Source organism: Ixodes scapularis, unplaced genomic scaffold, assembly GCF_016920785.2.
Source record: "Ixodes scapularis isolate PalLabHiFi unplaced genomic scaffold, ASM1692078v2 PGA_scaffold5__190_contigs__length_132052651, whole genome shotgun sequence".
NCBI lineage: Eukaryota > Metazoa > Arthropoda > Arachnida > Ixodida > Ixodidae > Ixodes > Ixodes scapularis.
This window is the reverse complement of record NW_024609880.1, coordinates 117,380,299-117,497,761: the sequence shown is the minus strand read 5'-3', so window position 1 is coordinate 117,497,761 and position 117,463 is coordinate 117,380,299. Positions and strand designations below refer to the sequence as shown.

At 45.1% G+C, this 117,463-nt stretch overlaps 1 protein-coding gene and 1 non-coding gene across 2 annotated transcripts; one reads left to right on the top strand and one right to left on the bottom strand.

The window, feature by feature from the left end:
• Positions 1-25,060: 25,060 nt before the first annotated feature.
• On the bottom strand, positions 25,061-115,635 carry LOC8053455 (patched domain-containing protein 3). Its single transcript, XM_040214298.3, has 5 exons — positions 114,639-115,635; positions 35,110-35,442; positions 33,374-33,579; positions 30,493-30,830; positions 25,061-27,734 (listed from the first exon to the last, which is right to left on the bottom strand). The coding sequence occupies exons 1-5, from the start codon at positions 115,633-115,635 to the stop codon at positions 26,591-26,593; spliced, it is 3,018 nt and encodes a 1,005-aa protein (XP_040070232.1). The 3' UTR covers positions 25,061-26,590.
• On the top strand, positions 37,325-37,408 carry Trnas-gcu. The gene has a single exon. It is a non-coding gene; the product is annotated as a tRNA-Ser (tRNA).
• Positions 115,636-117,463: the final 1,828 nt, after the last annotated feature.

Here is a 117,463-nt window from a genome sequence, read left to right as displayed (position 1 = left end):
GAAGGCGGGCTCATATCTCTCTCTGAAGCTTGCGAAATGTGAGTTCTATTACGAGGAACCGGAAATGGCTTATGCATTCTCAAGGGGGAAAAATGATATGATAATGTGGGCCTAAGTATCGGCCGAATCTTAGGGAAGGACGCCTGAGGTTTCATATTATATTTGTCGGAGGGAAACTACACGTGGAAACTCTACATTAAGTTAGTCACAGGAAGCTTTTTGTTCAGTTTCTGAGTTTTTAAAAGCTTTGTTTCTCCTTTTTGGCATTAAAGGGATGATAATCATTATATGACTGCATTATTTGAGAGAGGGTACACTTACGTATGTAGTATCGTGTGGCATTCCAGATTTTATTGCCCTTAAAGGTGTCATGAGAGCCAGTTAAATAGAGTGTGACATAGAAAAATGTTTTAATAGAAAAAAAAATGATTTTATTTTTTCACAAAAGAGCAGATGGTTTAGGCAGGTCTAAGTTATTCACGATCAGATTCCAGGAAAACAGAGACTGAAATATTCGAAATGTGCTTCTCGTAAAGAAAAAAGAACGACGACCGTTCATTCTTGCTTGATAACAAACCATAATCCAGGTAATTTTTATGCAGATGACGAAGTTCGACGACGCGCCAGCGCGAACATGAAGCAGCGTAGGGGATTTTGATGCGGTTATGGGGTAATGAATGAGCAGAATATTGATGAGTTGTAAAATGAGGTGTACTCTCGATGTTAGGTCAGCGAACTTTTTGCAAAGGTCAATGCCATTTGTTGGTCAATAAATCAACTTGAGCGTTGCGCACAAATTCCCTCATTTTGTATCCTTTCACTTTATGTTTTCTGTGCTTGTAAATAACACCTTTTTTTAAAAAAATTATTTTAGGACGAATTTTGCGGAAAGCTGTTTTCGAGTTTTTTTTTATTTCTTACAAATGGAAGGGTGAAAATCGACTAATTGTTTTGTTAGACAGGTGAAAATATATATTTTTTATTAAAAATAAAAACAACATTGGGCATGAAATTTATAAACGCTTAAAAAAGCCGGTTGAACAAGAACGTAAAGAGTATAACAGATTTTGCGGTGAAATCACATAGTTTCGTTTTCTGTTTTTAATAGTAGTCGGGATCTTGGCGCTGATGTTAATGTTTAAAAATACAAATAAATAATCAAAGATGCCATATTAAACAATAAAACATGTACGTGTTTGTTTAATTTTTCTTTCTTTTTTATATTGCTAACTTTGTGCTCACTTCAATCAATATATTGTAATGTATACATTGTTTGCGTAGTGTATATATACATATATATATATATACACTACGCAAACAATATATATATATATATATATATATATATATATCTGTTTTTTTTTTTATTTACAGATAGTTTTTTTGTTGATATTCAAGTTCAAAAATTCATCTTTTAGTCTGGAGTTAATGCCAGGCGTTCTTGTCACCTGATATTTGCGTTCTGGGCAAAATCTGACTTGATTAGCACGCATTCTGCTAGACAAAACAATACTTCACCTGATACCCGTTATCTCTAGGTATGTTATCGTGGTGTCCGCAGGAGCGTGGGCTTTGCGTCAACGCCTGTAACTTCTAAGGTTGCACATCCGGTTAGATTGCAACCCATTGCACTGCTTTACGAAAGGCTGCATTTCATCTGTTTCATTTTTTTAATGTTATTTATAGATCTTATTTTTTCTAAATAATATTCAGAAGACTTGTATTCACGACACGACATGCCGCTTGCTTTAGCATACACAAAAGAAATTCCAAAGTTAAAGAAAAAATAGAGCATATGTCTTGTGCTAAACATTGGACTGTTGCTTGGAGTTGGTTGTTGGAAGTGAGTTGACAAGAACAGAAGTAAAAGCAAGCATTCACAAATTAATTATAATTAACAGACGCTCACGTTACGTGCAAAACGCGCCTACAATGTTTCTGAGAATGAGTTATATTCACGTAAACTCGAAACCCACTGGCAATGTATATCCAACGCAACCCGCATGAAGCACAAAACTCTTTCCGACACCGCGTGGACCTCACCCTGTTCCAGTACCGTGGATAATATTATTAAGTATAAAACGCGTAATCAGAAGTATACGCACGTATACAGTGGGCGACAATATCAGCTGGTTCAACGGAGCACCAGCCTAAGGGGTATGGTGAAAAGCCCCGGAGCAGACTGCCACGATTCGTCAATAGGCAATGCTGATTAATGCATTCCATTTTCCAAACTCCCATCCCAAGAATCCCTCGCATTGCAAAATCAATCTCCAGCCAGTACGCTAGCTCATTTTTCCACATCCTGTACATTCCGCTACAGCACGAAATGCTATGACTACACATTATATGGAAATCACAACCACGAGATTGTGTTTTCTTTTAACCTATGTACAACGGGTTACAAAATACTACAGTGTGGTAACCTCTCTTTTTTTAAAAAATATACCCATTATAGCCTTGATGTGCATACAACGGAACCATTGCAAATGTAGGGTTGCCCACAGTCATAGCAGGCTATGCCACAGTGCGGAGATTCCCAAGACGAAACCTCAAGGAATAGATAAGGAAAGGGCGTTGACTGCATGGAAAATCTCGGCACGTGTAAAGCAGACAACCGGATAAGTGCAGCGCAGTCTGCTTCAGCATTCCTGGAGCACGGCTCATACGGACGGTCGGATGCGCCCGGTCTCGAGGAAAAGGTCAGGGCGCTTTGTTCCGGTCTTTGCCCAGGGACCCTAATTAGCATTCGAGGGCTGTGTAGATGCCACGCATGGGTGCCCCCACCAAAATGGCCCCGCGCTGCACTTCACCCGCATCCGGGCGGACTTGACTTGGTCACCGACCTCCATGGTCCCAAGACGGACCCCCCTTTTGGCGGAAGACGAAGCGTGCCGCCACTTTAATTACGGGATCGGTATTATATGGCGTAACACCCAGCGGATGACGGTAATCCAACTGCAATTAGCGTGAAGCGAGTGATTACAAGCGTTAATCTTTGCAACGAGGCGCATCTAAGTGACGCAGCGTGTATACATCTTGGCCGCGTACCATATGGTCGTATTTTTGTTTGGTCGCCTGGGACACGCTAATATTGTCACGCGACATTTATTATCTTATTGACTGAAGACACTTAAGCGAAATATCGTATAACTTCCCTTATTACGCGGGGGTGGCCAGGCTGACCCGGCCTAAGAGCTGCAAATTAAACCACGAAACTTCCAAGAGCCGCAGGGGGGGGGGGGGGGGGGGGGGGGGGGACAAACTTTAGTCCAGAGCAATAATCGAAACTCGAACTGCTTTCAATCTATCCATGTCAAAAGCAGTCCAACTCTACGTAAGGTAGGAAGGCACAATACTACCAAACCGCAACCTGTCTTTCGATTTAAAACGCGGTCCATTTCTTGTTTTGGGAAAGTGCAAGGGGGAAGAGGGGAGGGAGCCGCGAGCCGCACTTTAATACGCGAACAGCCGCATGCGGCTCGCGAGCCGCAGCTTGGCCACCCCTGGTATAGCGGCTGCGGATAGGACCTTTCGAGCAGTGACGGTGGATGCAAAACCTATCGGATCCACCAGGAGGGGAAAGTCGAGCAATGAGCCACAGAGAAGTACGGTAAAGCCCGGAAGCCGTGGAACCCATTACAGACAGGGCGTGGCCACAGGCACGGAAGGACGCTTCCGATTGTATCATAAACAGCTAAATAAATATCCTTGCATTGTCCCGATTTAAATCCGGACATCTCAGTGCCGAACCCATAAAACTGAGAACATTGCTTGCGTTAAAACCCAAGGAGCTACTTCCCGTTCTTAAGGAATTCTTTGAGCTTCTATCAAAGCTCACTATAATATAGATGCATATCATAACCAACAATGGTTAAAAAAACTGAATAACAGGACACCTCAACAGACTGGCTTGAATTTCTATGGATTGTCATAAATGTTGGCGATTTAGCACCTGGATTTCGTGTATGATTACACAAACAATAGGCGTGTACGTTGCGCATCATCTGTAAAGACGCCTGCGTAAAATGGCGATGGGTTAATGAGGTCAAAACGTAAAATATGCAACGAAAAGGGTCATCAGTTTTTAGCACATTTGAATGAAGAACCATTGTAGTAAATTATGTTATTGACATTCGAGGCGCGCTAAGGTTAAATTGCGCTGTAGGTGCCGCGTGACGGTGACTTTGGCTGCTCAAAAAATAAATGAAATAAAATAAAAAATAACGGGGTTATTTCAAATGAACCCTCAACCTCTTAAATGCGGTTTCTTTCGTGTTCTTTCTTGCTGCGGCATAACCTCGACGCAACAATACAAAATAATCTTAAAATCAGCTCGATCTGGTGCTTGGAAACGCTTATGACGCGTGTTCCATGGTGTTTACACGCTTTGCCGAAGCAGCGAGGGCGGTCTGAACGATTCCATGGTTGTTGCTTCGAGTCTCTTACGTTTATACCATGATGCACGATTGTATCAAGCAGTCATTCAACACCTTCCTTACGGTACTCGAGCCTCGAAACACCAGACTATACGTTGTTACTGTGACAGTATGCGACTTTCATAATGACTATATGATCGGGTTTGGGAGAACAGAACCTGCGAACAAAGTCACCGTACGCCAACACACCGTTCACAAACAAACCCGCGTTTGCCCACACCGTGGACGTGTGGGCAGTGCGCGTCCGCAAAACCAGATTTGCGTGAGATGATGCGTCTGCGCATGCGCAGTGCCGATAGCAGCGCCACGGCGGTAGCGTGACGTGAGGAAGTCGAGTCGGTGTATACGGTATACCTGCACGCTTACAAATAAACAGAGAAAACAATATACACAACAAACTGCCACTTCTGCGACTGATATCGGCTGTAGCAATAGTATTCCAAGGAGTGCAACCAGAGGCGCCGGAACGTTTTCCTCCGGGGAGGCAAGTGCCTGTTATCTTCAGAAGACCGGGGCAGAATCTGGCAAACGACCTGCCTCGAATCACTCCCGCTTATCTTACCAGGCGATAGGATATGCGTTAAAACCTCGCAGATAACACGAAGCCTCTTCGCACCAGCTAGACGCAGATGTATTTAACTGCGTCCGACACGAGGAATGTGCATTACAGCTGAGAGCATTCCGTGGGAAGCAGCGTTAAAGATACGTCAGAGGTGGACATGTCTATGCGGAGAGCAAGACGTTTGCTTCTTGCGCAGCAGTGGCGCTGACGTCAGAACGACTCCGAGCTCTGATTGGCTTTGATTAAAAGGATGGAAAATAGACGTCAGTGCTAGATGGGTTTAGGTCTATCCACTATTTTCTTCAATGAGCCAAGAAGAGCTCGGCGTTCTGACATCATCCGCAACCAACTTGCGCTCCACATAGAAAGAGGTCTCGTGTTTAATGAGGTTTTGAGTGAAGTTGAAGTTCCACTACATATCCAGGATCTAGAAAATGTAATCGACTGCTGTGGAAGGCTGGAGCAGTATTGCAAACGCGTATATACTGCGCGAGACTGTTAGCACGAGCTTCGAGATCGGCACTTTTCTGCTATTCACGAATTCAAAAAGATATTAGCAGACACCAAACTTTACCGCTTAGGTTTGTGCCCAAAGTGATCACTTCCCATCACAGTATTATAACTTCTTAAGAACCTTTAAACTAAAGAAATAAATAAACTACGGTTGCGTGTTTGCGCCGATGTATACTTAGAACGTCGGTCGGTGTGCCACTCGCCTCTGAACCTTTTCAACTGCCTTGGCTTCGCCTCAAATGAATGCGTAATAAGTTAATAACTGGTACCAACGGCCACCACAAAGCGATTCGTTTTAAATTCGGAACCTACCCCGTTGTTTGAATCCATTGGAGCAGTGGGAAAGGGACACGCTCCAGGTGGTCTCCCCCGGATAAGTGGCATTGCCGGAAAACATTTCCGCGCAAACAGCATGTGCCAACCAGAGCGGAGTGAAAACTCTACGGGCTTCGCGGGAACAAAGAGGGGACGTGTTAGAAGAAAGAGCGTATATACACGGTCTGATGGTCTCGAGGCCGAAAGTCTCCCGTGTCCCGTTCCGTGAGGGTGATGTTTGTTCTTCCGTCTGATGCCGGCACGCCATGTCTAGACAGCCTTGGAAGTCACAGGCACGGAATCGAAAATTGACATGGGGCGAAACTGCTTCTCCCCGGAAAGGAGACACGTGAAGGACAAGCTGAAATAGAAAAAAAAAAAAAAGAAAAACAAATTTGCAAGCGTTAGAGTTAGATGATGCGCAGATACGTTTCTTAAATATGTGCGAACGGTAGTCTGCGATTTATCATACTGTTTTGTTTTGCGTTATTGTAAACAACTCGTCATTTATGAGTAGTATCTTAGATGGACGTGTGAATTTTGGAGGTCCATGCCTCGACAAGTTTGTAGTAATTACTTATTGGACTGTCGTTGTATCATGTGCGTGTTGTTGACGCCCGTGCGAGAATATCTTCACAGAAGTGAGGAGCGCGATTCAAAAGCCTGAAGCGGGGAGAGATAGGAAAGTTTTCGATGAACGTTTGTCTATTAGCGGCGAGATGTTTCGGTGGCGCCCTCGTTTGGTTACCTTTCGTGACGTCATTACCTTGTGAACAATAAGTTCAATGGTGTTTGTAATGGGCAGGTGGAAGCCTGAAATCATAGCGCTCTCAAAGCAACACTGCTAACACCGCCAAAATTGAAGTTCTTACATTCCTCTTATTTCCGTCGATGAGAAGTCCTTTGCTGACGTCAAAGTCAGCACTCGGCCAATTGTGGTGGGCCGACCACAGCGACGCTTTTGGTCGCTCACGTCGCCAATAGATGTATAGACCGTTCTAAGAAAGTGACCCTGGTCTGTGCTGCCTTTAGTGTTGGTGCGTACGGTGCGCGCGCTTTGCTCGTTTTTTGAAGGAACGAACACGCACGTGTTGAGCTGGGTTCCTAAAGAAATAAGGAGTATTCACTGGGCGCCATATTTGTGGGTGATGTCTAGAGCGCATGCTCTGAAGGAGCCCACACTAATAGGCTGCTAAGACTGGCAATCTTGAGGGTGCGAAATGCACGTTACAAAAGAACTGTGGAAGCTCGCCATCAGCACGCACTCAGTAGTCGTGCACACAGCTATGGCCGCTAGTGAAGACTTCCTATCGAACGCCGTAAATGCTATGTGTTTCTCGTTATGTCGCAGATAATTGCAACAGTCGCCTTCTTTGGGATGTCATCTACGGATTGCGATCTGTGGATGTGCAGTAGCTCTATTTTCGCGAAAGATCGTTCGCCGTGCACGAGTCAACAGCCCAGGGACTGGAAACATTCCGCCTGGGCTGGAAAGGGGTAAAGCAAATAAAATCTGCCACATATAGCCCGTGACAGGTTAACAGTTCAGTGGAAGCTCCTCCCACTTTTTTTCTGCTTTAGCAGAGCGAACGGTGGAGAGGATCGAAGTCGCCTCCTTTCCAGCGTTCGCTCTGCTAAGGTGGAAAGAGTTGGGAGGAGCTTTCACTTTACTCCTAAACTGGCAGTAATATAAACGAAATAATCTTTTCGCGAAAACATCAGTAATATACGCGAAAAATTGGCATGCGATTAACTGTTGAAAGCTCAACCGCATCTTCAAGTTCCACAATCGAAATCTTTCGAGACAATTGCGATATAAATATTTCCGTTGATTTGACGCTGTGGCCCACAGATTCGCGACGACCTTATATGTATAATCAAAGGAACTCTAAACTGAAAAGTTACCACTGAGGGCGTTCCCAGCTCGCCTTAGCTTGAGCACTGCAGGGGAAGAGGAACGCCACGAAACCAAGCCTAAAAAAGAGCACGAACCATCCCAATTTTCTCGCAGATACCAAGCGCAATTTTAACTGGTCTGAATATGCGGTGAGGAAGGAACGTTAAAGGCACCGGATAATAAACAACGCTTCTGGCCTAAGACAATGAGGGGCGCAAAGAGGCTCCGAAAGTAGCATATACTTGGAGACGTACACGTGCACTCGACGTGGACAAAAAGAGTTGCACGGAAAACCGATTAACTCGAAATAGACTCGAAGCACGCCAACCAGTCCAGAGTACATCCACGCATCGCTTTGACCTTCGCACTTGACACATTGAACTTCAATGGAACACGGACGCCCTTACGTTGAGAGGAGTCTTGAGGCCGGCCATTCGTGAGGTCAGTCTTAGGTCGCCCGGCCCGGTCAAGCGCGAAGAGTCAGTTGACGAGGCAAGCCTTGACGGAGCTCCGGTAATATAGGCAGGCACATGCGTAAGCGAGTCTGGACCCCTTCTTTCGAAAGATGCTTCTATAGAACCTATTGTTGTAGCCATTTTTCCAGAGTCAAATGGGCCCCATCTGGTTCAAAGCCTTTCGCGTCCTCGCGTGGCCGACACAACGGAGGGACTTCTTGGAACAACAGATTAGCACGTTATTACTTTTGTGAGGGGCTGAATATCGAGGATGTAGCATGGGTACGCTCTTGTGGGTTAATACCAGGAACAGAAGGGTTAAGATCGGCACGCGGGCTTGACGTCAAGGAGCTGCGGCGGCGCTGCGATCGCTCCGGAACCGTGTGGTGTGGGCAAAAGGGCGCACGTTTTGCGTGGGCGTCATAGCATTTCAGCATGCTGCGAAGCTGTTTAGCCGTTAGTTGCACCGAAAGGTACAGCAAAAGTAGCGGGGTGAGTTTCCCCAAGTTCCCGACTGACCCTGAAAGGCGCAAAAGGTGGATAATATTCGTGGACCGAAAATAATGGTCGCCTCGCGCGGACGACCGTTCGTGCGGCAAGCACTTTCTTGAACGCAAGTGTGGCTTCCATTTTAAACTCCGTCCTGAGGCTTGCTTGTGTGCAGGAAAACCGCCGTCTGATCGAGACCTCCGGGATTTTGTTCCCACGGTGTTCGCGCACAAAGCACGGGCCAAGCGCTCGTCGGAAGCTCGCTACGCCCATACTACCAAGCAGAAGGGGATCGGCGACAGAACGGCAGTGTTGTAGGCGTTACCGAAAAAAAGTAACGAAATACGTTACTCCTTACTTGCGACTAAAATAAACGTGTTACCTCCCTACGTTTGCTAAAAATAAAAGCAACGGGTTACCGATAAAAAGTAACGCACGTTACTTCTGCGTCACTTTTTAAATTATGATTTAACCCTCCTTACTGTTTCGACAATACAGGTATGCATAAACTCATATATCAAGAAGCATTATCTTTATAGAGAAACTGAACATAATTACTTTATCTCTTGTTACGGTTTCACCTAAATACTCACGAGAAAAAACGCAACGAGAAACGCAGAAAACTTAGAAATTCACATGGCTTGACGCCTAAAAACACGGAAAAAAATTGAACTGTAATTTCTTTAAGACTTGGGAAGTAGTAACGAGTAACGTAACTACGTTACTTGAAATAGTAACGTAAGTACGTTACCCGTTACTGCGTCAAAAAAGTAACGAGTAGGTTACTACGTCACCGAAAAAAGTAACGCGTTCCTGGTAACGCCGTTACATGTAACGTGTTACCGCCAAGACTGCGGAACGGTCAAAGCGTCACTGCTTGTCATGCCTTGTGGTCATGGAGGTAGGAAAAATATCAAACCTTGACTCGAAGACGTTGTGTTTATTTAATCAAGTAATAAATATAACTCCGGCAGACCCACAGTCTGCTGATCCCGCCGGAAGTGCGGAAACCGGCTCGAAATAATCGTAGGCCTCGAGAGACTTGTACGCCTGCACCGTGTCGGTCGTGAACTGGCTTGGCGAAAAAACTAAATAAACGACGACGTGAGCCATCGACGTCGGTGCAGCAGGCCTCGTCTGCGGCGAACGGACCCTCAAGGCAACGCCGTCCACGCACACATTGTTTCGACATCGCTGCGGTTCAGGTTCGGGTAGTGAGCTCGAATAGTCGGGCATAGCATACGACATACGTTGTTAGGAAATACGACGCAGAAATAAACCTAAAAGCGTCCCTACAACGTCAACAGCGAGCGCACGCCACACAACGCAGTGGCGGAAACACGGAGAGCCGGGCCGCTTTTGCCCACATACCTTACGCGCATGCGCGGCCTTCCGGCCGTGTAGGTAAACAGATCCGCTCCGCGTATCGAACTTCCCCTCACCCGTTTAACTCTGATGCCGATTGGAATTACTGCAGGTGTTTCCCCAGGAATTGAAATTAGGGGGGGGGGGGGGGGGTCTAAATGTTTAGAGGGGAGGGAGAGAGGGAGCATTGAGGATAGAGGAGTCGTTGCGAATTGAGGGTGTACCTTCAGAAAAACAAGGGGGGGGGGGGGGGGGGCGTAGGGAAATCACTGGATTACTGCGATGGGATCCGATGATCATTGTTATTGATGGTCGGTGATCGCAGTCATTGATAATGCCATTGATGTCATCGATGGTCGATGATCACTGTCAAGCCAATCAACTGTCATAGACTCGTCAGATGCTCCATGTTCTATGTCATGGCATAGATTATTTTGCTTGCAGGAGCACGAAGATATTTAGTCAGCGTTAAGGTTCTGGGTAGCTGCTACCTGATGAGAAAATGGAGAGTAATGTTGGAGATAGCAGACGATATACACTCCGTGCGGGAACTATAGGGGGCGCTTTGAAAAACGCGCGCAGCGCCACTAGCGGAGGAGCTGGCGTTCGACTGTGAGGCGCGTTCAGCAGCCTGCGGCGCCTTTTCGCATGCCAAGCTGTGGCGGCGAAAGCGCGCACGGACGAAACTTTTGCTTTTTAAGCCGATAAGTTGAGGGTGACGTTGCATGAGTGCTGGGGCAGAAGGACATTTAGCTGTTCTCCACTTCTTATATATTAAATTTGAGTCGTTATTAGGGGTAATTTCTCTAGCTGCGGCCGAAAAAGGAGTTGGAGCAATTTTCCGTAAAACAAGACGGCCGCCACCATAATTGCTCTGAGTGGGAAATTTATTTCGCTCGTCGCTGTAAACCTAGGACTGCTAGGAACGATGATATTCGGAAGCGAGTGAGATGTTCACTAAGTTTGTGCACGAAGAGTGCCAAGTTTCTTAAGACAGCAGGTGTGAAAGTTATGTTTCTAACGAATAAAGAAATAAAGCTGTACGGGATATCCAATATTGGACCCAAAATGTTGTGTTATAGTGGGCTGTGAAAAGTGCAGATTTGAGCACACAGGTGCTTGGACTTGACAGTAACATGACACAGCACTTATTATAAAAAAAAAGTGGCAAAGGGAAACCAGGTGAAAATTTGGTTTGGGCGGCGTAACTTAAAGGGACACTGACAGGGTATTTATGCTCGCCGAGGTTTTTAGTTGTACGTGACATATGAGAGCTCAACTACCCAGAACAGAATTTGCGGCTCGAAATTCGGTTTCTATCCGCCCGAAAACCGTCGATCAAGAACTGGCCGGTTCGAGTCTCGCTCACTCTCTTTTTCGCGGTCACGGGCCGTTTTCTAAGGTATCGATGCGACCACCAAATTTAATCAAAGTCGTGGGTCACTGAAGGGACACACTCAATATTAAAAATAGAAAAAAATATGAAACCCATTTTTTGTGGCTTCTAAAAACCTGCAAATACGTTGATTGAAAAAAAAGTTCCACAGACAACCGGAAGCATTCTGTGCGTGCGTCGTTTCGCGTATCGTGGGACTCGCAGGGACGGCGATGGCAGCGGACGACGGGCGTGGGACCTCAATTTCAGAACTGTCGTTCGCGGTACCGGCGAATTTTGTCCGCCTTTAAAAGAGAAATTTGGGACTGTTCAAAAGAATTGGTATTCATGCCGTACGACACGCCCGACCACGAAGCCGATTTGCACGAAGACGTCTCCGAGCCGTCACTCCCTTCTTGTGGCTGAAGACATCGCTCGCGCAAACGTCAAGCGCGACGTGTCTACTTCGAGTTGAATATGCACGCGTACGATTTCTTTACTAGGTGAGAATGTCGCCAATGCGTGGTGCATCCCGACTTCGACCCTGGAGTGCTTTTTGCTAGAGAAAAATCGGCAGCAAACTTTTCAACTTACAGTTTATCGGCTGATTTGTTACTAAGGAAAGAGATCCCCCCGTATCGGCATGCTCCAGTAGCTCAGTGGGTAAGACGTCCGCTTCACACGCGGTAGGTCCGGGTTCGATCCCCCGTGAAACTTTTTTTTATAATATTTTCTGATGTTTACATTTCTTTTCTTTTTTTACAATTATTACTGAAGAAACAAAAAAAAAATAAGAAACAAATGTTGTTGACGACACGTCGCTGAATTAAATGGTATGGGATTTCCTTTTTGACACCTGCGAACTCAATGTAATCACTTTCCACAAAATGCAAGGAGCATATAAATCAGGTAGCGTCCGCTTTCCGAGGTGCCCGTAAATGGTCTACAGGAAATGCAGCCAGCCATTGGTCCCGATCCCGTTGATCTTTCGGAAACTCTGTCGCACAATGCCACTTCTGTTTCGGACGCGGGACATGTGAGCCAGCTCTTCACGCAACATCTTGGGTGTATTCTTTTCGGAGCCGATCAAAATTCACCACGGGCACTAACTACTCATCTCCAACTCCTCAATGCACAAAACCACTCATCTTGGAGTAGAGAACAACGAGCGGAACATACATAACTGCAAAAGAATCCCACGGCGAGCAGTTCCCATACGCCGCATGTCGTCTGCTACCGGGAAGGAGAAAAAAAACAAAAAAACACACGGTCGGGTGCAGCCACGTGACTTCCGCCACTCACTCTCTTCTCTCCACTTCTCCGACCTCCGTCGGGTTTCGGTTTCAGTTTCGAGCAGTTGCGTCTTTTGGTTTTATTAAAAAAATACGCTGCTCTGTTGCAAAATATTAATTGGGTAGTCCTTCGACACCATAATGAAGCGCCTGGCAAAAAATGAAAAATATTTTTTGGGGGGTGTCAGTGTCCCTTTAATGGGAACCGGCTTTGACCATGAAAAGGCTGTCAAGAGAATACCACTGGTTGTGGGAGGTGGAGACTTTACAGGTAGGAAGGGACTAGTGGACTGTACTTCCAAGTGAAACAACTTTACGAAAGGTGGTTCCAAAGCCGAGAAAACAAAGCTGTCGGCCAACACACGGTTTGGCCGCCAAGGGCTTTTGCGGTCAGCTGTTGTGTAATAACCTGTTGTGCGAGGTGCTGATTTTCGGCGTACAGGTACTTTGACATGACCGTCACTTGGCACAACACTTATTATAACAAAAAGAGTTGGCATAGCGAAACCAGGCGGAAATTTAGTTTGGGCGGCGTAACTAAATGGGAACCAGTTTTGACCATCAAAGGCTGTCAAGATAATACCACTGAGCGTGAGAGGTGCACACTTTACAGGTAGGAAGGGACCAGCGGGCGGTACTTCCAGTTCGAACCACTTTGCGATAGGTGGCTCTAAAGCCGAGAAAAAAAAATGTTGTCTACAGAACTCAGGGTGTCAGCGTTTCCACATCCAAAAGGAGGCTGATCCAGAAAGAAAGCGCACCACATAAACTTCCATGCTCAAACGTAGATTCTCCAGTGATTCCGAGTTTCATTGTTGTTTTCTTTAGATTTATATTTGTCACTTTTTTTACCGGTCGAATCTTTCTTCATGAAGTACAGATTGCGTGCCATACTTCTCCGGAAATATCATCGACACGTACGATGGGGACGAAACTTCTTTGGAGGGCATTTCGCCAACGAAATTGGCACTTCATACTCGCGAGTGTGGGATGGCATTTCAGTTCGTCCCATCGGCGCTTACACATGTAGGCGTTACTGGTACGAAAACAAACGCAGAGCGCCAAGCGGCAGTGTAGAATATGTCAGCCGTGCCGACACAGTGGCAGACATGATCAGGAGACCAAATTTCTCGCGTCGTACGGCACGGCTCCATCGTTGTCGCTGTCCCAAAAAACATCGGCGAGGTGAAAAACTGTGAAACTTTGTCTCCACGAGATACGACGCATAACTATTGAAGCACTTAATGACGCAGCACAGGCAGCACTTCATGCTGTGAACCCAGCGCAACCGCACCACTCCGACTTCAATGCGTACCAACATACGCGGCGTGGTTTCGGTTTCGTTTTCTCTGGGGTTCTCACTGCCTACCTTCGGTACCGGCCGCGCGGCGGCGCGCCAGTCGCGTCGCACGGAGTGTATAGAGAAAGAGCTAATTTTTTATTATCCTGTTAACGGCCGAAAATAGAGCCCTAAAAATTAAGCGCTGAGGAGGCTCACGACTCTGGGCAAGCTAAGTGAATATAGGCGTCACTACGTTACGCACCTATAATTTATTAGCCTACCTGACTCACTGACGTGCTCACTATACAAAACACGAAGGCAGTCATGAAGGTAAGAAGAGCTCTAAAGAAAGTTCTTAGAAGCCTTTGAATAGCACCGATGTTTTGCTAAGGGATTTAGCGTCTTCAGGGATAATGTTTAGGGCGAAAAAACTAGCTCTCTTCAGCTTTAAGAAGCAGTCATTTAGCAAATACTGAGTCTGCTGCCCAATATATAAAAAAATATATATGTAATATATGATTTAACCGATAAGTATATTCAGAAATTATATTTATATATCATATAAGACGATATCAGGCGCATAAAAGTGTTTATATGATCTCATATGTTCTCATGTGTTTACTGGACAGATTCAAATAAATGTTCACTGGGGCAGGAGCATCATTTCAAGCATGCTCACCATGTTCATTTTTCCTTGAAACCAAACAAGTTTTATATAACATATTTAATCTCAACTTAAAAAAAAAAAAACATAAATTAGCATAAACTGCAACGCAGCAGGGGTCATGGGCAGCTCATCACAATGACCACAGCGCAGCTGACCACAATACATTCTACTGTCTGACAATGAGAATAACAAAACTATACGATTCTAATGTATAACCGATCTTACATATTATGCGCTCTCTTGACTGTAAAATAGGAGGTAAAGGCAGGTGGCGTTGCAGCTGTACCGACCGTAGCTGGGCTTATCGGGTAACGTATGCGAACCAGGTGTGTACTCATACATTTTATTTTGCTTCAGAAAAGAAACTAACCGTCGTGCGGCGTTTCGCCTAAGCTAAAAATAGTTTTTTTTTGTTTTTGTTTTCTCAAGCAATATTATATTTTATTTATCAAAAAAGGAGGAACCAAAAGGTTCAACCTTTCGAATCAATCAGTGTTTTTTTTTTTCTTTGTTTTTTTGTGCGCAGCTTTGCCAGAGTGAGTGGTTCGTGCTTGAAGGTAGCAAAACCTGAGCGTTTCGCCAAGATTCAAACTCGGAAAGAGTGCAACGAATGCGCTTTATGGCGCACTTTGTGAAGTGTTGAGTTCGTCGTCTCGATTGAACTTTGACAGCAACGTAAAAAAAAAAAATAACGAGAAAGAAAAAAAACGAAACTGATTTAAGAAGTTCTGACACCAAAGGGAGCCGAACATCGATTAACAAGCCAGTGGTTGTGCCCTGAAGAAAGGCGCCCATCTCTACACTGAGTCAAATCCAGTGCGTCTACGGTTTTGCAAAGCGCGTATGGGAGAGCCAATCGTCCCAATCTATGAAAATAGATCGGGACAAAACTAGAAATATGTTTAAACCTAATAAAAACAACAGTAACAACCATATGCTCTGTGGCATTGAGCACGGTCTCGCTTAAAGTCTGAACATGGTTTCAGCCTCGCCAATTCCCGCGCTGCTTCCGATGAATTGAAGGGACGGGCTTTCCCAATTGCTTTGAAGCAAATGAGACACTCGAGATTGTTTAAGAATATACTCCGGCGATAATAATAATAATAATACTTTATTTGCACATAAAAATAACTACCCTGGGTGGCTAGGCTGGTGAGTATCCACGGAGGCGCACGTCATCTGACAGTGAGACCCTTCGTTCTTTAGACCAATAAACAATAAATAAATAAATATATAGATAAATAAAGAGTCGTATGCTTTCCTAAGGCGAAAGGCATCCGTTGGTGTTGGCAAACTTTGTAAACAGCACGTCTCACTCTGCAATCTTTACATCCACCTACGGTTTGCCGCAGCGACTTGGCCGTCCGTCAAACGGGGTCCGCCCGAAGGAACAGGCCGAGTAGTCAATGGGCAAACCTTTTACGCACGCACACACACACACACCGCGGAAATCGTTGCGTCCGCATCGGAGAAAGTTATATACACAGCATCGAGGCCTGCCGGTCCAAAATCGAACCGGTTCGGGGCAAAGTAGAACACGGCGGCGTTTCTCGACGTCGTCGTGGTCGGCGTCTGACAATACTGCTTCCTCGAATCCGGGCTATCGAAAGTCGCCATCGTTGCACTTCCTGCCCGCGGGAGAGGAAAGCCGAGGCAGCCATACTCTGCAGTTTCACCTTACGGTGGGCTGCGCATGGACGCTGAGCCATCGGAGACAGTCCGATTCCACGTGGTGCGAGAGTCCCATCACGTGACCCCTTCGGGAGTGGATCAGCGACGCGTGGGGGGCGTAGTCACGTGGTATACGTTCGCAGCTCTGGATTGACTGGGATGGCTCGTAGCCCTCACTGAGGTCCATCTTGGAGCGACACGAGGTCTACTGCACATCGTTTCATCCTATGGTGGACCACGGTAAAAGCTGCCAACCTTCCTAGCCAATCCGGAGGCGCAAGTGCGTCGTGGGGCTTCGCGAATGGGTGCATGATGCGATACGAGGAGCGGCCAGGTCACGTGCTCCGTTTTTTCGTCCTTGGATTGGCTCCTGTGGCTGATAGCGCCAGTGCTGCTCCACTACGTAGTGGAGCGAGGTAATGTTCCGGACTGAAGTGCGCAAATGAACCTGTCCCAATGGGTCTGCGAGGCAACAGGAGCCCGTATTCGTGTTGTATACTACGCGAGGTATTCTCTGGTTCTCATGCAAATGTTTTACCCGCTTGTCACGCCGTTTTACGGTTCGGCGACTATTTTTTTTTCTTTCGTGGTTTTTGCGTGGCTATGAGAAATCACCATGGATGGTTATACGGAAGCAATTGAGGATTGAGGACTGAAGAGGATTTAGAACGTTCTGGTCGGAAACGTCAAAACCAGCAGACGTCAATAGGTCAAAAAAAAAAAAAAAAAAAAGAAAGAAAAGATAAAAAAATAGAAGAAAACTGGAAGTGTATTAGCGTTTCTTGCGGAGTCGACGGCACCTAGCGGCTAGAACAGAAACATGTCACTGCAAGCTCACTAGCTAGCTGTATAAAAATTCGTTTATTTCCATCAACGTAAAAAGAGGAGGTCGAGGAAAAAAGCTCTAAAAATACAGCTTGACGATGCCCTCGACCCCCCTCCTAAGCAGAAAAACTGTAGCAAGAAAAAAAAAAAAAGAATAAAAGAAAACAAAAAGAACACGAGGAGTTTAGTACACGCGCCAAGCAAACAAGAGCAAATAAATCTTGGGCTAACCATATTTTCTTGAGCTAATGAGATTTTCACATAGCCTTGCGGTCTAAAGGCGAAGCCGTGAAATGGTGTTGAAAAACACGCGATGAAAATCGCCAGTAGGGAGGGCGGTCATCAATCATACTGCAAGCATTGTGAAAGTTAATAGCCCTATCTTTTTTTTTCATAAGCCAATACGTTAATTCGTTCTTTCTTTTTTTGCCGGTGTTTTATTGAAAATTTATGACATTCTCAATGAAACACCTATTTAAAAGAATACGCCACTTATTTAAAATAAACCATCAGTGCTACGCGAATAACTGTAGTTAAAAAATACGCCTCTGCCGTCTCTTCACCTATCGATGCGAGCGCTCAAGTGGCAAGTATTCCTTTTTTATTTACTCTAATTCTAAAAGAAAATTCACGTCGATTAAGATTTCATTGCTTAAATCAAATTTAGAAAGACTTCAACTCGAGGTTTTGTTTAGAATGATTTATTAACAGCAATAGAAAGCTTTTTAATTAATAAAAATCATCCATAGGAAAGGTTTGCTATTAATCCAGGTAAATATTAATACTAAATTTAAATTAATTTAGGTTACATAAATTAAATGTTTTGTTGGAGTATAAAAATTAATCATTAAAAAGAAGTTGCTTGCCGGGCTAGTTGCTACTTATTCGTGTGCTTGCTATTTTTCCTCGGATTTTGAGCACTTAAAAAAAAAATTATATGCAAATAATTTGCGCACACAACCATTGAGGTATAATACCCATAGACTACGCCGTGTGCCTAAAAAAACACATATGCACATTTTCACCTCAATAAAAGAGGAAGTTTTGCGCTATGTTCATCCGCCGCGCGAAATAGTTCTTACAAGCTACAAGATTTGGTGGTCGCAGAAAAAAGCGATGCTTTTGGCGTTTCAAACGTGTACGTCTTGATAAGGTAACATACATCTAGTCTAAAATGCACCCACAGATATCTTATTTCTCTACATAAAAGGGAAAATTAGTAAGGCTCCACGAGAAGCCGTACTTTTTTTTTCTTTTTTTTTTTTTTTTTACGACGGTTTTTGTGATAAATAGTTCTTTTTTTTTTGTGTGTGTGCGTTTTCGTTTTTTTGCCAGGCAAATTATATGTGCGTTGTCCAACGCCCAGGCTAAGCCAAACTGTAGCGTTAGCGGTCTGGACCAGAGGCCAGAGTTTGGGCACTAACCAATATCTTATTCCAAAGTTACGAGTGATTTTCTGAAACTTTCAATGGGAGATTTGGGCCATCTTTCGGTAGCTGACGTAATTAACCCCTATGTGTTCGTGGGCTTCCAAATATTTAAATTCTGATTACTTCTTGATATCGCTCACACGCAGCGCGAGCGGGAAGCCCCCCTGTGGCTTCTTACATTTTCCCGAATAAGAAAAGAAACAAGCTACAAACAAGCGTTCTGCCTGCTGTCCGATCATAGCGCAACGCGGCGGGCCTCGTGGCGCCATCTCTGGAATCATAAGAAAACTAGCGGAACCATTTTTTTTCCTTGCGGCTTTTGCTTTCTGTTGGTAGTGTTTCCTAGTGTTTCCGTATTCCGCGGTGTCTATTTCTTCTTGTCGCCAGAATAGCTATGAATTTGATGGTCACTTTTTGGCGTTCGCAACCATAACGAAGCTTTTTTCCCTAATTAACGTTATCCCTTCCTTTATGACAGACCAAATGTTAGCGACCTTTCTAATTACCGCAACGCAAATCACCCAGTGAGAAACGGGTTTCGTCACGCAGCCGACGCTACGAGTTGACGAGATGAGTCAGAGAACGTCAAAAGCGCATCATCGTGATGTTCGTCATGTTTATATACGTGTTCAATCATTGCTGAAGCAATCATAAACAGAAAGGGTCCATATCACATGAGCGAATGACATTTTAGCGAACAGCGACATTTGAGCGAATGGTCGTTTTAGCGAATAACCGGGGCGCGCGTTAACTCATCCGCCGCGCTGCGCTTTACGCCGCTTCGCGGCGACAGTCTGCGGCGGCTCATTACAAAAATGTGAACCCATTTGGCCCACCCGAAAACGGCGCTTCGCGGCGTCCGACTATTCGCTAAAGTGTCATTCGGTGAAACGACGGCGTTCGCTAAAACGTCATTCGATCAAGTGAGTGCCTCCCGTCTGGACCAGGGTGTAAGATAGACAGGTGGGGAAACGGCCCATAGAAGCCTACCGTAGCGCCGTGACCTGATTGTGTACTCGTCTGCTTGCGGGTACCCCCGATTTGCGACAGATGGCGCTGCGGCGAGAGGAAAAAAATCGGAATCGGATTTGCATGGAACATTATGGGAGAGTGCGCAAAATTAACCCAGAGCACGACAGTCTTCCATTGAAAATCCACGAGAAACCATCTCCGTCAGTTTAGCCGGTCGCCACCGGCCGCCCACCCGGAGTGAGAGTTCGCGGTGCTCCACATAGATGGCGCCACAGAAAAAGAGAAAACGGAGGGGGACACAATACGGTCGCTCATTTGGCTGTCGTTTCCCCACCTGTTTATCTTACACAATGGTCTGGACATAAGCTGAAACAAAGTACAGGATCAAACTAGATATATCCAAGATTCACGTTGACTTAAAGGAAAGCTGAAGAGGTCCTTGAATTCAAACAAACAGTACAAGCCGTAATGTAGGCGCCTTAAAAATCCCCTTAGTTTTCTTTCGATTTTATTAGTAGGCGAGTCGTAATAGCCAATTAAAATTTCGAAGTAGATCCTCCTGTTGCGGCGCGCCAAAGGCAGGAAACCGCGAGAGCGGCTAGAAAAACTAGCTAAAGTGACGTAATCAGCAAGGTGCTCTCGAGTCTGCCGACAATGACGTCACGACGCTCAGGACAGATAACTGAGGGCAGAGAGGATGGCCGCATCCCGGGCGGCAATCGCTGCACGTATTTCGCAAAATAAATGCGATTTACGTTAACTTCTGCCCAAGTGCGCTAACTGGATTTACGGGACTAAAAGCTCTGTATGTCCGCTCTTGACTCAGATTTTTTAAAATGTGCTTGGCTTCCCTTCAAAATTACCGGATTTTTTTTTTGGAAGCGTTAGGAAACTTCGGTTGTACGAAACACGGTCGAACCAAATCCGTGTTCCCTACCCTAACTTTACTCTCGTCTCCAGCTACCTGGTAGACATATCCGGTATGGGCGTCGAAAAAAACAATAAAACATTTTAACCTGCAAATAGTAAAACAATAAATAAAGGGAGACAAAAGGAGAATGGGTGACGGTTACGCTTATATCCTCAATGCATTCTATTGGCGTGGCGACGGCAGAACAATGTTTTCGCCAGTACTGGAAGTGACGATATTTCAAGATGGCGGCGCCCTTGTGAAAAAGGTCTATAGATCAACCGCGCCACTGACGTCACACAACAGCCTTGGCAATGCTAAGGGCAGGGCGCACGCGCGCCCGCCTCATCTTTTGTAAGCTGGTTTCTGCGCATGTGCAGTGCCCATAATTCGTGTCTTCTAACGTGGATTCTTTTTTTCTTTCTTTTTGTTTTTCTTAAAAATGTTTATTGCAGTCGAAGTTACACATTCAGCAAAACTGAAGAGATCTGGTAAGAACAGCCACCCTGAATTTTTCAAAACTTACAGTCTCCGACGACCGTAATGGAAGAGATGTCTAAAAGCCTTGTCTTGTAATCTGTGACTGCGCTTGAGAAGCCACTATTAGTTCAACGCTCTCGATGATGAGTTCGAAAGGAGGTTTTATTTTCACAATTAATCGACGGCTAATCGATCGCACGAGGGCAAGCGCCGCCGTCCTGTTCAATCACTCGAATATAAAAACAATTCGAGCACCCAATGACTGGTGATGGGTGACGACCAGTCGTTAAATATGCACTTTTTTTCTCTCACTGTGTTAAAAGAAGAGTCGTTTTTCCGAGGCTCATTTCGTTTGTGCACGAAGCAATGATTCTATATTTTGTTCATTTGTGTCATTTACTACATTTTGAATCCTGTGTCTTGTCCGCTAATCATGGGCGTACCAACCCGGTGGGGGGGGGGGGGGGGGGGGGGGGGCAAGCGCTTGCTCCCCCCCCCAACTCTTAGAGTTGGGGGCAAGGCATGTGTTTTGCCATAGGAGGCTATGGTTTTGCCTCTCTCCCCTCTCCCCCCCCCCCCCCCCCCCCCCCCCCGAAACAACCGCCACTGGGCAGGGAAAACACTGGCCGGCGGAGCCCGAGGGGGACCAAGGGCACCGCCTCCCGGCCCTAAGGGGAGGGGGGGGTCTGGTTTGCCTCCCCCCCCCCCCCCCCCACCCCCCACTCAGAAACAGGTTGGTGCGCCACTGCCGGTAAGTTTTGACTAAAAATGAAGTGAAGGTGGCAACCGCGAACATCGCACACCTCAGCAGCAACTAGCTCGTCCTTAGGAGACAATCTAGATCCTGCTGAGGTGAAAAAAATCGTTTTTTTTTATGCGAGATGCTTTCTGATGACACCTTTCTCTTGCCATCCACCTAAATACAATATTGTCTCACAAATGAATACAATTGCTCTGTCTGCTAATGGAATTCAAAAGCTATTTGAAAATCTCCAGCGAATTCAGCTCCTGGCCCAGATAACATTTGAACGAAACTGCTCAAGCTCAGTAAATATCAGTGTTTGTAAACGTTACCGAAAAAAAAAATAACAATATGTTACTCGTTACTTGCAAATAAAAGGAACCCGTAACCGTCACCGCTACCAATAAAAAGTAACACAAGTTACTTTTGCGTTACGTTTATTTATACATTGACGGTAACGATGTTGTTTTTGTTTGTTTTTTTAGGGGGGGGGGGCGGCAGCGCTTTCGACACTGTGACAAAGGGTGTGGGCGTTTGGGTTTCTTTGAAGTGGGATTTTTTGCAGATGGAAAAGAAAGGAAAAATTTTGAAATGAGGCGGAATGTAGGTCAATAATTAGTAATTACTGACTTGGCGCCTATACTTCGTTTCAGCTTACGTCCAGACTGAGCCGGAGCTACGAGCTCATGGGACCAATCAAGCGGCGTCAATAGCGCAAGTTACTAGGCCTTCTCTGTTTCTGATTGGTTCAGCAATGATATTCACGTACAGAAACATGACGAACACCACGATGGTGCACTTTTGACCCTGCCTGATGAGATGAGCATTTGTTAAAGTACCGCATCACAGGCTCTTTCTTAAATTGCTCGCGTTCCTAATAGAACCCTCCGCAATTGAGTGGATTTAATATTTTCTCTTCAGCCACTCGCAAAGTATTCACTATGACCAGGAATGCTCATCTCATCAGAAAGTGAAGTCGAGAGTACCGCTAAAAACCCTGCTGGCCTCCTATTTCTTTGTTTTTTCGTACTTCAATGACTTGCAGGCTAGTATCCAGTCAACCATTCGTTTTTATGCTGATGATTGTGTAGCATATAGAAAAATATATATAGTATTCATGATTGCACGCAGCTTCAAAATGACTTTATTAGTATAGAAAATTGGTGTAAAAAGTGACAGATGCAGATAGATATTTCCAAAACAAAATTCCTAATATGAACAATAAGCGGAATGCAGTCGCATTTAACTTCCCCTCTTTGATGCGCCCGATCAACATGTACGTGCATACATACAAATATCTTGGGGTTCATTTCACATCAAACATCTCTTGGGAAGCATGCATCAATCGCACATGGCCAATTGGGAAACAAAACTCTTAGCTTACACAGCCCTCGTCCGCCCACAGCTAGAATATGCATCTGCAATATGGGAACCCCCATCGGATTTATGTATTAGAAAAAAAAATTGAATCTGTCCAAAACAGAGCCACTCGCTTCATTCTCGAAATTTACACACGCATTAGAAACATTAGAAAACTGAAGGAGGATCTTGATAATTTTTTCCTCGTGGATAGAAGACATCAAGAATTGACTCAATACACTCCTTCTATTCCCATTCTCCCTCAAGGATAGAATTGTATTGTCCGGCTGCATCCCACTTTTTCCCACGCACCGACAATTCTCAGTAACTTCAATTGGTCACACCAAGACCAAACCTCATTAAATTTTCACTTCTTCAATTATTCATTTAGCAATCTAATTCTCTACCCGACAAAATTGTAACTGTTCAGGAATTGTCTAGCTTTAGAGCTGCACATGCAACTTTCATAAGCACATAGCAACATGTAAGTTTCGTGTGTGTGTGTGTGTATGTCTACAGTGTTGAATATGTTGTATCTTATTTGGCTCCCCTTATGTAGAGCCCAATAAGCGCTTTAAGGGTATATTAAATAAAATAAAATGGATGAAATTTGCAACGTTATACAAATGTGCGGACAATCATTGTTGTGGAGAGGTGTTAGATTCGTTTCACTGCTAAGCTGATTGTGCAGGGGTAACTATACTTGCACGCCAGACCAATTGATCACCTGCCTCTTATAACCTGTACCCGCTTTGCGCGCGAGATCACGTGGAGCATGGCCGACGGTTGACTGGCGAAATAAGCACGTAGCGTCCACCGCCCTGTCAGCATAAAGGCCCGTTCACACTCTTGCGACCTCTTAAACCTGGGTTCCTTAAAACTTGTTAAACCAGAAAACACACTGGCGCCATCTATTGGGAAGCAGTGTAAACTCGGCGGTCCGGCATATTTTTTTTTATTTTTCGAGAATTATCCTTTCTTTCTTGGCTCGGAAAACTTTTGACAATGTTATAAACGAGCCTTTCTATGGGTATTACGCACATTTGACCTCGAAAATCCCGCAAAACCTTCGCTCTTGTGAAATGCAGTTCCAGGGTCACCGCATAGATGGCGCCACAATGTCAGTATGTTCCCTCATTCTAAAAACATTTAAGAAGTTGTAAGAGATCTCGTCTCTCTCAGTCGTACTCGGTCGCAAGAGTGTGAACGGGCCTTAACTGCGAACAAAGTATAGCGAATGCTTAAAAAATAAGCACGTGTCTCGATAACTTAGTTCAATGATACGCCGGTGCGTACGACTTCACGAGATATGCGCCTTGAGCGGTGGCACAGTTATCGTTTTCTACTGGCTCTCTTCTGTATGTTTTTAGATTGGAAGTGTTGTACGAGCAGTGACTGGCAGTTTGAGAAACAAAGGCGTACTCAGTGACTATGATGGAACGTTGCATCTCGGAAATTATGTTACATTGCGGCGGGACCTGTCAGGGCGCACGCTTCAAGACAAAACAGTTTTTATAAATATAAATATTGCACCTATGATCAGTACAACCCTTCTTGGGAAAATACATGTGCGGTGGCTGTAACAACTCAAAACATTTATTAAAAAAGAAAGAAATTCCGCTAGTAATATTATTTCACAAAAATTCTGAAGAATACTTACTTGCCATGAAGCGAATGGATGGAGGCGAGCTGGTTGTGATGTCCGTTTGAGGCGTCTATCTTTCAAAATCTGACTCAAGATTTCAATGGATTAATTAAACGAATTACGCGCTGTCTTGTCTATTAGCACCATGTAGTCTCTTCTAGACTTGGCCTTTCCTTTGAAAGTGTTCTCCGTTGCACAGGTGGCGCTGGCTTGTGCCAGTCGGCGGCACTTCACTGGCTAAGAAAAGCATTATAATCTAAATCCTGAGGCACGGAGACATGTGCCTCAGATGTTAGATTATTAGGTTACTTGTTCCGTGCGCTGGTTTTTTTCCTTTATGCTGAAAGAAAGCACCTGACGCCAAAAGCAAAAACAGAAAATGTTGTATTTTTATTGCCGAAAACGTATTTACAGAGTAAACAATCGCTTCCGCGATTAAATACAGCACTCTATCGATGAACGCAATACAAGTTGCGTAAACGTGTTGTCTAGAAAGTTCCCCCGAGCAATGCGCCTCCCAAGTGACTTAGAGCGTACACGGTGAACGGCTCGACAGAAGAGACAATTAAAACAAATACATATCATACATAAAAGATAGAAACCAACCCGCTTCCATAAGGTGCGTTCAGTTTTCGGCGCTAACCATTATTACCTTTAGATCAACTAAAGGTTGTTTAGATGCCACGGACCGAATGTGTACTGGTGACGAAACCGATATCAATGTCCACATCGTAGCTTCTGAAGTCACTCGATCCCGGGATCAAGTTACTTTAACAGTTTCCAGAAGTTCATTTGGAGGTAGCACTCAATTCCGTTCATATGCTTCTCTGTACCATACAATAGCACAGAGAACTATTGAGTATGTAACATTATGGTAAGTGGATTCAGTATTCGCCCAAGTCTGACATGAATACTGTAAGAGTAAGTAATCTCTTCAATATAATACTTGGTCTTAAGTAGCTTTATAACAGATCCTCTGCCAGATCATCTGGCACAAGTTTATTCATATTTATTAAAAGCTGAGTAGATCGAAATTTTTGTGAATTTTCGCTTTGCAAGAATTTGATGAATGATAATAGTCACGCTATTTTCAACGCAAATTTCCTCACTAAATTGAATGTTTTCACCTGCCGGATCAATGCAGTAAAGCTTCTGTGCAGTTTCATGCATCTACGTAAGCGTTTACCATTTTTATAGGACAAATTTCCCAGCATACGTGTCAGTATGTTTAAAGGTCAATGAATTACGCAGAGGACCACCTACAGCTTTCTAAGGTTCATCATAGGCCCCAGACAATCTACGCGTCTTGTTTGTTCCTAGACAAGAATGCAGCCCAATAAAACCATCATACCTGACCTGACATCTGAACAAAGGTACTATGTACAGAGACATAATTCTGAGGGCAAGCTTCAATACAGGTGACTTCGTCACAGTTGAAGATACAATTAGACCGTTTACAACCTAAGTCTTATGTTGTCTGTGCAAAACATTGGAAAAGTTTCAGCTGCTGTGCCCGTACTAATTTCACATATGGTGCTTTTTTCATTTAATGTTGAGTAACTCAATTAATTTTATTCATAACAAGATCAATGTCTTTCCTGGTCGTCTCTTCTATTTCTGAGCTGGCTGTATCGAGCAGTGCATCGTGCTAATGCTTTCCTTGCCATAAAGATGCAGGAAAAGGTACAAGGCTGCCATGCCCTACTCAGCAATATCCTAAAAAAGAGGCACCACTGGGGAGAACCACAATAACAAAATAGTCTCAGTGCAACACATTCAGCCAGGAGCACAACGACGCGTGCACGTGCTTTGGCATTGTAGTCTGTCCCATTTGCACTTTTGTCTATGTACACCGAGAGCCCGTATCGCACAGTGCAGGACTAGACTTCTGTCGGGCGAAGCCCATCAAGAAGGCACGCTGTACTGCTTCGAAAGCCGGAGCGGCGTTGCCTTCACGTCGTTCGAGCTGTGTCTTCTGTGCAGACATCTCTCCTCCGGCTGAACCTTAGCTGGCCAATAGGGAGGTGCTATTCTTCCAGGGACAACGTCCTTCTCTTCGTCTTCGTCGGGCAGAAACGCAGGATTCACCTGCTCGCCCCTCTCCTGGAAGGTCGAATAGTTGGTTAGGTTCGTCAGGAGGCTCTTGCTGCTGTTGTTGGGGGGCATGTCCCTGCCGCTGTTCCACGCATCCTCCTGGTTCAATTCGCCGCTGAGCTTCCTCTTCACATCCTTGGCAACCACGGACAGGGAACTGTAGTTGTCCGTGGTAATTATTACTGGTGGTGTCTTGCAGTTCGCCGACGGGTGAGGCGGTACAAAGAACGGATGTGTCACGATTGCCTTCTTGTTCTTCTTGCAGAAGGAGTCCGACAACGACAGCAGCACTGGAAGCAGGAGGATTCCGTGCAGGGCGCCAAACAAAATAACGAGGAAAACCGTCTTGAAGAAGGTGAGGAAAATGTAGGAAGGCGCGAACGCTAAGATGGCGATACCCAGGATGGTGGAAACGCTTCCCTGGAAGATGGGCATCCCCAGCGAGTGGAGGGCACTCTTCATTTTGTCGTTGGCCGTGAGCCCTTCTGACGATAGGTAAGCGTAAGAAATGTGCGCGGAGTAATCAACTGAGAACCCGATGCACATGATGAGGTTGATCATGGAGATGGAGTCGAGGTTGACGTTCCACAGGGTCATGTACCCGATGACGCCGATCTCGATGGAACAGATGGAAAAGGCTACCCAAAGGGCGCAGGAAACACTAGGAATAAAAATGAGTGCGATGACCATCATGACGGCTGCTGCTACACCAATGGACTGGATGGACGTTTCTCGAACTAGAATGAACTGGTCGAAGAACACGAACAGGGTGTGGAACACGGTGATGTGGTGATCTGGATAGCTGTCAGCAATACGGCGTAGGTCGAGCACCATATCTTTCTCTAGGTTGGCGTCCGAGATGTTGGTCGCTTGGATGATGCAGCGCGAGGCCACGATCGATGTGAAGTTTTCGTTGAACTTTATATCCTTCTCGAACGTAGAGAATGGTGCGAACCTGCGTAGAAAGATAGTCGTTGGCTTCGTATTACATTGACGATGAAAATAAAATGCTAATTCAGGCTTGGTTGACGCATATTTCCTGAACAAATAGCTGAAATTCTTGTTCGTTTTTTATTGCCATTAAAAAAAAAAAAAAGAGTCTAACCAATGTTGACTTTAGTGAATGTAAAGATGGTATAATTAGCTCGTTACATTTTTAAGTTTGAAAGTCTTACATATACACCTTCATAACATCTGGCTTATGTGTGTGGCCTTATGATGACAGTTTCAATTTCTTTTTCAGAACGCAGCGAATTTCGAAGTCATGCATTTTAAATACTTAAGCAACATTATAATACATTGTATTACCGAAGCCATGCATTTTAAATAGCTAGCCACGACTATATTGCATTGAATTATATAATAATTTGATAGAACGCGTTGCTGAACTCCATGAAAAAAATATATTTAAACCACACACATTTGTGAAAATTTGACTTCGTTAGCATTCCCACTACCGTTGAGCACTTAGGGTCGGCAACCTTGTCATTCAATATTTTATCACTTTCATACGTAGGGACGCCGCATTATATAAGTGCGCTATTGAAATATATGGTATTCACAGTTGTTTAGTACTTGTCGGGTATTTAAGTTTTAACATCAGTCAGGTAAACAATACATAAATAACGTGACATACGTCACAGCCACATTATAATATTCAAATGGTAATTTGCTGCGTTTGTGTTGGTAACAATAGAATTACATATAACTTTTAAGCAATTCGGTGAGCTTGTAGCTGTTCATTCTGAAAAGGCCTGGACCTGAGGAGCACGGTGTACGAATATTCTTGCGTTTTCTTCATTTTGAAAGAAATTTCAGTGCGGTCTTCTCAGGGCTTGGATGGAAGGATGAACTTTTTACCTAAATTTTAGGGTAATTTTTGTAATATGGATCAGTTTCCATGCTTCTACCTTTCATAAATACGGTTCCCAAGAAGACGAATGCACAAGCCTATTTTTATGGAGTCTATTTCTGGCTTATGTAACGCACTGTCAGGGCCGGCCTTACACCATCAAGAGCCCTGTGCAAACTCCGGCCGGGGCCCCCCCCCCCCCCCCCCCCCCCCCCCCCCCCCTCTTTTTATAGGCACTTATCTACTAGGTTCGCCATCACGTTGTTAATAAGCATGTGAGTAGTGGCACAACACAAGAGTTTTGTCAGACGAGAACCGCATTCCAAAGACGAACGGCGATCGAGCATATAGCTTCGTGTCGGGCGCCATGATCAAATAAATTGAAAAGCTAAAAACAACAAAAACGACAGAGGGGCGCGGCGGCGCCTTTTTTTTATTTTTTATTTTTTATGGCGCCCTGGGCGAGCGCCAAGGTGACCCACACCTAAGGCCGGCCCTGCGCAATGTGGATGGCGTTACGGTTCAGGAACATAAATGCGAGGTTGATTAAATTAGTGGTTTAAACCGGGAGAACAGTTCTGATAAAACTAAAAACTTTACACTCGAAAAACAGGTCTTTGAGCTTACTTGCCCGCAGAACATGGAGGCAGCCAATCACGGCGAACAATAGAAGGACCGCAGAGAATAAGGATGCTCAGAATACGATTAGACCCGAAATATTAGATCTGCGCCGGGGCACTGAGCAACCGAAACATCAGGCTCGTGGTCCCTGTGCACGTTGCCTTTACTGGAACTGTCGCTGGGATCCTTTCGTTGTTCTCAGTGATCGGCTGTGTTCGTACTCTACAGGAAAGTGAACGCAAATACTTTTTATAGCGTAAAGCAGAAAGTAACATGATTTACGAAATAGTAAATTGAATAACATTGTCCTTAGTCTATATCAGACATGTACACGTTATCCAAAAAAGTAACTAAAGACCGTTACTCGTTACTCGCTCAAAAAGTAACTAAATCCGTTACTCGTTACCGATTCTCAAAAAGAACGCGTGAGTTACCTCAAAAGTAACGAGTTACTTTTCACGTCTTTTTGACGACCAAATACACAACTGTTCTTGTTTCGTAGTTTATGGTTTTCTTTTTAGTAGTCGTTGAACTTAAGCAGTAGCTGCCTCTCGAAGTTTTCATCAGTTATGCTTCCCCGCTTCCTTGAAAATACATCTCCGGCGACGCTAAAGCGTCGTTCTACTGACACGCTCGAAGGAACGGCAGTGTTTTGCTTCAGAATTATAACGGAAAAGAATCCACCAATCACGGCGTTTCGCTTCATTAACACTCAGTGTGACATATTGGTATTACAAGCAGTATGCACATTTAGAAATACAGCTTACTGTATTAAAAATAAAAGGTTTAAACTGAGAAATTCCAGCTTTTTCATACTAACAACATTAACTAACAACATTCGGGGGGGGGGGGGGGGGGTACCCTATTGGAACATTTAACGCGTAGCTGTGATGATTGTTTAGTGGTATTGACATTCTTGCGGTCTGTCAGTTTACTTCAGTATTCAAGGACGTTCTTATGATATAGTTTCAGAGGATTCCATGTTTCGCTAAACAAAACCTTTCGCAGCAGATACCAGCGAGCATTCATGGAATCGCTAGGGCGGGATGCACGCTAAAGATACTAAGCGAACGGTGGCCCTGCACTCCTCAAATTGCCGGTCTAATTCGGACTTGGGATACTAAAGTCTCCGCCTTTCACGGTGAGGCCAACGTCCCAGTGTCTACATTTGCATACATCCAATTTGGCTTCCCTTCGTTAAAGGTTCCGATAAGGTGAACCATTTGCCTCGCCACTTTACCTCAGCATGAAGCGCAGCCCCTGGATGTAGTCGTGAGGATCTCTGAGGTCAAATTGCGCGAAATATCCCTTGAACGGACCGTCCTGCGTCTGCTTGCGGTATTCACGGAACCAGCACTCGGTCAGCTCGCTGTTCTGCACGAAGCTGCTATTCTCAAAGGTTTGCACGATTTCCTCCAGCTTGTCGTAGACGTCCGGCTTCCAGTACTCCATAGTCTTGTTCATCACCACGTGGATCCGCAAGGGATAGCGCCTGAAGTACTTGTCATCCGTGTTGAAGAAGTCTCGAGCGTACGACGTGTCCATGGCCAGCTTGTAGCGTTCCAAACCTTCCTTGACCTGGAAACAGTGACGATAATCCATCGATCAAACAGCTTTCACTTTTAAAGCCAACTGGGATCAGCAGATAAAAAAGAAATAAAAAGGTATGGCAAATTGCAAGGCAATTTTGTTGCTTGCTTGAAACGTTCTAGCATTATGTCGCATCAGGTCACGTGACGTCAATTTCTCCACTAAATTTAGTGGGGAAACTAAATTGGTGTACAGGTCACGTGACGTCATTGTGACGTCACAGGTTAATTTAATAATCAGCGTAACGTAACGGTGTTTGGTTAAAGCGAGTCGAACCGAAAACTAACAAAGAATTATTTATACAGCAAAAACTTCAGAGTAAACTTCGTAAGTCAATTCAAATAGTACAGATTTAAAAGAACTAATCTAAAAAAAAGTTATGTTTGCCACAACTACATTTAAAATCAAGTGAGCATCTTTACCACAAGTTCCTTATCATAATGACAGTTGAAATATAGTAAAATTACATAAAACTATTTTGTTCTATTTTATATTTGGGGAAAAAATTATTCTTTGTTTCCTCGCTGACAAGCAGGAAAAAAGAAGTAGATAATTTTTCTTATCAAGTTGGCCTAAAAGGGGTTATGACACACCAAAAGTAAAATATCGGATAACTATACTGCTAAGACCCATTGTATGTTCCTATAATCCTGCTAAATTTGTTTTGAAAATGGCGCGATAGTTTCGTGGATAAATCAATTTATATACGGGTCCCTCGGACCCTTCCCATTCAAAAAGGACACCGTGGCTGGGAGGCTGGTGACGTAGCCAGCCTCCCGCGCGGCGTCCCCTTGCACGCACTCACAGACTTGGCTCTCTTGGCGTCTCGAGCTTCAGCTTCCTCGTTTACCTTCCGCGTTTCGAGCATCCGGTACGTGACGATCACGTCTACGGCATTGCTCGCCTGGTCAAAGTGTTTGACATTGATCGCAGCAGCGATGAGAGTGATTGCTATCAAAAGATGTTGGAAGCTGTTCATTCTGACTGCGACCCGCTGGCGACCAGCTCCAGTGACGGCGAGTTACGGACGAACTCGCAGCCGTCGTCACCGTCGCCCGGGAATATCTCGCAGGCGTATGCAGGGTGGAAGGTCAACGGGTCGGGGGCGAGAGCGAGAATAGCGTTCGGGTTGCCGAATTGCGTGAGCTGTTTTGATCGTACCGCGCGGCGAGGAGAGCTTGGGCGATCACGGGGGCGCCTAGAATGAGAGTGGTCATGATCACGTGGTTTATGGACACCATGGCGTGACTGACTTGGGCTGTGTTGCCTGGTCGCCAGATGAAAATGATAAAAATTCGTGAATTTAATATTGCAACTACCAGAGCTCTAAAAATCGCGCAACTTGGTGTATATACTAAGTAACCTATGAGCATTCGATTTCAAGAATTTTCTATCCGTTTAATCTTCGTGTCATAACCCCTTTAAGGTCAATTTTCTAAGCCTTTTCGTCCAGAAAGCCACACAATTCAAACAAGGTTCAGTGTTCTGTACGACTGAACATGTATATGAGCTTTCAGGCCATTCATTTGAATGCTTACGAACGTTTAATACCGATTTGTCAGAGCAGCTCATATTTATTAAGTTTTACCATTGGGGTCGTCATTCTTTTGGAAGATGAAAGTCACTCATCGTCTGCAAAACAACCATTTGACGCTAAATGGTTACAAAAGAAAATAATTAAAGCGTAAAAATATGTTTATCTTGTCGTTGTGGGTACTTGCCAGCATTTTGTCATGAAACTGGAAATTGGCATACTTATTGACTGGCAACACGCTCTTCAGTGAATAGCATACTCATCTGTTGATGTATTTCTATTGGCGAAATTGTGACCATATGATAAGATCAACAGGTTTGGCTTTCTTTTGCCTCCTACATTTATCTAAATGAACGCCAGACCGCAAACATTGATTGTAGAATGTAGAACAATAACTCTCGTAAAAAATATGTTATTCGTTTTTATTTTTTAGGCAGGAATCCCCCCGCCCGCAAAAATGTAAAAACGAAAACACTTTTCTTCCTCGTACCTGCAAGTTTGTCAAACATGATGAAACGATAAACTTAATCAACCTTCGTTCGTCCAATCTCATCAAGAGGAAAGCGCACATAAGCAAGATTCCGGAACATTAACCTTTTGCCTGAGGAACACATTTATTTTATTGCAAACAATAAAATTTTGTGCTAGGTGTGTGCCTCCCATCTGACACCATTACGATGCTTGTGAATATTGCGCTTCTTCAAAACTGTAGAAAGAAATTACATATATTGGAAATGTTGCCTATGGTACCCAATGCAAAATATTTTGACGGGGCCTAATAATAAGAAAGTAAACGTTCTAAAACTCTAATTAGTATTATTTATTTTTCACCCTTGCCCTAAATAATTACTCCGGAGAATATTACGATGTCTGCAGTTGTTCGACCGAAATCAATTTTGGTAACGTTTTTTCGAGGGACAAATAACCCAGATATTTTGGGACGAAATACCACAAACCCTAGCTATGTGTAAGATACGTAGACTATTCTAGTAGTCACCTGAGTACAGCCCCAGAGACCAATGGCGAGGTAGACGAGAAAGATGAGGATGACGAAGATCTTGACCGGGAAGATGCTAAGGATGCCTCCCCAGGTGTCTCTGAAGAAGGTCATCATGGCGTGCTCGCGGTTGTCCACGGGGTTGTCTGGGTCGTTGGGGTTTACGCCACCCGTGCAGAGAGTCTTGAACAGCCAGGAGCGCCCACCTGCAACAGCGAAGTGCCCATCTTCAGAACATCGACGGAAACTTTGAATTGTTTATTTATTTAATTATTCAGGTTGACCTGCATTGCCGCCCGAAGTGCATTATTGCGGGAAACCGATCAACGTACACAGCGTAATACAGCTAGCGCGAACACGCAATCGCCGGTATTTTCGCTTTCGCCTCACAACCGAAAAAACCGATCATCAAGATTACTCGTGAAGTAAAGTTTACGTATGTGGAACATATACTTGGCCACTAAAGTGGTGTGTCTAACTCCTAATGTACGTTATTCATATGCCGCACGCCGCCATCCAGCTCATGATAGCTTTCTCGTACGGTGTACATTTTGATTAAGGGTAAATACATTATGTGCACACATACATATACACAAACGTTGTAGTTTCCCTATTGGTGCGTTTGCAGTCTCGAATTCGCGGGCGAATGCGTGGCAGCGGCGCGCGAGGGGATTTTGAGGCCGGGTGACGTAATACGCCCGTCGCTTATGGAAAATCTGAATCGGACCGGGACCCATATCTAGATTTTCCGCCAGCGACGAGTCGATTTCGTCACCTGGCTCTGAAATTCGCTCGCCGCCAGGGCGGATCCATCCGCGAATCTGCAAGTGTAAACGCACCATTAGACGGTTAGACTTTGTGAAAGCATATGTAAGTGTTTCTGAAGGAAGTTTGTCATGCGATCTTCACAAAACCGCACACATAAAATATATATCAAATATTCCAGATTACGACTGGAACAATTAAGTGCTACAAGACAAATTGATTTCTGGAATATCCAATTTACTTAAAAATTTGTTGTTTCAGTTTAAGACATGGCCCCAGTTTCCATTGCAACAACGCCATTTAACAACTGCATTGCAGTTTTGTATATTAAAAAAAGGCATAGATGCTGATTTAAAAGGTTAAAAAGCGCATACAGAACAATATAAATGCTGTCTATCCTCAGAGGATTGGCTGGAATATCCAGTCATTCCAGCAATTGTAGATCACTGACGTCCACTATATCTTTTCCGTAGCACTTCATGCACGATATCCTGTTCCCAAATAAAGGCTACATGCCTCCATCTTACCATGCTCCAGTGTCCTGTGCAACATATAAACATGTACCGTAGTAACATTGTGGGCCGTCTCATTGCAACCATTCCCCGCGAAATCTTTAGTACAGGCGAAATTTTGTAGCGGAAAAAGACCGTCCGGCGTCCTCGTCACGGCAAATTCGAATTACGCTCAATAATTTAGTCCTCTACACGTCCGCAAGTACGACCTCTGAATATCACCATGGCAAAGCATGGATGAATGGATCCATGGATGTTAACTGTTGTACCCTTTATATAACAAGCTGTAGCTTGCGCCACCTAGCCACGCCTTAGCACGTCTTAGCATTGCGAAGACTCGGGATTCATCTTGTACCAACGATTCAGACAAGCTTTTGCAGCGTAGCCGCTTGCAAACGTGCATGTCATCGCTGGTGAAGATTGGCACCAAGAGTACCGTTAACTAACGTCCGTACTCACTGGCTTGCGACTTGGGCATGGTCGGGAAGCAGAGCAGGCCATGCAGGTTCCTCCTCTCGGCGTACCCGGAGAGCGCCATGCAGCCGCCGAAGAAGGTGATCTGGTAGATGTAGGTGAAGAGCACCGCCACGGCGGTGTAGATACAGAAGATCTTCACCGACGGGAACGGGGTGATGGCGCCGATGCAGAAGGAGATGAAGTTGGTCAGGGACGTGATTGTGATGGACACGGCCGCCTCGCGGTACGTCTCGCCCATCCGGTCCACTACGCTCTTGCGGGGATTGGTCCGACGCCATGCTGCCAGCAGCACGAACGTGTCATCCATCCCGATGCCTGTCGCGAAGACGAGAGAGGAACAATAGTCAGTCCAGATCGGCCTATCGTGTCAGCTAGAATCACTGGGTTAGCTACGCTTAGTGGATCGGCAATCATATCCCCGATTTTCTTGTGGGCGACGCCATTTTGTTGCTTAGTGCAGAGCCGGTGCAACTGGCGATCGTTACGGCTCGCAAATGCAACTTCCCGAGCTCTAAAGATCAGCGAAACGCTGAAGGCCGTGCTCAGGCTTATTAGGGGCTCTGAATTAACGTCACTTGGCGGATTTGGCGGCAGGCCACATATATCTTGCATTTGATAAACGCAGCGTTGAATCAGAAATCTGCCAGTATATTACCAGCATTGCGAATAAAGCTGTGTGCTGCATTTGACTGAAGGTTCCTTGCTTGTAACATAAGAACCACTATCGCAGTGCTCCTTGAAAGCCATCATATTTATCTCGTCATGCAGCCGACATTCTACAAAGACACAGTGTTATATAACAATTCCGAGCGTATACGACCCATATCTTACAATCTTGCGCAGCGACAGATAGTTTGCGGTAGTACTTAGGGAAACACCATTCATTACTGTCTTTTATAGCGAGTTACAGCCAGCAGGTCGTAGACCAACATTCCGTTGCTTTTTAAAATGCAGATGTCATACAACAATAAAGGACATTGTGTCCGGAACCTGGCCCACGTTTCCCCTTTTCTCTTTCTTACCCTTTCCTGCGGGATGAGCTGTCATTCTTATTGCGAGATTAACATCTTGCAGCACCCCGCCATTATCTTTTACTAGCATTTTTTTAAAGGATATTAACTGGGCCCGGTAATGATAACAGAAAAGACGTTCATGGTTTTAATGCTGTTGAAGATCAATCAATAGATCACTTTCCCTCTGACTTCAATAATTGTTTAACAGTTAAAAACAAAACTTCGGCACACACACACACAAAAAAAAAAGGACAGAAATTAGGGGAGCTTAGATACAACCGAAAACGGTGAAAAAAAAAAAAAAAAAAAAAGCACTCGAGCATGTATAATCGCTCATTATCATGTTTATGTTTTATACCGGGTGTTTAACCGTCTTCCGGTGAAACTATTCCCAAGAAATTTACGCATCGCAGAAAAAAAAAAAAGAAAAAAAAAAAGATAGAGAACGTATTGGTCACTGCCGAGGGGCTAGTTTAGTGAAGTACATAGCATTTGTGTATTTGAGTTTTTATTTGGTTTTGAATAATTAAATATTTGTTAGTAAAAATGAATATAGGGCTTTCATTATAAACAGCACGTGCTTTTAAAATGCCGAAAATGAACCGGTTAGTGGTTTTCGATGATGTCCATAAAGAGTCTTATTCGAATAATCTGTATATTTTCACGAATTAAAAAGTTAATCGTGCGAATCTAACAAAAAATTCGATATTTTAAACATTGTGTATACCACAATAAATATGTCTTTTGGCAGTTATCAATACTGTACAAATATTATTTCCGTGAAATCCGTTGTTTTTAAACAAATATTCTGGCCGAGGTTTGGTGAAACACATTGTTTAGTTTACAAAATTGATATCGGGAATAAAGGCTATAGACCTTTCCCGCAAGGTCGCCGCCATCTTAAATGTTATCACTTGGGCGAAAATATAGAATTTTGCCGGTCGCCATGCCCATGGAATCCATTTAGGATATAAGCGGTTAGCCGTCGCCCATTCTAATTTTGCCTCAACTCTATTTTTTTGCTACTTGGAGGTTGAAATGTTTTATTATTTATTTCGTCACCCATACTGAATATGCCTACCAGGGGGCTGGAGACGAGAATAAACAAAAACCCAATTTAAGCTTAGGCTAGAGAACAGACCAGTTCAAGACGAATAAAGTAGTCGTGATGAGTGAGACCGGCGGACGAGGTGGCCGAGAGGTTAAGGCGATGGACTGCTAATCCATTGGGCTCTCTGCCCGCGTGGGTTCAAATCCCATCCTCGTCGCTTCCTTTTTTTTTTTTGTAATTATTTCGTGCCAGTTTCATACAAATTTTTCTTCGCTTTTTCTTTGTTTTGTTTTAGCGAATGTATAATAAGTGCTGAAAATTATAACAAGTGTCAGCGCCTCGGTGTTCACGCTGCTCGGTAAATATCCGCACCCTTCACGCAGAAAATCCACAAGAAGACTCTTGTGTTGATAATGCAATGAATGCTAAGGTACAAGCGAGCCGGACAAGAATGACGGTACTAATCCCTGGAGAAAGGGAAGACAAGGGACAAAGGACAAACACAAATCTCCAACATCTTCGGAGATTTGTGTTTGTCCTTTGTCCCCCTTGTTTCCCCTCCTCCAGAGATTATTGTTGTCCCTCTTGTGCGGTGGCTTGTCACATTCACCACCGCAAAGTCACGGCAAACGAGGAACCCGTAGGTCTATCAGACTGTTTCAGGTCAAGACGTATATGCTCTTCTCTTTAGCCAGCACTTTTCAGTTCTAATATATTCAATCACTAAATGGTTTCACCAACATATGATATATTAAGATTATGTATTTTTTGTCTGTGACAGTCCTGGGACAGTGCGCACGTGTTCTTGGAGTAATTGTTCTGTCTAGATGACCTCGAAGAAGTCAATACCACATGGGAACCATTACGCGACGCATCTATGAGGAGATGGGACTGGACTTGATCGGAGATAAACGACTTGTGTTTGCCATTTGGTAGCACACGCTTTCCGTTGACTACTTAAGGGCCAACTAAATCCGGTTGTTGAAATCACCATATTCTGGCGTAGTAGTGTAGGCACAACACATGCTCATATTCTTTCAAAAACCAATGCTAAATGGCATAAAAAAATTGCACCTATGCATAAGAACTTGTACATTGACGGACGCGAAAAAAAAGATGGTTAACCTGATACAATACTTTAGGATTTTAAGCGCAGAATCATTTGTTCAAACTAGAGACAGTGAATGTTCCCAGAGTAGCGCATTCCATTCAGTCCGCTCACCGGAAGTGAATCCCGCAGAATCTAGTTCTGATTGGCTGGTTTAGCCCGTGGCGGGAGTTATCAGTCGGCTATTTTGTGGATCGGCCCAAAACAACAAAAACATCTACATAAAACGTCTCCGCGTCACCACGGCTACGGCGGGTACGCACGGGTGAGACCTCTGGGCACCGATGAGTTAGGACCGAACGGAAGGTGGGTTATTTTTTCTAGTTTTATTATTTTTTTATCCAGTAGCCACTAATCCGGTTCGTCGAAGAAGATTGCCGACTCGTTTGCTCGCTCCGGTTACGGGTTACGCTGGTGCTGCGTTTCAAACTCTACGCGTCAGCCGCTAAGCCTAACACTGGACTTCGATGTGGTTCGTGGCGAGAAAGAGACGAGAGAGCAAAGACAAAGTCACTCATCGCTCTGAACGAGGAAATAACTTTAATAAAGACAAATCAGTGTCGCCACAACCCAGAAACGTCGACTGAAGAGCTCACAGGAGAATGAACGCTGCACTCTACGCGCTTCGCTTCGACCGCACAGGGCAGCGCCATATTGGAGATCGCGAATGCTGCGCCGCGACTCGGTTCTAAAACGAAGCTTGGGAGTTTCGGTACTCTGGGAACACTGAGTGACTCTAGTTTAAACAAATCGTGCGATTGTATCCAGTAAGAAAACAGGACAAGTGACATTGAGCGAAATGAGTTTACCTCTCAATCGATAAACTTTTTCGGTCTTTATCATGGCGGGCCAAGAGCAAGTTTTAGGAAAGATGAATTATAATATATAACTAACTTATTTTGGCACGTAAAGCCAAGATAAATCGTGATTAGAGAAAGTAACACAAATTTTAGTAACGCTCAAATAGGTTTAGGTATTTCTGGTTGTCAAAGAAGCTCTATCAATGGTTGTCAAAGCTCGTGCGCCGTCAAGAAACACTCCGACAAGCGCAAAGTCACTACTACACGAAGAGCACTATCTTAGACTTGAAAGGCGTTACGGTTACAACAAGGGTGATTGACAGGTTAAGATGTGACATGCCATTCATTTATGTCAAGAGCGAAAAGAGTTTGCTCGAAAACATGACGCGCAGGCTAATGTCGAGGGTCGACTGGCACATACGTTGATATGAATGCTGGCACGTTCTGCCATTCCCATTTTTGTTGACACATTTTTTCCCTTTTCGTTGGTTTCCTTTTATTCTTGTTACATAAGGCACGGTTTCCTTCGTCGCATCATCTGTATCACGCGATTTTCATTCTCGCTTTGCGACAAGGAAAAACATAAACATGTAGGTGTACAAACCCAGCTTCAGATATCCTCATTCTCCTCCTATCATGAGAATAGAAATAAACAACGAGGAAAGAAAAAGTCTAAACAATTCATGTCGTTACGACGTCAAGGAAACAACAATGTTGTTTTCGTAACATCTTAATGCTACCCGTGCTAGAAATATATTTTGAACAACCTGATCGAGAGCTAGACATTGGAATAAAACAATATGTGCTAACCTTATTTTGGTCAGTGTGTTAGACCAATATTATCGATAATTTATATTGAAGAGTTCTATATAGCGTTACGGAAGGCAAGGGGCGAGAGCTCGTGTTTTTCGGAAGAGAACTCCCCAGGCGAGAGCTACGAAAACACGGTGATTACGCTGAATTACGTCATCGTTACGAGTTACAAGGTACGTACGTTCTCATCCCAAGTTATGTGACGTAAGAATCTACGGTTTCACCTCGCAACTCGTAAAAGGTAGTATAAAGAAAGTAGATCGTTTCTGAACAAAGCTCGATGACGATGCTTTAATTGATGACGTTGCACCGTACGCTTTAATTTTGTTCCAGAGGAGGAATACGCCTAAGATGCGCTCTTTCTTCACATTAAACAAAACTTGTACTTTGGTGCGCTCGTCACTTATGCAATGCAACTCAAATCAAATAGAGGCATCAGAGACGTCAGTGGCATGTCTACATGGCATACAGGCTAATAACGTCTACCGACGCCATGGATGTGTGCGTGACGTACACACGCTGTTCACCCTGGCGAAGCAAGGTTAACTCCACTTGCCAAATTACCCCTATTTCATATTGCCCAAAGTTTGAAGGACGCAAAGCCGAGTGCGTTTTGAGGATGTGCGCATTGCTGTGTGCGAACACCCCCAACACATCATTGCCTTTTCACTCACGAGAAGCTTCTTTATTAGTTTTTTTTTTTACTTCACGTTTAAAACTCTTCTTAATGCCTGCCTGAGCCCCTAAACGTTATCTGTAGGCATGCGAGACAGGTATGACTACCCAGAAAACAAAAGAGCATTCCCGCGAGGTGTAGTGCAAAACCGCTCATACAAACCGGATGCATACGAGCCACTAAAAAGGGTCTGCAAAGCAATTTTCTTTTAGGAAAAGAGAAGAATAGGCTGGACAACGTCCAGCCGCAGCATCATTGTCATTCTCGGTTTTCCTCATCGCCGATTGCTGCCTTAACGGTGGCCTGGCTTTCACATTTTATCAAGTCAGTTCACGACAAAGCAACATTTCCTTCCCCGCGCGGCCACGGCCCCCTTTTATTTTTGTACGTCGAGGTGCGCACGGTCTGTTTTTGTGCTCCCGCTCGGTTACGTAAGCAGGAGAGCAACACAATGAGTGTGACCAACGCCGTCGCGGGGCGCCATTATGAAAACCAGTTTCGTGCAGAGACCTTCGTGCCGCGCGAGCGTCTCCTCGTGGAGACGTCGCAGCGATAAATAAACATGGCGGCTGACGTCACTCGCATAATCAGACTGAGAAGACGGCCACGCGGGATTACATTGATGTCGGAAATGAACGGACCCCGAACGGAAGCAGCACCCTCGTTATCTTTTGTGTTCCCTAAGGATTTACGCCTTCCAGCATAAATGTAGAAGGTGTCCGAATTGAAGACATGACTCCGGAAACTGAATAAGTGCGAATCGTCAGTCCTCCGGTAGAAATAAAAACAAAGCAAACAGGTATGCGCGAGAACAAATAAATACGAGGAGCACATCTCTAATGAGACCTTCGACCATAGATATGCCGTTACCTTGCTCCCACAACGTGTCAAGGCATCGCGCGACGAATCTCTGTACAGGGTCAAATGTTCCGAGAGCTCAAGATCAACACGTACGAGGTAATATACGTACGTCTCTTCTTTGAAAAGTTACGATGCCATATGTACGCCAACTATCGCAACACCAGCGACGCAATACAATCAAAGGAGGGAATTAGAAAAGGAAAATAAGAAAAGCGACAATACAGAGCTCGGGACTCAAGAAGCCAGTCGTTTCTTAAGTTGCCAGTGACTCTCGCTGTCCGAAAAGCGACAAGGTAGTACAATAGGCCACTTTCAAAACTAGGCGTCGTCTGGTAGAGCTGCTGCACCTATTTAGCCGGGTCCGCCATTTTTTGAGCATGTATTGGACACGAGAGTTGCGCAAGCGCTCGGCGAGGACTTGGAACCTATCACACGCCTCCTGCCCCCTGTATAGATGGATGAATGTTAATGGTTATACCATTTGTAATGGCGGTAACTTGCGCCACCTAGCCTGAGTCTAAAAATGGCAACTGCCAGTGTTGGTCGATGTACTTTCCAAAGGGTTCATTGCGCAAAAGCCTCTCTAGGCATAGTCGTTTGCGTAAGCGTCTGTAAAGTTTAGGTAACTGTGCGTGACTTCAAGACTACTCCCGCTGCGCCCATGCTCGGCGACAGGAATAATAAATTAGGAGAGGAAACACAAAAAAAAAAATACAGAAGAAAGAGGAGGGGTACGCACAGTACGTTTTATACGAGGAGAGGGTTGTACCGATGAGTAAACGTTTGTTCGATGCTAGTGGGTTTTTCTTTAATTTTTTTTTTTTTTTTTAGAGTCAGACCGACATGTGCCATTACGTACTCGAGGTCGTCGCAGCTGCATCGCTCTTCTTCCGGTATCATAAATTAAACCATTTCATTTTTAATGATGCCGACCATGACGATGCGATATGAGTTCATGACCTCGATCAGAGTGATGCAGAGACCTTGATCGGCTACAGAAGGAGCGGAAATGAATGTCGCCTTCCACCTCGCATTAAATGACTCTACGGCATGCCACTTTAAAGGGGGGGATTGGCCGTATTTAGTGAAGCCCCAAAAGATGAACCGCGAAGCTCGACGCTGATTGGCTGGTGGAAAGGTCACGTGATAAACGCCGATTGGCTGATTCCGGTGAGTATGCAATGTTCTGAAAAACCTCCCGGCTTTAAAACCCGACTATTCTTCGTTTCAGCTTCGGTCCGAGCGCGGCCGATGTAATGAGCCGAAGGGCCAATCAAACAACGCAAAAAGCGCAGCGTCATGGCGTGCTTTCTGTGCCTGATAGGACTAGCCGGTGGAGGAGCACGCACAAAGACACGGCGAATATCGGCTAGTCCTATCAACCGCAGAGAGCACGCCATGACCGTTGCGTCTGTTTCGCTGTTTGATTGGCCCTTCGGCTCATTACATCGGCCGCGCTCGGACCGAAGCTGAAACGAAGTATAGCGCCAGTATCTTCATTCCATGAACTGCTATCAAGTTTATATGCCAAGTGTTAAGTTATGTAATGAAGAGCGGCGTGAGCGTAGGCGCAGCGGAATCGGTAACGTTCCGGAGCGATATCAGAACGTTTCACGTTTCACAAAAGGGGGGGGGGGGGGGGGGGGGGGTGACAAAAACTGCTCAGCAGTTTTTGTCCCCCCCCCCCCCCCCCCCCCCGGACCTTAACCAATTGAAGACTCGCGCTTAACTGCCTCGTCATCAGCCAAGCTTTCTCCGTTGCTTGCAGCGATTGGCTCGACAAAACGCACTAGATTTCTTGCAAGGTAGTCATGGACAGCTCAAGAAACTCGGGGCGTGTCCTGAGCGCCTTATCAGCGCTTCCGCAGGCAATGAACTAGTGGCATCAGCCAATTAGAATTCCGTAGGATGAATCACGAAGCAAGAAGATAGAACATTTCGTGTGTCACACCTTGCGTTTCTTAATATGCTGTCACTGACTGCATATACACGATGAGTGACTATATTACGTCATTTTATTTTCCTCGGTGTGTTACACTGCAGGCAGACTTCATTCCAATGGACGTCTCAGATGGCGACCGCCGGACAGGAAAGCTCCTTGAACGAAGGAGGACGTGACCGGAGCCGTTTTGTCCGGGACACAGCGATGCGCATCGGGGCAAGTGCATCGATGCCAAACGTCACGGAAGGAAATCGTGGCAGGGAGAGAGAAAGTTCGGTCGCGAGATTAGTCCAAAGAGCGCGCGTGCGGAGGACACCACCCAACTGCACGAACGTAAACAACGATGTCCTTTGGAGGAGCGCGGCCACACGGGACTGATCGGCGCGTTTCCTTCGGCTTGGAACACTCGAAGGAAAAAAAGAACGACCAGAATAGAATATGTGCGCTGGAGGAAATCTGCTCGGCTCGAGTGTCGACGCACGAGATAGAATCGTACCGAGTTTCTTTCGTTTTAACCAACCACGTAGTAAGTGGACGTACGAATCTACGAATTCGAATTACGCGGTAGTTCGAATTCAACGCGGTTTCTATCGTCTACTCTAAATATTGGCTTCTGCGCACTGCCGCATTTGTCTCCTGGGCCGTGGAAGAAACGCGTTTTGAGCATGCGCAGTAATTACTCTTTTCTGGGAAATATTAGACGCCGGACATCCGTCTATATCCTAGTGACAGTACATTTTGCCTGCCTCAATGATAAGTGCTGGAAAGGTGCACCTACGGCGAATCGGTGCGATGTTTATGTTAGATTCTTTCAGAATCTTTTACCTTCAATCAGTAAAAAAATAATAATATTAATAGTCCAGTGTCACGAAGTTTGACGTTACAAATTTAAATTCGATCCAAACCGAAACAGTTGAATTAATTTCCGTGGTGGAAGAATGAGATCGTTATAGTGCGAAATTTTGACTACCCAGTTTTGTGAGCAAAGTAATACGGACCTGTACGGCTTGTTGTTAAAAGCGGTACAGGTCATTTTCGATTAAATTATATGTAGCCACGCGAGGCAGGTTTGACTGCCCAGAAATTGTTGTAGGGATGTTGGATGGTTAAGTGAAAAATGTTGATAAACCACGATCAGAAAAACTCTCGATTTATTAAAAGACTGATGACCGAATTCATAAATCTATCTAAAACCAATTTGCATGATTGCGCTTGCCAGATAATTACACCATAGAAAAGTGCCTCATTATATCCAGGTCGAACGTAGATAGGAGGGAAGAAGGAATAAGCATAAAATTAACTCCATTCCAGGTCCACATAGGCGCACACAAAGAGAACGGAAAAGATCTGTGTGATTGAAGAAGTTTGTCAGCCCAAATACGTATATCCTCTCCGCACCGGATGAAACTATTCACCACAGTCTGTCGATCTTACGACTTACGCACCAAACCTGTCTGGGTCATAATTTTTTTTTTTTTTTTATTATGGGTAATAAACATCCTCTCAAACACAAATCGTAAGGAACAACGTAATGTGACGGCTGACAGCGCTAATCCTAGCGTGCCGATCATACAACTTGAGTTTTTGCGGAGTACAACATCTAACGCTGGTTTAAACGTTTTTGACTGGGTGTGACCGAGCATGTTACAACGGTTGTCACTGCTTACGACTAGAGAACCTGCTGGTGCCATCTGCCGGGTGGCTCTGGAACACGTCCGATTTCCGTATATCTCTTAAACATTTTACGCATGGTTTTTCCCCTGTGGGCTTCAAATAATCCGAACAATGTTGTAAGTACCCTTTTCTCATAGATGGTGCGTAAATTTTATCTGGCCAATACTGAAAAAACCTTTAGTTTACTTGTACACAGATCTAAAGCGTTCCAGTGATTCCCAATGGGTGGTGCCGATGTTCCAGTCTGTTTTATCGTCGCAGTCACAAGAGACATAGAAACAGACTAGGTCACAATGCAACGAAAATGTGTGAACCAGCCTTTGCTGCGTCCGTGGATGTGCATATGTAGGCTGTCAGTGGTTCACAAGGCGTGCCAAGTGAGAGATCCCTACCAGAGTGTTTTGTACGGAACACATCGCTTAGAAATCACGTCTAAAAACATGCTTCACAGCATTTACGTGAGCAATGCAATTCCAATATCATTATTGCAGCAACAATCTGGTATAGGTCCTTATTACCAGCATTATTTCGGAATATTACGACTCGTGTTACCGCGGCCATTGGCAGTATTCACTTTTAAAATTAAATATATTTCTTGTGCCCCTGAGCGCAATTGGGACAAAATGGTCACGGACAAGACCGTGCCAATGAAGATTGCGGCATTGTCTACTTGCTCTTTGCAGGCTCGTCAATATTTTTCTACTTAATGCGAGTCACATGGTTCGTGTTTCTTAACCGCGTTTCACGCAAGCCCACTTTCCCCCACTGTTGTTGAAGTTGCTCGTCCGATGGGGCGACATGCCAAAGCAAACTTGGTTTCACGGGGTCTTTTTGTTCGTGGTCATTTTGTCAGGGATCCATTTTGTCCGAAACCATTTCGTCCTGGACCATGTTGTTCTACACCCTTTCAGAGCACATTCCGCGGCTGTGGCCTTGACCTTATCTGAGAAGAGAGTGTACGTTGACGCTAAATTTGTCATATAGACCTTTTCCGCTTACTCTCTCCCCCGATCGCCAAGAATGATCGACGAGAAAATATTAAAATGTTTCAACCTACAAATAGTGGAAAAAATAGAGGGGAGACAAAACGAGAATGGGTGACGGTTACGCTTATCTCCTAAATGCAATCTATTGGCGGGGCGACGACATAATAATGTTTTCGCCCATACTGGAAGTAACGATATTTCAAGATGGCGGCGCCCTTGTGAAAAAGGTCTATACCCACTCGTAGCAAGCCCCGAAGCAGGCCTGCTAAAGGAATTTCCGTCCGCAGACAGCTTTTGAATAGGGCAGGTAGCCGGTGTCCTAAACATGAGGACAGGACAACATCCGGCACGACTTCGTGAATGTCGATTTTTGCCGTGGTCGGCATTCTTAGGTTGTCACGAGGCATGCTTACGGTGCTCGTAAATGTGCCACAATGTCGTCTTTGCAGGCCTGCGCTCGCACCGACCAACTCGAAAACGCGCTAAAAGCGAAATCTCTTGAATCTGCAAGTGCGTGCCAAACGTATACGAGAGAATGGGCTGATCCAGCACATCGAGCAGCAAACGAAAGGGGCCCCAACGACGGTCATAGCCTCACAAGGTATTGATTTTAATGTTACAACTGCCTCCATTCCTTTCTATTCAAAAGTATTCTCGTATACTAAAACATAAAAGAAACCTTGCCTAAATAAATAATTGCAGAGAAATCAAGTCATTACAAATTGCGATGAAAACAGCTTTTATACGATTATACTTCGGTTCTTGCATTTTTTAAAGTATTTTACGTTTCTAGCTTTTAAATGAGACGTCATATTAAACTTCATATTTGGTCGTTCATGTCGCTCATGTCAAATCACATTGCGACAGCATCTGTGAAAAAGGCACGTATAAATACGTCGGTAAATATATTCATGAGTGAGGCAATGACAAAACACCGAAGCGGCAACGTAAGAACAAAAGGAAAAACAGCCTTTGTTTCCGAGTCCTTTTCCTGTTTCTCACGAAAAAAAAAAAAAAAAAAAAAACCTGAGCGGTTTTTGCATGCAGCAGCGCCACCGCAGAGTTGTGACGTCACAGTTGTATGTTGCTGTATAGCAGTTGTCAAACGCTTCGCCTCCTAGAGAGATTTTTTAGCATGCAAAGCCAGACTGAGGGGGAATCTCATTAGTTACAGATAAGTTTAGGCAACATGTGTTTTAACTTAGTCGAAACAAGTAGAACAGGACGGCAAAGTTCAAATCTCGGAGGTACTATAAAAAAACGAATTGTAATATCACGCATCAAAACTGATAAGAGACTGTTACACAGGTCGCGATGCACCGACCCTGTAGCAGAGCAGACAGTATTCAGCTTTAAAACTATACTCCTTTTCAACTAAAAAAAACATAGTAAAAAAAAAAAGTCCGGCTTCTCGCGGAGCGTTACTAATTTCCCCCTTTCTGTAGAGAATTAAGTTATATGTAGGTGCATTTCAGATTAGATATGTGTTATCTTACCAAGGCGTACAGGTTTCAAACGCCAAAGGCATCGCTTCTTTCTCCGACAAGCAAATATTGCAAGAACTACTTCGCGTGGCGCATGAACAATGCGCAAAACTTGCCTCTTTCTTGCGGTGACAACGAGTATACTGACCTTCCATTCATGTCACCATCGTCTGCCGACAGTCTAGGCCAGTAAACCGGACCGCCGGGACGTTAAACAGAGTTTTTCTATGCTTCGAAGGAACGGCTCCTCCCCCTCCCCCACGCTCGCGCTGAAGGCTCTTCGCGCGTAAAGGCTCGTTTACGGAACGGCGCTCGGGCCAGCCAGCGAACCATTGCTCCCCGAACCGGAAGTCGGGCGTGGAACGGAAACTACTTCCGCATTTCAACTTCGCGCGCACTTGTTGACCGTTCCGCTGGCGCTGTGCGCTCACACGGCGGCGGCGCGAGGGCCGTCCGCGCTGCAGTGCCCGGACCCCTTGTTCCACGAGAGCAGTTTTTGCCGACTGCTGCTGCCTCGCGGGTGCAGGTTCGAGTCAACTCCCGACAACTCACTAGGGTTAGTCTGTTCCCTTTCAGTGCTTCCGGTTCTTCCCATCTCTCTTTTTTTTTTTTTGTCTCAAATATGTTTTGGAACTAGGGCGATAGCTTAGTTCAACGCGTATAGTCGCAACTTCCCAGCCCTACCAGTACGTTAAAGAGTTGGGATTTGCAGCTCAGTCTTTGCATTCTAGACAAAATGGTGAGTTGGTCTAGTCGGTTCATTTCATTACACACTAAAAACGTAAAAAAAGGGACAATCAAAGGCGCACTGGTAACTAAACTTTTTTTTAGATAAACTTAAATAACAATACAAAAATAAATGCATAACAGATTTATGCGCAATTGTGTCGCACATGAAACGTGCGGTTTTAGTCCAATTGCTCTGAGATTGACGTTTGCGCTTTCAGCGCTCTTCATCGGTTAGTTTAGCGAATGGTTTAACCCGCGGCATGTACAGTCAATAGCAGTTCCTCGAATGGAGATACCGGCGTTATCCCGGATTTTAAACCCTTGGCGCTCTTCCAAAACCTGAACCAGCCAATCAGCGTCGAGCTCGGGGTGTGAGGTCATCACCTGGCTCAGCCAGTCAGCATCGAGTTCATCGTCGGCTTCACTTTTTGGCTTCACCAACTGAGGAGACAAGGCACGTCTCACGTGAAAAGATGAACACGAAATTTTTTTTTCAGCACGTCCATTCTACCTATAAAAATATCAGTGCTTTATTTATCAAAGCCAAGGAAGGCTCGCTGGCACACTTATCAGTACATCATGTTTCGATCACATACGCTTTTTTCTGGAGAGCAAGAATGGGCATGCTGAAAATGACGTGTTTGTTTTTTGTAATGGTATTTAAATCAGTGTTTATCTAATGCAATTCTGTTGCGAGTGCACCTTGTGGGGTCGTCAATCTTTACTCTGTGTCTTTGAAGTTTTAGTGCTTTTAGTTTCTAATATATTAGTAATTCCCTTACTTTAGATGGCACTGTTCTCCGCTTGTTGGTTTACTTTGATTTCCAGCGCGGCGCAGGTCGCGATGTTATTCTAACGGTCACTTGCTCGCACTGCAAGAAAGGGTAATTACATTTTCATTGTATTCGTCGTGTCGATAATTCACAACCCTAAAGCATTGATGTTGTGAATAAATCAGACGCGTCTTTATCGTAAGCTTCTCCTGGGCATATCTCTGTGCCGTCGAAATGCCACGAATGAATGTCGCTCGTAGATTCTACACGAGCACTGCGTCGTGTCCAGCTGGCACTCGGGGACAATCAGTGCGTCACTCGATTTGAACACATGACAGATTAGTATGGTGATGCAAATCGCAGAACAGTGCCAACTCTTCCACAACGTAACACGTGCTCAACATTGCCGAACGGCAAACGGCCGCGAGAAACACCACCTAGAACAATGAAAGCCTGTGAATGGCCTCTATTTCTACGTAGCGACATCTGCCCCGGATGTTGCGAACAGAGCAATTATTGGTCCCGAGTCCGACGCGACCGCAACATTAGGTAGTGTTGGCTTGCTCGGGTTGCAAATTGAGAGAGTTATATCAATACAAAAATGAACGCACTTCACATAGGTTCAAGCTTAGCCCCCCCTCCCCTTCAATCTGGGCCTCAAGCACTAAAACTGTATGACTCAACTTGTTACGCCGTGTTGCGGGAATTCTCGGACTTTTCCCATAGTGCAAGACAATGGCGAGAGATGGCCCCAGCAGGCCTGCAACAAAAGACTTTGTGACCTGATGCTTTCGTGATACCGGTGACGGTGGTGTAGCCAAAATTTTTTTCGGGGAGGTCTGAGGTGGCTGGGGTGTCCATGACTGAGGGTGTTGGGAGGGGGATGTCAAAATGCATGTGTATATTATAGGATCGGCTGGGATTTCAAAGGGGGGGCGGGGGGGGGGCAAGGGGGGGGGGGGGGGAGTTGAGTCCCCCTAAGCCTTCTCTCTGGCTATGCCACTGAATTGTGGCTCCTTGGGGCGGTAGATTTGTTACTTCCCAGAAACGCAGACACGAGACTAGAGACTGCTTGCTGTCATGCTAGTAGCGCTAACTGATTAATGCTGGATGCTCCTAGGAGACTACGGCCCAAATCCTCCAAGTATTCATTCTAAACAGGATTTAGCAGAAATGACAACATCGTGTCATGGTCACTGTTCTAAGCTTGGATTCAGCTGTCGAACTTTCGTTCAAGTTGCTGGATGGCTTTAGACTGAGTCATACTGTTCACGTGGGAGTCTGGCGCATCTCCCTACCAAAGTCACGTCGCAGCCGGGGAGACACTGAGAGAGAGAGAGAGAAAGAAACGCTAACGAAGGATTCCGTCATCCGACGACTCTGGCGTGATGCGAACAGGCGACGTGCAAGTCAGAGTTTTCTCTTTCTTTTATTTTTCCGGCAAAAGAGTTGCACGAGAAAGCCGTGTCGACCGGTCTGCACTCGAAACACAGAAGGAAATAAAAACAACAACAAAGGATGAAGGAATAAAAAGGACACATTTGGGTTTCAACGGAGGCACCAAAATGGCGCTGGAGAACAATGGGCTATCTGGGTCAGTCACGTTGCGTCTACGCACTAGGACCCAGGCGCTCTCGCCGGGGAAGAAAATCGCCGGGGGAAACCGGCCGTTTCTTTCCGCCTTTGGGGGCCCGCAGTCGGCGGCACTTTCGGCGCTTCCTTGCTGGCCGTGGGGGCGACATGAATTCCGGCAGAGGACTCCATGCGCTGCCCAGATGCCGAGTAACCAGGAGTCAAATGAACTTTGTCGGCGATGAACTACGTCTTTTGTTGTGTTCGCCCCAAACGGACGTTCTACATTCTCATTCATTCACCTATTTCATAAGATGACCATATGCATTCTCTCTCTCCCCGAAAGATGAAAAAGACTATTTTAGAAATCGGCTAAAAGACACTCTGGAGGCATATATGATATCAGAACTTCGCCCGACATTATGATGAGGATTCCGTGCTTTCCGTGTTTATTTTTTTTTCAAAATCTCTATGGAATGTTTTTGTGTGTGTGCGTGTGTGTGTGTACAAGAAGGAAAGCGGGGGGGGGGGGGGGGGGGGGGGGCTTCCACAGATGCAGTGCTTTTTGTGTAAATTGATTAAGTTATAACCAATTTTCAACAAAAACACCGAATCTCTGGAAAACAACACTCCCCTCCCCTTTTTTTCACAAAAAAAAAAGAAGAAAGAAGACATAAAAGAAACAGAAAAAAAAAGAAAACTCCGACAACACGGAACCTTAATAATAATATCTGACTTCTTCAAATATTCCTGCGCAGTTCTGCGATCCTGAAAAAAAAAAAATGTAAACAGCAGAATGCTTGCATATTTTGTTTTGAATTATGGCACATAATCCAAAACCAAATGTGCAGGGTTTCTTTTTTTTTTTTTTCTTTGCATTTTTACAGATTTTTTTTTCTGGGGATTTGAGCAAAAAGTTGCCTGTAAAATCCTTGATGCGCTCTTGGCTTTCCTGTAAGAATTTGAGGGGCGTCACTTAATCCACTGAAATGAGACTGACAAAACCTACGTGACTCTTATGTAAAAAAAAAAAAGAAGAAAAAAAACAGCGTTTTAGGGTGCGGTTTGGAAATGATGAAGCATGGCCTTACAGAATCCATTCCCCTACCACCTAGGAAAACAAACAGAATCATCACAACCACATTACGAAAGGCGAATACGCTGTATGATGAACGATGACGCAATACTGCCAAACAAGGAATGAAAGCTTCGTCAATAACACGGGCACGTGTGCGGTATTTCGCAAGAGTAAAATCTCAGATGACATTCCGGTACTTGTCTTTATAGGAAAACCGACGTGCCTGGCTATGCCAAGTAATGCCTTTCTCGTTCAATATTCGAATCGCTGGCCAGCAAGCATGTTTCGTGGAGCAAAAACAATAGCCCCCCCTTTTGACGCGTATTCTTTTTAATTAAAATTGTGGGCGGACAATATAAAAAATTGGTAATGGGGAACCTTCAAGCAACTTGGATCCCTTTTGTTTTCATTTTTTGCGCACTTGTTCACGTCATGCACTTTATTAAAGGCGCGAACGCCAGACTCATTTCATCGATTGTGTCGTCAAACCTCCACCCTAGCCTCCTATAAACCCCCCCCCCCCACACACACACACAAACATTGTTTTTTAAAATGAATTTGAGTTTATGTTGGTGCGATTTCACACGCAAATTTTTATCTCTTAAAGGAAAAAGTGGCCACTTAAAAGGCCCCTTCACCAGTCGGCTATAAATATGGTAAACGTTACCTGGTCAGAGATTATATTGTAAGGGTGCAGACGAACTGGTGAATGTTAACCATGTTGAATAAACCTGAGACTGGGGGGACAGAAATGAGCATATAAGTGGAAGGAACAGAAAAGGACAGGACGACGCCTCAAACTCAGCTACCAGGTTTATTTAGTCCGCCTCCTTATATAGCCCACAATCAGCGACCACCAAAACAAAGGGACAACCTCTAACCAGCTCAAACGCCAAATTTTCCGATCAACCACCACCAACGCAAAGGGGCAACCTCTAACCAGTCCAAACGCCAGACCCTCCAATACACAAAATAGTACTATGGACGGCCTTCAGGCTGACTTAGAAAGATAACTCTACAATCCCTTCAAAATGTAACAAAATGAGCAGTACCTATTCTATTCTAACAAAAGTTTACAAAATCAACAACAACAAAAAGAAAACAAAAAACAATGATTTTTCTATTAAAAAAAAACAAAAAAAAAACATCAGAAAAACATTAAACTTATGATAGCAAAGAAGGAATGACACACACTGAACCTGGAAAACGGGGCAAAGGTGTTCAGTACACAGATCACGTACTAAGAAAACAAAACAAAAAAACAATTAAGTTCTTAAAAAGCTTTTGGAGTTTTTACCGAACTGTAACGAAGCCAGACTTATACAATTACCTGGGCGGCAAAGAAAAGCTCACCGGAGAAACGCTCACAGGAGAAAAGCTCACCGCAAAACCGGCAGAGACGGAGAAAAGCTCACCGGCCTTTGAGGGGATGCGAAAAAAAGCTCGCCGATTTTAAAAAAAATTTTTTTTTAGCTTAACTGATTTTGCGCCACATGTGCCAATTTAACACAATTCACTTTCGTCACTTATATTAAAAATATGCCTCTTTTTTGTAATATTCTTAAAATTCATTGGGCATATTTACTAATTCCTAGGTAATTAGCAATCACACCTTCTGTATATTGGTGCAGCCGAAAGTATAAAATCAGAACATCGGGCATCGAAAAATAAAAAAAAGACAACAATTTAGTGACTGCTGACAGTGCGCCGTCGGTTGCTCTGTCAGGTAAAGAGGTTTGTTTTTTGCAAGCGAATATGAATAGCGGTTTGTGAACCGCTTAAACTTTAAATATTGTGTAGTGCCTGATAGATAAGTAGATGTAGTTGATATAATCAGTGTCGGCCACGCTGTTTTCTTTTTGTTAGTTTTACTAACAGAACTTTAGTTGCGAGAACAGCTTCGTCCTGTCGTGTTTGCTGTCATCACACCGTCGTCGTCGTATGGGCGCTTTTCATCATGTGTAAAGTTTGCCGATTCGCCCGATTTGCTACCTTATAAAAGACTAGTTCTTATATAGGTCACGAGCAACAACGGTGACAGTGTGCAGCTCTGGAGGTCATGGGTGGCTCGCCGTAGAAGGGCACTATCACTCAAAGGCAACGTGTGGAAACACCAGCACGAGGGGTCGGAAAGCGTGCATGTCCGCGTGCACTTTCGGATTTTCGGCATTTACAGTGTTGATTTTTAGCTTCAGGCGGGCATTATTGAGTTTTCGAACTCTTTCCTGTTCCTCAAGTTTATAAAGTTTTCAGTTAGGCTTTCGTTGCCGTCGAGAGTAAACCATAGAAAACACTCGCCCGCAATTATTAATTCGGGAGAAATATACCCAATAAGCTTAACAAATAGTACGAAAAAATTACTTTTTCTTTTGCACAAAGCTGAAGAATTTTAATGATAATAAATTGATATATGTTATGCATAATCCAACAGCCTCCATACAAAACGAAGAAGAAAAAACATCGGTGAGCTTTTCTCCGCATATGCTCAATGGCCGGTGAGCTTCTCTACGCATCCGCCGGTTTTGCGGTGAGCTTTTTTCCGGCAAGCTTATCTCCGGTGAGTTTTCTCCGGTGAGCTTTTCTCCGTTCCTCTCATTGGGAATGATATCTGTTTCCAACTAAATCGCAGTGCAGTTGTTACAATCGTGGATACGTTTTGCGATTTCTGAGTTCGGTGCACTGTTCTTCACGTTTATTTTGTGTTCACGTCATCTGTCACTGATGCATCGTGTTGTCTGGCTTACATACCTAAAACCAACATTCTTGTGGTATCTCATACACAACACCATTCTCGCCATTTACCGATTTTTCCCGACGATTCTTTTTGCAGTTATTCGCACCTTTTTGAAATGGCGTCAATCTACTCAGTTTAAAATCTGAGCTTAAGACCGCGTCTACTCCAAACTTTTTCGCACATGCCTTCAGGTTGTGAGAAATTTTATAAAAATATAAAATCACAGCAAATCCGGTTCTTTCACCTTGTTCCGTTTCTCTCCTTCCTTTGATAATCATTTCTAACTCCCGTTTGATAAAACTATCATCATACCCTATACTGATGAGCCTTTTGCACTGCCTTTCAACCGAATCCGTGATAAAATGAACACACGCTCTGTCTAGCGCGTTTCAGACTAACGACTTTACGATTGATTGACATATTGGAAAAGTATCATGGGCAGCAATGTTCGTTATTGTCCATGGATATTACGGACTTTATTTCTCCCTAGAAAAGACTTGGTTGATGCAGAGAGTGAGAGAGGCATTGGAGTTTAATCTCGTAAAGTTTCAAACAGGTTCAGGTATATCAGTAAAAAATTTCCTAACGATTCTTAAGTTTTATTTGAAGTCGACGGTAGTCGAATACTAAGGAAGGAAGTACGTAAAAAAAGACGGTGTTAGTATAAATTCGTCGGTCGCACCGATTTTAGCGGAAGTCTACTTAAACTCCTTGGATCATGTAGTGCATAATAAACTGCAGGAGATGTTTCCGGGTTTGTCGTTAGTAAGACAATATGTGGACATCATAATAGTATGCACGGTGTTAGATGGTATAACAAACAGTCTAGAACGTGAGATAAGATCAGCGCTTCCGGAATTGAAGGTTACCACGGAAAAACCGGAGAAAGAAGTCCTAGAGCCTAGAGTTTTTAGACTTACGTATTCATGTGAACCAAGTGTTGTGTTTGGAATACGGAAGAGAAAATTCTAAAACGGTGTTGCCAAGGATTAGCTGTCATTGGAAGACCGTAAAAGCTGGGGTTGTAAAGTCGTAAAGTTGTAAAGACACATTATGTTCATGCATAAACTGAACATCATTACTTTATCTCTTTTTACCGTTACACCTGAATACTGACGAGAAAAAACGCAAAGAAAAACGCAGAATTTCACATGGGTTGATGCCTAAAAACACGGAGAAATTGAAGTCCGTAATTTCTTTAAGGCCTGGGAAGTAATAACGAGTAACGCAACTACGTTAATTGAGATAGTAATTTAAGTACGTTGCCCGTTACGTTTCGAAAAAAGCAACGAGTACGTTACTACGTTATTGAAAAAAGTAACGTGTACCTGGTAACGCCGTTACTTCTAACGTGCTACCGCCAAGACTTCAGAACGGCCAAAGCGTTACTGCTTGTCATGCCTCGTGGTCATGAGGGTAGGAAAAATATCATACCTTGACTTGAAGACGCTGTGTGTATTTAATCAATTAACAAACACACATCCGCAGACCCACAGTCTGCTGATCCCGCCGGCAGTGCGAAAACCGACTCGAAGTAATCGGAGGCCTCGAGAGATTTTTACGCCTGCACTGTGTCAGCCGTGAACTGGCTTGGCGAAAGAACAAAATAAACGACGACGTGAGCCGTCGACTTCGGTGGCAGCAACTTGACGTCGGAAGTGCAGCAGGCCTTGTTTGCGGCGTACGGATCCTCGAAGCCAACGACGTCCACGCACAGTTTGTTTCGATACCGCTGCCATTCAGGCCCGGGTGGCGAGCTCAAATAGTCGGGCATAGCATACGATATACGTTGTCAGGAAATACGACGCACAAATAATGCTACAAGCGTCCCTACAACGTCAACAACGAGCGCACGCCATAGAGCGCAATGGCGAAAACACGGAGAGCCGGGCTGCTTTTGCCCACATAGCTTGCGCGCATGCGCGGCCTTCCTGCTGTGTTGGTAAACAGAGCGGCTCCGCGTGTCGGTCTATAAGGAGGCGGACTAAATAAACCTGATAGCTGAGTTTGAGACATTGTCGAGTCCTTTTCTGTTCCTTCGACTTACATGTTAATTCCTGCCCCAGTCTGAGGTTTATTCAACATAGGTTACCTGGCCGCCAAAAATAAATGTCGCGGTCGAGAGCATGCTGCTTTTTGTTACTTTTAGTCCACTTCGTCAAGTTTCTGTCTTCAAGAGGCGAAAAAGTACTTTCCTCACAGCTTGAACTAATGACTAAGGTGCGTAATGACTTCAAGCATAAGCATATGTTAACATGCAGGCTGGACAAGTTGCCCGAACGGAAACAGAACGAAGATAGATGTATTGCCGTGGGCATAATAATACTAGTACGCAGAAACGGTTACGTAAATTAGCCTTTTAGACTTTTTTAAGAGAGGGCGCTGAGAAATTCACGTCTCCTGGCGCCCAAAACATAAAATGGTAAAAGGAGGTCGAAGAAAATGTTTGGCTCAATATTGTGGAGCCTATGGTAACCATTTTGGGCTTCCGTTTTCGTTGCGATCGTGACGCGTGGCTTCAGAGTCGTTTGCAAGCAGCCGCTTTTCGAAAATGAGTCTGGCCACCATCAATAGAAAATATTTTGTTTCGGCGCCGGTCTAGCAACTGTGTGAATGCCTTAGCGAGGCATAATTGTCGCACGATAAACACACCCCAGCAGCAAGGTGGCGGCGATTTTCTGGGCGCCACCATATTGCTGCTGCAGTGTGTAGATCACCTGAATCCCAAGATAGCGGCGTCCTCTGAACGCCGTCATCTTCTAAGCATTAATTTTACTCTTTCTTATGGAGGACTCGCGTTCACGAAGTTTACGGAGGTCGAATTTCAGAAATAGGGTCAAGCCCGACGAGGCGTAGTACCTTTCTCCTGGGAACAGGCCTTTCTGAAGCCCTCTCCGTGAGAAGCTCTCACTTCCCAGTGCGTGACCCGCTACGCTGAGACGCTCTCTTTTGAAGGCCAAGATCTCAAGACCCTCTTACGCAGTTCTATAAGTGAGAGCCGGGTATGCGGAGCGCAAGATCGTCTGCTTCTTTTGCAGGGGGTTGTGGTGACGTCAGAACGCCGCAAATTCTGATTGGTTCTGATTAAAGGTTAGTGCGTAGACCTTAAGGTAGCTTTCTTTGAGGTCTATTCACTATCCTTCACTCGAAGCCAATCAGAGCTCCACGTTCTGATGTCACCACAATCCCCTGCAAAGGAAGCAGACAAACTTGCGCTCCGCGCATTAGTTTTAATATGGTGCCTAGAACGCGTCTCGGAAAAAGGGGGGGGGGGGGGGGGGGGGCATGATTATAGCGCCCTCTTTTATGGTCCTTTGATTTCCGCTTGGCGACATCACAAAACTGTCACGCTCTTGCCTGCCGCGATCCTGGCGGTGGAAGAGCAGAAGAGGTAAATGTGGCAGACGCCCGGTCTGCTGCGGGTCGTTCTATCGCTTGACGAATACCGCGGAAGCTCCAGCAGCCAGAGGTAGGGGACGCTGCGAAGACGTCGACACTTGCGTTCGCTCGTCACTTTTGTCGGAAGATCTGCGACACCCCGGCTGGATAGCGACATAGAAACCAGCATGATAGGCTGGCTTCTACGACGTCATTTGTTGAAACTTCAAGACCACTTTCTTTGCACCTTCGACGCTAAGCACAGTAGTCAGAAGCGCGTCCCAGTCCCTGTAGTTTTAGGCAGTGCGTATTTGAACGAGCAGTGTCTTGTTTGTATAGCATGCATGACGTCATGAAGACGCGGGATGACAAGATTTGAGGCGGTGCACTTGATTTCTATGTGCATTTCACACAAAGGATATAGCATGATATGTGCATTTTACACAACAGTATATTACAAAAAAGCTAAATATTTTTTTTTAGTAAAGGACATGTTGGCAACCCAAGAGCTCTCACGCTTAATGCGGAAAATATAGGCACTTAAAAAAAAATCGAATTCGACGGATGCAAGAAGCATATACAATACCTCGGAACATCATGAATAATGCCATCCACTTGTATACCATATAGCATATGTTTGGTTGAAAGACGGTCATTTGCGCAAGGTTTATGGACGTTATCACTTATTCAATGGGAAAGTGGTGAGCTGAAGTTCCAGTATGAGCGCACCGGTTCCCACAGCCAATGACGTCGTAAAATGTGACATCTTCCATTGGCACGAAACAAAAACAGTGACAAAGTCACCCCAAATTTATTTTTTTTTACTTCCGCGACACTTTTGGTCGGGCACCTCGCCAATATTGGGGTCACGTCCTACTTAGTGTTGGCGAGGTGCCTGACCAAAATTATCGCTGAAGCAAAGAATTGTCACGACGACTCTATCATTGCCGTTGTTTCATGTGGGTCGGAGTAATGAAAAATGTCTAATCTTATGACGTCAGTGACTGGAAACCGGTGTGGCCTATACTGGAATTTCAACTTACCATGCACTTTCCAATTGAATAAGTAACAACGTTCATAAACATTGCCCATAGGACCTCCAACAAAACGTGTGCTACACCGTATACAAGTGGCTGGCATTATTCATGACGTTTCGAAGAATTGTGTATGCTTCTTGCATGCGAGGAATTAGATTTTTTTAAAGTGCTTATTGTTGTGTACGGCATTGTTCCAGTATGCCACGAAAGGCCAGCACCTCGTGGAGCGGGAGCGGTTGGGGCATTCTGGGATTGGAGGATCAGCCAGAGGCTCTTCTCTCAGTCGAAACAAAGCACTCGACCAGTATCCATCACTCGCATGACTGGTACTTATTACTTATACTTTCAGATTTCAGTGCGAGAGTTCTGAGCTCTACAGTTGCCAGCATGGCCTTCAATAATAATAATAAAAAAAGAGGCTATCCATCTTTTTCATCTTATACTTTCGGAATGGCTCTTTTGTGTGAAATGCACATAGGAATCACGTGCAACACTTGAAATCTTGTCATCCCGCGTCTTCATGGCGTCATGCTTGCTATACAAACGAGTCATTAGGCATAAATGCTTAAAATATCTTTTCAGGGTGGTTTAGGTTTAAAACGCAATGCACAGCTTCCTGCGCGGCGTCACTTAGTAATCACTTCAGAAATAAACCGGACTTTCTTCAAGGAAACTGAAGGATGAAAAATATAGTGAGAGAGTGATAAGTGGAATGGCTTGCAAGAGTCCACAAGAAGAATATATAAACGAGGGCCTAGAGGCAGAAAAGGGCTTGGGGCAGTTATCTACGCATCTCATTGTTTGCTGACTCAACTTAGGTGCGACCTCAGTGCTCACTGCTTAGGCAATTTTTTTCAAGGAACAATGGTTTAGGGTGACGCGTCCTCTCCACGTGGAAGCGAAAATACGATTCGCGAGATTACGCCGAGATCACGATTAAGTCCTCTCTAGCCTTTTTTTTTTTCCTCCTTGAGACCAGCGCAGCGTTAACGAAAGGATTACAAGGAAAAAAAAAATACACTTCCTGCCACCGCCGAAAAAGGTAACCAAAGCAGAGTGCGTCGCGGCTTAACAAAGCGGCATTAAACTGGAACGAAGAAAGGGCAGAAACATACAAGGCTGTTGAAACGAGAGAGGTCTAATCCCAACGCCATGATTAGGGTCTGACTGTACGAGTGTTCCAGGGGAATGCACCAGTTAACCGGACGACGCGAAGACCTCCATCTTTGTTGGCCACACACGCAGAAACGTTCTACTTTTCGCAAATGGTTCATAAACTACTACACGAGGGTTTGCAAAGGAGTGTATACACATAAACACGCGGAGGCATCCTCGACCACAGAAGGCAATTTATGGCATAAAAGGCCTCGAGAATTTGCATAAGCAATAAAGTGGACTTGTTTCGTTTGTCGGATGAGCCACCGGCTGCCGTTAGAGCGCGATAATGTCATAAATTGACACCGAATGAATGCGCGCTGTCTCAAGAGGGGCTCACTAGGCCGTTCCTACATCAATGCAATGTGTTACTCAATACATTGCGAACACGGCATCGCACGCTATCGTTAGAAAGCTGGGCACAGAGGTACTTGGTTATTGATTGATAACCATATCTACAAAGTCTAACCTCCAGACCTTCTGCTAAAGTGGCACATTGGTTGTTGTTTGATAGCCATATTTACAAAATCTTACCTCCAGTCCATCTGTTAAAGTGACACAATGTTACGAAGAAAGAGCTATCAATTCGCGCAAGTACCTCACTCATGCTTGATTAGGAAGCCGTCAGTGCAGTCATGTTTTCGAGATGAGCTAGTTCTCTGTAAGTCTTCCGAAGCCAAGTCTCGCAACTGTGTCATAGCGTACTTTGAAAAGACGGTTGGTGTAGCCGTCTCTGTAATGTAGTGACGTGGCTTCTTTAGAGTAAATGTCTGGCCAGTCTGGCCGAAGAACATAGCGACGCAACGGTATCACCACAGCGGAGTAACTCGTCCAACCTCACCGCAGATCGCCGTCGAATGTAGCTAGAAGCGTTTAGTGAGCAAAGCCAATACCGTCCAGAGCACAAGGCCTGCGCGTGACGCTTCGTTAGTAGATCCCCAACCCGCTCCAAGCGGCAAGCAGGCTCAAGGCTTTACGAAAGTACAGGCCACGTCGCAACTACGTCGCAGTCACTGGCGGCCACAGCTGTGTGCGCGACTGCTGAGCGCGAGCTGATAGCGATTTTTTACAGCTCATTTGCAACGTGCAATCGACACCATCAAGATGGCGTTCTTAGCAGCCATTAATGTGAGCTCGTTCTGAGCATGCGCTCTAAACGGCACCATCAAATATGGCGTCCAGTGCAGCGTCCAGCGTCAATCGAAGGGCTTTGCAGTCTTTCGCCCAGCAGTATGGCATTTTCAGTCATGCATTCGACGCTCCACGTGAACGTCTAACTTCATCGTCTGCTATATCAATAGAAACTCTGCGTGAGAATCTGTTTCATTATTTGGTACAAAAGCCACTGAAGCAGGTGATGGAGCAGACGATGGTGCTCATCCGGGCTAGCTGGGGGGCGCTGAGGGGATCTACTAGGGAGTACGTTTAGAGGAGGAAACGCGCAGGCCCTGTGTTCTAAGTGGGATTGGCCAAGTACGTGCATCAACATTCTGGCAAAACAGTTGACGCCCAGTCATTGCTATCTCTAAGTCCAGAGAAGGAGAAGCTTCGATAAACCTTCAACTCGAAAATAATTACGGCCTGAGCTGGGACACTGATCATGAAGTGAGCTCAGAGGTTTCTCACAGACGGCCTTTTTCGAGCCTTTGTTAACGCTGCCGCACCTTCTCGCTTTCTATATGGCCCATCGCGATGACCGCCTTCCGAGCGGTGCCACCTTTCTAGGCTCGACTATGGAACGCATTCCGACCCATTGCAGTAGCTCTCTTCTTGGAAATGTCAAACGCCGTGAAAAGTGTTCACAGCCCAGTAAGTCAGCATTTTCGGTCCGGGTAATAAACGCCACAAAGGTGTACACAGCGCAATGTTCGGTTCTCTGTGCGCTCTGGAAACAAGTCCCCCTGTCACGAAAGGTCGACCCACGTGCTCAATTCAAACAATCAGACCAAGTAACGCAAAAGTAGCCAGTTCGCCCTTTAGCAGGCGTAGACCAACTCAACTCTCTGACGTCACGTCACTGCGGTGGCGCTGCTGTCCGCAGTGCGCATGCGCAGACGCTTCCCCTCACCCAGATCTGGTTTTTGTGCACGCGCAGTACCCACACCCGATGTGGTCAAACGCGGGCTTATCTCTAAGCGGTGTGTTCGTGTATATATTTCATTTGAGAATAATATTAAATAAAAAACACAATAAAATTGAAGTCTTTGTGTCCTCCCGCAAAGTCAAAGTCGTTTATCAGAGTTAATTACGAAGAGAGAAACAAAACAGCGGTCTTCGATTCGTAAGATACGAACATCGCGTCGCCATGGTGTCTTGGCGAGTGAAACGCTTTCGGAGTTTCCTCCGTTTGTCTTTGAGGAGGGAGGCCTTTTTCCCGGCCTACCCACACACAAAGAGAGACCTCGGATGCGACAGTTTAAAGCTCCACGTGGCGTAGGAAGAATGAGGAAATAATGCGTTCGTTTATAAGCCTGGCTTTCTTACCGGCGCTTCTATTCTCCTTCGGCCTTCTCGGAAAACAAGATTACAGCATGCCTTTGAGGTCATGCTGTAGTTGCCATTCGTTGGCGGTCAGATAGGAGAAGAACGCCGTCCAGAGTTGTCTGCATGCGCACTGTGTTCCCACTATTTTCACACGCCGCACGATTTAAATCGGAGCTCTCACGTAGCGAGATAACAGTTCCTTTTAAGAAAAGGCCCTCCAGATAATTTTATTGCTATTTTAATGAACGGGTTTTTCAGGTGCAAGATCTCTAAAAACACCAAGGATTTTCCAGACGTCGCTAAAATTTCAACGTTCAAAAAAAAAAAAAAAATATATATATATATATATTTAGAAGCAGCCGCAAAAACTTTGCGGTACAAGCGTGTCCCAATATCATGATTCAATATCACCCCAGACTGGCAAATGTTTGTACCTTCAGGATGAGGTGCGGCTTCATTTCAATTACAAAATTACAAACAGCATGCAAGGACGCGTCGCGCATCCACATCACTGACTGTACCGACATTCTACGAGTACGAGACTTCAGTTTAATGAGCTGATTTCACCACACATTTCTGCTTGTTAGACCAGCGTTTTACTAAGTCGAGCTAGTCTTCGCACCGATAGGCCTCCCTGTGCTCGGAGCTATGTTCTATTAAAGGAGAAAGTCAGGGCACTGCTCCCTCCCTGTTGCTTTGTGTATGACCTTTTTGAAGAGAGTAGCATCACGCCTGCTAGAGGGGGAGTGGAAGAAGGTGTTCAGGTGCCTTTTCTTGGCAGTAAGTAAATTACCTGCCTAATTGACGAATTTGCTCTGCGTCCATGAACATTAAAGCCTAGCCCCAAATTCCATCGCAGCACGCGTGACGAACCGCTATATCTTGCAGTCAACGGCATCCTCACAATCCCACTGACCCAGCCTTTCCGTCGATTACGTCCGTCATCGAACCACCCGCCACGGAAGAACGAAAGCTCCCCGTAATCTGGGACCCACCAGCTCACTTGCCGTTCGTTCGGTCGTACGTGCCGACTGTAGATCGACCACGGTGCGTAACCGGGCAGAGGAAAAGAATGCAGCAAAAAGCACGCACTAATCCGTTTCACGCTAGGCCGGTCAAACCCCGAAAAGCGCTCCCGAAAATAGTCGGAAACAAACCACGCTTCGCGGATCTCCGCGGACGTATCCCCCCGAAAAGGAAAACCGGATTCTCCGGTCAGCTGACCGCTCGCTCTGCCGATTCGATCGTCGGAAATGGACTTGCTAGATCTCACAAGTCGTGTGCGTGTAGCGTTGTAGAAGAAGCTATACTACGTTGCTCATTAGGGAGTTTTCATAGATAGTTTCCGCTGTTCCGCAGCGCTCTCCGCAACCAGCTACGCTAGCCGGAACTACACAGTGAAGGCCGTCGACGCGCAGGCGCAGTAGGGGCTGTTTCGCAGCGGAGGGCTTAGCGGAGGGGTAAACGCGGTCTATAAAAACTCCCTTCTAGGGAGTTTTCGTAGATGGTTTTCGCCGTCCCGCAACTCCTTCCGCAACCCGCTACGATACCCTGAACTCTACAGTCAAGGCTATCGGCGCGCAGGCGCAGTAGTAACCTCTTCGTTGCGGAGGGCTCAGCGGAGGCGGAAACGCGGTCTACGAAAACCCCCTATTTACTCCGACCGTACAGCTAACGCTATACGGTATCCTATGGAGCCAATCAAAAGGGAGTTTTCGTAGATCATTTCCGGTGTCCCGCAACGCTCTCCGCAACCAGCTACGCTAGCTGGAACTCTACAGTCAAAGCCATCGCCGCGCCGGCGCAGTAGCGGCTGCTTCGTTGCGGAGGGCTTAGCGGAGGGGGAAACGCGGTCTACGAAAACTCTAAACAGGGACGCAAGTCCCTGTTTAGAGTTTTCGTGATCGTCGTCGTTTTCGTGATCGTCGTCTTTGTGCGTTTGCAACCAGTGGGCCGCTAAACAAATCACGCGCAGTGAATGCGGCGTGACCACGGGCTTTTATTTTTCTTTTTCTCTTGTGCTTGATTCGTTTGTTTGGTGGCAGTAAACGTACAAAGACAACCAGCGCCATGACGGTGCACTTTTGGTGCTGCTTGATTGCCTGCACCAAATGGTGACGTTGGCTGCAGACGGACTTGACGTGAAGCGGAGAATAGACCTTTGCATCGCTTATCACCCCGGGCGAAAAATGCTGAGTCACTGAGCCGTGGACGCATGCGCAGAGTCCGATATGGCGCAGAGTGGAGCCACAGCGCGACAGCGCGTGCTCGGAAAGCATTCCACTACCCAGCAGACAAAAATGACTGCGCGCAGAAGGCGATATTTTGCGAAGGTGTATAGGTACGTGACCACGCACAGAATTTCCAGCACTAAAATACTCTATATAACAGACAATAATTCTTGGTTTTGCAGTTAATGCCATCACTAACTTCGTTAAACAGGCGCTGGACTTTTTTTTTTTTTTGTGTGCGGGATAATAATGGTATGAACTGTACAGTCTACATATGGGGGGGGGGGGGGGGGGAGCGAATGTTTCAGACAGGGACATAGCGACCCACGGACAACACTATGAGAAGCCAACCGCTCCCGCTCACAATACGGGTGTATTCTAACAAGCAGTGGCAGCAATAGATCGACGTCGAGACGAATCACTATTCGAGAATGAACGACACGTTTATTTTATACGACGCTATCTTAACATCTTCCAATGCCAAAGGATGGATAGAGTGAAATTTCGAACAAAGGCTCACCGCGGACATTGGGTCATCTGACAAACGCTTACTGGGCTTAGGCTCAATAAGCGCAAGCTCACAAACAAAACAAAAAAATCGCCTCTTCGTTGCACTATAGCGTGGCAAAGGCAGTCTTAACGCAGAATGTGTCGCGTTGCTTTGGCGAAACTGTGTACACGTAAGGAGACTGGATGGCGCGAAGCCCATCCTGTGTCGTGAAAGGTAAGCGCGCGAGCGCTCCCTCGACATCTCACTTCTGGGCGCCATCTTCTGCGGTTGGAGTGTAAATGCGACTTTCTCAGAGCCAGGTGGAGTATGAGACGCAATAGATGGAGCGTGCGGAAAGCAGAACAATAGACGTTTCGCTAAATTACCCAAGCACCAAAGAGAGTGCTGGGAACGTAGGTACACGCGCTGCACGCGCTCGCTTTCCCTATACAAACATTCGAAGGAAATAACCAAAATAAAGCGTTCCTGCAACGCGCGTGCGAATTCCCATTTGTTTTAGATGCAGATGCCAGCACTTGCAGCGCGTGTATATACGTTCCCAGCATTCTCTTTGATGCTTGGGTAATTAAGCAAAAGGTCTATTCAACGCGGCAGTACCAAACAAAACCCTAACACCAATTCGCATAAAAGCAGAAAAAAAAAAAAAAACTAATTTGTTTTAGTTTTTGGGCAAAGGAGTGTTTTTTTTTTCTTCAGTTTTTCATCGTTTTTTTTTTTTGTTGGTTGTCTTTTTGTTTTTGAGGAAACCCGGAGCACTAGCACGCTCGTTTCACGTAACAGAGCGCCGCTGTATGTCTGAACAAGTGATGTTTTACCCCCGCCAGGAGGAACACGGAGGCACTCGGAGAAGAGGTTCGGCTGGCACCGTCCCCTCAATCGGTGAGGGGACGAGCTCTTCGTCAGCGTTCGGCTGGCAGTGGGCCTGTCGTCTTCCGTTGCTGGCACCTAGGCGAATACGGTTAGGTGCCAGCAACCGATACCGTTAAACACATTAAATATATTTTATTAAAACTCTCACCGGTCATAGGTTAACCTTACGTATTTCCACCGACAGAAGCTGATTGGACTGTAGGTTTGCCTGAGCTCGTCGAAGATAAGCCTAACGGGCATAGGCTCACCGGACAAAGGCTCAGTGGACAAAAGGTCACCGGACATAATTTCACCGAACAAAAGCTGACCCGAAATGGACACTCTGTCGCAAAGCCCCCCCCCCCCCCCCCCCCCCCTTCCCCAAATCAACTTTCATACCTACACACGAGTAAGGCGTAAGTTTCTAAGAGTGATAGAGGGCTATTCCTGTCACGGTTCAAAGGGATCTCCCTCCAGGTCAGCGGGGCGAGCGATCCGAAGGGCAGGAAGAGTGGGACTACGCTTCTGGTGCCGCGAACGCAGCGTCGGCGGGTTGCCCGAGGGTTTCTTTCGGTGGCAGTCGGTCTTCGGCGGTCTTGAAGCGGGCTCGGGGAGCGGTTACGTGTCTAGGAAGCCCCAGCGGCGCGAGGGCGCGCGCTCCATGGCGGCACCGAACTAGGTCCTTCCTACTTGAGACGTCGTCCTTCAAACACGGAAACCGCGCCGTGTCTCCCCCCGCTGCAACAGGTTCCTTCTGGCGGAAGCCCCCAAAATAGAGACGGACGCTCCACTTGCAGTCGCCGCCGGACGGCTGGACGGACCTTGTCCCGGTCCACGTCCAACGCGAGGTACGTCCGTTGCGCGGTACTCCCGCCCGTGTTGGGTCAACACAACCTATGCTCCCGTTCACCTTTAAAGGGCTCTCCAAAACAAAACACAAAAAATTTCGTGCAAAAAAAAAAAAAATGCAAGCACCTAAAAAAAAAAAAAAAGAAATAAATATTTTGGCGCGTTGGTACGTTTCCAGTGAGGACATCCGCCACGCAAACAGCACGTCATTCCCCCTCGCTTCCTCGTTGTCGTCTCATTCCCCTTCTTGCTTTCGAGAGGTTGGGGACTGGCAAGAACAGTGACGGCCTTGACGACAGCCAGCAGAGAGTGTCAGTGGCTGTCCACACCCATGTGATGAGCACTTTCCAAACCTCTGCCCAAGGACGCAGGCGGAGAAAAGCTTTACCCTCGGCAAAAAATATGGGTCCCAAAGCGGACAGGAATCGTAGGAAAACGTCCCTTTCCGGTGCACCAAATGCTGCGACTGCGTGTCCTGTTCGGACAGCCCTTAAACTAAGAGTGCGGAGGAAGCTACCGGCTCACTGAACGCAGTCATACGTCCATGCTTCGACACGTGATCACGCTCCCTCACAAAGCTACACGCAGAGAGCGAGGTCAGGCGAGAGAAGAAAGTGATTGATTGGTCCGGGCAGCGCGCAACTTCTAAACTCCGTTCACCCCTAAGCCGGGACTGCGGTGGAATCTACGTCCTCGTATTACCAGTCGTACGCCTCTCTTTCGCCCCGTCATCGCGCTGCGGCCATACCCACCCGAGCAGAGCCCGGTCAGCTGATAAGAGGGAAGCGGCGGATTGGTCTGGCGGTCACATAGCCCTACTCTCAGCTTAAAGGCTGACGACCAGAATCGAGATTCTGCAAGGCAGAAGATCCTCCTTCCTAAGGGGAGAGAGAAAACAGGCCTCCAGTGCATGGGGTAAAAGGGGGAGAGGAGGAAGCGAGGGAAAGTGGAAAGCGTGATCTGGTCGTCGGTCTTTAAGTGTGAAGGGCGTATACCGCATTGGTCAACTTAGGGGCGAGCGGAGTATAAATTAATCAAAGACTCTGCAATACTATTGTGACGTCACTGCAGTGAGATCGAGTGCATATACTTTACACCAGTGCTGCCCCAGCGTACGGCTGTGCCTCGTGTCAAATGAACGCGTCGAATGGCGATCGGCACCGGGTTCGGACATGATTGCTGAGATGGCTCCGTATGTCCTGGGGTGATGGCTCTTCATTTGGGTAGAGTAGCCCGCTCACAGAACTTGGTTATTCTATGTAGTGTTGGTTCGGTAGACGCTGTTCAGCCAGGTGATGTCACGAGAGGCCAACTTCAAGCTCTTCGGATGAAGTCGGTTAACTTTCTCGGGTGAGTTCACACTGTGACTGAATAGCATGCTGTATTTATAATTTGCTTTACTCAAACACAACGGACAAGCAAACATTTAAACGTGTCTTAATCCAACGGATAAAGTCGGCAGAGAGTAAATGTGTAGGGTGTTCTGAGTTGCAGCAAATAGTTATTTGAAAGCTTTTTTTTTTTTTTTTGAGCACGGGAGTCACGTTAATTTTAGCGGGAAGCGCTTGCTCGCTGGATTTAGCGGGAAAATTACGTATTACACTTTTGCGTTGCACTTTTTGTAACATTGCTGTTTCATAAAACCATAACGTTGAATGCATTCCGTTCCAACTGGTGCGTTCACCGCGTCCAAAAAAATCGGTCCCTCGGTTTCCGCCTTGTTACGTCATAGAAGTGTCAACCTGTCGCCGGTAGCGATCCTAGTGGTGTCCCAGCGGCAGTGCTGAATCTAGCAGACGCCTGTTCCGCTGCAGGTCGCCCTTCAGTGTGACGGTCCGCGAAACCTTGCGCAGCCAGAAGTGGGAACGCCGCGACGCCAACGACGCTCGCGTCCGCTCGCGCGCTTTTCGCGGGCATTTCTACGACTAACCGCCAGGATCGCCACATCCGACAGCGTGACACTACGGCTTCGGTGAGGTCATTTGTTGCCTTTTCGGGACCACTTGTGATGTATGGGCAGCATATATGACGCTAAACTCGCGGAGACGCGCGTTACGGTGTTATGGTGCGCCACAATGAGGTCACACTTAACCCGCAGTTAAGGGTGACTGAGGTCATACATAACTGTAGTTAAGGGTGCCCTTGTAACTATAATATGAGTTAGCAACGATCGCTGTTTGCGTTGAAATATAGAACTACGCGGAGCAGACAAAATAAGAACGGACGGAATGCATAAAACAAAGACTACATATAGTCACAGACAACACAAGAACCGCTGTGCGGGGCGAGTCACCTCATCATCTCGTTATCGCTCCACAGCCGATCAGATTGCGACAACGGCCGGTAAGAATGCCGAGAGACCAATCACGATGCTGGAAGCTTCATGATTGATTGGTAAGCCACGCCCTGGGTTTCTTCAGCTGTCGGGGACTATGCGGAGCGCAAGTTCGTCCACCTCTCTTGCGGGGGTTGTGGTGACGTCAGAACGACGCCGAGCTCTGATTGGCTCTGGTTGGAAGGATGGTGGGTAGACCTCAATGCAGCCTGCCTCGAGGTCTACCCACTATCCTCTCAACCGGGGCCAATCAGAGCTTGGAGCCTTCCTGACGTCACCACAACTCGTACAAAAAAAAAAGAAAAAAAAAAAAAGAAAAATTACAGACGAATTTGCGTTGTGCCAGTCTTGCTCGCACAGAGCAGTTTTATTTGGCAAATCAGAAACCGAGCCGTGGACGGCCAAAATACTTCAAATAATTGCGTTGAGATACAAATACAAAAAGTTCGACGAAAATGTATTTAATTGCAAATTCAATTACACTTTCTAAAGAAGAAGTTATATATAAGACGCAGATACAGCGAGAGTATTTGATCATCTTTTAATTACTTTTAAAATATATCTTGTTTAAAATAAAGTTGCGGCTCTAAAATTAGAATCTTTGTTCTGCATAACACAGGCGGGTACAACGTCAGGATACACAATAGGAGTTTAGTCTGAAAGGATTCGATTGAAGCAATAAAGTCCTTTTCAAACAAGATGTCGTTATTGCGACGTCTAGGATCTTAAATCGGTCGACCATAAAGGCAAGAATTACGCCAGTTCATTCCTCGTTCATCTCCTCCCTTTTTCCCCCATGTTTATTAAGAGCAAAGCGCAGCAAGTTTCATGTTTTTTAACGTGAAACGTTCTTCGGCTCGTCAGGGAAGGCCGCCAAATCTAGTACCCCCCCCCCGCCCCCCCCCTTTCCCAGAAAAACAAACAAAAAACGATAACAACAACAACAAGACAAAGCATTGCGAAGGTTGACACTGATTGGCTAGTGGAAAGGTCACGTGGTCAACGCCAATTGGCTGAATCCGACGAGTATGGGAGGTTCTGCAAAACCGCCAGGCTTTAAAACCCGACTTTGTCGCCGGTATCTTCATTCCAAGAACTGCTATCAGAGCGCCATGAGCGTATAGTGCCGAACTCAAAACGTTCCGGTGCGATACCGGAACCTTGCACGTGTAACACAATTTGCCCAGCGATTTCGCATACGGCACCCATCGCGAAAAGTGCCTGATATCGCATTCGAGCGCGAAGAACTTTGCCCGAAATTGTATTTGGTCAGTATTTGAAATACTAAATTTTCACTACTTAAATACAATAAACAAATACATCGAAGCAAGCAGCTTGAACGGAATAAGCGACAGTCTTCGTTCCTCGAACTGCCTGTGTGAGTATATATAGCACAAACCGAGGCTTTGATGCGTTCACCGAGACTCTCAAAAGCAATTCCGACGTATCCCTCCAACGAGCGGCGGACGTCACAGCCGGTCAAAGAATACACACACACGCAAAAAAAAAAAAAAAAAAGAAGAAAAATATAGAGAACTTGTCGGACGGGAGAACCGTGTCGAGAACTTGCGTCAACCGCGACCATCCTTTTGGCCAACAAACAGGCGGCGGGCGAGATTTGGCACGGCGCGCGCGGATACTCGGTTTTTCCGGAAAACGGCGCGATTCCTCCGGGAACGCCAACGACGACATCCGAAGGACGTAGGGGCCGTAATGTCAGTGCCGGTATCTAGGTCGCCACACCGTCGGGGTGGGGGGCTTTTGGGGTTTTCCCGGTGTCGTGCAAACAGACAAAACGGGCCTACGCGGTGACGTTAAGATGAGCAAAAATTCAGACTAATGTAATGCTCCAACGTGGTTATGTGGACCTTTCCAAAGAAGAAAAGAAACAAAAATGGGGCTTTTGGCCGGTTTTCGTTTTCGGTGTTGGTGAGTAAGGCGCATGATTAGCTCGCTTTGCGAAGCGACGAACAGGCGTGTGTAGAGCAGACGAGATCACACGCTGGACTGAGGACCCGTAAATATTAGAACACTCCGTCTCATGATTTTAAGTTCGACCGCAACCGAGCGCTGCGATGTGATGGGAGCCAATCAGGGAGCAGCAAAAGTGCACTGTCGTGGCACTCGTCGTCTTTGTGCGTTCACAATCATTCACTAAACCAGTCAGGTATGTAAGAAAACAATTGGTAGCGGCCTGTATGTAGCCGTGTAATGCATGAAATGCAGTATTTAAGGTCTGATAGTTTAAGATTATTTAGAACACACGAACCCGTCGCTTCGGCGGGGAGGGAAGAACCTTTCTTTTGATCGAATTCACCGATATATTGAGCGGAGGAACTGCATTGGTGTACGGGTCTCGTGTCGTTTAGGTCACGTGACATGAAATCTCTCGCTAAATCTAGCGGAGAAAGTGAATTGGTGCATGGGTCAGATGACGTCGGTTCACGTGACATCACTTTTTTCTCTGTCAGGGGCCCTAAACTCGTTAAACATAAAGTTGAAGGCGAAAGTTCGCGAAAAGCGCCGATTGGACGCCGGCGAAAAAAACGCGAAGTCATCATCGGGATAGTCCAATCGGTGCGCTCCGTCAACTTCGGCCCCCAACTTTGTGTTTGACGAGTTTAAAGGCCTAGGAAAAAAAAAAAAAAAAAAGTCAAATTGGACGTTTTAGTGATTTATACAGCACAAGGTCGGTCTGCCAGTAGGGGCGACACTGGTTTACACTGTAGATGAGCAATTTCGCCAGTTCAGAACGACTGCTAACCTGGGGTATTTAACGTGCTGACGCAGTAGTGAGAGATGACCGCACGCCGGTACGACGCTCATCCAGATCGAAACGGGCAAGGGTGGGGCTCGAAGCCAGGATCCCTGGGTCCTGCAGCGCGAGCTTTCGCTCCACGCGCGTCGAGCTGGGTGTGCGCTTTAGCCCACTCGGCCACCGATACCCCAGTCCCAGGTCACGTGACATTACTTTCCCGCTAAATTTAGCGGGGAACCCGAATAGGCGTATATGTCACGTGACTTCAGGTCACGTGACTTGAAGCTAAATTTAGCTAGAAAACTGAATTTGTGTATAGGCCACGTGACGTCACGTCATGTGACATCGATTGACGTCCCTTGACCTAAACGTCAATTCCGTTTTTCCGGTATGATTCTTTTAGCCGGGTGCAGCGAACGCGCGAAGTCGACGAGTGCCGTGACGTTGCACTTTTGGTGCCGCTGGATTGGCTACATCGGATCGCATGCCGCCGACCGCGCTCGGACTTATTCTGAAAAGGAGTGATATAGTGACCACATTCTTTCCGCCGCTTTGAAATGTAAGGAATCTTTCTTCTCGAGGCTTAGACGACCCGAGATAAGTGCTAAGAGTTACGTGCAGAGTTCTTTACTGCAAAAGCGTAAAAAGCGAAAAGGTATATTCCTTGGGCGACATAGCATTTTGCGTACCTCTTACTCGTGCCTTTCATAATGCCGCACGATTTGTCAGATACAGGTAGAGCTCGGGGGTGTTTTTGTTCCTTTTTATACATTCGGCCTATTCGCTACAAAATAGTAGATACGCACAAAATAAAACCCTCCGTAAACTCGGAAGAAAAAAAAAACAACAACAACACATTTCACCGGCTTACGAACGAAACCCCTGAATCCGGATGAGTGCAAGCGATAGCTATGAAAGACTCCGACTTTTAAACAAAGCACGAATACCTCCAAACTCATTTCTTATCTGGACTTAAATTACGCATCTTCACCCCTTCACGGGTTTAAAACAACACTCAACCCATTCACCATTCATGGAAATTTAAAGGACGTCTATTTTTTTTTTTACGAGTTAAAAATTCATGTTCAATTCTAACGAAGGTCAGCAGGTGCGAATAGCATTCGTCTGCTCGGAGGTGGGGCAGGTGGCAAGCGGTCAATGCCGGGGGATCGATGTGCCGATTGTGTTGTGCGCCTCGGTTGCCGAGGCGTCGCGTGCTACTGGCACGCTCGGCTCCCTCGGGCAGTCGCCACCTTGAACCCTTTCAGCGGGTATTCACTCATTTCCCCCCATCTGGGTCGATAGCTCCCGACGGACGCAACGCTCCCTCGTTGCAGGCTCTTGCAAAACTCAGCTGCCGCCCGACACCTTGGTAACCAACGAGCGCGTGCTCCGTCGGACGGAGCAACAGATGTATGCGCGGGGAAGTTATAATCGAAGACGTGCATACAAAACGAAGATACGCGTGCAGTCTTGTTCTTGTTAGCAGCGCAGGGAGAGGTATTAGGAAAATGTCAAAGTGTGTCAAATATATTATATGAGCAACGTGCGCGTTCAGCGAACGCGAATACCATTAAATTGTAGGCCTTCACATTGTGCGTGCTCTGCTGCATGATAAAAAAAAAAGAATCTGTTTCTTTTTGGGTAAAGTTGCACCGCCATGCGTTTAATTTGAGTGACAGAAAGAGAATAACGGCTTTGAATATTTAGTCTGCAGAGTGTTTTATGAAAACATATGTATGAAACTCTCCATGACATCCACCAAGTAGTAAAGCTCCATGCCCTGCGCACTATAGAAAGTTTCTCAATGACTGGGGTCACTCTAAACAGACGTCTCATAAATTCGCAATGTACTCAGGGCAGAAATGCGTCAATGATTTTTACACTGACAATTGCACGACTACAGTGAATAATGACGATGGCGTTGAACGCACGAAATGTTACTATGCGCCGTTATTGCCATGGAATAAATTGGGACCGAGAGAAGGGTACCCCAAACATAAAAGGGTATGAATTGACTTAGTTAGAAATAATACCCTCCCTGAATACGGGCACGCGCGCGCATATCTGAAAGCTAGATAGATGTGCAAGAGTCGGTATGGTCCGTTCATCATTTATCATCAGACTGTCGATGGCAACTGGCTGTGCAATCGAAGTTCGAGGGTCGAACTCGAAACTCGAGTATGGGCCTTTCACTCGAGGCGAGTTATGACAAGGCGTCCATCTTTTTGACAGGGAAATGTGGATACAAAAGAGCCCCAGGATCTATACTTTAGGTCTGTTCGATTCGGCCAGAAAGTTCTGAACTAGTTCTGTCCGAGTTCTGAGGAGTGTCGGAATCGTGCGGCCGCGGCACAGAACCAGTGCAGCCGCCGCGCTAAAACTGGCGCTGCGATCGGCTTTCCGAGCGGAAGCGCGGTGTGTCGTCTGCATCTGTTGCGTCTTGTTCCTCCACGTCACATTGTATGCTACATTTAATTATTCGCGGTTTGATGAGACCATTCGTGTATTCTTAGTTTTAAAGTATAGAAACAAAATATTTTCTGTGAATTTTGTTGTTGTTATTATTCAAGTGTACTAAAAACATTTTCTGCACGAAATGCGTTTCTGTCTGCATTTTTAACGGCCGCTCGCTTCCTGCCATTTCCATAAGCGTTCGTATCCTTCACATTCATTCAGCAATAGTAGATTCATTCCAAGACTCTCCAGTTTCGCATTTCGACGATACGTTCGCGGCATTAGGATGATTTCGCGTCGGGAGTTACTGGTGGCTGCGCGCGGTCGGTAGCGGTCACTTCGGATGCGAAGGCCTGACGAGAGCTTTTTGGCCAAAACAGTTATTGACAGTCACTTTGACGTCAAGTTGAAGCGTTTATTCTGATTCTCATAAAAGCATCACGCGGAACTACCAAGCCAATGCTAGCATTTTTTCCCAGGCCCGTTAGTGGAGAAGGCATGCAGTATTATGCTCAGCTACGGGGCATGCGAGTGCTAATGTACTAAACCCCAGATCTCTGCAATGTATCGGAGTCGTCAGTATGCATCCATGAGCAACTGAAAGCGGGGGCTATCAAGAGCGTAATACCTTACCCGTGTCTGTTTAAAAGATTATCAAAGCTGGGTGTACCCAGCATCAAAAATAAACAATTTACGTGAGCCAATCTTTCAACACTTACCACAGGCAGGCAAACCTACGCGAACAGGTGCGTAAAACGCTTTCGCAATCTCATATAATCGAGTAATTCCTATCGTCGTTTAGGATCTCGATTCCGCGCCCACCACGGATACGTTATTTTCATTCATGAGAGGAAATGTAACTCCCGTATCGGCGTTATTGTTAAAGGGCAACTCTGGTCCACACTTTTGATTTTGGGGTTATGACTTCCTTTAGCGCAGTCAGCGTCCCTGAATTACAAGGTGTAATTTTTTTCGCGTCATTGTGCGTAGTTTTAAAGATATCGACGCCTCAAAGTTTCGTTTGGGGCGCAGCCGACAAAACCAAAACTAACCGCTCGAGGCCCCGGCAACACTGGAAATCAGCCGCTATGTAAACGTGACGTCAGGATCGTTCTCGTTCAACGAGTACGCGGTTCAAGCGGCACTTGCCTCTGTTCCGTTAGCCGTCTAAAGATAGAAGCTAAGCTGATTTTGTTTTAATTCTGTGTACGTGGTAGTTATCCAGCATATGTAGCAAGAGTTAGTGCGTATACCCAAAAGCTAGCTACTGGAAAACCCGTGAACTCGTTCGGCGCCGCAGTCGGCGGCCGTCGCCGTGCGAGCGGTCTTCCGTGCTCTTCGCTAGGCCTAAATTGTCATCGGGGCTCCGTGGCTAGAGCGGCGTTGCTCTACGCCGCGCTGCCAGTGACATACAGTACTGGGGGTCCTCTCACTTTCGCGCTGCGGCTCATTCCCAGACACGAAGCTTTGAGGCTCTCCGGCGCGGGCCGCGGCGCCCGAACACAGGTGTGCTGGGCTGTACACGTCTGTTTTTCGTTCTGTTTTCCTCAGGCGTGTAAAAGCCGAATTTGTGAACTACGACGCTAATTTACCACATAAGTTCGTCTAGGTGGTAAACCTAATTGGTAAAATATTAAAAAAAGCTTGACGCACTCGAAAAAAAAAAAACAAAAAGAAAAGAAGGTTTTATAGGCAGACATATTCTTCTCAAAGCTAGCAAAAGTTTTTGATGGTGATAGAGGAAAACAGAGAACGTTAGCAAGGTGAGAAGAGCACTTTCTTTCCCTCAAAGAAGCGCACTTTATTTACACTGCCCGACCGCGCAACGGGTGCGCCCGTCCGGACCGGAGGAAAAAAGGGGAACGATCCTGACGTCACGGCCCAACGTTGCTTTCGCGATCGGCAACCCGCTGGCCGCCCGCTAAAAAGCAGCGGCTAGCGGCGGGTTGCATTTCTATTATCGGCATTAGTTGAGGATGCGGTGTCCCCCTGACGTAATATTTTGGCTGGGGTCGTATTATGTGTCACTACAGCGATACCAGTAATTTATTTCATTTTGAGTTTTGGCCGGAGCTGCTTTTTAAACATTGGAGGCCTTTGAGCAAGAGCTGCGAGAAACGACACCGCGAGCAGAGACGGACGAGGAGTGTCGTCCGCTCTCGTCGTCTGCTTCTGCACGGACGCTGAACTGACTCCCGAGCCGGTGCAAGATTTTGAGAAACTGGGTAGGAACTCGTTCAGAACTGGGATGAATCAAACGCGCCAGGGCAGCGTCCGTACAAGTTCCGGTTGAATCGAATGCGCCAGTTCCTGCACTGCTGAACTAGTTCAGCCAGTTCAAGCGAATCAAACAGACCTTTTGTGTTTCACTTTAAGTCCGACCACGGCAGACGCTGCTATTCAGAGCAGACAATCGAGCAGCGGCAAAAGTGCATCGTCATGGCACTCCTCGTTTTTGTGCTTTTTGCTATTCCCGGTTAAACCAATTCCGTACAGTGAGTGCACCGCCATCCCTCGCTTGTGTCTGTGCGTGACTTTTTTAACCACCGACAGCAAACACAAAGGCAACTGGCGGTGTGGCAATGCATATCCGACAGTGTTTGATCGGCTCCGTCGGATTGCGGTGCTGGCTGCGGTCGGGTTTGGAGTGAAATTGAGTATGCGGAACGCAAGTTCGTCTGCTTTACTTCGTGGTGACGTCAGAACGCCCAGCTCTGATTGGCTCCGATTGAAGGGTACGGTGGGTAGACCTCGAGGCAGCTTGCTGTTGAGGTCCACCCGCTATCCTTCAATCAGTGCCAATCAAAAGCTCGGCGTTCTGACGCCCCACAAAAAGAAGCAGACCAACTTTCGCTCCGCATAGAGTGCATACGAAATGTGTTGTGCGCCGAATGAATCCTTCAGAAATGCCCCAACGCCATACTACTATAAGAAACACAGCTAGCGGCAAATTATACTCGTGCTCGTTGCTTTCGGAACACGACTGCCAACAGTGCGCTCACCGGGTAAAAAAAAATAAGAAGTGGTGTCTTGATTTTTACCCGATGACGTCATCATAGTGTCACGCTATCGCCGGCCGCGATCCTGGTGCTGTCACAGCAGCGGTGGTGGATCGTGATATCTGACAGCTTGACACTCCGGCTCTGGTGAGGTCATTTGTCCTCACTTGGGGACCGCTTTTGATCTCTCGCTCTCTCTCTCTCTCTCTCTCACACACACACACACACACACACACACACACACACACACACACACACACACACACACACACACACACACACACACGCACGCGCACACACACGCACGCACGCACGCACGCACGCACGCACGCACGCACGCACGCACGCACGCACGCACGCACGCGCGCACGCACGCACGCACACACACACACACACACACACACACACACACAAGAAAGCGGAGTGTGCGGCACTCAGGCACGTCACTAAAGCAGTCGTCATTGGAACAGTACGCTCCATTCTGTCAGTAAACCTTAACTGTTGAACGTGCGGACTCCGTGACAAATGTCGCCATGGAGGAAACCAAGAAACCGAAAGTAAAAGAAAATGTTATCAGTAATAACTGAAAGCGTGCATGGCCAGGGAAGTGTGTTCTGGTTGACGTGTTGTTGAAGACAAACATGTTCGCCAACAGTTTGTTTTAATTTTACGACTAATACTGGGCAAGCCATATAGTAAAAAACTTCGCTAATTTGATGAGCACGTAATGCACATCAACTTTGGCATCAGCGCGATCGAATGTCCATTAACGAGACAAATATTAAATATCAAATTCATTTTTTTACACCTTGATATTGCCATGTGAGGCTATTTTGTTTGACGTAGCATCCCTTACAAAATCTGTAGTTAAATTCTTTTGAATTTTTGTTGAAAATTTTCCGGAGTCGTATTGAATTTCTTTTTAACTTTTTAATGTTTTTTAGACTTTCTTTTGACAACTTATTTAACTCCTAGTTAAAATTGGCCACTTAATTTTTTTAGAATTCCTTCTTACATAAATTCTTTTGAATTCCTTCTTACATAAATTTTGTTGAATTCCTTTTGACAAAACCACAAAATAACGTTTAAAAAAACACTAAATTTTTTAATATAATTTTTAATTTCGTTAGGAAATAGTGTCTTTTTGATACATACACATCCCACATATAAGCAATGTAAACAAACACAAACACCATCAAGCACTCAACACCAGAAACAGAGTGCTGTTGACAGCACCAGAGCCTTATATAGCCCACATATCGAAGGTAATCATTTGGCCGGTGACCACCTCAGCACTTACTAAGTTTCCAAGTCTCCGGTCTCCTTCTCGAAAGTCTGTCAAGGGAAAGACAGTGCTTCGAAGTTTGTGGACTCTATCTCTTACTAAAAAGCATTGGTACAACTAATAATAATTTCGTGTAGTCGCTAAAACGATCTCCACAAAAACGGCTCATAGAACAAATGTTATCGCTTCTCTGCATAGCACCACTCGGGACGAAGCCAGTCAAGGCGGTTGCTCCACTTTAAAATAGTTATTTTGCTCTTCTTTACTAGTTGAATAGGGTCAATAACGCAACGTTAGTCATTTACAAAGTGAGAACGGCAGGGCGTGTTTTTCGAACCCCTGGCCTCCAGCACGCGCCTCATGCCTTCCGTCGTGCTTTGATTGCGCAGTCGAGCTCGAGGGGCGCAAGACGTCGAAGAGTTGTCAAGGATAGAAGGCTCGCGCTGGAAGCAGGAGAACGGAAGCTCCTCCCTACGGTTCTCAAATTGTCAGAGACTATTGAGAAACTTAGTGACTTTTGAGATTTAGTCAAGATGTATTATGTTCAATAAAAAGTCAACAGAAAGTCTGTAGCTTTTCTTTTGACACTGGCTACAGAAAGTCAACTGAATAATTTAAACACGAAGTAAATAGAACGTCTGCAGTATTAATTTCTGATAACACTTTCAACAGGAAGTCAACAGAAAAAGATCCAACGTAGAGTTAAAGGGATACTGAACCGAAATTTGGATTTCGCAAAGTAAGGCTGCAGAAGTGTTGAACGGGACGCTACGAACTCCAAAACATCACTCGAACATCGATATCTCAAACGGATGGCCGTACTTTTGGAAAAGAAGGGCGCCATCAAGCGAGTTCTTTGACGTAACTGTCCTCCGGGAGAATTTGAGAATGAGGATAAGCGGCCTCGCTTCTCTCCTCCTCGCTTCGGTTCACCAGCTTGACGGGACGTAGCGAAGAGGAGAGAGAACGGGAATCGTGACGTGCCTTGGCTCGTCGGCCTCGTCGGCCGGGTTCAATCGCGCACTTCTTTTCCGAAAAATACGGCGATCCGTTAGATATATCACCATATGAGTGATATTTTTTGGTTTTGCAGCTTCCCGCCTATCCGGCCGACCTTGTTTAGCGAGCTCGAAATTTCGGTTCAGTATCCCTTTAATAGAAAGTCAATAGCTTTTCTTTTCACCCAGGCCGAAGAAAATCATAAAAAAAGTTTCAACACAAAATCAACAAACTTTTTGTTGACCATGTCAACAGGAAGTCAGTCAAAATAAAGTAATCAAAGTGAACAAGAAGTCAACACATTTTCAATAAAAAGTAAAGAAGAGGAAACATCCGTCATATCGGACCCCGACACGACCGCAGACCAAATAAAATAATAAAAAATCTCTTTTTATAAAATATTATAAAGAAATAATGTCAGTAGGTTTTCTTTTTATTTTTTAGAAAATAACCTACAAAAAACGTTGTTACAACTTCTTTTTATTTTTTTATAAATAAGTCTACAAAACAAAATCTATTGTTTTTCCTTTTGAATTTTTTTTAGAAAATAATCTACAGAAAAACGTCTTTACAAGTTCTTTATAATTTTTTTTATAAATAAGTCTACAAAACAAAATCTATTGTTTTTCAGTACAAAACGAGCGTGTTGGTAACTGTAATTTCTTCCTCATGTCTAATTATTGTTTTTCCTTTTGAATTTTTTTGGAAAATATCCTATAGAAAAACGTCTTTACAAGTTCTTTTTAATTTTTTGGAGAATATCCTATAGAAAAACGTCTTTACAAGTTCTTTTTAATTTTTTTTATAAGTAAGTCTACAAAAAAAATTTAATATTCTTACTTTTGAAAGTTTTTTGACAATAGTCAAAACAAAGTGCGTTTATAAAGGAATTCAGTAGGATCGCCGAAAGTCAATAAGAAGTCTAAAAAAATTAAAAAGAATGTTGAGACCCGTTTTTGTAAGGGATTCTTGTCGAGTGAGTTTACGCATCGATGTGTGACACAACCGCCACCGATCAGCAAACAACAATGCCACCGATCAGCTTAACACAAAAACAAACAACATGTTCATTTCTTTTTTATGCATAAATTACTATGTCAACTCTATATCTTCGGAAATTAGCTGCAATTCCCCAGTCCTCTGAACGCGATTGATATGTGAACAACTATTCTTGAGACTTCCTGATCTATTGAATGGTTAAATGTACAACGAATGTCTCACGGGCTTCCAGAGACACCCACAAGATGGCGTTAGCGTCCATGCAGTCGTCGCATCTTGACATAAGAATCAAAGGGCGAGCCGCGCGCATATTTGCTGACTTCACAGGTCTATTACAGCGGTCGTAAAATAATAATTGGCATCTGGTTTTGCCCTCGTAAAAAATAAGCGTGACGGTTATTTTCAAGCCTTGTGTAAGGGCACTACTCTCCCCCCCACTCTAAAAGGGAACAAGAAACGTCTCCGACAGAAAGTGCCGTCAAACGTGCCAACGTGACGGCTCGTTAAACGTCCATGGGATATTTTCAGTCCCGTTCTTGTTGCTTATTTCTTTCTTTCTCTAACGGGGTCGCTCTCGGAAGACGTTTTTTGCGGAGCAAAGGGTAAAGAGGCAATTTGAGACACTAGAAAATGAAAAATGCAAAAATGGGCTCGAAGGTGTTTGTTTGGGTGTCGTTACTTCGTGAAGAATTCAGCTCGTTCGTTGAATGCAGCGAACGAGAAGTAGAACGCAACGCTGGAGAACGCGAAGTTCGGAGCGCGGTGGGTGTTGATGGGACGTTCTGGAAAAGACTGCCGAATAGAACTGTTCATGTCGTATTACACCTGAGACTGCGGTGGAAGAAATCGGAAGAACTTTCAGTAGAAGGAACAGACACAGAGAACGTCTCAAAAACTGTCTTGGCTGCAGTGCTTCGAAGGTGAGGAGATGTACAGTAAGAGTAAAGACCCAAACGATGCCTGGCCTTCTGCCTTACACTGGTTTCGCGCTGAAGGGGAGATACGTTGAAAAGCAAAACCACCATTAGTGGTGTGTAAAAACACACACAAAAAAACAACAACCTTATTTCCGAATTTTATTTTTATATTCCGATCAAACATATATATTTTTTTTTCATAATTTGGTACAAGCCACAGATAACAAACGAAATAGGAAGTGATGCTTAGAAAAGTAATTTTGATGTAGAAGATATTGTATACTTCGCAACTACATGCCACTGATGACTTCTTATTGATAGAAATAGAAGAAAGAAATATTAAAGAAAGAAGACAATGGAATACCATAAAATAACAAGAAATTTATATTATCTTTATTTGCTCCTCTGTGGTCACCAAAGGAGCCTTCTTTAGTTTTTGAGTCTGCAAGTTTAAGCAAAATGGAGCATGGTAAATAACTTTTTTACCCAAATTTTTTAATTCAAATGAGAGAGTTTATACACAGAGGAAGATCGTTTGAAACTTATGTGAATAAATTTCACAAATCATCTTTCCAACGAAGGTCAGCACCAAAATGCGTCTGGACTTTGACAGTGTGTACGTGGGTTTGCCGTTTTCTAAATAAGGTTAAACTGCTAGGAGCGCATGTGTGTCTCGTTCCTGCGTCCGTGTTTTGATTCACTTCAGTCAACTTCACCACTTTGTGCTTATGGAGGTCCCAGAGAGGCCTTTGTGCAATACGCAATATCAGCACTCGACCGAGCGTCGCTACACCTACCGCCAACAAAACACTTCCCCCAAGCTCGCTACTACGAAAAATATTTTCCTGCAATAGTGGTTACAGAAAGTCTCGCCGTCCAAAGGCACGCGACGTCCGTGTCGCTTGAAAGACTTTCTCCTTCGCAGCAGGGCCCAACAGAGGAAACACACTTTTTACAAGGAGCCCTTTCCTGGCTCAGAATTTAGAACGCCTTTCATGTCCACAATAAATAAAATATGCCAGCTCAAGCAAGATTGCTGCTGTTTTGAGCCGCGTGCACCTTCATGGCGGCATTGAATTAGAACTAAGTGCAAGATCACTCGCTAAGTTAGAAAAAAAAGACTGTCCTATCTACGTCACAAGACAAAGTGGACCTGTATATATGAAACAGAGAACAATGGTTCGTTTGTTGTGGAATTATTGTAGGAGGTCAACAGCGAAAAAGTAGCTGGTAGCCCACCGCACAAGAGATTTGCCTTTGTTGTAGGTCACTTGAATATCTTACTTTACTTCACAAGGTTTTACTATAGGCGAGTCGTAAATTGAGGTTTCCGACTTAATTCGTGGCCAACAGATAAGCAAACCAAATTACTTACCCCGATTTAACACAATTGTTTAACAAGGTTATCGGGCGAGAGGCAAAATCTTACAGAGCACACTTGACAAATGTGTCGTGTCCGCGTTGATATACTTACATTATGTTTTAAAGTTAAGTTGACAATCCTCCTCGAAATAGTCATATGTTCGTTTCTTAAACAAGCAATCAACAGTCGCCTATTGCTCATGCCACTGAACCTAAAATTAAGGATCATAGTACATCTCGAAATATCCAGATTTCCCTTCACTGACGGCTTGAGAAATGCGGGGCTCATTGTGTTAACGCTTCTTGCTTCGTCATTGGTACTTCGGCCTTCTTGTTGGCTGAGGCAGCAATCTTATTGGCTGTGGGAACGATAATGACATATATGGGATTGGCCACACCCTGCTTTTCTGAAGTTGTCAGTGACTCAAGTACCTAATAAACTTTTATACGTGGAACCTTTGAAGTATGAATTATAAATACTAAGAATGACGTAGGTCATGCGATAAACACCAACACGAACGAGAACTAGAAGACTGGCACGGCATCGAAAACGATCTAGCGAAACCTGCTAAAAATCAAACTTCAAAAAAGCAAAAAAAAAACAACCTTGGTGTATACCGTAAGATATTCATTTTCCGAAATGAAACGAGGTTTCTGTCCAATGTCAGCGCATATTTTTACATCGATTGCTCTGACACTAACTAATGACGTACAGAAAAAAAAAAAAAACCACAATAAAAGCCCGAGTGAACCAGATGACTGGGACCTAGTTTTCATTAAGACGATTCGTCTCAAATAAAAGGTGAGATTTCGGAGGGACGCCATGAATTCAACTGTCCAAAAAGATTGGGAACGTTCGACCAGTTACCCTTAATCACTGGTTTTATTTTGCTGAACGAAGAGGTTGATAACCGGATTATTGTTATCGATCGTGCCGAAAGAGTACGGGGAAGCTTAAAATATTCTCCAAAAGGCAACTGCTGAGAAGTATAAAGGTGCACGCTAACATTACGGATATTTCGATCTCAGCGAAACATTAAACGTCAGAGCAGCAAAAGGCTATTAGTATTCAAGTACCACCTCTCCAGTGTAGAATAAAATAAATACAGAAGTAAAAAAAGGGTTTTATGATTATGGAGCTTGAAACAATTTACCATGAAATACTTCATAGCAAACAAATGCTGCATATTTCCAACATTGCGCATTAATAGATAAAGCAGCTCTCGCTATTTGAAACTTACCTTGATAGGATGGTATGTGTGCTTTGTCGCTACCAAAAATATTGCTAGACGATCATTATAACTAATCCGAAATATTGTGGAGGGTGCAAATATTCAGATAGACTTATTACAGACACTTCTTTTAGCGTACTAGCCCCTTATGAAGTTGACACTTAAAAATAAGTATAGAAATCTTGGCGTAGGCCCCTGCCCATCCCAAGGCATGATTTCTTCCTGCACAGCTCATCTATCTTCTGAAAATTTTAATGTTTAAACGGCCCTGGACAGGCAGGTGGAAGTAACTCGACGTTGCATTTTTCTTCCAGATAGAACTGTTAAATTTACCTTCCATGCAGTTTAGGCAGAACTCAATAATAAGCCATGGATGTCATTCGTAATGGAATGGCGGTCATGCTACACCCTAGCCGAAGCGTGCCTACAACAGAAATAACAAGGGAATTCTTGAAGTAAACGATTGAGATCTATACTCCACTGACAGATTGAAGTTTTAAGGTTTATGACATGGATGCTTATAAGGGTACTCCGGCGATTGTTTGAGCTACCCCAACTAACTATATTTTTGTAATCACCTGCCTTTAAACTTTCTGATATGCTATTTAGTATCGTGTAATTTAAAATTGTTATTGTGAAATCGGCAAGTTAAACTGATGCCAAAACCAACATTCAAATATACCCGCGCTTTTCAGTGATGTGACGTCAGGGGAAGGCAGGCTTGCAGGTCGAGCGGGCAGCCTAAAAATGGACTACGCGGAGCCTTTGTTTCGTGCTGCTACGTGGGTGCTGGAGCGAGCTTCGGAAGCATGCATTCGACACCCTAAAACTGCTTTTAATCTGTTGGGAACAGAGTCTACAGACCAAAGAGTAAACCCCTGCATTACCATGACGTCACTTTTTCAAGGTTGCCAGTAGAGACTTCCATTTTAAAAAACACGGCGAGGATCAAAACTATAAATTTAATAACTTCGCGAAAAAAATTATTTCGCCCCAATATTTGGGTTACTATTTCAGCGATGCTTGCTAGTGTGTTTAGCAAATTTTCAGGCACTTCGGGGAGTATGTAAAAAAACGCCGGAGTACCACTTTATGTGATTTACAGCATGTTGAATGTATGAAGCTATTTTTTTTCACTAATGAGCAATAAAGATGTCTTCACGAATCACTAGTATAAAGACCCTTTCTTCAGATAACGCAAAATGTTTATAAAGTTTTGCCTACGTGCAGAGTATATGATTAATTGTAAGAAATATTTAGGATTGTTTAAATATGATTGTGTTCCCTGTACATGCAAGGGCACCGGACCCAGTCAAGCTAGCTTCTGTTAGCTTTTTGTCCGGTGTCCTCGGCATAATGTTGCTGAAATACAGTTCAAAGTTCAAAGTTCAAATTGTTCCGTCTCTTGTAAAACAGAAATCACGAAGTTAATGAAAGCGTCGTTCACACGTATATATACGTATACGGAACCTATCTAATGCTAAGACCTTACAAAAATTAGTTACTTTCTTAACGCAGAAGCTTGTGGAAAGTGAATGCCTGCACTGCATTCAATTTCGTTTTTACTCAAGTTAATTTATTTGAAGTCCGTATGTGAGAACTTCTTGAAAACTTGTCTAGACAGCATCCGCGTATGCGACTTCGCCGGACACTACTGACGTCAGCAAGACGTCAATGTGAGCGATACGTTAGCGTCAGATTTTCTTTAAGAAAGCAGTATAGAGGAAATGTAAAGAGTACGTAGTGCGAGACCGTAAACGGAACTGCACAAGAATCTGCCCCCGAGCGAGATGGCGACCTTAAACGTTCCAAAATTTCGTGATGTTATATCTGGTATGTAGCTTCCCAGTAACTTAAAGCGAGTATTGTGTGATAGTTAATTTTTGGCGTATCTCCCAATTCCCTTACAGTATACTCTTGCAATTCCGCCTCATACAACCTATGGCTCTCCGTAGGTTAATACCTTGAAAAGTGTGTGTGTGTGTGTGGGGGGGGGGGGGGGGGGGAGCAAGGCAGAACCAGAATTTTCCGAAAAATATATTTGGTATTTCCTTCAAATTTTTACTTTCCAAAGCTAAAATATCGTTTTATGATTCAAACAGAATACAAAAAAAAAAATTGCTTTTTAATTTGAAGCCAATATCTGATTTCCATTCGCCTCCAAGATAAATTTGGACACTGCACATGCCTCACGTGCTGAGGTCAGCAACACCATGCAGTTTGTCCAGCCGGATCATGATGGAAGGACTCTAAACGATATTGGCTTTACCTAGAACCATTGTGGCTTTGGTTTTGAGCATTTAACTTAACAAAGTAATTTTTTCTTCGGTGTGCAAAAATTATATTTGGCATTGAACAGGAACGTAATAAGAAATATGACTGAAAAAAAAAAAAAACTGATAGCATCTAGTTCTGGTTTTGAGGAAACACTGGATGCAGCAAAGTGTGAATTAGTAATAATGATCTTTATTCGCACTTCGTGAGTCGCGGGTGGTAGAAAAAAAAGGTAAAAAAAATCACCTGACGATGCCCCACCTCCCTAGTACATTGCTCAACAAAATAAAACGTAACGACAAAGCAAACGCGTGAACAATCTCATCAATCAACTAAACGCAGTTAACAAGTAAATGCAAGACATTTAAATATTGGCCGCAAAATAAAAGAAGGAAAGCTACATTTCTTTATGAAGGGCACTTGCCTACACACCAATGAGCGACTCAAATTCCTGAATGACCTTCCCCAATTAATCCACTAATTCAAATTTCGAGGTTTCGTTTCCGATACGATGATGATCAAGAGTGCTGCTGTATAATAATAAATAGTAAAAAAGAAAATCCTCCGTGACGCTATGAACTCCTGAAGTTCCTAGAGAATAGCTTTGTGCAAGTAGCAATATTCTTTGAAGCGCCGACTGCGTGACGAACGGGGTTTTAGGAAGCGAATGGCGCCGCACAGCAGGAGACCGAACTGAACGGCGTTATTTTGTTCCAGCGGAATGTGCTTTGTCAATTGTATGGGCTGTCATTACTTGTAATCAGAAGTATCAAGAGACTTTAGGTACTTATATGGCTACGAAGGTTCTTATGGCAGGGATGTAATCTGGCGACGTTTCTTTTTGCTACTCAATCATTGTGGTGATAAAAAAGTATCACCACGGAAGAATATGGGCGAGTCACGTCTACTAAACAGGAATCAGAGGGTATAAATATCTATCGCTGTCTGAGTACAACAAAAAAGCAATATGTTTTAACGCGGTTTTAACGCTGGGGGCTAAGATTTCGGACCAGTGTCCGAAATCTTAGCCCCCAGCGATAAAAACGGGAAATAATCTTAAACACAGGCTCTTGTGAAGAGAGGGGCTGCGCATGAAACAAGAATTTTGCTTCTAACAACACTCTTGGCACCAGTGTTGTTTTTGAAGCTTCATGACTAAGCATTTCTGACTTTCTTGCACTACAAAATGTGTAAAAACTAAAAAAAAAAAAAACTGCGGCTCGCAGAAAGCGCAGCTCTCTTACTGTGTCATGGCGTCAACATAAACAAACATGGCGGCGCCCATGGAACAGATCAAACACTGCTCTATACGGTGCACGGGTGCCGAGTCGATGGCAAAAGTGGGCAGGAAGAGAGGAGGGTAACTTCTTGATGAAGGACGAGCTCAGAAACGAAGGAGGTCGGCTTACATGGAGGATTGGCGTTACTTGACCTTAGATGTCGATGTCGATAAATAGATGGCGGGATAACCTTCTATGCGAAAACACGGAAGACCCTTTAATAACCATATATTAGTGGACTCTCTCACGGAGAATTGTAGATTTTAGACCCTGAAAGGGAAAGCATGCGTTCGTGATCACAGTCATGAGATACGCTAGTCTCAGCTAATTGAGCGCGCCGGTGTCCTCGCAATATGCCGAGTGTGGAACGTTGTTTGTTTGCGCAATGTTGGAGGCTGTAGTCTTATGCAAATTAGATGTGCAGTTAAGACTTCCTTAAACAAGATTTGGTGATTGGGAAATACTCGTTCGTGCATACAAGCTTTTCGTGATCTGTACACGATGATTTGCTACTCAGCCGATTGTTTATTGTCAATGTAGGAAACTCAGGGGAGATGCCACTCAGGAGAATCCTAAGGATGCTTGGAAGTGTCAGCTTAGGATACTGTAAAGCAGAGGTCTCAAACTCATATAAGTGTGGGGGGCCAGACAGCCCACACCGGAAAGGGAGAGGGCCCACGAAGGACGAGAGGGGAGGAGGGGGGGTCAGGAGATTTTAAAGAGAAGAGACCTCGTGCACTATGCTTTTTGTAAACTCACAGTTTTTCCAGTGACACATTTATACTTGATTTGTTTATATGAAACATTTGAGCTCTAACCTGATGTGATAACAAGGATTAAAATTAGGCCGCCCCACCAATGCGCTGGCATTTTTAATACAAGTGTGCAAGTACACTGCCCCGTTCCCGTTACTCAATTCACACAGGAAGTAATCATTCTCAACATGTCTCCAAAAACGATCAGTTATTTTGACAGTTCTTGCTTTCTTGGTGATATTTTATTACAACACTCTGAACAAATACCTGCCTTTTAATGGGGATATTTTTTTAAAGGTGATAACTCCCAGCTTGTAGTTTTTTCTTTGGCAGTTTCACTCGCTGATCGAGTGTTCGCGCAACCGATACGCATCCTTCAACGAAGGGCTCGCGCTTGCAGTCTAGAAGCGGAATGGTTGTACATTACAAAAACCTGGGAATCAAAAAATAAAGCGAAACGAAGTGCAAATAATCTGAGATAATTTGAACTATGTGAATACGTAAAAAGAGCAGAGCTACCTTTCGAGCGGAAATGAATCTGCGAGATAGGATCACTATGGCGCGCGCCATTTCTTACACTCAAGACATGGGAACCGGGACTAGTACTTGGTTGTCGGCGGGCCTCATCCCAGCGAGTCGCGGGCCGCGTGTTTAAGACCCCTGCTATAAAGTATCCTCAGCACGAGATTTACACAAGCGTTTACCTGACACTTTTAGCATTTGCTTCGTTGCAGTTGATAAATGTTCGCTTAGAACACCTTGTTACATTGTCAATTCTCAACTCCGGTCGCTGATGCATGATACAAGGTTCAAAAGGTAAAGGGTCAAAGACTTTACTGAAGTTTCCAGTTCATTGCGATATTCTTGTTTTACTTGCAACGTAAAAATTCTCTGGCGAATATTGCTATACTTCTTAAGTTTTTCGTCACAAAGGACACATGAGTCGTAAAAACGTGATACTGCCACGCACGTCTCCGAGCGAGCGCGTGGGTGGCCGATTGGTTGCCGCGCTTGACTGCCGCGCGGAAGGTCTATAGGTTTGATCCCAGTTAAGTGGGATGTTCTTTTATTTATTCTTTCAACTTGGTATTCTCGTAAGTTCAAGATCATTGTCGTCTGATCGAGTTCCGAATGTTCTACGCGCCGAAAGTTCTGCTCCGAACGTTCCAGAAAACCATATGGGTACATAAGGGACTCCGCATGGCGAGCGGAGTCAGTCTCGCCCCAGCGTTCGATCCTGCCGTTGCGTCAACTTCAACGCCCGCGACGCCCTGTTGCTTTCTTTCTTCTGTTTCCTTTTTGTTTTGGACACAAGTTCGCCCCATTAAACGTTTTAGTTTCCTCGGTCATTCTTTGTTTCGTCACCTCGTCATTTGTGACAATATCGCATTTATTCCAATATTCCCAAAACTAAATCTACGACTCATGTTGGTGGCCTAGCATCCTAATGTATCCAGCTGAAAAACTGAAATTTCTTTTATGTCATTTTTGTTGGGAAAGAATAATTGAGCTTGAGAGCGCATTCCTCAACGTTCAACACTTAAAGACGGAAGTTTGGCAGCGGTGCATAGAAGCGCTTATAAGGGATACTCACTTTATTTTCTATTTTAATTCTGGTAATTTAAACACACACCTCTATAGTCAGACGAAAAGTTACTACCATTTAAGACACCGCGGCAATTTTGTCAAACACGCAGGTTTAACTGGGCTGGTCTTTGCCAGAAGTAATGGCTCTACATCTCTGCAAAAGAAAGAAAAGTTGGTAAATGTTATATTTGAGTCCATAAAAATCTAAATGTGTTCCTACTGTGGACCCCCACGTGCGGGCAGTATATGACTGAACTCTGATCCGCTGTATCTTAGCTTAAAGAGCACTGAAGGGTACGGCTACAAGATCGAAGCATTGGAAGGTAAATCGTGCAATGAAACTAGCCCTTATAGCTAAGACCTCGTGTTCATAGCTTTCTTTCAATTTTGTTTCAGAAATGCGGATGACTGGTTTACATCTGGAATTCGAGAATGAAAGAATCCTCACGCGGCCTGTAGCTAGTGTTCAGCAAAAAACTCCAATTCATAACCATAAATGTGTAGATGCCTCAACCATGGAGCCAATTTTAGAGGCAAAGTCTTCATTGAACTAAAAATGAATGGATTCAGGAAAACCATTTGTTCAAAGTACTGACGATCAAACGAGAAACAGGCTAAATAAACCGCCCCAACAGCCATTGCATTTTAATGTGAGATTCGAACTTTTTAAAGTTATTGCTTGCCAAATACATTTGGAAAAACACATTTCGCAGTCAAAGCGGCGATCCGCGTCAGAGACGTGCTTCCGCGGTCGGCAAGAGTTCAGATGTCAGACCTTGACACCTCGCTTACGCACTTACTCCGTGCGTTTAAGAGCCTATTTATTACCGCCGTTTAGCATGAAATGAGGGAAGCCCACCAAACACAGACTCCTGGCAAACTTCTAATCTTTATTTCTTCGCGATGTGGAAGATTGAGCTTTGTTGCGACGAGTGTGAAAGACTGTCGTCTCCCCAACCAGCGATGGACCCAAGAAGAGTTAAGGTTATAAAGCAACCTTGAGCGCGTTTTGAAGGCCGAGCGTTTCTTTTGTTCCATAGCTATTTGCGTTCGCAGAAGGAATCCCGCGCCACGCTCACACGGTCGTTTTAAAAAAATCGCTCCCATCACGCCAGTCTCAAGGCGCCAAGAGGTACCGTCCAAGCTATTATAGCTATAGAAGTGGTGTCTCCGCAGACGCAAACTCGACGGACCGTCCTCACCGCCATTTATTATATGCCAATCAGAAGTTACTGACCAATATCGCCAAAAAAGTCGTGCTTTTCCTTGCGGTAACGTCTCAAAACCACGATTTCCAACAGGTACGCCACGCTCTGGCGCCGCGTTTCTTCAAGGTATTTACGAACTCAATAAAGATTATCATTTAGGACTTCCCGTTCATAGTGTTCATTAATTGTAACTAAATGATGTAGTTTGGCCGTAATACCCTCCATTCTGCTTTATATTCCGTTTCCCATCATAAAAAAAAAGCACAGTGCTGAATACAATGTATGCGATAAGTGCCCAGAACTTTTGGTCTCATACTGATAATTTCATACTTATATCTGCCTACGCAGAACGCTGTTGGCGACATAGACAGTAAGTTCTTTATTGGAACTTTGTACACGTCATCATGGAGGTTAGCACTGCGGTTCCTGCCTATAGAAAAAAAAAAGAATTGTTTGGAAGCTGAGTGCCCGTGCCTCCTCTCTCTTCCATAGAGCACAGACCTTGGGGAGTATAAAATAGCAATGACTGTTCGTCCAGGCCCTCGGAAAATACAACGCCGTCTGTGCCACACAGAGTGTCAACAACAACAACGACACTCAGAGAGCAAGGGCAGCCTTGTTGTGCCCGCCAACATTCGGCCCTTGGCTTCATCAGCATATCGATGGCTATCTATCCGCATGCCGCATGTCCTAGAAAAGGGTTATCTTGCGCCATCGGGGCAGTGGTACCGGAGAGGGACCCAGATCAACAGCGTTGGCCGACCGCTGACTGCCGCAACGAGCGAAGCGGCTCGCACCGGCGAAACTGTGACCTCGACTGTTTCAAGTTCCAACCGGTCCGGAGAAAGTCCCCTTCTGCGGCGTCATTGAAGCCTTCGGCCACGTAAAAAGAAAGAAAAGAAAGCGCCTGACTTTTCAGGGGTGAAAGCAACCCGGTCAAGGGGCTTTCCGTCTGTCATTAGGCTTTTGCAAGTCTTGGGAACGCCGTCGTGTTGGGTTTTCTTCCAGGTGTACGAAAAAAGCAGATTGGTTGTGGTAAGATTTGCGTCAGGGATGCACAGAGACCACACGCTGTTACAATGTGAGACTAGCAGCGGTAGGGTTCCGAGCTACCGTGCGCCAATACCGCTGCCGATTCGTGTTTAGAAAAACGGGAGAAGAGACGAAACATTTAAAGTAAACATGTCCTATGAATATAATGCACCTATTACATGCCGGGGCTCTTACGACTAATACGCAGTATTTTCAGGCGCCCGTACCTGAGGGCATTGCTTCGCTGCAAATGCTCAAAGAGAGCGTCTATGCGTCGCCGCGGAGGACAAAAACCCTGGTGGAGTTACGTGTGAGTTGCAGGGGCTCCTTGAAGCTCGCTGTAAGAAGACCATCACAAGAAGCGGGTAACAGAGATGACTCGTGAACACCACCGCGCTTGAACTTGCCTCCATTGGTTGGTTATTTAAAAGAGCTGATGTTCTTCTTTCTGTGACTATCTTATATGGTATATTCTGTAGCACAATGTACCACCCAGATATCAGGAGCAAAACTGCTCTGAATTATAAATGACAGCTCCAGAACCGCGTTAAAAAGCGTCAACCCATGTAACTTACGCGATTACTTGCATTCAGGGACAACAGGAGTAAATAACGGCATTCAGTGGTTGTCCACTATTTGCCACGATGAGCTGAGGATGAGAACTGTCCTTTAGTTGACCTAAGTGCTGACCATTTCCTCGGCCTTACTTGTGTTTTATGAGCTCTCTATGACAAGTATTAAAATGTGTTCATTGACCTGCCATTTCTATATAATTCTGCTCGTCCATTGTAAAACTGCAATCAAGACTAAAGCCAAACATTACTCGTATCCCGCAAACAAAACTGCAACTTCTGCAACTTAAAAAAAAAAGAAAAGAAAATATGCCTTAGTTTTGAATTATTACGGGCCTTATGGAAATGCTAATTGCATTCCGAGAGTGTGGGGGATCTAGAATGAACCCTAATGTTCGAAGATCATACGCTTTAGTGACCTTGAAATCCAGAAAAGTAAAGCGCCATTCTCGGCGTCCGCGCAGTGGCCCACCGTTACAATGGCGGAATGAAAAAGAAAAAAAAGAAAAGAAAGGTTGTTTGGGAACGCAGTTTAACGCTCGCTGTGGGCTTTCTCTCAGGTTTAGGCCGACATTATTTCGTAATGCGTTCTTACGCAAACTGCACTGCCATTGGACGCCCCGAGAGCGACGGCCACGGCGTTTCACGCTCCTCGGTGAGTCATCTCGCATTGGGACCGTGCATTGTCGGGAATGTCGCCTCGCTGCGGACGTACACTCGTCTGCCTCGAAATCGTTTTCGTTCGGCGGCGCTCCGTTTCTGGATGCGTCGTGGCCTCATTTTGAAAAGGGTTTGCAGCAACTTTGTTGCCTTTTCGGATCCAGTTAGTATTTCGCGAGTGCTGGTTTTTCATGGGCCGTCATAGGGCAAGGAATTGCACGTCACGTGGTATACTCACACAGACATGGCGATATTTAGTTTTATTTACAGGTTAATAGAGGGTGAAAGTTATGACAAAACTTGGTGAACCCTTGAAAACTGTGATGAGACTGGCAGTTTCAAGCGCGGGCGACGCTATAGGTATACTTAAAATGGGTCTAGGATTTGCCAAGGTAGCAGTTTCTCGAGCTCGCAGACGGTAAAAAGACCATTGGAAACTCGATGAAAGATGTCTATAGCAGATTACGTGGCATTTCACAGCCATTTTCAGTCTTGTTAGGGTATTGAGCTCAAATACCGCTCTGCTGTTTGAAATTGTTTGAAACTAACTGCTCCAGAAAAAAAAAAACAAGAAAAAACAAAACAAAAAAAAACTATCCCAGGCGCGCGAGCGCACGCGCGCGCACACACACACACACAAACACACACACACACACACACACACACACACACACACACGCACACACACACACACGCACGCACGCACGCACGCACGCACGCACGCACGCACGCACGCACGCACACACACGCACACACACACACACACACAAGTTTGTTTCTCGGAGAGCGTTATTTTATGGAATCACGTAATATCCAAAACCACCACAATAACCTTCTAGCTGGCCAAGGAACGAAGTCAAATCCCAATCTCTAAGACATATTACCTTGATTACCCTACTAGACAATCAACTCTCTGTGAATGTTTATCAGTGTGTAAACACGGCTCTCATACGCCGTCTAATTGTTTCTATATGACAAGGACTGGTGTCATGTACTCTGGTTGTCGGCGGTTGCAGGGAGCGTCTAATGCTAATCAAGAAAAACAAGCAGCTATTAATGACATAAGAGCGAACGCCAACGAAAAAAAATAAATATCAAGATCAACTAAATCTCAAAGTCGTCGCAATGGGACATAGAACGAAAATGTTTAATAAAATTATGAGTAGAACTCGTTCCAAAATTGTTTGACCGCAGCACGTGAGGGGGTGTGGGATAACCGGGAGGGAAGGAACCTAGTAATAGTTCATGCGGGGCTTAATGATGTGCTGAAGGGTAGGAGCCAGAACCTCGGAAAGCAGCTAAACGTGGGAATACGTAAGCTGAGGGACGTGTCTGAGAATGTGCATGTGGTTGTGTGCACCATTCCAGAAGCTCGGGGGCAGTCCGGGTTAACGGAGAGGAGGGTTGTCGAAGCCAACGGAGTAATTAAGGGTATGAGTCGACAGCTTCGGTACGACGTAATGGAAGTAAACAGAGAGGTGTACGAGGCTGGCGCCCGCCCTTTTGCAGATGGCATTCACTACAGTGAGGCCACGGGTTACAGGGTGGGGGATAGGATGGGCCGCACGGTGACTGCTTTTTTGGGGGGACCGAGGGCCCTGGGGGCACTGAAGTAATTGAAAACCCAACGAAGTCAGGAGAGGCACCCAGGGTTAAAAAGAGGAGAAAACGTAAGAACAGGTATAAAAAAACAGCACAATCAGACATTGGATATATTAACATGCAGGGTGGTAGAAATAGGTTAAAATGGGAAGAGGTAGAGGAGCAACTAAGAAAGGAGGATTTAATGGTGTATGGGTTTGTGGAAACACATCTCAGAGACATGGAGCAGCCACCTTGCAACCTTGACTATGTGTGGGAAGAATGCAACAGAATGGAGGGAACGAGGAAGGGAGGTGGAATTGGAGCATTTATTAAGAAGAATATGAACTTTCAAAGGATCAGAAAGGAGTGCGCCGAACATTTGTGGCTGAAAGGAAAAGTCGCTGGGGAATCAACAGTCCTTGGAGTGGTTTACTTATGGACAGGGACAGGTGCTAAAGAGGAAAACAGAAAAATGATTGATTGCATATCAAGAGACATTAGTGAACTAGGGGAAGGCTCCGAAATTATTATTATGGGAGACATGAATGCCCATATTGAGGGCCTGGATGGGTATACGGACTCAACTGGAAGCATATTACTAGAACTGGTGGAAAAACATGACTTAGTTTTATGTAATACCAGTCAGAAGTGTGACGGGCACATAACTTGGGAAACTGGCAATCTGCATTCAACTATAGATTACGTACTCATGTCACACAAAATATATGGTAAGTTACAAGTAATGAAAATAGATGAAGAAGGTTCCAAAAGTCTTGGTAGTGATCACAAACGTATTAAGCTGAATTTTGCCAGAGAAGTAAATGCTGAAACTAGACAACATAATTCAAAGCAAACTTTCTGCAGCGACAAAGAGTTGGAAATAGTTGTTGAAAGAATAGAGGCAGCAGTTTCAGGGCAACGGCATACAGATTGGACCTATGAGAGCCTAACTAGGCTTTTTGCTCTAGAACTAGACAAAGTTAAGAGTAAACGAAAGGGGAAGCAAGGACATAGACCAAAAAGCTGGTGGGACAAAGAAGTGAAGCAAGCGATACAAAAACGTCAGGAAGCCTCTAGAGAACACAGGTATTCCAAGCGTAGTGGGGAGTCCGAAACGGAAGTAAAAAGAAAATGGGACAATTTTATAACATGTCGCCGAGAGGCATCCAGTTTGATCAATGCGAAAATTCAGAGAAAGGGTGAGGAATGAATGAGCAATGTAAGTAAGAAAGATAGAAACGCTGCCAAGAAGTTTTGGGAGCACTTGAACTCACTCGGTGAAACAACGCAAGCTAGACAGAGGTTCATACTCTCGCATCAGGGAGATCAATTAGAGGGAGATGATGCGATACAATATATAGGAGCAGTGATGGAGGAGAAATTTCGGGAACGGTTACATGTGGAAGATAGGAGAACCGAAGGAAGTAGCAGTCCAGTTTGTGACATCGCGGATTTTGGACAAAGAGAATGGGAAAAGGCGGAACGAAGAGTCCCTAGTGGCACGTCGACAGGCACAGACGGTATCCCTATCAAGCTGGTGAAGAATTTGGGTCCTAAATCTAAGGCAAAACTAAGGGAGGTAGTGAGTACCATGATAACAAAAGGAAATATTCCAGATGAATGGAGGCTTAGTAGGATGAGTATGATATATAAGGGAAAGGGAGATAAGTCTGATATTAGGAATTATCGTCCTATAACCGTGACACCGGTTATTTACAGGTTGGTAATGCAGATTATAAAGAACAGACTAGAGGAATGGGTAAATTGCGAGGGCATACTGGGCGAATTACAGAACGGGTTTCGAAAACAAAGAAGGTTGGAGGACAATTTATTTTCTCTAACACAGTGTATAGAAATAGCGCAAAAAGAAAACAGACAGCTCTGGCTGGCATTTCTGGATATCAAGGGTGCCTATGACAATGTGAACCAAAGAAACCTGTGGGACATAATGGAGAACTTAAACCTAGATGAAGGACTAACAGCACTATTAAGGAACATTTACAAAGATAACAAGGTGATTATAACATGGGAAGGAAAGGCGACAGGGAAAATAGAGATAAGACGAGGTCTTAGGCAGGGGTGCCCGTTATCGCCTTTGCTGTTTATGTTGTATCTGAGAGGATTGGAGGATAGACTAGAGAAGAGTGGGCTTGGGTTCAACCTTTCTTACAGTAAGCTAGGCCAAAAAATTCAGCAATCCTTACCGGGATTGATGTATGCGGATGATATTGTGCTAATGGCTAACAACAGGACAGAGTTGCAGGAATTAATGAGCATCTGTGGTAGGGAAGGAGAGGAATTAGGTTTAGAATTCAGTAGTGAAAAATCGGCAGTCATGATTTTTAACGAGGATGAAGTTGAGAGGCTGAAGATACAGAATATTACAGTTGAGAGAGCTAGTAAATACAAGTATCTAGGAGTATGGATATGTGATGGTGCAGAATATCTCAGAGACCATGAAAAGTATATAATAGGTAAGGGCAACAGAAATGCAGCTGTAATGAAAAATAGAGCACTTTGGAATTACAACAGGTATGAGGTGGTGAGAGAGATTTGGAAAGGGGTCATGGTGCCTGGCTTGACTTTTGGAAACGCAGTGCTATGCATGAAATCCGAAGTGCATGCGAGACTAGAAATAAAACAGCGCGGAGTAGGTAGACTGGCTTTGGGGGCACATTGCAAAACGCCAAACCAGGGAGTACAAGGAGACATGGGATGGGCATCATTTGAGAGCAGGGAAGCGGTGAGCAAGGTAGAATTTGAGGATAGGTTGAGGCAAATGGACGGGGAGCAATGGGCACGAAAGGTTTTCAGCTATTTATACATGAGGAGTGTAGACACAAAGTGGAGACAGCGCACTAGGAAATTAAGAGGAAAGTTTTTGGGCTATAGCGAAGATACGGAAGAGCAAGTCTCAGTTAAGAAGAAAGTTAAGGCCACAGAAAGAGATTGGTGGCTAGAGGGAATGCAGACAAAGACGGCTCTGGAAAGCTATAGATTAAACAAAAGAGTTATTGCCAAAGAAAGCATTTATGACAATTCTAGGGGAAGCTCATTGCTGTTTGAGGCAAGAACGGGTGTTCTGCGAACCAGAACATACAGAGTGAAGTACCAGGAAATTGATACAGTGTGCACTGCTTGTGGAGAGGAGGACGAGACGGCTGAGCACTTGATACTCTACTGTAAAGGGCTTCACCCTATGCCTACCGAAGACAACATAGATTTAATAAAGTCATTGGGTTTTAGAGACAGCGAAGGGAGAGTGGATTTTAAGACTGTAGAGATTACCAAGCAAAGATTAAGTGAATGGTGGCAGAAATCGAGAGAAAACTAGGTATTTTCTTATCCACTGATGGCAAGGGGGTTTCATAGCCTCACTTTCTTTGCACTGCGGAGTGAATATAGATTTCACATTTAAATATTCTAAGCTTAAATGGTAAAACAAAATGGCTAGGTGGCGTAAGCTACCGCCCGATCCAAAGGGCTCAGCCGTATTCATCCATCCATCCATCCTCTCATCCATTGTCTACCGCTCCACCTTTTCCATTTTGGCGGCCGCTTCTCGTGGCGGTCTGCCAGGCTTTGTCAGTATGTACAAGGCTATGGTAGTTGAGACAAAGGCTGCCTTTGTCTCCGCTGCGCTCGTCGAACAGGTTCGAATGCGAAAGCCAAACGCCAGACGCCGGCGTTCTGCGTTCTAACGGGTTCGACCAGTGCAGTGGAGACAAAGGCCGTAATAGCTTCTACCCACTAATCGTTTCAACCAGAGCTCGGCGTTCTGACGTCCACTCCTCTCCCTCACTTTCTCGGCGCATAGGATTCAAGGGAGCGATGCATTAGGTGCTTAATTTTAACCTGCACGTTAGGAACGGAACAGAGGCATAAGGTCAGAAATGGACGAGACACCGTGAGAGCGGTACATTTCACTCCCTTAATGACTGTATACCCTTGCACGCCCGAAAAATCTCAAAATAGCAGCTAACGCTGCGCTAGAATACTTAGCTTCTTCGTCCATATTAGTGTTTCAAAGCAAAGCTAAGCGAAAAACGCTTAGGTAAATACTTTCAGCGAAAGTCTTCTAGCAAAAGACTGTTATAACGAAAGTTTTATAGATATATATCCGATACCATGTTCTAAGAAAGGTATTCGAGTTCACTTTTTTGCAGAACACGAAGACAGCCAATCATTGCAAATATAGAACCCCAGCAAATGACGGAGCTAAAAATACAATAAAAACAAACAAACAAACATAGTTGTTTTCATGCTCGGTTAAGAAGCCGACCGTCACACGGCCATTTTGGTCGCTCACAGCGGTCGGAGATTCCGGTTTCCTGAGTCAGCTGGCCATCATCATCAGCTTGACGGGGCGGCCGGGGCCGGCGGGAAGAGTGCGCTCTCGAAAGGCGAGGGCGCTCTCGAATGAAGAGTCGCCGGTCAGCGGCCGTCCACGTCAGACGGGCAGGTTATACCACGTTCTCCCTCAGGTCGATAGAGCGGTGGAAGCTATGGTGCTCGTTAGATCGGTCATACGACGACCTTTCGTCACGTGAGCGCACTCTTGCTCACACCCGCGTTGCAGAGGGCGGGGCCAGGTGATATGAGGGAGGCGGCTGACTGGTTCCACGAGCACGTAGCTCGCACTGCACTGTCAGCCTAGGGGTGAGTCTTGCCGGCCCGGAGGAGGACCAGCAGGCACCAGCTGGCCCAGATACGACGGCTTCCGCAACGCCACTCTCGCTTTCGCGCGGACGGCTGACACGTGACCGCGATCTCCGCTTCCTATTCCTCTACACGTGCTCGCTGCGAGACACACACACGCTCGCTCAGTCTCGTGCTCCTGCTCGCGCCACCTTTGGCTCCTTCCGTATTGCGTGTTGTTCGCGGGCCTCGACGCGTACACGGATGTGAGCTTCCAATGCGAACCGAAGGATGTTCTTGGTCGAATGTTCGGAGTATTTTTAGTTGGCCCTTTGTGCCTCACAAGCGATTTCATTCAGGCTGGTCATCGTTACACGCCACTGATTGGTTTTACTTCACGTGAACGATAGTTGGGAATGCGCACGCCGGCGAGCACGGGTAGAGTTATGGGCGCCAAATTCGATGGTCACGCGTACGTTATTGTTTATTTATTTTGTTGGCCAATTATGTTCTGTGTGTGTTTTCTTTTTATCAGGCGAGTTCTTTTTTAATTCTTCAAAAGGTGATTTGTCTTTGCAACTGAGATCAAGATAGAAACGATGTCAAATAAGGCAGCCGCTGCGAAGTTAACCTCTAAATGCCCTTTCGCACAGTGGTGCCTGACCACGTTTAACGTTGTCAGAACGTCGAGTGGTGATCGGGGGTCACCGCGGTATGAGTAGCTCGGCACGCGACATAAGAAGGACGGATCTGCTTCGTATGTCGCGATGCCAAGTTACGACACGCAGTCGTAGATAGGTACGTTAAGGCTGAACTCCATGGAACGAATTATGTGTCAAATAACTGGCGAACGCCGTTCGACGGCACGCTCGTTTTGCGCGCGACGTAGCAGCCACTGTGTTGATGCCACGCGCAGAGCAAAAGCCGCCGGCCGAAATTCGTCGGTTATTCGCAGCATGTTCGTCTCGTGGAGTTCAGCCTTTATGGTGCTCCAACCATTGTCGAAGACAACTGTAAATTGCCTTAACGATGAACACATGTAATTAAACAGCCATAGTGTGTTATTCGTGTATCCTTATTAGAAGCAGTGTATAATATAATCGAGGCAAGCCTTTAGGCTCATAAGACGAGCAAAAATTGGGCAATGGCAAAACCCGACGCGGAATTGAAAACCATGAACACCGCACAATGATTTCATTACGCTGCTGAAATTTGTTTGGATATTTTTATAAACACTTTTTTTTTTTTTTAAGATTCGGTTTCAGAAATTTTTAACGTCAGCAAACCCGATGGCATAAGCGATGAAGCTAAGGATCTTTAAAAGTTTGTACTCTTATAATGAAAGTACGCCTAGTCAAAGCTCTCCTATTAAACACCTGGCGGTTTGAACAGGAAGGTTTAAAAAGGGAATTGGAAACCAACCCTTCACCGGTGTTGTCAAGAACTATGTGTCATATTTGTTGTTCTCTATTAAGCACCTATGGGGCTTGTTTTTTGTAGGTATGATTGTGATCAAATTTAACATTCGTGAGCACACGCACATGAAAACGTCGAAACATTACAATGTTCGTTACTAACTTTACGAATATTTGTCAAACGTATGGGCGGTGTTCTCAACACTCGCGGCGCAATGCATGCCCATTATTTTCATAAAAACCTAAGTGAATGCAACTGTGTTTGTCTTTAAAAATGCGGACTTTTGAGAAATTGAGGAAGTCTTCCCTTAATTAACTGACAAGTATCTTATCCACGGTAATTACCACCAAAAACATTTAATCTGTAACTTATGCGCAAAGTCAACATGTTGGGTTCGTTCTCGTGCGTTAGACAACACGGCGTTCAGAACACTCATTTTCGTTTAAGGTGTTGTTGCCAAGATTACCTTTAATTTTCGTTCAAGGTCAGTGTTATCCGACCTCGCCACCCGATCCCACAGTTTCCTCGTGTTTGGCGTGGATTTTCGAAGCTGGGACATGCTTGCCTCTAAACACACAACACGTAGAGTATAACTTCCTGGACGGCGTCGGCCCCATTAGAGGAACACACGAATTTAATCCAGGGGCAGTAATCGATAAGAACGCCGACGAACGAACCCCGATGCTAGAAGCGTGGCCATATAAAACCACGCCCGTCCTTTCTTAAGTTACCAGTGACTCTAGCACTAAAAATAAAACCAAGCAGGTGTATAGGTTGTTATGCTGACAACATATTTCGGTCGTTAAATGCGACCCCGAATTTTGCTGCTCGTTCATTTGGCATTTGACATACACCGACGCTCACAGCCATCAACACGGGAAGGCGACTATATCGAAAACACGGAACGCCACCATCTATTCGAGGGACTCGCTCCAATATTGCACCGTCACCAGTATATCGTCTCTGGGCGTCGGAGCGTTGAGCTCGGAAGGCGTATCGCCCTTGGCATCGGTGGCATGGGCGGCTATCGGAGAGCATGCGGCATACCTTCCGATTGAGTCAGGGCCTTACGACGATTGAGACATCGGCACTATAAACGTCGTCTACGATCCACGGTTTCTTTCTATTTCTGTCGTGCTGTTTACTTCTTCGTTTCGGTGAAGAGTGCGGTTCTCGCTGCGTACCGCAGTACGGAATCAGTACCGAGACAGAGAGAGAGATGATGGATTCAATATTCGGAGAGGTCGGCTGTCGTAGTAAAGACACTGGCTACTCCATAACAGGCGCTCATTTAGCGATACCTCCCAATGCTAACTCTTTCTACTTTCAAATTCAACGACGCTTCATTATTTATTTCTCGGTTTAACCTTGTAACTTAATAATTTGTTAAAAATAAGATCCCCTAAATATTTATTTCAATAGTCTGGGCCTCGAAACTGTAGAAAAAAAAATAAATAAATAAATAAATATATACATCTATATATATATATATATATATATATATATATATATATATATATATATATATCGTCGTCTTCCGATGCGAAAAACACGTTTCGACATCGAGACGCAAGGTCTGTTTCTTTTTCTTTTCTTTTTGCGTTGAACGTATTTAGATATACTCACCCAATCACGCCATATAATTGCAAAATGTTCACTGTTCAAATTTATAGGAAGCTTGCATCAGCATCGTTGGCAGTCGTTGAGTCATTGGGGGTTGGCAAACGGAAAAATACCGGAACCAACGGGCGATTCTCTCGGCTAGACTTGCGAGCGGATCTGTTGTTTGCGAACTACACTTTTTTGAGCGGTAGACCAAGTTGCCTGTACAACTGGGGAACATAAATCACCCATCTGAATCTTGCTGTTAAAGTGTATTTTTGACTGCTGAGTCACAACCGTAACGTCGCTTTCTTTTAACTTCGTTTGCTTCAGTGTTATTTGGCGTACCGACGGCGGAATCCTCTTTTTTCTGTCGTGTATTTCAGTGATTCTAATACTAATATCCCTCTTGCTTAAAATGCTTTCTAGCATAAGGCTTTCTTTGACAAAATCATTAAAAATGTACGACTTGTCATTTCTATTAAACTGTGTTAAAATGATGGCTATTTTTTTTTTGCGTCGATCGACTAAATAATATGCTAGTTGGTAAATATCCATGGATAAAAAAATTGTTCGCGTCCTGGTGGTTCCAATTGCTTTTAACATTTGTTTATTTATTTTACTGTAACCTCTTCAATAAAAAATTCCTAGGCTTTCTAAGCGCTAAGCACAACTGAGGATTTGCAGAATTTGTTCTGTACTATAATGTGATACCTAAAGTAAAAACTCTACTGTGCTCATCATAGGGAGCTTGACAGGTTAGTTCTCTAACATTATATATGAGAAAAGCTGCATGTGACTGAGTGTTTTGATCTTTCAGTGCATATAGCTGTGTATGTACATGTTGCAAGCACACATCTAAGTTATGTCACTCCAACATTTTTGAAGTTTGTAAGAAATTACGAAGTCCTACAAGCGTCTCTTTGGAACACCAGTTAGGCATCTTACATTTGTCAATTGTATAATAGTTCAAACATATTTTTATTACTATCAGCCATAACTTGAACCAGCTAAATATGCCGTAATGAACACTCAGAGTCACGTCTTGTACACCATTCAAATCCATCCATCTAAATTGTATTGACAGATAGACAATTAAGTCCTAATAATTACTGTAATAATGGAATATAAGACCAACCCCGGGAAGAATAACATTTAATAAGGTTTTATTTGAATGTCTCGAACGTTGATCGATATCTAAGAAACCTAATTTTGCCTTTAAGTTGAAAACATGCATTAAAAGTCAAGTTTTTACATCGAACACTTTTCTCTGTCAGGTGTTTTAGCGTTACCTAGAGAAGGATATAGAGTGATCGCAGACTTTTTTAACAGAAACAGGAATCTTCATCAACAAAGTGGGAATAGTAACCCTCAAATGTTTTCTTTTAAAATTATTAATAGTCTACGAAATGGCAGAGAATTTAAATTACAAAACAAAATTATTGACATTTAGTATTGCTTTCGATCTGGCTTTTACGACGCCAAAAGTTTCCACCTTTTTTTTCTTCCTGATGAAGACGACGGCTGATATACGGTGTATTCCGCGTAACTTGAGCCAAGGTTTAAAAATATTTTGGTACATTTTAGGAAGACCAAACCAAACGAATAACGTTGTTCATTGCTGGGAGCAAGTCAGGCTATTTTTTGTATTTAACCAATTAACTAATTAATTTAGGTTAATTAATTAACTTTCGAATTATTCAATTTAGAGCAAAAGTTTCAATGACAAAGTTGTAGAGCGTCCTCAGTAACATCCGATTCGGTGTTTTTTTTATTAAGGAAGCTCTAACACTGTTCGTTTTTTAAGGTTTGCGAAAAAATTCCCAAATTATGAAGAAAAAAAAAACGCGAATTTGTCAACAGTGCCCAGTCAACAGTGCTCTATTCAGCATGCAGGCCTAGCTCATTTAAGCTACGGCTGAAAGCGCTGCAATACCAGGTACACATGCTCAAAGTAACGTTTTTTTCATAATTCGCGAACCTTTTTCAAAGCCCATAAACAAAAAGGGTGTTAGGGTTTCTGATAAAAAAAACAAAAAAAAAAAACGAACACTGAATTGGATGTTTCTGAGGACGCTCTACATTTTTGTCATTGGAGCATTTGCTCTACATTGAATATTTCAAAATTTAATTAATTAATATTAATTAATTAGTTGATTGGGCAAAATACAAAAAAATAGCCTGACTTGCTCCCTACAATGGACGAACTTATTCGTATGGTTTCGTCTTCCTAAAATGCACGAAAATGTTTTTCAACCTTGGCTCAGGTTACGTGGAATAATACCTTGTATAGTACCTACTGCATGGGTATAGTTAACTGCGACGTGGATCATGGTTGTGCAAAAATGACTCGACTCGTCAGCGAGGAAAGACACGATTCTCGTTTACACAATGAAAAACTGAGAGAGAGGAGGAGGCGGTCAGAGCGCGCGAGGACGTCAGAGAGCTTAAGAGACAAAGATAGCCTTTGCGTCTCTTCAAATCAGAGCCTCGGCGCTCTCATCTACTAATCATGTCAGACCTACGTGTTCGCACCTACGTAAATGGCGACGTTGCAGTCAAGGGTATATGTCCTAGACGTCGTATGCACTTCAAAGATGATGCCGTGCAATGTGTCATTATAAATGTCGCTAGGTGACTGTTATCAGGATGTTCGTGTTGTCCCTTCAAATGACGTCTGTGTGAGCCAACCGTACAGGTTTGTCTCAAACGGAAACTTCCTCGACTAGCACGATGCGTACGCGACGTATAACGAGGCGTAAAATGAAAGCTCGAAATTCGTTTCGATGTCATTATCTTTTTTTTAAGGTTTAAATGATTCTAGCAACTTGTCTGTTTTTTTTTCTGTTTTCCCTCTCCAAATAAAGAAAAAACAAAGAATTTTGATTTGATTTGATTTGAGCATACCCGACTTTGAAGAATAATGAAGAACTTTTTCTTACATGAAGGAATGAATCTTTGATTGCAAAAACTCAAAGTAGCAACAAAAAAAAGGCAGAAAGAATAAAGGAAAAAAAGAAAAACGAGATAAATAATGAGAAAGAAAGAGAGAGAGGGAGGGAGGGAGGGACGGAGGGAGAGGGATTTAGAGGTTCAGATCGAGGCACAAATATCAGCATGAAATAGAACTCTGTACTCTATGGAGTTTCTATAAAGTATTTATATAGTTTTTTTTTTTTACCGTCCTGTATAAAATAGGAGCCCAAACTAAGCTACTTCTAAAACTGTATATCTTTCGCGACTTCTTGTGAAAACAACGCATATTGCAGAGCTAACGTTCGCACGGCATGGCGCAGGGCAGACCATGCGCGGTTCCACTCATACTAAACACCTACAAGCCCTTTTTGTGTGTTGCTGTAGCATTGTATGGTGGAGCTGAGCAACTTGTTTCATTCTTCTGCGTAGATCTAGCTGGTTATATCCACAAGTATATAGTAGGTTGTTCTGCAGGGAAGGGAGCTAAATTATCTGGAGGAATATAATAACGCTTGCAAAAAGGTAGCTCCAGATTTACAAAAGACGTTTTTTATTACAAAATTAATTCTCTTTTTTACAAGTGCAAAACATAATTGATACATAATGGTTAATAGTTTTGAAACGGCAGTTTTATTCCACTCAGCCGCGAATCCCAAGAGCAGAAATGGTTGAAAACGAAACTGCTTATATAAAGTTAACAAACGCTTCCTACCGTAATACGTAATTCAAGGTAATGGCTGTTGGGCTAACGAGGAGGGATAACAACCTTGTTTACCTTGAGAGTCGCAGACGTACTCTAACGTATGGTTATGCAAGATAAATTGCCTACGACACTTTCGATGAGACGGAAAGCGCTTACGACATAGCAGTGGGCGATTGTCGCAAATACCCACCTCCTGATGGCTTCGTATGTTTTGGAACTGTGCCAGAATATTCTCAAGTATTTCTTAGTATCGGCAGCGAAAACAATTTTAATTAATTTATTTCACAGTGTTAAACCCTGCGTTTATTTTGAAAACACACTGGGGTGTAGAAAAGTCACACTCAAGAACTGATAACAAATTTCGAAGCACAGAATAAATGGGCGGCGTTCAAAAACGCGAGATAATGAAACTAAATAAATATTCTTCACGCCGGCACACGCCTCTTCAGATAGCCTTCTGGGGCATTCCCCTTCTAGGAACCAACTGGCCCAAACAGGCCCCCTAATGTGAAAAGGCGGCCGTCGAACGACGACCCCTTATTCATGTACAGCTGGAGAGATGGACTGATCTTCAATTACCACCACATCAAGTAAATATGTTGTTTAAAACAGCACCCAATAGCCGTCAAACAACTTGAAACGCTGGTGCTGTTGACGTCACATACCCACCGGGAACACCTCCTCAGAGGACAAGGTCATCCGGCTGACGTCAACGCCGGCGGCCATTCGAGCACAGGTCCCGCGGTGCCGCCTGAGCTCAATCTTGATAATAATCACTGTGGAATCTCAAGAGCTCCCAGTGGGTGCCACCGACCAAAGTATAATGGTTCCCCTCTGACTGTTGAAACACTCGCTCGCGGGACTAGACGCTTCAGCGAGCCGAGAGCTGCAGCGCCTTCGACAAAGTCTCAAATGTTTCACAAGGACCACCGTAGGGGGGAGTCGAATTATCTTATCCGGAGCCAGTGCATTCTTGTCGGAATTCGGCTGGGCTTTTTGTGCGACGCCCAACCGTGTGGTGTTTCCAAGGCCAGCTTGTTTCGTAATCGGGAAAGTGAACAAACAAAGCCTGTTTTTGTTCCTTAATTTTTGTTGTGTCAGATTTGGAATGAAGATGATAAGAGACAGATCGGTATAGAAGCATGTAGCTTTCTATTCGTGTCTTCTGTGACTTTCTGGTGGCATCAGTGGTTCTGCAATGACGTATAATTTGTTGCGATGCAACATCTGCAGGAGAGGTGCGTCCTCCAGCACGTGCTTGTTGCCTTCCGTCATGTTTTGACTGCACGTGCTCTGATGTATCATCGAAGGTAGAACACTCGCTCTAGAAGCCGAGCTTCTACTGCAGATTACGTGCAGCATACTTCATAGTTATATCAATTACCTATGAGGGAAAAACACACACAAAAAGCTACGCTCGCATTTGAGATAAAACCAAATTTATGCCATCGACTCATTTGTTTACAGAGGCCTCAAAAGGACCGTGCCTAGTATTTGAAGAAATATATTTGAATGTTTATCTTTGCGGTGTATCAGAATCCCACGAAAGGCCAGTTGCGAAGAGATAGCCCATGGTACCTGATGGAACTGGTGGCCAGCGCTTCCTGTGACGTGCATGTTGGTGACGTGCAAGACAAGAGGAGAAAGTCGGACGCGTGGTTGTGCTCAGTCCTCCATGAGGTACTGAACTCTTATCGCGCGATCGCGACACCCCTGCCCGTTTCGATCTGGATGAGCATCGTACCGGCGTGCGGTCGCGTATCACTACTGTCATTGTGTGATGCACGTTAACGACCCCAGGCTGGCAATCGTACACTCCACTGTCTAAATGTTTCATCTACAGCGTAGACCAGTGTCGCCGTATCTCAAAGGTAAACCGACCTTGCACGAAGCACGAAAGTAGAATTTGCTTGTTTTATTTTCTGGGGGGCGGTGGGCAATCTGACAGCTCCAAGGACAAAATAGGCATTCAGAATGTACAGATGAGGCGCAGCGCCATCGATTGTCGAAGGTTCTTGACATGGAAGGCAGTTTTGGGAGAATGTGTTTTATAACACGCGCCGCTGCAAGGCGCCCTCCCATATCTCCTCTTTTGACCACCCTCAGAGATGAAAGTCCGGTAATGGTTTCTTCCCGTTTGCAATGCAGGTTTCTCTATAAGAGCAGTCTAGACGGCGCTTCGTTAACGAAAGGCATATAAGCTGTATAATTAAGATACCTCCACATACTAGACATTAGAATTCAGGGCAGACGTTTTCGAAGGACGAGAATCCCGTGTTTAACCCGGCATTCTACTTGTAATCCTAATTCAATCAGTCACAAAAGCTTTCTGTTTATATAGCTAAAATAACTGCATCAGCTACCTCATTTGCTGACCCTAACGCGCCAATCTTACACCCGCCTCAGATATATTAAAAATGCCAGTTCTGCCTCCTCAAAAAAGGTAAAAAAAAAAAAAAGCCTCTACTGTCATTTTGGACGAAGGTTAAGTTCTTGCTGAGGCACTTATAATGTTTATATTGGAGCTTTCTCCTAACGGTCGCCCGTGCACGTTTGAAATAGGCGAGGCTCTCTGTCCACAGCTCGAGTGCCTCGTTTTACGGGGTTTTGAAGTGCAGCGGTGGCGAAATGCGCCACGCGTGACGTATAACATGACGTCAACGCGTGGCTGCTTTCGTCACATAGATTGTAATACTCCACCGTTTGACATCATTAACGCCACCAAGTGCGGAATTCGATTTGTCTAGGAAAAGCAATACCTAAGTTGTAGACTTTCAGACATCACTTGTCGTTTTCTGCGAAGTCACCCTATCCTCTCCACCTCGGCCAGATAGATTACTAAATCAGTATATGATAAGCCTGCCTTCGTTCACAAATTTTCAGGTTCTCATTACATATTCGGGTGCTACCTGCCTGTCGCCAAAATGTCTATACTTTTTTTTTTAGAGGATGAGTCAATGATATCAAAATTCTCACGAGAAAGTTCCTGGTTACGGACGTTTGAGGCCATCATGGTCGGCTATGAATGGAGTAAACTACGGCCACGTCGGCTTTCTCTTACGAGAGTTTTCGTAATTTCATTTCATTTCATTTATTTATCCTTAAGGGCCCGGGTGGGGAATTAGCTAAGGGGGAGTAGACGAGAACTTGAATACACTTGACACTTGAAAACGAAAAAAAAAAAACAAGAAAAAGAGAGAGTCAAAATAACAATAGTAAAAACACAAGGTACCGATATGGTTTAGATGGGCATGGTTAGTGGATGTCTAAGGAGATTTCCTGGCAAAACCTTATTGGGTCAGTAATGAGTACAACTTTGTCGCGAAGGGAGTTTGAGATGGCTATTGCGTGGGGGCAAAAGGAAGTGCTGAACGCAAGATTTTTGCATGCAATACGCTTGTTGCATCGACTGTGATTAAGGCGTGATGATACTCTGTCAGGTGGAGCAAGGAGGGTGGCATGGAGTATGAATAGTCATAGTAGAATTTACGCAAGAAGCATACCCGAGAATTCAATCTTCGATTAGACAGTAAGGGCAGTTGAAGCGTTTCTTTAAATTGGGTTACACGGATGCCATGGGTATAGGCGCGGATGTGATGAATCGGGCTGCGCGGGTTTGTTTGCCTTCCAGGTTATCAGAGAGGTAAATTTGAGAAGGGTGCCAGATGGATGACGCATATTCAGGCTTTGGTCGGACAGATGTTATGTATGCAACTTTCTTAGGGTGACTGGGTGCGGATATTAAATTACGTTTCAGGTATCCGAGTGTGCGTGATGCCTCTGCAGCGATAATATTATCAACATGTAGTACGCAAGAAAGCGATAAGGTTAAGTGTACTCCAGAGAAGTTATAAGAAGATGATCTATTCATTGGGGTGCCGTCGAGTGATTATAGATACCTATTTGTAGATTTTCTCCACTTAAACGAGACGACCATACACTTGCCCAGGTTGAAAGGCATAAGCCGTTGTTCACAGCAGGTGTTTGTGCTAGGTCGTCCTGCAATATGAGATGATTGACACTCATTGCTGCTTCGTATTAGAGTGTTTTTTTTGTGTTTTTTTTTTTAATAAGGGGCCCCTACGCGTTGGCTTCCCTAAGAATCTTTGGGGTGTTCCGCAGATCACGCGCCAAACTTCCGCACGTGGGGACTGCAACGCCCCCAGCTGCTTGGGGGACCCAAAACTTTGGGGCACCCTATTCTAAAAAAATCTTTCTCGTTTCGACTTTTATTCATTTAGTGTGCCCGTGGCCATGATATAGGGGTATGATCAACAGTAATGAAATAGTGAACATGTTTAGGGGATCAATAAAATTAACGTTATGGTGTTTCACTACGCAGTGAAGAATAGTAAAATAAAATAGCATAGAAAACAAAATGGAAACGCAACCAATATCTAATTCTAAAGGGGAAGGAGAGCAAATGCCCTTCTGCTTTCCGCAGTTGATGAGATCACTCACGTTATGGATGTGTAAGTTTGTCTCCTCATGCCTCGAAAAAAAAGGTCTTAATTGATGGTATGAGACGACCATCTATTACTCGGCGCGTGTTGCCATCGAATCGCAGTGTCGATAGTCTGGGTTTAAAGCGGTTGATCGAACGCCATTTCATCGAAACACGTTTTAGGGAAGGAACACGTTTTGTCGAAGCTCGTTTTAGAGAAGGCGGAGCCTCGGTTTAGAGATTAAGAAGGGTGGAAGGCTAGTGCGTGATTCACTGAAGCGTGTTTACCCCCCCCCCCCCCCCCCTTTCTTTTTCTTCAGTAGACACAAAATGTTTTGCGTCGCTTAATCCCGGATTTTGTTTCCATAAAAACGAATTCGGTAGAAGGAGGCCCGTCGCCATTTTTTCTAAACTGGGTTTCTCTATAAAGGGTATCTATAATCGGGGGTCTCCAAAGAGGCTTTAGGTAAAATGAGCTTCGGTAAAATGAATGCCTCCTAAATAAACTGTGTTCGTCAACATGCACGTCGCGGTACCGTATACTCTAAGTCAGCGGATCTTCGCCAAGTCCCCGGCGGGTTTCTTGGAATGACGTCAAACAGAGCAGCATCCACTCGTTCCGTTCCGGTTCTTTCCCGTCACCAACAACCCATTGACGCGAAGACATGGGGCCACGACGGACGTGCGCGCGTACCGCGAGAACTGGAGTTACGGCGTGCGCTTCGCTTCTTCGAGACCGGCGAAAGGGGCCCTAACCGTGTCGCCGGGCGGCCCTCGTCGACGCGGATTGCAGGAAGAGAGTGCGGTTCGGGCATATCGCGGCCGCTGGCTCTTACCGACGGCGGCCTCCCGCGAGCAGCTGCTACGGTGGCGGCGGCAGCGCACCGTCGGCAACCAAAAACCAGTTTTCCTCGGCGGCCTGCTAGGGCGACGATTGAAAGTGGCTCGTACCGAGGACCGACCAACGTACTCGCGCTCGCGAGCGTGAGTACGTCGGTCTACGGACCGTCTTCTACGGTACGGTGCACTTGCGAGACTGGAAGCCAGTACTGAGCGCGCGTGCCGGCTGTCGTGGGTCGCCGTCGTGGATGAAGCCTGCGATCGCTCCATTCTTTCTGCGAACTTGATAAAAAAAAAGTCTTCTGGAGGCCTCAGAGTGATGCCCGACGTTTCGCCAAGGAACGTAGCTTATTCGGTGAAAACACAGCAGGTAGTGTATAACGAAACTTGTTGTTAAGCTAGCTGGTGCGTGACGCTCGGGAAGCTTGAAAGCGCGAACAAAGACGGACTTGCCGAAGGGGACACGGACAAGCGCTTGTCCGCGTCCCCTTGTTCGTGCTCGTCTTTGTTTGCACTTGCAAGTCTCCTAAACAAAGGTAGTAGTAGCTGGTCCCAGAAAGGACCAGAGCAACTCCTTCCTCAGGATAAGTCCTTTTCAGCAAAACGTCAGCCACTGCTCTGGGGCTTTGAGGAGACTCCTTTTTTCAAGTTCTTCTCACACCAGCTTCGTCCATCCCCCTGTTTCGCTAGGTAGATACGTTGAGTGACTAGCGGACCATATTCGAAACGTTAGGGTTCCTTTCTTTTAGGATGACTTCGTGCGTTTTTTTTTAGGTGTTATGTAAACATAGAAGTTCGTTGGAGAACATAATAGCGCTTCACGACAGGGACGAAGGGTAGGAGCGAGACAACACAATGCGCTAACTTCAACTGGTTTAATCGTCAGAAAATCAAAGGTATAAATACTCTGCATCATCGCGCCATTCAACCAATCCCAAGTAGTACGCGATGATGCAGAGTATTTATACCTTTGATTTTCTGACGATTAAACCAGTTGAAGTTAGCGCATTGTGTTGTCTCGTTCCTACCCTTCGTCCCTGTCGTGAAGCGCTATTATGTTCTCCAAGTTTCAGTACCAACTCGCCCAAGAATCCGCATTACTCATAGAAGTTCGTCATACATTTCACTATCTCGGTTAACTATGCTGACGGTTATTACGAGATTGTATTTCGTATGTGACGCTGTATTGTCATTCAGAGGTTAAGAGACGCAGGGCTGTGCTTGTCCCGAACATCTCATTAGCGCTCCGCAGCCGATGAGATTGGCGCATTAGCGGATAAGAACGCAGAAGAATCAATCACAAAGCTAGAAGCGCGAACACGATAAATCACGCCCGGCGTTTTATAATCTGTCAGTGATTATAGTTATCAACCATTCACGAAGTATTCTAATGTGTCCTCTGTAAAGCACAAGCATGAAGAACCCGCGGCAAATATTGCCGACGTTTCCGAGCCAAGGAGCTATCTCGAAGGCGCGTATACAAGTTGAATGCGCCTCGCGAAAGTACAAAATATCATATGTTTTGACCACGGTATAATGCATGGTCTATATACGTATTAATGCAACGGCGCGTTCCCCATGATGACTGCGTGACTACCTCACAAACCGTGCCTTTGCAAGTGAGCGATAGAAATAAAAAAAAAAAAGGGGGACGAAGCATTGGCGAGCAAAACAAGGCACCCCTTCTATGGCTTATTCGCTCGAGGACCAGCTACCAGGAAACTAGTATTTGCCATGACGTCAACACGGAAATCCAGGCATTTCCTATAGCGATGTTGTGAACAGACTTTCCTCGCTGTGTGCTCTCTCAAACTCTCACGGGTAGCTCAAAAAAAGACCTTACGGTGGTAATAATATAGGCGACCCTGCGGGTGTCTCATCGGTCATGTGGTTTCTATGCTCTCTTAGTGGTTTCGTCACCAGTAACATCGCGAGACCGTTTACTATCTCTCGAAGCAACCGTTGCTCCACCGGGGTGTTTTCATTTTAATGAAAATAATATTTAAACGCAAAGTATCACTTTCGGCCTTCATAGAAGATGATTTGAACTCGGCAATGCAGGTTATTCCAGATATATCAAGTGGATCACAAAAAAGTGCGATGAGGTCAGGCTATTCTGCGGGAATCGATCTTCAAAAAATAATTCAGTTGGGCAGCATTTCCTGAATATTCCGGTTTCTAAACTGTGCCCGCTTCCGAGTCATTGTTACTGACGCGTCTTCTCGAATGCTTTTTAATCCGACGTTAGTGTTTTCTTATTCTTCGTTTCCGGGCCCTAGTCGTATATTTACACACAAGCAAGAGTACTTTGAAGAACTTTTTACTTGATGCATATTTCGCTGAATGCGACAGCTGCGAGTTCGCTGTACTGTAAGCAAAGCGTCGTGCGTCAAGAATTGTAATATAAGAACCATGTAATTATTGAGTAGTGTACGAGTGCGTTTGTTGATCTTTGGGAATTCACTGAAACTAAGTGATATCCAGATGTTCGTGGCCCGAAAACGGAAGATATGCAGATCAAGATATACATATCGCAAATATAAGCTTAGAACGTAAGTAACAGTTTATGCCAAAATAAGAAAGTCACGCTCAGATGATTACAGCAAATGATGTTTATGCGATTATGTGCATTCATTAGATTGCTGCCATGCGTTCCTCGTTACGCCAGGCGCCATAATATAACCTCTTTGAAAGGTTGCTCAAAACGAGTTAATGCAGATTCCGAACGTTGCCCCCTCACCGTGCGCTTCATGTGGCGACCTCAATATGTCACATCGAATCTCTCTCGCGTGGCCGAAGTCCTACTCACCGAGCATGAGGAAGGGCGCTGCCATGTTGATGCCTATAAACTCCAGGCCCAGGTAAATGACCAGGCCGAAACCAGCTATCACGGACACAGCAGCAGACACGCAGCCCAAGATGCCGAGCCATGGCTTGCTCCGCACGGCGTCCGCCATCAGACACGTGGTCACGGTGAAGGCAAGCATGATCACCACTGTGATGCTGAAGAAGGGCGTCACCGTGGTCGTGTTCTTCTCTAGCTCCTCGGCCAGAGACCGCGACGTGAACCAGGCGAGCTTTACGTGCTCCAGCTCCAGAGATTCCATGAGGTCCAGGAAGGCGTACTCCCAGGCTTGAGACCGGAGGTTCGCCTTGCGAGAAGACGTGTCCAGGTAGTAGAACATGGCCATGGCTTCCGCGCTCTTGATGAAGCCGTCCGAGTCGGTCTCGATACCTCCCATCAGCGCACCCGTGAAATAGACCTTCTGTCGCGTCCTGTCGATGCGGAGGGGGTATTCCAGCTTGAAGGTTCCGTTCTCGATCTGGTCGATGTACGGATAGAAGTCCAGCATTTCGTTCGGGTAGCAGGGACGCCCGTTGCGGGCGCATATCTGCTCGTAGGTCCAGATGTCATCGTCCCAGAGGACGGTCATGTTCTTGATTATCTGGTCCAGCATGATGATCTCGTCCCACACTTTCCTGCTGAGCAGATTCTTGCCGTTCTTGGTGACCACTATCAAGCGGCCGAACTTCTCGGGCTTGGTCTGGCGGCCGATGTCGAAGTTGTACGAGGTGTTCTGCGGGAAAAGCGCCTCGACGACGCGGCGCTCGTCGTGCGAGCGCCCGTTCACGGGGCTGAACAGGTACTCCGGGTCGTCGACGTAGATCATACGCTGGATCCCCGTGGCCAAGCACATGGCTACCAGCAGGGGCACGATGATGAAGTATCCCGGATACTTGGCGATGAACTCGCCCACCACCTGAAAAAGCCATGAGACGGCCCGGTCTACGCAGTCCATACGCATGGTGCAGCACCTCGTCCGGCGGGTCTCCTGAGTGCTTGTGAGGGGCGCCGATCGACAGCCTGCCAAGCGACGCCGGGGAAAGGGCGACGCTGGGGAACTTCCTCGCCGGGAGGCGGTCCTTTCTTCCGCCGGGGAGAAAGCAGCAGTCGGCAAGGTCGGCGCTGCTCTCGGTCCGACTCACCTGGTGGTGGCTCCCCGCCGGCTAGGGGGGTCATCCGCCGATGCCCGCATCTCGTGCCCTCGCGCACCAGGCCGGTCGGTGATTGGCAGGACGTGAGCGATGTCCGCACTAGGGTGCCTACATGTTTCCGCTCTGAAGCGGCGGAAACGTGTAGGCACCCTAGTCCGCACCCTTGTGCTTCGCCAAGCACAATGGCGGAGACTCCCTTAAAAGGATTTCTTGTTTATCACAGGTCTTTGACAAAAGTTTTGCTAGGGCTTTGTAAAAACATGTTTTGAGGTAACTATAATGTTTGTTACACCGAAATAGACACACGAAATTTCGCTTTAACTACCACGCGTAAAAAATAATTAACAAGACAGCTTTACACTTTTCCGCACAGTATTGAATTCCTGGCTTGATGAACTGAAATGTACTGGCTTCATAAAACATACAGTTCCTGCATCACGAGCGTATTGGAATCGCGAAAAAAAAAACTTTTCCCCGGAGGCATAATGTAGGGGGACCATTGTAGGTTTTAGACTTCGTTGTTCTTCCTTAATTTTATTATTATTACTTTGTCCCGGGTTTACTACAGCAGGGTACAATGTTCTATTTGCGATTTTGCAATATATTTAAGATTCAATCAGCCTTAACGTGAGAGATATCGACCTTATCAAATAAGTGACTAAAATAATGAGTAAGTTGGTTACCATTATTATTTGGTGCACAAGCATATTCAAAACAAAACTTAAAACGAAAAAAAAAAGTCTTTCGAATACAGAAAAAAAAATCTTTCAGAAACCAAGGATCCAAGGTCGGGGTACTGAATACATTGTTGAGATAAGCCAGTCGGCAGCAGATAGGCATGATCTGATTTGAATACAACAAACGATAGCTCTTTCGGACTTCCGCACCATCGGCGTCCTCATCGACGAAAGCTGACACTGCGCTCAAATACAAAATAAAGAAAAAGAGCAGAAAAAAAAGGAACACACTTTAACGACATTTACTTTAAGAAGTCAAACTAGCCGGAAGGCAGCGAGCAATTTTCTTCTTCCGCATTTTTGGTTTCTTCCGCCTCTTTATTTTAAGACCCGCTCCGGGCCACTTGGACATTCCCCGCCAACGCGCCGCACCCCTCGGCCCTGAACCTCGCTTAACCTAATCTCGGCTTACCAGATCCGACGGGAGATCGAAGTGCCGGAAACCTGCCCACAGCGTTCGCGATAGAACGACACAAGCCTCCCCCCTGTTTGGCATTTGCCCTGTTCGTGTTTGTACCATGCACGTCCTCTGGCTGCATACGCTAAACCAATTCCTCTTTGGCAAAGTTGGCTACCGATGCTTCTCGCCTTTCGGGACCTCTCCACAGTCCCGCTTCAGGCTCTACACTCCATTTAGTCTTAAGCGGACAGTGCAGTAGACACTCGTCGGAGCAGTCATGCGTATAACTCTCGCCACGTGATCACGCTCCCGCCCACCCACGCGCTGAGAGTGGGGCCAGGGGATGAAAGGAAGAAGGCTGATCGGTCCGGCGAGGGCGTAGCTTCCACCACGCTTTCAGCTTAGGGTTGAATGGTTCGTGTGTTTTGGGACGTCTCTGGAAGCCCTTGGGAGGTGAGGTGTGCGAGTCTAATCGTCTAATGCCCCCATTCAGCCTTGGTG

Excerpts from the sequence above, each read along its gene's own strand:
- LOC8053455 (XM_040214298.3), bottom strand. The coding sequence starts at position 115,635 with ATGCGTATGGACTGCGTAGACCGGGCCGTCTCATGGCTTTTTCAGGTG. Across the intron at positions 35,443-114,638 it reads AGCGCCCTTCCTCATGCTCG|GCATCGGGATGGATGACACG; the intron begins GTGAGTAGGACT and ends TCTTCGCGACAG. Across the intron at positions 27,735-30,492 it reads GGGCTGCGCTTCATGCTGAG|GTTCGCACCATTCTCTACGT; the intron begins GTAAAGTGGCGA and ends CTTTCTACGCAG.